The 143,394-nt window shown below is 47.9% G+C and overlaps 2 protein-coding genes, 2 long non-coding RNA genes, 1 other non-coding gene and 1 pseudogene across 15 annotated transcripts in view; 3 read left to right on the forward strand and 3 right to left on the reverse strand.

The window, feature by feature from the left end:
• The first annotated feature begins 1,483 nt into the window (after positions 1–1,483).
• On the forward strand, positions 1,484–1,979 carry LOC113627326 (arginine/serine-rich protein PNISR pseudogene; annotated as a pseudogene).
• A 4,698-nt stretch (positions 1,980–6,677) lies between these two features.
• Positions 6,678–92,659, reverse strand: USP10 (ubiquitin specific peptidase 10). 5 transcript variants are annotated; one of them, XM_027119095.1, is made up of 15 exons: positions 92,503–92,616; positions 63,362–63,430; positions 56,607–56,667; positions 50,805–51,866; positions 41,866–41,957; positions 41,258–41,367; positions 40,785–40,840; positions 40,450–40,553; positions 38,043–38,142; positions 37,082–37,259; positions 33,751–33,916; positions 30,767–30,911; positions 29,408–29,473; positions 7,485–7,584; positions 6,678–7,151 (listed from the first exon to the last, which is right to left on the reverse strand). In XM_027119095.1, exons 1-15 carry the CDS (start codon positions 92,521–92,523, stop codon positions 7,148–7,150), a joined length of 2,334 nt encoding a protein of 777 aa, XP_026974896.1. In that variant the 5' UTR covers positions 92,524–92,616; the 3' UTR covers positions 6,678–7,147. The 5 variants fall into 5 exon arrangements, with proteins under 5 accessions (XP_026974896.1, XP_026974894.1, XP_026974898.1 ...); XM_027119093.1 differs by lacking the exons at positions 6,678–7,151; positions 7,485–7,584 and adding an exon at positions 25,202–26,229 and having other exon boundaries at positions 92,503–92,659; XM_027119094.1 differs by lacking the exons at positions 6,678–7,151; positions 7,485–7,584 and adding an exon at positions 26,326–28,938.
• An 8,638-nt stretch (positions 92,660–101,297) lies between these two features.
• LOC113627001 (uncharacterized) lies at positions 101,298–111,810 on the reverse strand. The gene is made up of 6 exons (XR_003435387.1): positions 111,134–111,810; positions 108,287–108,434; positions 107,454–107,898; positions 106,304–106,412; positions 103,839–104,062; positions 101,298–102,228 (listed from the first exon to the last, which is right to left on the reverse strand). It is a non-coding gene; the product is annotated as an uncharacterized LOC113627001 (long non-coding RNA).
• A 5,646-nt stretch (positions 111,811–117,456) lies between these two features.
• KLHL36 (kelch like family member 36) lies at positions 117,457–130,137 on the reverse strand. 6 transcript variants are annotated; one of them, XM_027119101.1, is made up of 5 exons: positions 130,010–130,137; positions 127,454–127,532; positions 121,902–122,975; positions 120,211–120,368; positions 117,457–118,169 (listed from the first exon to the last, which is right to left on the reverse strand). In XM_027119101.1, exons 2-5 carry the CDS (start codon positions 127,514–127,516, stop codon positions 117,614–117,616), a joined length of 1,851 nt encoding a protein of 616 aa, XP_026974902.1. In that variant the 5' UTR covers positions 127,517–127,532; positions 130,010–130,137; the 3' UTR covers positions 117,457–117,613. The 6 variants fall into 6 exon arrangements, with proteins under 6 accessions (XP_026974902.1, XP_026974900.1, XP_026974899.1 ...); XM_027119099.1 differs by having other exon boundaries at positions 127,454–127,597; positions 130,010–130,101; XM_027119098.1 differs by lacking the exon at positions 130,010–130,137 and having other exon boundaries at positions 127,454–129,969.
• A 135-nt stretch (positions 130,138–130,272) lies between these two features.
• The window catches only part of LOC113627002 (uncharacterized), a 33,540-nt gene continuing 20,418 nt past the window's right edge, over positions 130,273–143,394 (forward strand). For both annotated transcript variants that reach the window (XR_003435388.1, XR_003435389.1), the window contains exons 1-3: positions 130,273–130,520; positions 135,175–135,226; positions 135,590–135,722. This is a non-coding gene — a long non-coding RNA (uncharacterized LOC113627002). The remainder of the gene's footprint in view (positions 130,521–135,174; positions 135,227–135,589; positions 135,723–143,394) is intronic.
• LOC113627411 (U6 spliceosomal RNA) lies at positions 131,260–131,365 on the forward strand. The gene has a single exon (XR_003435533.1). It is a non-coding gene; the product is annotated as a U6 spliceosomal RNA (small nuclear RNA).

Genomic DNA, 143,394 nt, shown 5'->3' on the forward strand with positions numbered 1-143,394 from the left:
GAGTACGGGGGGCTGGGGACCGCAGTACCTGAGCTGAGAGTCAGCCCCATGGCACATGAGCGAGCGGCCTTGGACCCTCAGCCCTGGCCAAGCTGTCAGTCCCCTGCAGGACCACCCCACAGAACCTGGGGATAATACACTGCATTGTGTGAAGCCCCTATGATTCGGGATGCTTTGTTACATGGCAAAGGCTGACCAAAACAGACCACGCCATGTAACCTGGTCAAGGATAGAATGTTCTGAAAGCCATACATTCCCCCTCCAAACAGCCAACTTTCCCAAGGAAGAATCCCAGGGAATATTTTGTATTTCTCTTATAGGCTGAACTGTATACCCCGCCCCCCAAATCTGCATGTTCAAGTCTGTTAAAAAGAAAACCACAGGGCTTCCCTGGTGGCGCAGTGGTTGAGAGTCCGCCTGCCGATGCAGGGGACGCGGGTTCATGCCCCGGTCCGGGAGGATCCCACATGCCGCGCAGCGGCTGGGCCCGTGAGCCATGGCTGCTGAGCCTGCGCGCCCGGAGCCTGTGCTCCGCAACGGGAGAGGCCGCAACAGTGAGAGGCCCGCGTACCGCAGGAGAAAAAAAAAGAAAAGAAAACCGCAGGCCCGAAATGGCGTCACTTGCGCTAAAGCCCATGGTAGCAAACCTAGACTTCATACCTGGGTTAACTGCAGTCTCCAGCAACTCAGCTCCTCCCCAGCATGGAAGTTTCTCCGCTCCTCCAAGGCTCTGTGACAGGCTGAATAACGGCCCCCCAAGATGTGCACATCCTGATTCCTGAAGCCCGTCAATGTGATTTATATGACGCGTTAGCCTCCTAGGGCTACTACAAAGGACCAAAAATGGGAAGGCTTAAAACAACAGAAACTTATGCTCTCACGGTTCTGGAGGCCAGAAGTCCAAAATCCAGGTGTCAGCAGGGCCTTGCTCCCTCCAAGGCTCTGGGAGAGGATGGGTTCCACGCCTCTGGCAGCTTCCGCTGGTCGCAAGTTGGGGTTCCTAGGCTCTGTATCCCTCCAATCTCTGACTCCATGGTCACACGGCCATCTTCCCTGTGCGTCTGTGTCCAAATTTCCCTCTTTTTACGAAGACACCAGTGACTGGATGAGGACCCACCCTATTCCAGTGGGAGCCCAACTTGATTACATGTGCAAAGACCCTATTTCCAAATAAGATCACATTCTGCGGGCTGGGTGAAGATGAAATTTGGGGGAATGCTCGTCAACCCACTACACATTGTAAAAGGGACTTTGTTAATGTGATTAAGGATCTGGAAACGAGGACGTTATCCTGAATTATCCTGTGGGTCCAGTGTGAGCACAAGTGTCCTTACAAGAGGGAGGCAGGGTATTATAGGAACAGTGGCGACACGGTGTTCCGGAACCAGAGTGGGGCGTAAGTAATCTTGCTGCTATGCTTCCAAGCTGTAGTTGTGAATCCACCTAAATTTTAAACAGAAGGTGAACCTCTGAGAAAGTCAGGATGTGGATTCGAGGAGGACAGCCTTGGCAGCAGTGGCCCTGGCATCAGCAACAACGGATGCAGTCACTCCAGCACCAGGAGGATCCCAGCCAGACTGACTGGGCTGCACTGGCTCAAGCTTGGATTTGCCCAAAGAGTAGCTTCAGGACAGCAAAGCATGGTGGAGCCACCATCAGGAATGATGCCAAATGTTCAACGTACGTCTACCATGGAGTCTGGTCCAAACAATCATGGGAATTTCCAAGGGGATTCAAACTTTTAACAGAACGTGGCAACCAGGCTGACAGGGGCTGGGAACACCGGAAACCTCACCGGGCATCTAGGGAAGACAGCATTCGAGGTCTCTCTGTTGCAACCTATGGCCTTTTTAGCAGCAGCCCTGGCAGAGCAAAACATGTCTGGTCTCCAATTAAAGAAAATTTGTGCCACTATGTGACAAATCAGTCTGTCAGAGATACTCTGCCCCTACCATCACCCATCTTTCTCTTCCCTTTTTTTTTTCAGATAGTGAAGATCTTCCATAAGCTTTTATCTGTTTTTGTTTGTTTGCTTTTTTTACTTCACAGTATGATTAGGTTCCTTGATGCTAATTCAGTTTTCTAGGACTTGTGTTATTATTTTTAACAGTCACTTCAAATTATTTATAGGTGGGCTTCCCTGGTGGCGCAGTGGTTGGGAGTCCACCTGCCGATGCAGGGGACACGGGTTCGTGCCCCGGTCCGGGAAGGCCCCGCATGCCGCGGAGCGGCTGGGCCCGTGAGCCATGGCCACTGAGCCTGCGCGTCCGGAGCCTGTGCTCCGCAACGGGAGAGGCCACAACAGTGAGAGGCCAGCATACCGCAAAAAAAAAAAAAAAAAAAAAATTATAGGTTAATCTTATTTTGATTATGCTAATGGTGAAGTCATAGCTCCTTTTCCTTATTAGTACTTATTATTGTTTCTCAGTGTAAGAATGGAAAACTCAGGAAGTAATCCTCTAATATCACTTTTAAAAGAATAACGAATATTCTAATCTTTAACACTAGGAAGTAGTTCGTTTCTAGTTTTCTGGAATCTATGCCAAATGTTCCCACATCTGAAAATGTTTTGGTTCCTAAGTTCAGCAGTGATTCACCCTGGCATTCCCACTTCCCCGACTTCACTCTGCTGGTGTTCTTTGTGTCCCAGGCAAGTGATTTAACCTCTGTGTACTCAGTTTCCCTTCCTGAAATTGGCAAAAAGAGTACCTGATTTCTCCCTACCTCACAGGGATGTTGTGACGATAAATGTGTTCACGGAAGAAAGAAATCATATAAAAATCTCAAGGTATTATTTTTATGGTATTGTCACTGAACAGAAATAGAAAAATTCAACAGGAAAAAAAAAGAAAAGGGAGGTGGGGGTCAGAGTCGGAGAAGGAGGAGGTGTGATGCAGAAGCAGAGGCTGGAGGGGTGCACTCTGAGGCTGGAGGAGGGGCCAAGAGCCAAGGGATGCAGGCGCCTCTAGAAGCAGGAAGAGGCCAGGAAACAGATTCTCTCCTGGAACCTCCAGAGGGAACCAGCCCTGCGACACCCTGACTGTAGTCCAGTGAGACCCATTTTGGTCTTCTGACCTGCGGGCCTGCAAGCCATAGATTTATGTTGATTTATATGCTGTTTTAAGTCTCTAAGGTGTGGTTCACTCATTACAGCAGCCAGAGGACACTAACACTGATCCACGATTCGCTGTGACTGCAAAGGGGCATCGGGGCGGTCATGAAGCTGGGCCACAGGCTCCCGTGCTGCCCCTCAAAGGGGAAGCAACCGTGAGTCAGCTGCAGCGCAGGGAACGGCTTCCACGCAGCGCGGCTCGCACACCCCACGGCACTCGGCTCAGCCCTGAGTCGTCTGGCTCCAGAGGTGCCGCTTTAGAGCCTCTTCACCGGAAACGACCCGGGTTCGCCTGCTTATTTTTCTAGCGATCAAGTAACACTTTCCAGATGCAAAAATCGGACGGGGGCCAGGCTCAGCCTTCATCCCCGTGGGCAGCAGCCACCCTCCACCATTGGGGGAGCCCCAGGACGCCCGCAGAAGCTCGGACCAGACTGGACGTGACCGTGGCCGAGACCGCGGGCAGAGACTCCGGGCATCCTCGGCGTCTCCCCTCGTTGTCCTGCTCCTCCGTGCACTTCTCATCCCCGTGGGACTGACAGCTACGCTCACACATGTGCTCAGAGGTGTGTCTCTATTTTCTATAACGGGGCGGTTGGAGGTGATGTGGGAAGTGGTACTCGGACTTGACAATAAGCTGTATCCCAGTTTCTCTCACTTGAGAGCATCTCTGCTCATTCAAAAAGTCTCAGGTCACTGATCTGAGATGCGCCACCCAGAGCCTCTCATGGCTGCTTCTTCCTTGACTCTCTCCTTCCTGTGATGCCTCCTGCGGTGGGAGGAAAGTTTAGGGTCTTTGTGGTTTTCCCGGGGGAGGGGAACCCACCCAACCCCCAGATCCTTTTACAAGACACAGGAGCCAATATTAGCATCCTGGGGCTGCCAGAACAAATGACCACAGACAGGGGGGCTTAAGACAACAGGAATTCATTTTCTTGCAGTTCTGGAGACCAGAAGTCTGAAATCAAAGTGTGGGCAAATCCTTCCTGCCCTTTCCAGCTTCTGGGGGCTCAGGCGTTCGTTCCTGTGGCTGCATCACCCCAATCTCTGCCTCCGTCCTCACACAGCCTCTCCTCTTCTCAGAGGGACACTGGTCATTGCAGTGAGGGCCCACCTGGGTGATCCAGGATGATCTCATCTTGAGATCTGCTACATGACCACTTGATCACATCTGCAGACTTTCTCCAAACGAGGTCACACTCGCCATTCTGGGGGTTGGCGTGTGGACACAGCTTTTTAGCAGGCCCCTTCAATGCACTCCAGCAAGCTTGGGCTCAGCTACGGCCACTCCCTCCTAGCCAGACCGCTGCAGCAGCCTGGGCCCACGGCGCTGCCCCATGTTGGAGCTCGCCCGGTGCACGGTGCTCTCCCCTCCATGTCGCACTGGGGGTGGCTCTGAGTCCTTCTGCTTTCAGCCTCCCCCTTAATCTCCCTCCTTCCCTCAGCTCTGGCGGGGGGGGGCACCCAGGGGGACAGCCCAGGGCACTTCGCCACCCCCCATTTCTTTCTCATTCCCCCTCCCTCACCCGGCTGGAGCTGGGAAGGAAGGATTTCCCACCTTCTTGTGTTGCAAGGATGCCCCTTTCACGAAGCCCTGAATTTCACTCCCCTATGGCTGATAATCAGCGTGGAGGCCAAACTCAATGCGCTTTTTTTTTTTTAAATTGCAGTACAGTTGATTTGCAATGTTGTGTTAGTTTCAGGTGTACAGCAAAGTGATTCAGTTATATATATATTGTTTTTCAGACTCTTTCTGATTACAGGTTATTAAAAAATATTGAGTATACTTCCCTGTGTTATATAGTAAGTCCTTCTTGTTTATTTTATATATAGTAGCGTGTCTTTGCTAACCCTAAGCTCCTAATTTATCCCTCCCCCCTACGCTTTCCCCTTTGGTAACCATAGGTTTGTTTTCTATGCCTGTGAGTCTGTTTCTGTTTTGTAAATAAGTTAATCTGTATCACTTTTATTAGATGCCACATATAAGTGATATCATATGCTATTTGTCTTTGTCTGGCTTACTTCACTTTGTATGATAATCTCTAGATCCATCCATGTTACTGGAAATGGCATTATTTCATTCTTTTTTATGGCTGAGTAGTATTCCATTGTATGTACGTACCACATCTCCTTTATCTATTCATCTGTCGACGGACACTGAAGTTGCTTCCATGTCTTGGCTACCGTAAATAGTGCTGCTATGAACACTGGGGTGCATGTATCTTTTTTTTTTTTAATTTATTTTTGGTTGTGTTGGGTCTTTGCTGCTGCACACAAGCCTTCTCTAGTCGTGGCGAGCGGGGGCTACTCTTTGTTGCAGTGCGCAGGCTTCTCATTGTGGTGGCTTCTCTTGTTGCACAGCAGGGGCTCTAGGCGCACGGGCTTCAGTAGTTGTGGCATGCAGGCTCAGTAGTTGTGGCGCACGGGCTTAGTTGCTCTGCGGCATATGGGATCTTCCCAGACCAGGGCTCGAACCCACGTCCCCTGCATTGGCAGGCGGATTCTTAACCACTGAGCCGCCAGGGAAGCCCGCGTGTATCTTTTTGAATTAGAGTTTTCACCTTTTCTGGATATATGCCCAGGAGTGGGATTGCTGGATCATATGGTAGTTCTATTTTCAGTTTTTTAAGGAACCTCCATACTGTTCTCCACAGTGGTTGCACCAACTTAAATTCCCACAAACAGTGTAGGAGGGTTCCTTTTTCTCCACACCCTCACCAGCATTTGTTATTTGTAGAATTTTTGGTGATAACAGGCCTGGCTCTTGACGCATAAGTGGGAGCTAAAAGGATTTAGAAAACCTTTCTCTTTACCGGTGTCCACTTTCAGGCCTCTGATCTCAGTAAGAACTCTAAAAGCTAGACTCCGACTCCTCTCTCATGCTGAGCTCCTGAAGCATCCCTGGTCCCCCAGAGGCAGACAGAAGCCTCAGCTGAGAAGGGGAGAGGCCAGGTACCCCGAAACACAAAAGAGGAAGGGGCATCTGCGTGTTCTCATACGATCCCCTTCCACTGACTAGCGGCGCCCACATTGACCCAAACCCACCAGCAGGGGGCCGCAGAGGCGTTTTAAAATCAAACCTATAGGAGGTCGACTTCAAATAGAGCTCAACCAGTTCCAACAAACGTCTATACCGCACAACCACAATCACAGGTAGAATGTTTCCACCACCTCATGCCCCTCCCCAGTCAGCCCTGGGCCCTCCCTCACCTCCCACCCCCCTCCCACCTCCCCCAGCTTTGCCTGTTCCAGCAGGTCCCGTAAATGGGATCATACAGTGCATTAAGAGATGACCCTTCCCTTCCCCTATAGGTGAGCACATTCAAGCCTCCAGCTCGTCAAGCCTGGCCAGTGAGGAAAGACTTTACAGTAAGTTAAAACTCACTGATTTGTATGCTAAAAAAAATAATACAGGGGACTTCCCTGGCAGTCCAGTGGTTAAGACTCTGCGCTTCCAACGCAGGGGGCGCAAGTTTCATCCCTGGTCGGGGAAGTAAGATCCCACACGCCGAGCAGAGCGGCCAAAAAATAAAAAATTAAAAACCACCCCCCCCCCAATAATAATAATACAGATGTCATGAGGTGGTTGTGAGGTTTAAACGCAAAGTGCCCAGCACTTCTTTAAAAACCTGTAAGCGATAGTCATTATTGCTGTGCCTCCTCTCTTCTCCACTTTGCGGCCAGAAGTCATCTGAAAGTTCAAGCCTGACCAAGACACTCCAGCTTCGTCCCTGGCTGCCTTCCGGGGTCCTCTCCCGCTACTGCACCCACTTCCCTGCGCCTCCCCTCACGCACACAGCCGCCCACGCTTCCGCCTCCTGCTGCTGAGCCCACAGGGCCCTTCCGTGCCCCTGGGCCTTGGCACGTGCTCTACCCCCTCCGCCTGGGGAGCTCCCGCCTCACATGACCCAGCACAAACGCTACCTCCTCGGTGAAGACAGATGGTTGGCAGGTCACAGGTGCTTAGGTCACTGTCTTCCTCAGCGGCACCTTGTGCTTCCTCTTTCCTTGCATTTATCATGCAATTTACTTTACTCACCTGTCAAAACGGATGAAGTAAATGGAATCAACTGAATTACTGATTCGTCACTAGGCTGGAAGACTGTTCTGCGGCCCCATGGCCTGGGGCCTTGCGTGGCTGGTGGGGAGAGATTGATTACGCCCCATCTCTTGGCTTTGAACTTGGCCATGTTTTATCACTTTCTTTGTTCAAAGGGCTTCTATGATGGCCACAAGGAGAACAGGCCACACTTGGGGGACTGGGCACAGAACAAAGATGTGGGAGCTGGAATGGGATCCAACCTGCCGCCTGGAGGCAAGCCCAGCGGAACCTGGCACAGATCAGGTGATCCCCACCCCCCTCCCCAGCTACCTGCAGACGTGGAAGCCAGGTGACGCCAGCAACAGCATCTCTACGACAAAGACCATGTCTCGTTCCCTCTGTCTGCTCAGCACCAGCACAGGGCTGATTCCTAAGGGGAAGACGTTTCAGAAGGCCCTGTTAAACATTTTACTGTTCATCTCAGCCGTGGGGGAGAACAGACAAAGATGGGAGATCCGAGCACAACGGGCCCTCTCGGGGACAGCTCCGGGGTTCAGAGCATGGGTTCTGATGGGTGGACAGCCCAGACGTGAATTCCAGCCTCTGCTGGAAGGGCTGGAGCCTCAGTTTCATCACCCACAAAGTGGGGCTAACGACAGCGGGGACCTCCCAGTACTGCTGGAAGGAGCAGATGAACTGACGTAGACAAAGCTCTGAGCGTGGTGCCTGCTGCGCTGTCACTCACGCCCGTCACCACAATATGCCCTAAAACCGATGCGCTGGAGAGACACGCCAGCCAACCCAAGAGTAATTGCTGGACTTCGCAATTACTGGAAAACACTAGTCAGAAGTATGCTGCGGCCAGGGACATTCTGGAGCATGGAACACGCAGCTCCGCAGAGAGACGCTTAGCACAAGGGAAGGGAGGGAAACCACAGGGAAAAGGGGAGCCGAGGTGAGCTCGTCATTGCTGCGGGCTGGGCTTTTAGCCATCACCTCACTTCTCCCAAATTTCCAGAACTCTCCATCTTGCTCCTTTGACAATTCAAACCATAGACACCACACCTGTGAGCTTGGGGAATAAGAGGCACTTGGCTTCTGGGGTAGGTTTACTCTGTTTCCTACTGGTAACCAGAGGCAAACCCAAATATGCATTTTTATTATTATTGACCTTTTCCTTAACCAATTAATTGTCTCATGACTGGTCTCATTATTTTAGGGAAAATGGCTACTTCCTGTACATCCCTAATGAAACTTCAACTTTCTAAATATCTACAAGTAAATAAAAGAGATAAATTAGAATCAGACAAGCTATGCAATTAATCTAAGAGAAGAAAAAATGATAAAAAAGTAACAAAAGATAAGACAAATGGAAAGCAAAGAGCAAGATGGCAGGTTTTAACCCAACGATGTTATTTATTTTAAACATAACTGATCTCAACACTCCAATTAAAAGGCAGAGGTTGTCAGATTGTATAAAAAAGCAAGGTGCTGGGGACTTTCCTGGTGGCGCAGTGGTTAAGAATCCGCCTGCCAATGCAGGGGACACGGGTTCAAACCCTGGTCCGGGAAGATCCCACACGCCGCAGAGCAACTAAGCCCATGCACCACAACTACTGAGCCTGCACTCTAGAGCCCACGAGCCACAACTACTGAGACCGCATGCCACAACTACTGAGCCCATGCACCACAACTACTGAAGCCTGCACACCTAGAGCCCATGCTCCGCAACAAGAGAAGCCACTGCAATGAGACACGCACCGCAACAAAGAGTAGCCCCCACTCACCGCAACTAGAGAAAGCCCGCATGCAGCAACGAAGACCCAACACAGCCAAAAATAAATCAAAAAAATTTTTTAACAAAAGAAAAGATTAAAAAAAAGACACCTGTACCCTTATGTTCATTGCAGCATTATTTACAATAGCCTAAGGTATGGAAACAACCTAAGTGTCCACTGATGGATGAATGGATAAAGAAGATGCTGTGAATATATACAATGGAATATTACTCAGCCATAAAAAAGAATGAAATCCTGACATTTGCAACAACATGGATGGATTTAGAGGGTATTATGCTAAGTGAAATAAGTCAGAGAAAAACGAATACCATATGATTTCACTCGTATGTGGAATCTAAAAAACAAAGCAAAACCAACAAACAAAAACTCATAGACTGTACACTTAAAATTAACACATTATAAATCAACTATACTTCAATTAAAAAAAAACCTCATAGATACAGAGAACAGATTAGTGGTTACCAGAGAGGAAAGGGGCTGGAGGGTGGGTGGAAAGGGTGAAGAGGGTCCACTGTATGGTGATGGGTGGTAACTAGACTCATGGTGGTGACGACTCTGTAGTATATACAGATGTTGAACTATAAAGCCGTATACCTAATACTTATATAATAACAACAAATAATAATCACAGCAAGTTATTTTGGGTAGACATTAACAAGCAGATCCTAAAATACACATGGAAACACAAAGAATATAAAAGTCAAAACAAATTTGAAAAAAGAAAAAAAGTTAGGTTTACATTCCTATTCAAGATTGTTAACATAAAACAGGAAGCAAGACCCACACACATATGGTCAATTTTTTGTCTGTGAAAGTGCAAAGGCAAATTTGATGAGGAAAGGATTTCGAGTACCTTCAACAAAAGGTGCTGGAAGAATTAAATATCTAAATGCAGAAAATTAACTTTGATCTATACCTTGTACCATATACAGAAATGAACTCAATCAAATCAGAGACCTACATGTAAAACCTAAAATCATAAAACTTCTAGAAGAAAACACAGGAGAAACTCTCTGAGACCTTGGGCTAGGAGGTGATTTCTTAGATACAATATCAAAAGCACAATCCATAAAAGAACAAGTTGATAAATGGGATGACGATGAGTTGTTGGTTTACAATGTGTATAGAGATGATACATGTGATTACAGTGGCATTTAGTATGGGGGAGGGGTACATGAAAATATACTGTCGCAAGGGTCCTGTATTCTCCTGGAGTAATTCAATATGAACACTATGTAGGTTGTGATCAGTTAAAGATGCCTATTGAAATCCCTAGAACGACCATTAAAAATAATGGTGTTGGGCTTCCCTGGTGGCACAGTGGTTGAGAGTCCGCCTGCCGATGCAGGGGACACGGGTTCGTGCCCCGGTCCAGGAAGATCCCACATGCCGCGGAGCGGCTGGGCCCGTGAGCCATGGCCGCTAAGCCTGCGCGTCGGGAGCCTGTGCTCCGCAATGGGAGAGGCCACAACAGTGAGAGGCCCACATACCGCCAAAAAAAATAATAATAATGGTGTTTTCCATGACAAGAGGGAATACTTCTAAAACATACTAAGCAAAAACAGAGAAAAAGAGCATCATATAAGGGTACAAGCCTAAAAACATACATATACATACGTGTGTGTGTGTGTGTGTGTGTGTGTGTGTGTGTGAGAGTGTGTGAATGTAAAAAGGCCAAAAAGAAATATTCACACATATGAAATGTTGAGATTACAGAGGTTTGGGATTTTTTTCCTTACTGTTCAATGACTAACAAACACGTTTCCAGTGAGCACGTATTACCTTAGGGGGAAATGTGCAAAACAGGAAAATGAAGGAAATATGAGGGAGGGAAGAGAAAGAAAAAAACAAGGAGAGAAGGGAGAGGGGGAGGAACAGAGGGCGCAAAGGAACACCTGTTGCCAGGGATCTTGGACAGCAGATGGGGGAGGGCTTCCCCACCCTCTAAGGCATCATCAAGTGTACGACGACCTGCCAGGTACCTGCAAGAGCTGGGCATCCGGTGAACCTGGAGGAGACACGTGCCTGTCAAACAGTTCGCACCTGGAGCCGCCTGGTCTGTCCTCAGTATGGACTGAGGGCAGCTGGAGGCATGGTGCTGCTTCCCTATCAATTGAGAACAGCAAGCAAATCCACTTCCGGCCTCTGTGCGGCACACGCACAAATGATGGGGACCAAGTGCTTTTGGTGCGTGGGTGGGGTCCTAGGGTAGCCCCACTTGCGGCCTGTTTCTGAGACTGATCAAAATAATGAGGAGGGGGCTTCCCTGGTGGCGCAGTGGTTGGGAGTCCGCCTGCCAATGCAGGGGACGCGCGTTCGCGTCCCGGTCTGGGAGGATCCCACATGCCGCGGAGCGGCTGTGCCCGTGAGCCCTGGACGCTGGGCCTGCGCGTCCGGAGCCTGTGCTCCGCGATGGGAGAGGCCACGGCAGTGAGACGCCCGCGTACCGCAAAAAAAAAAAAAATGAGGAGTAAGGGAAATTCCTACTTCCACCTCTTGGCAAGCCCTAGGGGACGACGGGTCAGGGTTCGGGCCGCTGAGTCAGTCTTGCTGACCAGGACAGGCATGGGTCAGCGGAAGAGAAGGTTCTAAAGGTCCCGTGAGTGACGGGATCTTGCTGCATCTGCAGAAGGAGCCAACTCTGGCAGGGAAACGGCAGCTCTCTACACAGAAAGGCATCTCTGGCCTCCCAGAATTCTTAATCAAAACAAAACATCATCAACGTACAAACTCTTCAAGGATAACTCTTCTTTTGCCAGTATTTCCTGCCAGTAAACAAAACCCATCTGAGAGGTTAACGACTTAGCTGTTTACGAGGTCTCTGTGACACAGGGGCTGATCCGCCGGTTATGAATCAGAAAGGTTGTGACCAGCAGAACGCTGAAATTGCGAAAGTATGTCCCTGAAGGATGAGCCAGCCAGCCCGCTGTGTTTACCGGGAAGACGTGTCTTCAGAATTTGATTTTTTAGTTTATCCTGGCTAAGAGGCACCATAAAAATGGGCCTGGGTTTGAATCCCTGCCACAGTGCTTCCTTGCTGTGTGCCCTTGAGAAAATGACTTGCCTTCTCTGGCCCTCACTCCCCTCTGTAACCGAGGATGGTAAGCATGATCTACCTCCAAGAGCCGCCGTGGAGATAAACGAGAGGACTATGAAGTGCATATTGGTCAGGACGCATTAAGTGCTTACTAAGTGGTAGCTCTTATAATTAGTATTTAAAATACAGACTCTGTGCCACGTGCGTTTGACCCAGGTGTTCCACTGCCTAGATGCATCGTGCTCTGTTAGCCGAGACCCCAAGCACCCTCCAGTGGTGTCACAGCCTGGGACCGGGACACGGAGACCAGGTAGGACCCTCACTCTGCCACACCTGTCCTCTCTGTGGCTTAGTTTCTCCGTCTGTAACATGACAGGCCTCAGCCAGCTCCCTAAGAACCCAATCCACTCTGACCTTCTCCACTTTTCCAACGAAAAGCACAACGAAAATCAGCTCAACACATACAATCGGGATGGAGATGGACGCACACGCGCCCAGGAGAGTTGAATTCAGGGTGAACCTTAAACTACTGTAGAGGAAAAAGGCTTCTAAGCTTAAACCTGATTGACTTCTGGGTCCCTGCGATGCCAGGACGTGCTGAGTTCCTTGACACCCTCAGCTGCCATGGGCTCCCACAGTGATTATCATTATTAAAAGTAAAACCATGGAGGTTTGGTGCCGTCAAGATGCACCAGCACTGTCCTTCCTGCCTCTCCCACTGAAATCAACTCAGAAGTAAACACAGGCAGACAGACTGGGGGAAGAGCTAGAATTCAAGGCATGCTGGGGCGGCGGTGAATTTCCACGCTTCTCCTGGTATCTCCTGGCCTGAGCTCACAGGCGCTGGGAGGGAACCGTGCACCAGGCGGGGCAGAGAGAGCTCCGAGAGAACCCTTCTGTTTCTGCACTGGGCAACAGCAAAGGGAAGAGTTAGAGAGAGTGGGGAGTGCCCTGAGTTATTCTCCCTTTGTTCTATTTTTCCCCGTTGTCTCCTGTCCCGGCCTCCAGGGAGTCTGCGGCAGGGAGGCGGTTGGGCAGGCACCTGGAACTTCAAAATCCGAAAAGCTTCTCTCTAATCAGAAAAACTGTGGTCCCAAGAATGCGGGGGCACCCCCGTAGCTTTTCCCTCACTCTGACCTCTTGCCACTTGGTCCTGGAGGCAGACAGGGGCAGGAAGAGCATGGCAGAGCTAGGAACTAAGGCCCAGGCTCTGTGGCCATGGGAGGGGGAAGGAGAACCGGAGTCTGGGGAGGTGGGAGGAGGAGGGAACTCAAGAAAGCGACCCATGAAGTGGCAGAGGAACTCCTAGGCTCATCTCTGTGCTGCACATGCATGGAACTCTCAAGGCATATTAGAAAATGTTTTGAACTGAAAATGAAAATACAAAGTATCAAAATCGGTGGGATGCAACTAAAGCCATCTTTAGAGGGAAATTTATAGCATTAGAAAATACTAGGAAAAAAATAATAAAGATCTCAAATCCACCATTTAAGCTCCCAACCTAAGAAACTGGGAAAACAAGAGCAAAATAAACCCAAAGCAAGCAGAAGAAACAAAATAATAAAGACGAAAAGCAAAAATTAATGACACTGAAACCAGTGACAGAAAACCAATGAGAAAATCAATGAAATCAAAAGCTAAAACTTTTAAAAGGCCAGTAAAATTTGACAAATCTCTAACAAGGCTGACAAAAGAGAGAGACAGACAGACACACACAAATGGCCAATATGCGGAATAAAAAGGAGTTAACACCATAGATAGACCACAGAGACACTAACAGGATAATGAGAGAACACCCTGAGCATCTCTTTGCACTTAAACTCAACAACTTAGATGAATTAGAACTATTTCTGAAAAGCCACAGATGACCAAAACTCACCCAAGATGAAAGAGATTATCCAGGAGTCCTATATGTATTAAAGTAATTGAACTTGTAGTTTAAAACTTTCCGAAAAAGAAATCTTTAGGCCCAGATAGTTTTACTAGTGAAAACTACCAAACGTTTCAAGTAGAAATAACACCAGTCCTACACAAGGAGGGAACACTTACCAATTCATTTTAAGAGGCCAGTACTATTCTGACACCCAAACCATACAAAGACAATACAAGAAATGTGCATGGACCAGTGTGCATCACAAACACAGACACAAAAATCTTCAACAAATATTAGCAAATAGAGTCCAGCAATGTATAAAAAATACACTACACCATGACCAAATGGTGTTTATCTCAGGAATGCAGGCTGGTGGGGTATTAAAAAACCAATCAACACACTCCATCATATTAATAAACTAAAGAAGAAAAAACACAGAATCATATGAATTGGTGTAGAAAAAAACATTTGACAAAATTCAACACCCATGCATGATTAAAAACGCTCAAAAACTCAGAGTAGAAAGGAACTTCCTTAATCTGGTAAAAGACATCTACAATAAGACTAGGGTTGAACTCACACTGCCCAGACAGCCCCTCCTCTGAGCTCTCCCAGCCCCCAACTCCTGTTCTGTGACCAGCACTCACTGCTTTCTCCACCCCACTGCCTAGGTCCTGCTTTCTCCCACTAACTGTGAACCCTTCAAGATGGGAGCTGTCAAACTTCTCGCCTCATTTCATTTATGAGCTGCCTGCAACAAGAAGAAAAACCTAGCACTGAGTCGGTACCAAATAATGGTCTGATGAATGAATTAAATTCAGTTAAAATTAACCCAAGATCTGATTCTCATAATAGTTACGAGCATTTCTGGGGGAGGGGGAGGCTGTTACGTGATGGTGGAGACAGACTGGCCAGAGCTGCCTGATCCCCAGACCCCACTGGCACCAGCATAAATTCTCAGCGCAAAGGTCTCCTTGGCATTTACGGTACTAAGAATGGACAGAGAAAGGCCGTGTAGACACAGTTATTATCAATTAGGACCGGGCTGGAACTACCCGGGGTTTGGAAAAATGTTTTCAGATTATTTTCCAAGTGTTCGATGAAACCCCAAAGACATTTTCCCAGGCATTATTTCCCCCAGAAGTTGTAAACCCATAAGCATTTACATAAGAGTTTAACCCTCAGATTGAGGATTTGTTTGTGCTGAACTCATCCCAACAGAACGGCCCGCGGTGCCCAGACAACTTGTGCTCTCTGTATTCATTCAAACGTGGACTTCGATGCTTGCATTCGAATGCACTCAACTGAATTTCGTATTAATTCTCAAACCAGTGCTTGAATTCCAAGAGGTTTGGTTTGACAGATGTGTTTCTCTAATTACTGGAATCAAGATAAGCCTCTGGCATTGCAACATGGCCAAACTTCAGAACTTAGAGAACCCCGGACCCTTGGTCTTCGAGAAGTGGGGGATGGGAGGGGGGGCTACAGCAGCTACCTGGTCTGGCAACACAGGCTTGGAGACACAGAGGAGAAAATATTTCTAAACTTAGAAAGTAAAAAATGCCCGGTGTAGAAAAACTGGAATACACAAATAGACTGGGGGCAGGTACCTACAGAGACAAGCGCTGGTGATGTTTGGATGAAGGTATTTGCTTTCAGGTTTTCTGGGGAAGGGGGTTGTTCTGTTTTTGTTTTGCACTGGGCTTTCGGAATTGGCTTTCAAGGTGGCAAATGCATGGGTGAGATGAAGGAGCAGGGCTGTGTGATTAACCAGCCGTTGGCCCCTCCACTAAAGCTTGGAGCCACCAAGATGCACTGGTCGCCCTCCTGTGGGCAGCAGGGTGAGCTGGCCCGGGGACCAGAAAGCAGGATCCCGGCACTGTCACTCAGCAAACTTCCTCCAGAGAACAGGGACACTGTTTTCTGACCGTCTCTCCAAGGCAGACTGACAGGAGGCGCTCCACGGTGGACGGAACGCAGCGACTGCAAACCAGGTAAGCTTGTTTCCTCGTTTAACGAGACTAGCCGGCCCCCTTCCTAAGATTTTGGCGAGGATTAAGAAGATGCTGTGCGAAAACTCAATGTCACCTGGTTACCCTGGCATTTGCTTATCAGGTGACCATTCAATCACCAGTAACCAGGAATAAAAGGGTTTTCTATCCGGACTATGAGAGTTTATCATTTTGAGAATCACTTACCAGTGGATACACTGATACTCTAGTTACTGCCACGCTCTGCATATATTTCTGTGAGCTTAAATCTGCCTCCCATCCTGACCCTGGCCCTGGCCGCAGCCGGCCCCGGCCCCCTGCGGATTTCAACACAGAGGGATTGTGTTAACGCTGCTATGGGGACGATTATAACTGCAGATTATCTTGGGTGAAAGAAGGTGCGGAGTACATGTTTTTTTTGTTTGTTTTTTTTGGAGTACATGTTTTATGATGCTGTTTCTACGAAGTCCTAAGCGGTCTAATTCGCTATGGCAGTGGTTCTCACCTAGAGGTGATTTGGGTCCCCAGGGGACATTCGGCCATGTCTGGTGATGTTTTTGGTTGTCACAACTGGAGGGGGAGTGCAACTGCTATCCAGTGGGTGAGGCCACGATGCTCACATCCCACAATGCACAGGACAGCTGGCCACACGCAGGTGTCCACGGTGCCGAGGGTGAGAAGTGATGTATGACGGACATCAGGTACTGGTGACCCTTAGGGAGCTTGGGGGCCCTGGGGCCCTGGAAATACGCTACACGTTTACACGGGTAAATAAACATGCAAACGGCTCCTCAGTTGTCCATTTCGACATGAGTGCCTGGCCGCGTGCAAGTCACAGCTCGAGGCCCGGCCCCGCCGGGCCCAGCCTGGGTCCCCTCCAGTGTGATATCACCACCCTCGCCACAGCCCCCGCTTAAGTAGGACAAGGCGTTTTCGTCAACGCATCACTTTTTATTCAAGTGAAATTAAAGGGTTTGGTTGTGGGCGCTTCAAGTCAAACACAAACCTTGTGAACGTGCAGACTCATGGTAGCCACTTGGTTCTTTTCCACAATATTTTCCAAACCACCCAGACGCAGACAGCAGTTCTGTGAAAAGCGGGCAGGGAGGGCCTGGCCCACCCCTTCCTGCTCCACCGGCTGCAAACCTGCTTGGGGTGTCAGCGCTGGGGGCGTGTAAAGACCCGGGGGTCACCTGCTCAGTGGGCCAGGAGGTCAGATCTGAGAGCTCAGCCGCTGGCTGTGCTCACACCATGAGCTGCGACGTCACCCATCCAGCCCAGGGCAAGGACAGGCTGAAGGATGCGCTGGCCGGACCCTGTGAGGATGTCTTGCTGTGGCCGCCGCTGCCCATTTGTTCTATTCTTTTTGCAGTGCCTTTTATTTTCCCTTTGAATCGTATTACGTACTGTCACCATTAGGACTAACAGGACAAAAACACTGAAACAGACTTGGTTTCAAAAGGGAAGCACTCAAAGGTCAGAATAAATGTGGGCTTCAGAGGACAGCCTCAGGCACAGCGACCTAACGGGGTGCCTGAGAAGGCGACACACCCGCCAATGAGCAGTGAACAGGCCGAGTAGGTGGACAGCTCCCTACACCCAAAAGGAAGGTCTAAACGAAGACACTGAGACCTTCAGAGCTCGGAGTAAACTGTTTCCAGAAGAGAAATGATGACCGGCCGTTCCCTGTAGAGACCGGGGGCTAGTGTTAAAGTTGAGTTCACTGTCAGCACCGTCTGCACAGGAGGCCCAGGCTGGACCCACGCGCTCCCCTGGGTCTGCGCCCCACTCCCCGGCACCCTTCCTTCCCCTCTTAACCTCCATCTCCTTTGCCTCTCCCACGGTATCATCCCTTCTGTGCCCTGAACTGGTCACCAGACAGAATAAAAGCAGATTTCAAGTTTGCTGTGTTTATTGAATGAAGTGTATGTTTTCTTCTTAGTTGTAAACGTGGGTCAGTTGAACTTTTTTTTTTTTTTGCTGCACGCGGGCCTCTCACTGTTGTGGCCTCTCCCATTGCGGAGCACAGGCTCCGGATGCGCAGGCCCAGCGGCCACGGCTCACGGGCCCAGCGGCTCCGCGGCATGTGGCATCCTCCCGGACCGGGGCGCGAACCCGTGTTCCCTGCATCGGCAGGCGGACTCTCAACCACTGCACCACCAGGGAAGCCCGAGTTGAACTTTTAAACTTTATTTCTTTGAAAACAAACATTAGGTTGGATGCAAATCTTAGGTTGGACCAGTCTTTGGTTCATTTTTTCTGTGCACTGATGAATTTTACTTCTTTCTTTAAAAAGTCCCATGATAGGGCTTCCCTGGTGGCACAGTGGTTGGGAGTCCACCTGCCGATGCAGGGGACGCGGGTTCGTGCCCCGGTCCGGGAAGATCCCACATGCCGCGGAGCAGCTGGGCCCGTGAGCCGTGGCCGCTGAGCCTGCACGTCCGGAGCCTGTGCTCCGCAACGGGAGAGGCCACAACAGTGAGAGGCCCACGTACCGCAAAAAAAAAAAAAAAGTCCCATGACAGCTGTAAAGAAGAACAGTAACAGAAAACTCCAGGGTGTGTGTGTGCAGCTAGCCCTGGGTGGGCATCTGCATAAAAGGAAGACAGGGAGGAATGAACATTTCTACTGAGCGATCCAGGGGGCACCGGGGTCTGTGGTGACAGGCCGCCCACTACCCAGACACTCACACTATTTTCTAGTGGAAACTCAGCCAGCAGCAAACATGTCCCTATCCTGGGGGGCCCTGACCAGGCAGGAGACAGTGCCCAGCTGCCTGGCTTCAACAGAAGCATCCAGAACTGACAGGACAGCAGAACTCAAACGAGGGGACAGGCAAGCAGGGCCAAGGGTCGAGGCAGGAAAAGATGGGAAATTCAAAAGGTGAATTACCAGAGATGAGGCCCGGCCCCAAGCCCTGTGATGACGCCAGAAGGGACATAGGTGAGCAGGGCTCACTGAGCCCCCAGGCTCTGCTTAGAGATCGCACCTGTTACCTGGCCTAACCCTGTCCCTGACCCCGTGGGGCAGTGCCACCCCCAGCCAGTTCAGACACTGGGCCACTGCCCCAAGATCACAGGCTGATGAGCACAGGGAGAGTTTGGAGCACCGGCTGGGTGCTTCCGCACCCCTGTTTTTAATCATTTCACTACTTTGTTTTGTTTTAATGCCACAGCATTGAGAGTTCATCCAGATTTCCCTTCAGTTTCTCTGCTGTATCACCAGCCTCTCTTGGCCACTCTAGTTTACTCTCGAGTGCCAGGACTGACCTGGGCAGGCCGCGGGGATGAGGGGTGGGCGCCTGCACACAGCACAGTGCAGGGGCTCCGAGCAGACTCTGAGCCGATGCCAACTCCCCAGCTGCGTGGTGTAGGCAGAAAGTCCTCCCGGGACTGTCAGAGGGCCAAGTGCCTGGAAAGAGCTCAGAAGTGGGCCCGGAGCTTCCCTGGTGGCGCAGTGGTTGAGAATCCGCCTGCCAATGCAGGGGACACAGGTCCGAGCCCTGGTCAGGGAAGATCCCCCATGCCGCGGAGCAACTAAGCCCGTGCGCCACAACTACTGAGCCTGCGCTCTAGAGCCTGTGCTCTGCAACAAAAGAAGCCACCGCAATGAGAAGCACCGCAACAAAGAGTAGCCCCTGCTCACCGCAACTATAGAAACCCCTTGCACAGCAACAAAGACCCAATGCAGCCAAAAGTAAATAAATTAAATAAATTAATTTAAAAAGTAATTTAAAAGCAGAAGTGGGCCTGGTCTGTAGGAAGCCCCACGTCTTCTTAGCTATTATGAGCACGTTAAGAAAATATGCTGTCCGGAGAGGGGAAGGGAGAGGGGCAAGCAGGAGCGCCCCAAGGGTGACCACAGAGGACGCTGCTGTGAGTCGCTGGTCCCGACACCCCTGGATCTGCTCCAGGTCACGAGCCGCACGTCGGCAGCACCCCCGGTGGAGGGCTCCACTGGAGTCAGTGGTCTTGCAGTGGGAGGTGTGGTCCCAGTGCAGCAGGGAGGGTTTGCAGCCATAAGAAACAGGAGAAATCTTCCTAGAAAGGGAATGTTACTCACTGCAAAGTTAATTCACACCTTTACGAACACAGAACAAATTCCACATCAGTGCATCACCCCCTTGCTGGCCTCGGATGTGAAGGGTGAGTGTCCTCAAGAAGGTCAGGAGGCACCGACTGATTCTCCACGGAGCACAGGAGTGCTCGGCTTTCAGCTGCGGGTGATAAGATAAGCACAAAGCAAATCCGACCCCACAGGTATGAGAGTCCAGAGCTGGGCCCACTGCTGGCAACAGGGAATAAACAAGGATGAGTCCATTTTCAGACCTGGCAGGAAATCCACGCTTAAGTAAGAGTCCTTCAATCTTTTTTTTTTTTTTTTTTTAAGCAGAGGGATTATTTTTTTTCTTAAATTATGTAGGGAATCCCCAAATGCTCATAAAATGCGTGAAGAGATCTGCTTTCTTTGGAGGACAGATGAGCTCAAGGTCAGGTTCACCAGACCCAACCCCAGCATCCCAGTGCCACCCCGAACACGGCGCAAGCCTCTCAGAGGGCCCGACAGCTGAAACCAAAAACACTCCTCATGGGTGAAGATGTTTGAAAAACAAAAACCAACTGCAATTTCAAAAAAGGACAAAAAAACCCCACGGGGCTGAGGTTTACCCGATTCCTGAACTTGCCGACGGGGACATGGGGTTTCTCAGGAAGGGATCGGGAACCCTTCAAACGCACACACGCATCTGACTGGATTGCTACCACAGAATGAACAAAGCTACCCTAATATTTACTCGTTAGAAAACCAACAATAAATACTTCCAACACATGATAGATAACATGATAGATAAGACAAAGGGCAGCACTTAAATGGGATCTGGGAGGAAATGGAGTTTATGAAGATGAAAACATCTTGGACGGCATCACTCAATCAATGTGAAGTCCTAGAGTCAAAACACTTCCTAAATCGCACGGCAGCTAGGATCCCCTTAACTGAAAGAAGAAAAAACACTAATTTTTTTAAATTTACTTTTTATTTTATATTGGGATATAGTTGATTTACAATGTCGTGTCTGTTTCAGGTGTACAGCAAAGTGATTCAGGTATACATATACACATACATACATCCATTCTTTTTCAGATTCTGTTCCCATATAGGTTATTACAGAATATTGAGTAGAGTTCCCTGTGCTATACGGTAGGTCCTTCTCGATTATCTATTTTATATATAGTAGTGTATGTTAATCTCGAAGTCCTAATTTATCCCGCCCCCCCACCTTCTCCTTTGGTAACCATAAGTTTTCAAAGTCTGTGAGTCTGTTTCTCTTTTGTAAGTACGTTAACTTGTATCATCTTTTTAGAGTCCACATATAAGTGATATCATATGTTTTTGTCTTTCTCTGCGTGGCTTACTTCACTTAGTACGATCATCTCTGGGTCCATCCATGTTGCTGCAAATGCCATTATTTCATCCTTTTTATGGCTGAGTAATACTCCATTGTGTGTTTGTGTGTGTGTGTGTGTGTGTATACATATAACATCTTCTTTATCCATTCCTCTGTCGATGGACATTTAGAAAACCCCATTAAAGCTTATTAAGCTTACTTGCCAGCTGTTTCCAACAGAAGACACCTGACAAAATGCTACTGTGCTCAGCAAATCAGAGCTTAGCAAGTCACCCCTAATTATGACCGGACTGTCTGAGAAACAAAAGGGAAGCCCAAATGGCAAACAAATTTACAGTGTAAATCTGCTAAAAGAAGCCCACACTCACTAACTAGGGTGATATACCCTTTCTTGTAGGGGTGGGGGGCAGGGGGAGGTAAGAAAAGAGAGTGAAAGATCAGAAAAGGGACCAAGCATTCGTTCACTGGTTCGTTTATTTACTTCTGAAGAGAAAGAACATCACCACAGGGTGAAGCCAAGCTACAAAGTGAATCTCATTTTTCAAACAAATACATTTGTCTCCAAAAGGTATAAGTAAGATGGGAATAGTCAGTCCAAAAGATGAATAATAACAGATTAAAAAAAAAAAATCCTAGGAAGCAAGAGCAAACGACTGATGAGGAAAAAGCACACCTGCTTGGCAATCTGCTGCGATTGATTTTAAAAAGACAAAATAGCATTATGTGTAGAGCAGGCTGTTAACACACGGCCTTGTTAGACTTTTTTTAAACTCTAAGATTTTTTTCCTAATGTTTTCGAAGCCCACTGACGCTCAGGAAATTGGTGTAATGGGTACTACCCTCACCGGGCCAGTCAACAAGGCATCTTTCCTTCTTGAGCCAGAGAAGTAATAGAGAAGTCTTTGGTCTCTCTTGATGGACTAAGCACTTCCAAAGAGAAGCTTAACGAACCATGAGTGAAGCGGCCACACTGGCAGGACGCCGACTCCTGCAAAGTGAGCTGAGAGCTGTGCAGCATTGAACTCATAGGTTTACTTGGTTAATCCAAAGCAACTGACTTTGACTGCAATCTTAGCTTTCTAACTAGTTGGCCCGGTCAAGTACAAGCACCCTATGAGCACAATCACCAGAAATTTCCACTAAGGAAAAGACATAAAATGATGCATTTGCTGATTACAAAGTTACTACTAGCGGGACCCACACATTAGACCATGACTACATGACTGACCACCTGAAAAATTAAAGAAACAGCTTCTCTGAGCCACCGGGCAGCTGAACATGGCTCTACAGACAGGACAATGGAAGGGCCGCCATTTTTCATTCTGAATGGAACCCATTTTTCATTCTTTCCTTCTCAAAGGGGCACGTGCACTTTCTTGCCTTGGGGCAAACAATACACCAACCAGATACACCTGATGACGTTCTTCGTGTAAGACAACTTCCAAGTCTTGTTAGCAATATTTCACACGGTAAAGGAAAATCTCCCTGTGATGTACTTCTGACGGTACCCTAGCATTCACAGTGGTTTAAAAGCCACTGAGAAAGACATGTCAAATGCGAATGAAGGAAAATCACTGAATTTGTATCCCCAGCACCAAGGTTACGGGGCCAAGTTCTTAGTGTAAATGACCCTAAAGCCAACGAAATAGTCTTGGAATTATAAAAATACTAAAAATTGCAGCAGGAAACACTAAACATTTAGCTCGAAGTGTCAAGAACAACATGGATAGGCCCACAATTCACCTGGGACCCTAGAAAGCACTGGATTTGCTAGAATGATCGGGTTTTCTATCCAAGGGCCAATCAATCACTGCAGGGACCAAATGCAGGTAATCGTGAACTCCAGGCTAGCGTCTCCTTGCTATATATTCGGCCCCTTTAGGAGCTTTGATCTTCGTCTGCAGCTGGGCATCCCGATCCCACTTAAGCACAGGAAAATTGAAGCTATTATCTGTCATACATACAATTGGAGCTGTCAGGGGGTGTGGGATTATGCATGCTCTTTCAGACAACACACTCATGTACAGGGTAACAGAGGAGCCATCTGAGGGCTACCAGACAGCTGAATCTAAAAGTCCGATGTGCCAGAGGGGACAGCAGCCTGAAGAGTGAATGCAGGACTTGCCTGGTGGCGTAGTGGTTAAGAATGCACCTGCCAATGCAGGGGACACGGGTTCGATCCCTGGCCTGGGAAGATCCCACATGCCTCGGAGCAACTAAGTTCGTGCGCCACAACTACTGAGCCGGTGCTCTAGAGCCCGCGAGCCACAACGACTGAGCCCTGTGCCACAACTACTGAAGCCTGCGCGCCTAGAGCCCGTGCTCTGCAACAAGAGAAGCCACCGCAATGAGAGGCCCGTGCACCAAAACGAAGAGTAACCCCCGCTCGCCACAACTAGAGAAAGCCCACATTCAGCAATGAAGACCCAACACAGCCAAAAATAAAATAAATTTTAAAACGTTGAATGCAGTACCTCTCCGCACAGGGAGGGGTTACAGGGTCACCCGAGACACTGGATGCCCCACTGCACTTAATTCATCTCTAACCACTTTTGAGAGAGACAAGACCTTCCAAAGGAAGGCCTTAGTATCTCAGTTTCCAACATATTTTGGGCTTGACAGAATATGTAACTTAGCAATTTAATGATTATGTAGAGACCCTCGAACGACATTTGAGGGACAATTTCCTCATCTAAATGCACAAGATGTGTTCTAACACTTGGAAGCAGGCTGGTGTACCAACGACGGCACTGTATGTCCGGGCTCCTGTTACAGATCCCTGAGAGAGGCCTTGTTCTGGACAGGGCGTTCACTGACTCACGGGGACACTTTAGCCAACATCGCTTATGGAGGCTGCATACTCAGGACAGATAAGCCACTTGTACAGATCGGACCTGACCTGGCTCACGGATCACAATGCAGAACTCAACGCCGGGCTTCAGAACAGGCTCCTTATTCCACGTGTGGCTGGTTTACTGCTGGTGTGGGTTGCATCCCCCAAAGTTAATTTAGCTTTTGAAGTCCACATGTTCCATAAGAATTGTACATTATTTTAATGAGAGGCTAATGATGACTTCTAAGTAGCTAAGCAAATCAGAGTAGGGTTACAGGAGGGCAGGCGGGCCAAGGGGGCAACGTTAGAACTGCACGTTTTTATCATTTTTATACAAACATATATTTATTGAAGTACGCTGATTTACCACGTTGTGTCTCAGGTGCACAGCACAGTGATCCCGTTCTCTATGTGTGTATATTCCTTTTCGGATAATTTTCCCTTTAGGTCATTACACAATACTGAGTATAGTTCCCTATGCTATACAGTACTGTAATTTTAAAATTAAGCTCCGAACCTGCAGCGGCACATGGCTACAATTAGCGGACGGTAAGAGGAACAGCTTCGGGGAGAGGCTTGGAGCACATAAGCCCACTGCTCTGGGGACCCCAGCACACTACTGCGAGCGGCCTGCACAGGGCCTTCTGGAACCAGGGTGCCACGGGCACAGGAGCTGCCGGGAGCGGCCTGACGTGTATGACGGCTCTCCTCTTCATCTCTTCCATCTCGAAAGGCTTCCTTTCCGCATCTGGAGGTGGCATCTGAGGCACAGGTAGGATGCTCGGTAGCAGGCAATGACAAGGATGCTCAGCCCTGACCCACGTCCGTCCCCTCCTTGAACTCAGCAATGCAGGGGACAAAACAACGGAGAGAGAGCTTACCTCCTCTTTTCTGCACTTTGAAGATTTAAAAAAATTCCTTTATCCGAATCACTAGAGTTAATAACTTTGGAAATAGTAAACAAGAATCATCTGAGGGCTTGGGTCAGCTTTCAGGAACACGTCAGGCTTCCCCAAGGGCTTATTTTAATTCCAGCAGCCCAGTCCTGCCCACTTGAACTCCGGTTACTGGAAAAGGCATTTGCCGTCAAAGAAACACCACACACGCAGCTTTAAACCAACTGTGTGATTTTTATTGATGGGCGACAACTTTATACTCCTAGCTATCACTAACTGTGTACAATTAGAGACGCGGCATCGTAGAAGAGCAGACAGCAGAATTAGACAGCAGACGCAGGGAATTATCAATCTTCATCATTTTGCCCATTTTTCATTATGTGTACACAGAAGCATGAATGCAATTTGAAATCTTTTAATGGCAATAAAGTTACAATCACCCATCTATGTGACTGACATCTTAACTCCAAATATTTGATCTGCAATGTGTACGTAAGCAGCTTCTCATCGCACGATTATTAAAATGTATTTTTCCTATTAGGAACCAGCAACTCATTTTATGTGTTTGTTTATCTTTTGAAGTAAGAACTATTTCTTCTCTGATAACTGGCTCATTTTTATCATTTATCAAAAACTAAAGGGTGAGGGAAGAAAGTGTGATGGATTAAAAAATTTATTTTTTTAAGGAAAGATAAAATTCATTTTCACAAATTTACAAGTGTTGTTGCTGGTGCAGGATTTATTCTACTATGCAGTTAGACTGGGAATCAAATGCAAGTTCCCCTTCTTACTCAGGAATTGGCATTGTTTCGGAAATGTGGATTTTGTGTTTTTGCTTAAATCAGGCGACAGTCTGTCTCGACCAGATGACTTTGATTTGGAAGCTAGAAGTCAACATGAACTATGTTGTGCACAAACCCCAGGCGTCTCCTTTCATTCTAGCCCATTTCTGCAACAGGAAGAAAGAGTTTCTCTCTAAAGAGCCACTAAAGAGAGGAGGGGAGTCGGTGAGAGCCGGTGCTCTACAAGCAGCGTCGGGCACACACAGCGGCGGCTACAGCAGGTCCACGCGGCGGTAATACAGGAGGTAGGCTGTGCGCTCGGCAGCGGGCTTCACCACCTGGTACTGGTTAATCACCTTGACCGTCTGGTCGTCGATGCGCAGCCAGCCATTGAGACCGATCTGGAAGACGTCCGTGGTGTAGTGGCCGCCCGTGGCGCTGCTGCCGTGGTGGTAGACCACTGCAAGAGAGGGCCCGGGCGCCCGTGAGAGCGGCTCCGCACACCAGCGCCTAAGGTGCCCGCCTGCCCCCGCCACAGACCTGCCTGTCCCACGAAAGGCCTGGCACCAAGGCAGGTGGGACAGAGAAGTGGGGTTATACAAAGCAATGCTGTTTCAACTCAAAACCGTTCAACAATTTACAATACAAAGTCATACATCTACATCTTAATAACATATTTAAAATGCTCAATACCTCACAAACTATGAAAGAAATGTCAACTAATGGGGTCGTCCCATCTGTCAGCCCTGTAGGCAGGCTCGTCAGCCGCCTTAAGACTTGATACAGGAGACAGTCCCCTAGGAAGGAGGACACAGAGACGCTCCCTGCAGAGCCATCAGCCAATGTCCCTCTGGGAACGCACACCGAGGCCCAAACATCAGGCCCTGATCCAGCCAATTCCACTTCTAGACTGTTCCAACAGAGTATCTGAATCTTGGACAAAGTGAAAACATGGAAAAGCCTATATTCACACTCGAAGGAATGCTGAGTGTATTACATTACAAGAAGGTGAATTTTTTCGTTGACCTGATTAAAAGTTTTTGGCGGTGTAAGAATATGCTTACATTACATGAAAAAAACAAGAATCTGAGGTTTTCTGTGGACTGTCACCCGTGACAAGGACAGCACTGCCCCAGGAGGGTCGCCAGCGCAGTTAGCTGGGCTGACTGGGCAGTTGAGTCACCCTGCAGACACCGGTCATTGCTCTTTTTTTCTTTTAAAAAAAATTTCCAATTTTTCTACTACCATGTTTTAACAGAAAAAATTACCTGCCATGTACTTGTTCATTAAAATTGTGTAATTCAAACAGGAAGCCTTAGTCAGAGGTGTAAAACAAATACAACTGTCGGAAGATGCTGAAAAGGTATTAAAGACAGTGGAAGGGCACATCCTCCCCCTTCTATGCAGAGAAGGGGCTGGGAGGTGGCTGGGCCAGCAGCAGACCTGACCCTGTGTGAGGGAAACAGCCTCCAGTGACATTCCGGGGAGGGGGGCTGCAGTGTGGCCAGGGTGAGCTGTGCGTTGCCGTGAGTGGCATGAAGGACAGTCACTTGGAGAGAGGGGCACAATCTGGTACGAAATTTCAGCAATAAATAGGCTGAACGTCAGCGCGCTCCCCCACTTGTAGGGACATCCAAATCCACCCAGAGCCGGGCTCTGCGCAGAGGCCATTCTGCTGGGGCTCAGAGAACACTGAGGCCCTGGCCCGCCGGGGACGAACGCGACTGGTCGCTGAGGGACAGCAAGACTGTTGGGCCATCAAGTGGGAAACCAGCAACGGAACCAGCAGCAGCTCACGGCTGCATCGAGTCCTGCAGGTCACAGAGATGGACAGGCTGCCGCAGGGCAAGGGGAGCCCCGACACCAGCATGTCCCTCTGACCCCAAATCCAGCTGTGGGGCGTCTGTCCTGGATTTTCACCTCTAAGACCTACCAGACTTGGTTTTGGTTTTTTAAAGTGACCAGGTCAGTAGGATTTAAAGGACCTGTGGGTTTAACTGATTTGCGTTTCCTCTACGACACTTCATTTTAAATATTCAGAAGAGAAGCGCTCTACCCGTATGCAGGTTTCTCAAGCAGCAGACCTGTACCTAACATGGTGATGTGTCACAGACGCCCGGCAAGCCCACGTCACAGAAGCAGAGCTGAGAATGAGTTTTCCAAAAGCTCACGCGCTATATTAACTGATTTTCTTTGTCCCGCAATCAAAACCATTTTTAAAAGCACCTCTTTACTCACAGTTTACAGAAAACTGCAACCAATCCGGTGACCGTATTTCTGAGATTAGAAGGCTCAGATTCAGGGGTGCAGGCGAGAGTGACTCCAGAAGAAGCCCCGGGCCGGGGCGGGCGGGAGTGGTAGGGGTGCACTCACACCAGGGCCCCCTGACCAGGAGACAAGACTTGCTAACCCTGCCCTTGATCATCACCTTGCCCTGACAGGGACCCCAGGGAGGCTGCAGGGAGACTCGGAGAAACACGTCATCACCCTGGGACCTCAGTGCCAAACCCCAGGGAGCCAGGCTGGACCCTGGGGGCCCTCTGGTCTCAGAGGAAGACCACAGAGAGGCCTCCGAGCTGCCAGCCCAAGGCAGGTCAGGGGGAGGGTGGCTACACGCCGGGAGTGTGTTGCCCACCAGGTCCCAGCAGGCTGGGGTAAGGCCGTGATCAGCCACCTCCGGGGAGAAGAGCGAGTCGGAGGGAGCAGGTCCTGGTGGGAAGAAAGGGCCAACCGGGCCCAACACCTTCTAACCTGGCACCCGACCCACCCAACGACCAGGGCCCAATCCAACATCCCAAGAGCTCAGGGGTGGACCGAGGGCAGGAGTGTGAAGCTCTGCTCTGCCACTTAAGGGCACAGAGCGGCCAATGTTCCTCCACGAGTCTCAGTTTGTCCTTTTACAGAATGGGGATAGCGCCACATACCTCCCAGGACGCTGTAAGGACTAAATGAGATAGTACATAAAAAGTATCCAGTGAAAAGGCTCAATGAACGTGTGAGGGCTAACAAACAGCAGTCACTACAGACAGGCTCCGCAAAGGCAACACAAGGGGAGCGGTGGGAGCGCAGCTGGAAAACTCTAAGACAAACGGCCAGGGGCGCAAACACAACTGCTGCGACCAGCAACTCTTCAAAGACACAGAAGGCCTCAAAGGCGCAAAAGACTCGGCTGTGAAAGAGAAAGGAGGAGGGAAGGACAGGAGGCGGAGAACGTGGATGGGCTCCGCGGGGAGCCCGGGGAGGGGGGGGCAGGAGGTCGTGGGCGGCTAAGGAGCCCGCGCTCCCCTAGCCTGGCTGCGGCCACGCCTCAGCACCCACTCCTACAGGCACCACGACCGCGGCAGGGAGGGTTCCCAGCCTGGCAACCCCACACCTCTGGCTCCAAGACAGAGACAGTCGAGTTAGACGACGTCTCACGTTGGGCTGAGCTTTTAGAGCCAAGAGAATAGTCTGTCAAATTCCAAACACACCAAATTTTAGGTAAAACGCACATTTTCAAATGATTTCCGGACTTATAAAGTCCACAGGGATACCAATAATCTATTCTCTACGTTAAGTGGCATTACAACAAAATTGTGCCAGGGTATAAACCTTTTCATCGTTGCTTTCACAGGAAAATGTCGTACAAATTGACTTACCTGCAAATAGCCTATAGGTTCTGTGGCATTTAAAATTCTTATTTTTAACCCCTGGAGAGAGCAGTTCTGAAAAACAAAATATCAAGAGCTTTAATCTATAAAAGCGCTGACACACAGAGCTCCCAGAAAGGGGCAGACAGCAGCCTCCAATCAACTAACCCACCCAGTGGACCAGGGAGACCAAACACAACTCCATCCCCTCATTTGCGTAACAACTGAGCAGCGAGGAAGACCAGCTGCAGGGTAGTAACGGAGGTCACCAGAGCCCACCCATCAGAGGACAGGGGCATATACTGAGCCTCTAGCCCATGCTAGAAACCCCTTACAAGCAGATGTTCTAAAAAATGGGGAAGAAAAAAACAAAAGCAAAGCTGCCCTGGAAAGCCTAAGGTTTAAAATGTTTTACACGTGAGTCAGACCACAAAACTCCAATCAACAGTAAGATGATTTTCGGCTGGCGTTTCTTCCCCTTTGCGGTCCTCAAACGGACCATGAACTGGCACAGGAGGCAAACCTATCAGCCGAAGGTGGCAACTCGTGAGAACAGGGCTGAGAGCCAGAGTCCGAATCTTAGGGGGAAGGAAATGCAACGTGCCTGGGTGCAGGTGAAGCGATGGTGATCCCAGGCCCACTGCCCGGCAGGTCCCAGTGCTGGGCAGCGTGGGGAGGGAGGAGGGAGGAGGACGGCAGTTTGCTCCTCCGGGAGACCAGGGAAGACGGCCCATGTGCTCTTTTCTGCTCTCCAGGCCCCCAGACACTTTGAGCATCGCCTCTAGCTCTTTACGCTCCTGATCGAACTTCACTGTTGCACAGAACATTTCTCACAAATTCTGAAGCTTTCCTGGAAAGTTTTCCTTCAAGCTCACTTTTAGCAAGACAACCAGGTGCTTTCACCACGATGTGCCCAAGCTGCCGAGCCCCGGAGACCCGGCGGAGACCCGGGGCTGGGGCTGCAGCTCTAAGGCCGGGGTCCCTGCCGCCGGAGGGCAGGGGAAGCCCCGGGGCCCGCAGGAAACACGCCCCACCCGCTAAAAAGCCCCGTTAGGCAGGCTGCTCCACGCAGCTGTTAACGCCTAGTATGAGGAAGGGTATTTCCTACCACTGACCCATAAACTTTTTATATTTAGTATTTTTCTCACCTAGTAATACTTTCACATGGTTTATTTTTGCCTTTATTTTTAAAAGGCCATTTTAGTGAGAAATTTTAACCTAAAGGTCTATTAACAGTCAAGAAATTTAAAACAAAAAAGTCATGAAAGAGCTTCTGAATGCTGACATGACACAGAAAGTGCTGAGGCATCAAGAAGCTGGCTGCTTCCAGGACTGTCATCACAGACGCTCCTGCCTTACAGTCGTTACCTTTACTAATTTCCAAGTCCACAGGATATTCAATGTTCTTGATAAGCTTCTGACATCCACCTGTCTTCTCGTAAACAAACCGTTTCAGGTGCAGCACGAGGACAGGAGGGAGCTTTTCCAGAGTCACCCTTCGACTGATCTCCACCTGAGACACACAAGCACACAGGTAACGCCATCTTACTCCGAGCGGCAGACGCCACCCCACCTCTCGCTCCAAGACTCAAATGCTCCGGGGCAATGCTTCTCAAAGCTTCCTGAGTCACAGGGTCTCTGGAGAATCGAATGGGATCTTTTGAGAGGTACTGACCTTCCTCTTAGAAAAGTGCATATATCCCTACAGACACAACTGCAGGGGGTCCCAAAGGTCCCCGAGGCAAGTTAAGAACCTTTGTCCGAGGGCATTAAATTGGCATAAACATTTAGAAGCTAACTTAGTAATACCTTGAATTACGTATGTATTAACTTATTTTTTAGTGACTCTCACAGTACGGACAGAGCTGAAGCCAATGTGTTTCTTGAATCAGATGCTCTAGATAACTCCAAGGCTATTTAGTGTAACCATTGGTTTTATAACAGCTCCGCTTTTATCAATTCAAAATGCCCCTTATGAACTTCCACGGTCTACTGAACGCTGCTTTTTATTAAAATGCATCTTCACAAGCAAACTTAACCCCTTTATGCACTGTTTGTTCTCTGTATCTGCAAATGTGTTGATGCTTCCGGTATTTAGACGGAGAATACTTTCGGTAGAAGTACTTGTCCACGTAACAATCCGAAAGACAGCGGCATATAATAAACACCCAGAAAGCTTTCGGAGGACTACACGCCTATCTGGCTGAAGGTACCTGAAGCGAGCCTAGCGGTCACCGCCACCTGGTTTATTAGTATTAGGGCTGAAGACCCTTTCAGGCCTGTCTTCCCACCCAGACTGAGGTCCCAGGCATGGAAATGGCCCGATCACCTCGACATTCCCATTGAGTCTCTGCAGTCCAGTGTCTCACATCCAACAAGAATTGTGAATGAAAAAAAGCATGACTCCAGTTCCACAGTCAAAACCAGCGATGACGATGTAAGACTCCAGCTTCCTCACTTATAAAATGATAGTCAGACTAAAGTACCTCTGGGATGGTTTCTCAGTGCTAGTGACGCGCGATTCTGTTCGTTAAGGGGCTAATCTCAAATCCTTAACTGAGTGTTCCGCGTTTCCAGAGAAACTGAGCCACACTTTCTAACACCCAACAAACCCAGACCTTTTTATTTAGCTAGTATTTTGTATAATCATATTTTCCCACAATCTTCCTGTGTTCCCACAGAAAAACAACTTTTGACCTAAAAACCTAATAAAATTCAAGTGGGTACTTTGAAAAGTAAATTAAAAAAATCACATTCCAGAAAATGTGTTACTTGCTCTTCACAGACACGCTGTACAAGCTCGTTCCTCAGACACCTGCTTCCACAGCCACGGAGCGAAAACGGCCAGCAGCCTTCTCTGCCGTCTTCAAGGCTCCACCGAGATGCCACTTCTTCCGTGACTCCTTCCTGCAAACCTGCCACCTAGAATCCATCACCTTTTCCTCACCCTCCTCTGACCCCGGGCCAACAACCACAGCCACCGCTACCTCAGTCATCGCGCCCCACCCACCTCTGCCCAAACAGCAGTTTAACTGCAGCAGGGGCAAACGAGGAGAACAAACATATCCTCAGAGGGCTGTCCTGGGAGCGCGGGACAGGGTGCCCCCCTCCCCAGCAGGATCAGTGGCTCCAGTGGGGAGGGGCCAGGATGGCGAGTCCACCTCTGGAGTCATGGCTGCCCCAGACGAGCAGGTGGACAGTCCCACAGCCAGTACGTGACCCGGCCTCCCGAGAACAAGTACCCACTCTCTCTCTCCCGTTAAGTTCCACCATTTCTCTAAGGAAAAGCTGCCGGGATTCTCTTCCGGCTCCTACCACTTTTACTTTTTGAACAAAATTGTCCACGAGAAGCAATCAGAAAACACGGGGTAGAGCTAGGCCTAACTTCTGCAGATGCCCCGAGAGGTTGGCTTGACCAACCCACAGCAGACGGACAGAAGCTCTCCACACCCCGCCTCTGCTCCTCTTCACGTGGATGGAGCCCGAGCTGCAAGGCAAGGGCAGGGCCCTTGGCCCCACGAGGTGCTGGCAGGTTTCCTACGCTGGGCCGTGCTGGTTCACCCTGTAGCCATCACACACGGCTACTGAAATCGGGCCTCACAGGAACACTCTGAAGTGTTCAAAAAGGCACTGCCCTAGCCAGTCTACATTCATCTCCCCAACACACCTCTATGAATGCACAGCCACGACCTAGGATACAAAACAGAGAAGGCACGCTCTACAGCGGATGAGAAGTCGGGCCTAACTGGCGCCATCTGGACGGCCAGCAGCTAACGAGCCCTCAGAGAGCAGAGAATTATCGCCTCTCTCGACGGAGCCGACATGCTTCCTCTTGACTCCTGAACGCTGAAAGACTCAAGACTTTATCTTTTTCACAGATCAAATCAAAGAGTAACAGGCACCAGAACAATTACTTTCTATTTCTCAACGTCCTTGAAGATCTGCAGTCAAATGCAAACCAGATTAGAACATCTTTTAGAACATCTTTTATCTCCTAACCATCTCATGAAATTGTGCTCTATGGTATCAGGAATGTGAACGAGCTATCGGCCTTTGTCAGAGGTGGTATTCACTCTATGGTGCCATGACTGGACGGCCAGCAAATGAAACGCAGCTCAGAATAAATAACCCCAAAGATCGTGACCTGTGTTTCATGACTTAGAACCAAGGGAAGTTGGGAGGATCAACCATTTCATTCTCAGAATGTGGAAACTTTCAGTCCAAAAAAAAAAGGTAAGCAACCGATTTGAGAGGCAGAGCTGAAACCCACTTCTCCTCATTCCAGAGTCTGTGCTCTTTCGCCCACCCCAGAGGGCCTCTGGATAAAGGTCCAAGACCAACTGTGAACGTACCTCTTGTTTGGTTTTGGTGGTATAACCCTGGACAGACTCTCTTGCCACCAGGCTTTCCAACGCGTCCTGGACGGTGCGTACCTTGTCCGACTGGATGTCCAGCTGCAGCGTGAAGAACGGCTGCAGGGTGGCAGATTCTTTTGAACTCTGCTGGTAAACCACAGACCTGAAAGTGGAAAACACACCGCATCTAAGAGCTCGCCTTCCCACTCTCCCTGAGGTTATATGCAGCAGGACAAGAGGAACAAACACTGCAAGCGAGATTATTCAGTATCACTGCCAGAAGACCAGAGAACAGAAATGCTAAAAACACACCGAAGAATTTTAAAATAATTCCACTCAATACCACCTCGAAAGAATTTCTAGCAACTCAATCCACCAGCTGAAAATTTTCCCAGCTTAATAGCTCTGGAAGAAGGCCTATTTCACCTTCCAAATGCCCCCCCTCCACTTTATTTAATGCACAGATTAGCAAAGGAGACAATCTTCCCAGAGTCAAAATGCTGACACTTTTTATCCTCTCAGGCGTCACAGCCTGTTGTAATAAAAAAGAGGAAACCCTGAGGTAAAAGGAATGATTTGGATAGCAATTCCCCTATGAAAACGACTTTACAAAGGAAGGGGAGCAGGGTGTGTGCGACAGGAAAGTGGCCACCACCCTCAAGGAGGCGGCTGCCAGCTAAGCCTTGCTTCCTTAGCTGGGTGTTCATCTCACTTTTCTTTGTCCAAGTCTTTCTGAGTAAAAATTTGTGTTGGGCCCACGTCTCACGTAGCCTCAGCAAGGAGATGTTCCAGGAGTTCAACGTGGGATTGTCTCTCTGCAGCCTGAGTGCCCCAGTTTATACACGAATAAAAGGGGTGGACAGGTAGTCAGACTGCGAAGGGCAGGTGAGCGGCTCTCTTGCCAGCTTTCCGTCTCACACACTGCTTTCCCGACACACAGCACAGGAAGCACCTCCAGGCTCCCTGTGAGGGGGAAGCCTTGAGGGGGCGGCCGTTCCCTTGGTTCCAGAGAGGAATAGTGGGAAAATAGTGGGAACAGCAGTAATGGGCCTGGACTTTACCAAAAGGGTGGACAAGGTGGAGAAAGGTGCTGGTCTTTCTGGGTAACTGGAAAAGCACCAAAAGAGCATGAATTTGGGCTTCCCTGGTGGCGCAGTGGTTGAGAGTCCACCTGCCGATGCAGGGAACGCGGGTTCGCGCCCTGGTCCAGGAAGATCCCACATGCCGCGGAGTGGCTGGGCCCGTGAGCCATGGCCGCTGAGCCTGCGCGTCCGGAGCCTGTGCTCCGCAATGGGAGAGGCCACAGCAGTGAGAGGCCCGCGTACCGCAAAAAAAAACAAAAACAGAAACAAAAGAGCGTGAATTTTAGGAGAAAACATTTCCGTTGGTCTGAATAAAGAATTCATTCTTTATTGAATGAATAAAGAGTTGGGAGCTTGGGAGTTCCCTGGTGGTCCAGTGATTGGGATTCCGTGCTTCCACTGCTAGGGGCCTGGGATCGATCCCTGGTCGGGGAAATAAGATCCCGCAGGCCACACACCATTAAGAATCATGCTTAATGGTGCCTACTACACACACAAAAGCAGCTCCTAAGTTACAAGGAGTAGTTCTGTATCTTTGCTTTATAGTTAAAAAAAAAAATCCACACCCAATTTCAATGCAAAGAGCCTACAGAGGCTGAGGCTGCAGGGCCATGAAGAGTCATCTGGGGCAAGCTAGAAATTTCTCCAAAGTGGATTCTGGTTTTTCCCACTGCTTATTCTCAGACACATCTGGGATCTTTGTGGCCTTGCAATCCGGCTGCTGTGCCGTCCCACAAACACGGAGCCCTCGACACAGCCACTGGGCTGTGCCCTCGTTTCTCCCCCACCCTCAGTGAGCACCCCGAGGGGGACAACATCAGGCTGCTCGGCTAACAAAGAGTTAAGGGCGCAGACAGCCTCCTCTCACTGCTGGTCACCAAACTGGAGCCCCGCTTTCCTCTCCCAGAAGGGCCCTTCCCGAGGCTCTGCATCTGGCGAGAACGAGCTGCAGGCGTAGTGGTGGGGCTGGGTGTCGGGAGGCTGACACGAGCTCCACAACAGAGAGGGGCCTGCCAAGTCTAGCTCACAGCGAGGGCACAGAAATGACGTGTTCAGTGTCGTGTGACCAGCTTGGGAGGGGGTCGGGCACATGTCTGAGGATCTCATTAGCCTGTTGCAAGGTGCTCAACCTAAACTGTTTTAGAGCAAAGAGACTGAACTGACTTTCGATGCCTTGAAAAGGGTGTTACTTCTTGTTGTGGGATGACGAAAGGCTAAGAGGCTCACTAAAAAAACCAAAAACACACTCCTGTAGGTGAAGCTGCAAGGTCTTCAGAAGGAAATCATGCTATAATGCGGTCCCCTTTCAGACTCTGGATGAGTAAGGAGCTCCTCGGAGTCAGTGCAAGTTCTACTAAACTCCACATAATGGTGGTACTGAACGGCTCTAACGTAAATAAGTAAAAACCTTCTAGGGCTTCCCTGGTGGCGCAGTGGTTGAGAATCTGCCTGCTAATGCAGGGGACACGGGTTCGAGCCCTGGTCTGGGAAGATCCCACATTGCCGCGGAGCAACTAGGCCCGTGAGCCACAACTACTGAGCCTGCACATCTGGAGCCTGTGCTCCTCAACAAGAGAGGCCGCGACAGTGAGAGGCCCGCGCACCACAATGAAGAGTGGCCCCCGCTTGCCACAACTAGAGAAAGCCCTCGCACAGAAATGAAGACCCAACACAGCCAAAATTAAATAAACAAATGTGGGTTAAAAAAAAAACACAAAACTTTCTAGGACTCCATGAATGAGCAAAGGGCAGCTAGTTTGAGGGAACTGGGGCAGGGGAGGTGCCCAGGTGCTCCAGAAGGCCACACGTTCTCCTCTGTGTACAAGCAGCTCCCTCTGCACTCTCTAAGCTTCCGAGCTCACCTGGCTCCCGTGCCTACAATTCCTCCAATCAGATACATGAATTTCTTCTCTTAACAAAACATGTATTTCCATTAACTTGTCTTTCTCTTCCTAGCCGGCTGTGAGCAGCTGGACGGAGGGAATGTCAGTGTCACTGAGGGGTGGGGAGCCCCTGGCAGACAGGCGGGGGCAGCGCCCTCTGCTGGAAGCCGCCGTGGGTTGTGTGAGAGCCGTGGGGCCGGCAGGACGAGCGTCAGCAAGTCCAAGAACAGAGCGGGCACAGGGAGCAAAGGCAAACCACCCAGTCCCAAATTTCTTAGGACAAATGTTACACCTCCCCCCTCCAGCAAAATGGCAAAACCCTGAAAAAGGCAAATGCTAAATTATTCCAGAAAAGCTTAAAACCTGATGTGGCCACCAAAAATGCCAGTGATGGGGGTCTGAACAAAATCCGCCTGGCGAGTGACCGAAGTCTTGTTTCGGGGGCCCACTTGCTCCCATTCGTCCTCACTTCCTTCGCCTGGCTCTTCTTGCTCGTCTTCGTTCACTGAGTGGCTTCTGGGTCCATTGGAAACAGTAAGTTCTGAAAAGCAGACTCTGCTTAGGCTACTATTTACACAAAGAGCAAAAAATAAAAGTTCTACATAAACCACCTCCACAGGTTTGTCCACTGGAGCTTTAAAGTGAGATCAGGGTGTATTCTACACTGAGGACAAAAGCAATGTGTGCGACGCTATAGCATCTCCCTGCTGGTGTGACCGGCGACAGAAGATGCCGTGGGACACCTGGAGAAGAACTCAGGTGGGACGGGGAAGCCGACTCTGCTGTGTAACTGCAGTCGGACTCCATCATTTGCGAAGGAACTCGGGTCACGTGGGAGAGCCACCCCTATCTCAGGAGACCCATGCTTTACCATTTGGGGTGAACTAAACTGCCATGTGCAACTTGGATTTTGAATCCCTTGGGGGAAAATGTCATGGGGGGCTGGGGAAGTAGAAAGAGAGATCGATAAGGACGACACGGTAGCAACTGTGGAATCCAGTGGTTATACAGGTAACCGACCTATTCTTTCAGTTTTTCTCTACGTGTAATCATTTTCCTAATTACAAATTGAAGGGGAAAAAGCAGAAGTTCTGGAAATACATTTATGTATTTGAAATATACAAACACAACATTCTCAATGGTACACAATAAGCAATGTAAAAGTAACTAGTTATCTTAATGAGTAAATAAGTGATTTTTGAAGGGCGAATGACTGTTGGGGGGAAAGGCAGCTTACTATATGAGCATATATATAGCATTTGTTTAAGAATAATTCTTAAGAAAATGTTCTACCCAATTCTGTAGCAAGCACACCATAACCTACTTTCATTATTTGGTGAGAGAAGTTTCTTCAGGTTCAGCATTTCCTCGTGAAGTCCATTTAGAATGAAGCCTAAGTACTCCTCAGCATCTTCTTGTCGACCCTGAGAAGGTCAAACAGGGTCACGTTAATCTTAACCAATTACTCTTCAACGCCTGCACGGAATGTGTTACCTGCATATACAAACTATGCCTTCTCTTAAATTTTCAGTAAGATTTAACATAAAGCGTTTCCCAAAAATCACATGAATTTTTCTTTGGACAGTTTTGTGTGAAGTGGGGAAGATTGGGTGTGCGAGCGGGGGAGGATTAAATATCTCTAAGCAATAGAACAGGGATTTCTTTTTAATTTTGCTTTTCTGTGTTTTCGAAATTTTCTACAATAAGTATACGTTACCTTTATAATAAAAAAGTTATTTTATAAGTTGCTTTTTTGTTTAAATGAAATAGAATGCACAACCCCGGGGGTTACCATTCCCACTGCAAGTTGTAAAATTAGCAGCCCCGTACGTCTCCTTTTATTTTCGATGATGGGCAACCACAGGAGAAAGGACCCAAATTATACGTGAAAAACTCTATTGATTTAAAGACTTAGCTGCCTGCCTTACACATCAGCACGACCATTTGCAGATGAATCACACAGTATGGTCCCACACTAGCTGTATAACCTTACATTGGTTTCATCTGATTATATAATGTATCATGATTGGTTCATATTTCGTTCTTTGGAGCATAACGGCGCGAGTGTTCCAAGGATCTGCAAATTCTTCTGCTTGCGGTCTCTGAGTAGATCTGTTTGCTCCAATGGAACCATAGCTGTGGACGGGGCTGTGTGGTGTGAGTGTGTCTGTGGGAAGGGCAGAGGCTGGCACAGCCCAAGACGCAGAAAAGAGTTAACAGTGCTGGGAAAGGCCTGCTTGCTGGGTTGGTCCTTGGCCGGCATCCGGGGACTTGGATTTCAGGAGGGCTCCCGCCATTCCAGGAACTGAAAAGGGAGCGTGCCCAATTGTGCCAACAGTGTGGTTTGTGCTGAGCACTGGCTCTCCCCCCAGGAGTCTGTGCGAGGCAGAGGGCAGGGTGCCTATGTGACCAGCCCCCAGCAAAACCCTAGGACACTGAGCTGCTGAGGCGCTTCCCTGGTGGACCACAAGCCACACAGCGGCCACAGTCTGCTGTGGGAGGAACTGAGTGCGTCCTGTGTGACTACACCGGAGAGGAGTCTCGAGGTTTCCTGCAGACGCTGCCCGAGTCTTCACTCTGTGCTGATTTTGCTTTGTGTCCTTGGGCTGTACTGAATCCGAACTGAGGGTAACAGCTCCTGAGTCCCGTGAGACCTTCTAGCGAATCCTCAACCCTGAGGGTGGTCCTGCAGACCCCAACAAGCCACAAGTAATGTAACTTCGAAAGCTGCAGGATCTCAGCGCTGCTCAGCCACCAGAAGCATCCTGAGCTTTACCTCTGCTCCCCCTGAGCCGGGGCCCCGCCCCTGGCTTGTACAGCATCTGTACACTCATCTGTCTTAGTACTTCAAGTACTAACTCCCCTACTGGACGAGGCGCTCTTTGGAGCAGAGGGCACCGTTTACTCCATGCCCGCCTTCCTAACACTACCAACACCCCCAAATCCTGAGCTTAACAGCAAAGGCTACACCATGGGCACATGAAGAGCCCCTGGTGGTATGCTGCTGCAGTGCCCTGAGTATTCCCTCTTCTTCGAAACAAAGGGGCTGCAAACAATACTACTTTAGTCAGTTTTAACACAATTTTCTTGAATATTTCCTAAAGAATTCCCCTTTTCTAGCATCATTTCAATTGCTTGTACTGACTCATCACGAACTCTGCCGGGGAGGAAAGAAACGCTCCGGTTAACTGTGCAAAGGCTGCCCCTGATTTACCCTGAACGCCGTCAGGGCCCTTTTCAAGACCTCCGTGGCCCTTGGCCCCATGCCTTCAGCAGCAAAGTGTATGATTAAAAATGACAGCCCCGAGGGAGCGTGGAGAAGATGCAGCACTCCTGAATGCCCCCGTCCCTGCTGCAGGGCAGTCCGTGTGGAAGTGAAGGAGCTAACTCCGCTGCCAGGCTCTGCCACTTCTTAGCTGTGACCTTGGACAGTGACTTCCCTTTTCTCAAATGGAACAAGCAGACATTAATCACACTTTCTTCACAGGGTTAAGTAAGTTAACGGATGGAACGAACTTACAGCAGTGGTTGGTCACAGTAAATGACACGAGTTGTCTCTGATTACCATCATTATCATCCCATACTCTAATTCATCCTAGCAACTGACTCCAGAGCAAGCCTAGATCCACTGAACACCCACTTAATCGCCGCAGTACAAGCAGAGGGCAAGCACTGAATACGCAACAGGTAAGGCACAAGCGTCACGCTGCGTACGCAGCGGCAGCCCCAACCTTTTCGGACAGGCTCGACTTGATAACTGTCAGCAGTCTATAAATGTACGTGGGCTCAAAGGCAGCTCCCGGGCGGACGTCCCTCACGGCTTTATCCCCAGGAGCTGCAACGGAAACAGGACACAGACCTTTACAGCTGAAGAAGTCTTAACATGACAAAAGGCATACTCATCACAACTCCCCCCAACACCCGCCCAATGCTGAGAATAGTACAGGTGCAGCAACCTGCACGTAAAGAGACATTTTCTTTCCAGCAAGCCTGAATCCCTCAAACTCAGTCACCTGACTTCACACCTCCCAACACGTACTGGCATCGGACCCTCGCTTTTACTCACCTTGTCTGGGCTTTGGAGGTACTGGCATATTAGTAAACTCATTCATTAGCCGAACACTAGACACGGGGGGGGGGGGGAAAAACGTTTAGTACTTGTTTTTTAAAAGACATACTATTACTAAAAAGCCTTGATGGCTAAGTAGAATGTTATCTAGTATGAAGACAGCAAACTTTAGATAACCAATACTGTAACAGCTAGTGAGCTCGTAAATCTTTTCTACATAAGTTTTTGGTATATTTCAAGTGATATAATTTGGTAAACACTAAAATTTATTCAACTGAATCTAAAGAACACAGCTAAACCATGTTCCAATTCCATTTCTGGTTAACTTCCATAGAAAATCATGAACAGCACATTTAAAAAAAAATAGAATTACAGGATTCATTTGCAGGAGATCAAGAACTTTGCCATTTGAATCTAATTATCAGAGGGGGAAAGCCCACCCCTCAACACATTTTCAGCAGCTTACTTACAAGCTATCTATCATGGGTGTGGACGTACAAGGCCTTTGCACTTTTGAATACAGAGGAATGAACTTCATCAGGTGATACATCGGAGGGCAAGCAACCAGTGCCTGCAGTGTCTACATGATGGCAGTAAGGAAGCGTAAAGGAAATAAAACCAATGCTCCAAACTGGGGAAAGGCATGTAAAACACAAGAGCATATACAACTACGCAAGCCAAGGACACGGAACGACTTAGATATGTAAACACAAAGGGGATAAACCAAATAATCCCGGGGGTAACTGCCCTGTGGTATCCAAGTCGTTTATAAATAAGAATGGGATTCAACCAAGACAGTCAAATCGATTAACACAGGATTTCCAGTTTAAGCGGTCACTCTGCCCTGTTATTCAGGACCATTTTAATGAGAAACTTGCCTGATTCTGTCCGTCACAGGTCAACAAATCATCTCTCTCTTTTTGGTCACGAATAGCCCAGTTAATAAGCAGTAAGAAACCGAGGTTTTGGATTCAAAATGTGGGGTAGACACCCCACAGAAGCGGAACTAAGTCGAATGTGCCCAAGGAAGAGGAAGCTGCAGAAAGCCAGCCTGGGGGACAGCCTCTGAGAAGGATACAGCATTAATGTAGCACCAGTTTCCTTTATTGATCAGCCCGCGGGGTTGCAATGACACTGGTTTATGAATCAGGGTTACGTTCTCCAGTAACTCTGAAAGAGGGAAGCACAGTGAAGACGTTAATGGCATCTCGTGAACAACTCTCACGCTCTGCCCTGGGAGGGGGACCCTGTTCAACAGAGCGCACGTCACATCCAAAGCGAAGGCAGGCTGTTACAGCTTCGTTCCGTTCAACATCACATAATTATTTAACGATTAAAATTTTCAAAACTATTTCCCCCCAAACACTGATGACATTTATTTATCTTCCTGTGATAATATCACTAGGGAGCACAAGGACTGTTTTAATAAGAAACAGAAAGGGCTTAAAAAACGACGTAACAGTATTCGGGAACAGACTTAAAAGATACAGGCTCTTTTAACACTGACAGCCGGGCAGGCCTCCTCAATCAGACACCATCCAGAAAGGTGTTTCCGTGCAGGACCCGTCTCGTTCACGTCTGGACGCCCAGCACATCACAGTGGGTGTTCGGTGACTGTTCAGCAAGTGATGATCCGTCTTTTGGGGACAATGATCTCCTACTAACTGAACTGTATTTTCATCAGAAGTCCCACTCGGAATACTAAAATCCCTTACTCCATTTAGAAATAAGCTTCGTTATCCTCAGATTCACCTTTTGACATCACTCTTCCCCATAGTCTTAAAACAGCTGTAAATGCCATCTTTACAAAAGAATGCTTTAAATATTGGTAAGTAACTGGCCCTTTTTCTTTTTAGAAATGTTGTAACAAGGTCTCCCCACGTCCCTTACGAATCCTCTAACAGTGACAGCCACAATGTTTGGCTACCTTCTACTCTTGGCAAGTGCGTTACAACTTACAACGTTAACTCGCTGCGTTTAATCCTCAGGGATCCCAGAGTACCACCAACCATCCCGCTTTCACCAAAAGGAAACAGAGGCTCAGGGTTAACTCGCCTGCCTGTGACCTCACAGGAGCCAGGCAGCACAGTCGGTACCCAAATCCATGACTTGCGGCCACACGACACAGCCCCACCCGTCACTTTTAGGCTGTGCACGCATTTGATATCAGCACCCACCACCCAAAGCATCACTCAAACAAAAGAAGCCTTTTTTCCCTAAAAACACAGTTGCATTGGCAGATGCCAGACTTAAGAATTAAATGAAGAAATTAATTTGCAAGATTCTAATGTCAACACACACACTCCCTCCCTCTCTCCTGTGAGGGTAAATGCCCTCTCGCCTCTAACTGAGGAAGCACAGAGAATAATTTCCCCATTTATTAAAAAGGGAAACATAAGCGACCCAAGAGAACCCATGGAATCTGCTCAGTTAGACTAAGCTTGCCTCTTGTCTCTCTCACTACGGGGCACAGCGCTGGGCCTTCACGGAGGAACAGATGAGATACAGAACTGAACCACATGCCCACGTGACTGACACCCCGCACAGACACCGCTAGGAGCTCTGTCTGTATTATTCATAATTGACCTAACAACCCTGTCAAAGAGACACCGTTATCATCCTCATTTCACAGGTGACAAAACTTAGGTCCAGAGGGGTTAGGGAACTGGTGCAGGGCGCGTGGCTGCGCTGACCTACGAGCCTGGGTCCCAGAAGCCGGGCTCTTTGCTCTCAGGAGACAATGGACTCTGCTTTAAGGTCCTTTACTCTAAGGTTTCTGATACTAACTTTTCCCCACAAGCTGAAGATCTTCTTCTCACCGGGGATTTTTACATCCGTCTTTGAGCCATTTCATCACAACAGCCCATAATTTCCAACGTGTGTCACAGAATGGCAATTACTTCGCACAGTTACTCTGCAAAACATCTGTGCATTTTCAAACAAGCATCAGTCCGCAATGACGCCCCACCAAGACACCTGTGAATCTTTGCCATAGTACTTTTCTATCTGAAAACAATATTAAGCTTTCACATAACCATACAACTCAAAACCAGCTGCCTTCCTAACACAAGGACCTCTGATAAATGACATGCTGCAGCTGGCTAAGCTTTGCCTGGGCACCAGGACCTGCAGGTGCAGAGATGACTGAGCAGTGGCCCTGCTGTAGCAGGGCCTGCAGACCAGTGAAGAAGGGACCACACAGTGCAGGCTAAGCTGGGTGGGGCAGTGGTGGGGATGCCCTGCCCTATCCAAGAACTGGAGAAACCTGAGGTGGCCAGGGGCCTGTGACAGCAAATGGTACCAGGAGAACGTCTCCAGCTTGGGGTGATGGTGCCTTCCACCCAGAGGAGAAATGCAACAGGACAAGCGGGTTCTTTCCTGCTTTGGGCAGGGATGAAGTAAGGAGTTCAGTTTTAAGAGTTTCAGAGGCTCAGATAAAAAGGTACGCGGAAGACACCAGTAAACAGTACACTGACACTCACAGACCAGACCGTAACATATCTACACACACACACACACACACACACACACACACACACACACACACACACGACCCTGCAGCTCGGGGCCTGAACTGTACACTCTGACAGCAGTGGGTCAGAAGCGGAACCCTGAGCACCACCCACGTCCAAGCGACAGGCTAAGGAGAATCCGTAACGGTGATCTAGGAGGACAGGGCGGCTGGAATCAGTGGTGGAAGCAGAAGCACGTTCGAGGGCCTCAAGGAGGAAAGCAAGAGTGGAGACCACTCGTGCAGGCTCCCCTGGCTAGGAGCCTGGCTGAGGAGTAAGACAAAAGAAGGGGGTCACTAAGGGCCTCCCAGGATCGCAGGACGGAAGAAGCTAGGGAAGGGCAGACTCACCACAGTTTACGGTGGGGAAAGAAATGAAATAGCAACCTCAATTTTCTTGATGATACTGGAAGCAAAGTCTCCCGGGGTTGGGGGCAGGGGTGAAGATGGGAGGGGAATTGGCTTGACAATATTAATTCCTGTTCAATACAGACACTGAAGGAAAACAGAAAGAAAATGATCAGGGGCAGGCATGCAAGATCTATCTGAAACTTCCCTTCCATGCATCTGTTTTCACAGACTCAAAAATAACTTTATACGTAGCTAAAAGTGCTTTGGATGCATATCCTGTTAAACTAAAAACAATCATTTATGACAGGCCAACTCCACTCTCGAAGGGGAAGCAAGGGGCTTCCCTGGTGGCGCAGTGGTTAAGAATGCGCCTGCCAGCGCAGCGGACATGGGTTCGAGCCCTGGTCCAGGAAGATCCCACATGCCGCGGAGCAACTAGGCCCGTGCGCCACAACTACTGAGCCTGCGCTCTAGAGCCCACGAGCCACAACTACTGAAGCCCACACGCCTAGAGCCCGTGCTCCGCAACAAAAGAATCCACCGCAATGAGAAGCCTGCGCACCGCAACGAAGAGTAGCCCCTGCTCGCCGCAACTAGAGAGAGCCCGCGCACAGCAACAAAGACCCAACGCAGCCAAAAGTAAATACATAAATAAATAAGTTTATATTTAAAAAAAGAGTTTGAGAGAACCAACACTTTTCAGTTCTCCAAAAAGAAATGTTTGCTTCAATTCCTTAAAATTAAGTTTTGAATATTTTGTGAGTATACAGTATATTAATAAAGTCACATTTCAAAAGGAATGAAAGGTTGTAAAAAATTAAGATTAAGTATCTTATTGCCTAAGGTTTTCTCTTAAAAACCAGACATCCACACAACTCAAGCGTTCAGTTTTATAACACACTGTACATTGAGCGTTCCTCCCCCTGCAGAGTTTCAAGGACCACAAACTGAGCCAGACGCTAACGTGTGACGGAGTCCGCCGTGCTCCGCAGCGCCGAAGCTCCTCTTCTCCCACCCAGTCAAGCAGCACCGGTGCAAAGACAAGGCTAATTCCTGCAAACAATCTCCATTCCTGTTACTGAATGCTCCTAAAATAAATGAGTCTTACTGCTGTATTTCAGAAGTCAATATTCATGAATGCAGACAAGCGAGTAGGAATACTGCTTTTAATTTTTTGGTATAACAGTTGGCTCTGTTTAATTAAGTTCCTTTTATAATAACATCATCACCGTTTCCATTTAGATTTTGCTAAAGTCCAATGAGCACTGAAGGGCAGCCAAAGAAGAGAGAGAGTGGGGTATTTCCTGAGGTTGAACCGTTAAATCTGACCTATGGTCCCAAGTCATCACTGTTGGTTTTCTATTTTACTTTCTTTTAGGGCAAATTATCAGAAGTTGACTGTAGTAACAAACCTTCCCCCCAGAGGCCTTCTTTTCAATCCATTGTTCTTGGTATAATTTACTACTCAGATCTGTTTAGACGGTAACTTTACGAAGGTGGCCTCCTCAAACCATCTTTTCCACAGTAGTTGGCAGGGTTGCCCCGGAATGACGTTATAGGCATGGCACAAAATGCCAGAATGACTGCGTATCACATAAAAGATATGAAACTGAAACCATTATCTTCATCTTCGTAACAGCTCAAACACTGACGTATATAGTAGCCCGCATACATAACCACAAATCACTCAGATGAAATGATCCATAAACGCAATGGCAATACTGGCACTGTAAACTTTTAAGTCCATATAAACTAGGGTTATTCTTATATTTTTATGCATCAAATTTTGTTTTCCTAAAATTAGCATTTAGGTCATATTACCATTTAAAATCCATGAAAACGCAAGCTGCAGAACTTTCACTGATTCTTAAGGCTCAATAACCGGCTCGTAATTGACATTCTGATGCTGCTGACCTGCTCTTCTGTCATCTTCCTAACTGTCCAGAACATTCTCCAAGTGTTTTTCTTTTCCTCATTACGTCACTTTGGAAGAACACACGCTATCTTGGTTACCTCATCAGGTGGAGGACAGCAAAGTGACCAAAATGTACCACTACCCATTGGCTATAGATCAACTTATGTTCTGTAAGTGGAGGAGTGTCCATTTAGTTCTTTAAAAGAGACATGACAGAAATATTAGCAAGGACATACACCTATCAAGTTAGACATGGACTGAACTCTCACCCCACAAGTGTGACTTCTGCAAACAGGTGCTGGACCTCCTCAGCTCAGGGCCTGCTGCATGGTCACTGCCTGTGCTGCTTCGGAGAATTTGAAGAGAAAATGCAAAATGTTGGAGAATTATTTCCCAAGAACAGGGAAAGTGTTGAATATAAATGTGATTTATAAACCACTAAAACAAAGATCAATCAGGGTATATGTTTGTTTACAATAAATACAGACCCAGGAACTCATTTTTCTGAGCAGATCCAACTTGTAGTGATTTTGTTGCTCTCTCCAGCAACAATTTTTAGGTATAAAACTGTGCAAAATCATCTATTAAGTGTGTTTTACCAAAATTCATAATAAATGACATTACTAGATACCTCAATTCCCCCACAGAATAGAATTTTTTCTAAGCTTTCTACGACCTCAGTTTACCTAGTTCTCTTACACTGGAATTTTAACTCCTCCTGTTTGGGCATTTGGCCTAGTCTCTCTCCTCGCCCACCATTATTTACACTCCTTTAAAACAAAATACACTGATGCAAAACATAAAATACAAAACAGCTCTATTTGTGATTCGAAAGCATTTGATACAATTTAGGTTTGGGATAGGACACGTGATCCTCAGTAAAAAACCAGGAAGAGTGTAATGTTCATCACAAGGATATGTTTCATTTCAAACTCTGACCCTGAGCTAATGGAGGGAGCACAGGCAGAGATCACTCCTACTTTTCTGGTATTTGTCATACTTACTCTCCAACAGGGGTGTGCCTCAAGTTTTGCAACTGCTTTCAATACAAGCTATAAGAATTAAGATTTTCAAGTTTCTTCTGCTCACCTCCTAGCTCAGTTATTCCTACTGAAAAATGGCACATATCCCCTCGCAGACACAAACCACTCACTGAAACACGGACCCCGCGGGCCTCTTGTGCAGGTTCATACTCCCCGCAAGGTTAGGGAAGGCATTTGGTGCTTCAGTGTAAGTGCTCTTCCCTTCCATCTCCTTCTTAAGTAAGAGTTTACACTTAGGAAAAACAGCAAATGAAAAAAAAAATGTTGACAAATGACACCAAGAAGACGGCCTTGCCACCAAAAAGGGAAAAGCAGAAGCCATTACAGCAATGGGTAAACAGACCGTGGGTAACGGTAACCCAGTTACCGTGGGTCACTGAAAGCTGGCTGTTTCATTTCAAAAGGCTTTATGTGATTCTAATTCTTTGTTTACAGTTGATTTGTGTTTCACTTGCAGTTATACAGAAACTATTTGGCATTTGTTAAGCACAGACTTAAGGACAGGGCAGACGATCCAGAAATGCAGACATCCAGAATAAACGGCCCTGGGGTCAGAAACTGGCTGTGGAGACTGATATTACTCTAAGAACTCAAAAAAGAGTGATCTTATCTGAACGGCTGTTCCCTCCTCTTTCTTTCCCAAAAGTCAATAAATACAATGATAAACACAAAAATTATTCTCTCAGTAGAACCACTTAGACGCTAATGCAAGTCAAATTCTATGATAACCAACATCAACAGATCTTTTAATGGAGCTAGAATTTCACACAGTTAAATACCGCTTAAAGTAAGTGGGCCTACGCTTAAAAGCGTGCCCATTTAGGGGGAGTCTGTGGTAGTGATCTGTACAGTAAACTGAACCTACCTTACCGTTTTTATAAAGTAAAACCTCTCAGGAGGAGAATGTGACAGAAGAAAAAATTCCAAGCAATCCTCTTTACCTAAGCTCGGTATGATTCCAAGAGTGACGACTATCACTGCATTATTTCACAACATGAAATACTGAAAACTGTCAGCTACTACACTGTATATTTCTAAGGTTCGATAACCAGGCTCAAAAGAATGAAGTATTTTAAAAGGAACCACACTTCTGCTCAGATAATTAAAACATCTTTACAACTGACCTAATCAAAAATAGAATTAAGAAAATAAATGGGGGTCCCCCCCACAGCAATGGAGGAACACACTGCATCAACTCAAAAATGATTAAATTGTAGCAACACTCTCCATTAATACAAATAACTAAGAGCCTCTACTTTTACATCATTTTAATTTACTTTACTTTTTTTGTTGTTGTTGGCCGTGCCGTGGGGCTTGCAGGGTCTTAGTTCCCCGACCAGGGAACCCAGGCCCCAGCAGTGAAAGCGCCTAACCACTGGACCACCAGGGAATTCCCTTCACAGTGTTTTAGAAAGCAGGTTAACGTTAGATTTTAGCAGGTCAACTAGATTTTAACATACACGGCAAACTACGCATCAAACCACATTTAAAGTCATATGACTAGAATGCTTTAAAACGTTTAAAGTGAATCTTTTCTTTCTTATTTTAAATAAAGAATGAGAAAATTTCACAGGAATGGGAGGTTTTTCCTTTGTGAAGCAATTTTTAGGAACAGAAATACAATTACAATGCCTTCTGACTAAACTCAGAACACACGTTTTTAAAAGCGTCACACCACGTATCTCTCATTACAGACTAAAAATAAACTTTTAACTTAATGATCTATTCAAAGGCTTTTACTCCCCTTTCCTGACCTTGACAGCTTTCCCTTGCAATGCACACATTTTAATAATAATAAAACATTAATAGCATTTTAATATTTATAATAAAAAATTCACCCAAATAACCTAAAAGTTATCACTTTAAAGCCCAAAATGGTGATTCATCTATCAATTAACTTCTCATTTTAAGAGAACTCCAGATACCTAGATTATTCAAAATAATGTATTCTGTATAAGGAATAAAATGCTCATTAAAAAAGATTTTTAGGGCTTCCCTGGTGGCGCAGTGGTTGAGAGTCCGCCTGCTGATGCAGGGGACGTGGGTTCGTGCCCCGGTCCGGGAAGATCCCACATGCTGTGGAGCGGCTGGGCCCGTGAACCATGGCCGCTGGGCCTGCGCATCCGGAGCCTGTGCTCCGCAGCGGGAGAGGCCACAGCAGTGAGAGGCCCGCGTACCGCAAAAAAAAAAAAACGGAAAAAAAAAAAAAAAAAGATGTTTAAGTATTGCTTGCTGTCATCTTACTGCCATCAAAAGGATGTGTTTTATATCTGATGGAATTCTGGCCATTCATAAAAGGGTATGCATTTTGCATCTTGCTACTGCTTTCCCCCTCATCCTGGTAATGAATGCTGTCAGGCATACCAAAATGTGATATCAGCAAACATCACGTAAAGCCTAAGTGAGACAGCTAACTTTAACTCGGCTCAAGGGCAAAAACCTGAAAAGGTGGTTACTAGTAAACTCCTCGGTACAATGAAACCTGAAGAGCAGCCCCTGCTTCTTAGACGTATATAAACAGACACGGCTCCTCTGTTTCTGACTTTCTACTTTAACTTTAAAAATCACAAGTCATGCAGCTTTATAGTTTTACTGTGAACTGGTCCTACTTCTGAGCCTCAGCACGTCGAATAAAACATCAACTTTACGGCAAACTGTTACCGTTTTTCTCATCTTGTCAAGAGTTGGCCTTGGTGTGCTAAAACTGAGTGAAATCCATTTACTCCATCCAAAATAGGCATTAAAAGGCAAAAAACCCAAATACTTTCTTATGTCCTGAGAAATAAAGAAACAATGCAAAGTGAGTCCAAATCAGGGATTATGACACCAAAGGTACACAACAGCTGGAACACAGATGGGGCTGCCTATTACACAGTCACACAATGGAGCACAGTCACTCGATCAAAAGGCAAGAAAGGGAAATGTAATTTGTCAATAGGAAAGGACTGGTAAAAAAAGTGGTAATGGACATGGCTTTTCCACTTAACATAAAGGTACGACACCCCCTCCTCACCCCATTTTGCTCATATACCATTATACTTTTAGTAAAATTTAAGGTACAGGCATTATTCAGAAATTCCTCTTAACACACGGGTAATCAATCTACTACCGCTGTGGGCAACAACATACCAGCAAAGTTTTTAGCCCAGCCTGTCTGCTCCCATCTTGGCTTCACACTTGTATCTTTTGAACTATACCTGCAATCTTTATGGCTACAGGATCTTCTGAAACTGGAACCAGCCCTTCCTTGACTTCGGCCTGCTTTTCAGAGACCAGGGAAGATGTGGCAGGAGGGGAATACTTAGCTTCCATGGAAACCACAGGCGAGGGGGCGGCGCAGGAGGAAGGGGGCTTAGAACCATGAAAAAGACTGGCCCACGACTTGGCGGGCTGACTGTGACCGGCAGGGGCGGTGGCCGCTGCAGAGGCCGCGGCGTCCGCAGGAGGGGCGCCGCTCTCGGCCCTGGCGGGCTCCGAGTCCGAGCTCTCCACAGTGTGCAACTCCACCCCGTTGGCAGCCGTGCCCTCACCCAAGGATTCAAGTATTTGTCCGTTAGTGACTCCGAGGTTCTCAGTAGTATCGGTCCCAACGGCAGGCTGAGCCACAGCTGTCCTCAACAGGGTGTCCCTGCTGGCCTCTGCAGGGAGGCGAGAGGGCTCCAAGTTGGCCCCGGGGCAGCCCTCAGGCTGCCCTGCAGTCCTGGCCCCGCTGTCAAGGGCTCCGGGGAAAGAACCAGCAGGCACGGCGTCGCTGACGAAGTCCGTGGTGTCCTGGGGGCTGCCCCAAGTCCTGGGTGTCCCCACGGGGGGCACATCACCCATCGAGTCCACATCCTCCGTGCCTACACTGCTGGGGACTGCTAGGCCGGCGTGGCCATTGACCAGGGCTTCTGTGGAAGGACCACCCTCGCCGCCGTCTTTCAAGTAACTGTAATATCCAGGGGGGCGTTTTTTCTTCTTTTTACGCTCCCTTTGTCCAAGACCACCCGAGACGCCATCGTTCTCTAAAACTTCCGCCTCCACGTTAGAGCTGCCATCCAGGGCGAGGGCAGAGCCTGGGTACTGGCAGTCAGCTGAGCTGTAGTTCACTTCTTTATCGATGTCATTGGGGATCTTTTTGGAAGCTGTGCAACTAAGGATAAATTCAGGGGCCTGAGGATTCAATGTGCTTGAAATACTGTAGTTGGGAGTTCTCAGCAAAGTGTCATTGGGTTCAATTACTTCATTAACACCAAATTCAATTCTCTGACAGTCCTGCCCTGTTTAGAAAGAAAATGATCAGTAAACATCCCATTAGTTAAGAACACAGCTATACAAACTATAAAAGTCTCAGTAATTATGCCTTTTTGAAAATGAAACCTAAAGTCTTATAGTAATTAACGAAGCTATGACATTTAATTTCTGTGCTGAATAAATAATTTGCTGAAATAAATAACTACAAAATTATATTTAACCTGGGGATATGAAATACAGAAGCCTGTATTTATTTTCCACTCTCAGGGTAGCTAAGGGAGACTTTCAGAAGGTAGAAATTAAAACAAAATTATAATAGAAAGCAAATAATATTCTGCCTATCTAAACACATCCCTCAATAATGATATCTGACTTTATTAGCTAACTCTATAAGCGTGAGACTAGGGCATATGTATCTTGGAAAACTTAATTTTAAAAAACCAAGATGACTAACATGGGGACTTAAAAATCAATGCAATATATATATATGTGGCTTCTCTAATTCATGTAATTTAGTAATTCCAAAAATATGATTCACACAAAAGCACTCTTTCAAATTATCCATCTCCCGGATCTTCTCTACTGACAACCTTAACTGAAGTCCAAAAATGGCCTTACATGAGTGCATGTGAATTCTACTAAATTAATTCATACTAGATTAACTCCATGGGTAATGAAGGTACTTCCAAAAATCCCAAAAAGATAAAGTTAGGACTGCAAACCTTTAAAAATCTCCTTGCAATCCTTCAGTTACTTTCTCCCCATCTATTCTATCCATTCTATTCTATTCTATCCATTCTAACATGGACAACCATCTATTCTATCCATTCTAACATGGACATTTTTCCATAGGCCACATCTCAGAAATTAGGTTGAGTTTTAGAATCAACTGAGTCTTTCAATAGACACCAAGCACCAATGTCATCTTACATCTGATGAAGTAGTTATACATTTAGAAGTTAAGGAAAGGACACGTGCTTTTTAACTCATTTTTCGTGCATAACTGAAGATTTCTCCAAGTCTAGAACAAGAGACACACTTTTTTTCCAAGGTATGTATTTCAAGGAAAAAAAAATCACCATACCAAAATAATCATATTCTGTTAACAAAACTGAATATATTTTACTTTGGAAGTCTTTTTAGAGAAGAAAAAACAGCCCCACAGAGGGGCCAGGGCCCTAAATAGTTTCCTAATTCTCCATCTGTTTTGATATCACATGCCCTGGGGGTAGGGGGAATACAACAGCCTGACAAACAAAAAGTTCCTGAAAAAAGAATACTAATGATGGTTATGCCTAACAGCAGGCTTTACTATAAAGCCGCCGATAGGACAATTTGAATCCTTTGGCCCCTGAGAGCTGATCTGCTGTTTCCTTATTTTGAAAACAATCACCACAGAGAAATTAATTTCTCTATTATTATACCCAAAAGTGAACTGTCCAGTCTCCTTCCAGGTATCCCCTATCCTGTGAGGTTTCAAGGGTACAATGCTGCTAAGTGGACTGAGATGGGTGTACGTGAAGAAGTGAAGGACACTCGGCATGAGGAGGCTGCCCTCTGAAGACTGTGATGTACTTTGTGAATCACGCTAAAAATTAGTATGTGCTGAACCATGCAGTGCGTGCCAGATTTTGATTATTTCCGATAGACACAGTGCCTTCCACATCTCAATTCTTAATCTTATCGTATCATACAACATTCTAGAATGTGATGTGACATTAACGGAACCATTTCAATATGCTACAGTTGTCATCAGAACATTTACCCAACAAAGTATCTGATCACATCCCTGGAAGTCCGATTCCTACCCAGAACAGTTCCTTCTCCTATTCAGGAACACTGGTCGTGGACACACACATGCACTGCCCTCCAGGGCAGAGAGGTCAGGACAAGGCCCAAGCTGTCAGGCCAGAAGAGTGGTGGAAGGCCTGGAAGCTCCTGAGCACTCAGGTCACGCAGCCAGTGGAGTTGTTGAGGGAAGGAAAACCAGCTCAAATAAAACAATTACATCCTAACACATCACTTCTCAAAGTCTGTGCACCGTAGCACACACGGTACCGTGGCCTGGGGTGCCCGGATGGGGTCCCGGAGTCTGCGATGTTCAGAGGCCCCCAAGGAGATTCTCATGCCCAGGACGGTCTGAGAGCTACTGCTTAAGTGGCTTCCTCGGCTGATTTCTCCGATCAACTCTTAGTGAGTCAATTCAACAATCACGGAGCACCTAGCTATGTGCAAAGCGCTTATTATCGGGGAGGGGGGTGGGGTACAGAGGTAAGGCAAGGTCTCTGCCTCAAGGAGTTACATCTACTAGGGAGACAAACATTTAAGACGGGAGATGACAATGCAGAGGGTGGGTAAGATGAGGCCTCAACAGCTTCACAAAAAGAATGCTTCCTGACACAGGGAAAAGAGATCTACTTCGATCAGGAGCTAGAGAGAGGTCAGTGGAGTCGACAGGATAACTGGATGGGGCGGGTGGTGAGAAGTAGGGGCTATTTCCCTCTCTGGGAACTGATTTAAAAAGGTAGGAGTATAAAAGGCACACTGTGCAGGGGCCCCCGCCAAGAGCGTGAGTCGCTGGCTATGGTGGGCAATAGAACAAATCCCTCTAAAGTGTTCATCCAAAACCATCCTGAGGGCTTCCCTGGTGGCGCAGTGGTTGAGGGTCCACCTGCTGATGCAGGGGACGCGGGTTCGTGCCCCGGTCCGGGAGGATCCCACATGCCGCAGAGCAGCTGGGCCCGTGAGCCATGGCCGCTGAGCCTGCACGTCCGGAGCCTGTGCTCCGCAACGGGAGAGGCCGCAACAGTGAGAGGCCCACGTACCACAAAACAAACAAAAATACATCCTGAGAGTCTACAGCACGGCAGATACTATACTGTGCAGCTGCTAAACGCAGAAACGGATAAACTGTGGTCTCTGCCACCCACAGCTGAACTCAGCCTCAAGAGGGAGGCAGAGCGAGCTAGCACTGCAGGAGAGACAAAAGCAACGGAAACAGAGCAGAAAAGGCCTTGGAGAAAAGGGGCCTTTAAGCTGGCCTGTCACTAACAGTGTGAGCAGCCGTGATTTTGGAGGGTTAAAAGATGGACTTGAGAAGAGAGAGGACAGAATGGAGAAAAAGAAACAAGAAGGGGCTTCCCTGGTGGCGCAGTGGTTAAGAATCCACCTGCCAATGCAGGGGACACGGGTTCAAGCCCTGGTCCGGGAAGATCCTACATGCCATGGAGCAACTAAGCCCGTGTGCCACAACTACTGAGCCTGCGCTCTAGAGCTCGTGAGCCACAACTACTGAGCCCACACGCCACAACTACTGGAGCCCGTGCACCTAGAGCCCATGCCCCACAACAAGAGAAGCCACCGTAACGAGAAGCCCGCCCACGGCAATGAAGAGTAGCCCCGCTCGCTGCAACTAGAGAAAGCCCACGCACAGCAACAAAGACCCAACGCAGCCAAAAATAATTAAAAAAAAAAAAGTCAAGAAGCGTAACTGAGCAAGGATGCCAGCCTAGAAGGAGGGATGTGGCGAGAGAGAGAGAGGGGGGGGGGGGGGGGGGGGGGGGGGGAGAGGGGGGAAGGGGATAGGAGGAATGACATTGGAACACGGGGGGGTCAGACGAGGGGAGGAGGGGGAGGTGCAGCCTCCATCTCCAGCCTAAGCGACTGGGAGGATGGTGAGGCCACTACCTGGACCAGGACGGAAGGACTATTATGACAGGGAAAATAATGAGACATCTGTTAAGCACTGAGTAAACACCTGTGGCACACCTCCTATGCGCCAAGTACACGAAGATAGGGAGAACCTCAACCCACAGATAACAAAGCCAGTCTGGAGGCTGGGTGGCCCTGCAAGGGCATGTGGGTCCCTGGAGCATCGCTTAGTTTACTGTCGTCCTAAGCAATCATTGGAACTGTCCTCTCCCTATGCTCCTTACAAAGTTGCTAATAATTTTAGATATAATCACTTTCTCGTTTTACTATAGACAGAAAGTTTACATAGTCTTTTCAGGGTTTATATTTAAATCTAAACTATAATAAAACCCTTTCATAGGTCAGACAAGGCTAAAGAAACAGGGAACCAAATCCCTGCTCTCAAAGAAAAGGTTAGGCTTTTAGCTTCTCCAAGGCCAGCGAGAACCTTTAACACAATGCAAACTGAAAAATGGTCTAACGGGTTTGACGTGTGCAAGGCCCCTGCTGTTACTAACACTGGGCATTTAAATAATACGAAAGGGCTGCATCTCAACAACGGCCATCTCCACTGATCAGCTCAGTGTCTGGGACAGAGGCAATCAATCAATCAATAACAACAGGCCAAGAGGTGAAGAGCTCACCTGAATTCCCAAGAGCCTTGGTGACATAAACACAGACTGCAGGACAACAGACCTGAGCTGCCACTGAACCAGGCAGAAAGCACGGGCTCAGAGAATCGCCAGCTCTGGACCCAGCAGCCAGCGCATCCAGAGAGAAAGCTCACTTCAGAACCTTTGCAAAGAGCTTTGGCTATGAAGGAATATATATCTGTGTCACTGAGGACTGTTAGGAGAAAACAGAAATGAGCAACTGTTTCCTTAACTCACCTTTGCACGTCCGGCACTCTGAAGCACAGAAAGTGGTTCGGTGATTAAATCTGCTACAGCTCACAGCAAAAACAGCAAGCGATAAGGGAACGCTTATCCAAAAGGTATGGACCAACAGAACACCACTTCCAGGGAGCCTGCCCACCCCGCACGCACGTCAGGGAATGAAGGAGAGCTCAAGCTTACCATCGGGTAGCTCACCAGCGGCCTGTGCGCCACACAGAACTGCTCCACCGTACGGAGGAAGCTGCACAGGGAACCGGAAAACAAACTTTAATTCAACCAATCGTTAAAACAATAGCAAAACATGCTATTTCATTAAAGCAACCTTCATTAAAACACTTTATCCATGCAACTTCTCGTGACATTTTAACAAAATAACACAGACTGAGAGACAGTAAGATTAAACATCTTCATTTTAAAATACCATTGGAATGCTTTCAAACATTTATTGTTAATAAACAGATTCTAAAATGAGGCAAAAAATAAAAATGGGCTCCAATGGACATGTCAATCCACTACAATAAAAGGCTCAGGACACACCCTTCATTTCACAGGAGTTGCAGACTGCCCACCAATGCAACAGTGCTTGTCTTTCTCCATCCACTAGTAAAGAGTCTTCGTGACCATCTGCGCTTGACGTTCACCATCACTACATGTCCACTCAGCCAGAGGCAGGAACCAGGCCCAGGGGCAGAGTGGACAAAGCCCCTGAGAAGGAAAAGCCTGGGAATCGTGGCTCCCTTTTTAACAGGAGGCCTTACATAACGGAATTAACGGCTAGTGATCACATTCCTTGTTTGGAAGAGAGAAAGCAAAACAGCAGGTGTCTGAGCTCTTTGTAAATGCAGGAAGGTATCATGAGTATACCAAAATGTTCCTTCCTAGCTATTCCATAATACTTAGAGGAGTTACAAATGTTTCAAATGGATATGTTTGAGATGAGAAAGTTTAGGATGGGAAGAGGTAAGGTAAGTGGACAGATAATTGCTACCTGAAAGCAGAACAAAAGAACAAAACAATTATCGATACATCCTAACACAGAACTTCTCGAAGTCTGCACACTGCAGCACACACAGTACAGTGGCCTCGGGTGCCTGGATGGGGTGCCGGAGTCTGCGATGTTCAGAGCACCCGTGAGATTCTCATGCCCACGACTGTCTGGGAACTACTGAAGTGGCTTCCTCAGCTGCTTTCTGCAGTCAAACTTACTAAGTCAATTCAACAATCACAGGATAAAAGTTCTCGCCTGAGAGAATGAATGACAAATAAGAAGCTAACAAAGGCAGATTTGAAAGGAACTGACCGCTTTCTGGACTAGAGAGCAGCACAAGTTTCCACCACACGGGGGCACCCCAGCATTCATCACGGCAAAGCCCAGGTGGGCTGCACTTCGCCTGGCACCTGCAGTGCAAGACCATTCCACATAACATCCAAACGCTCACACCCGGTGCCCCAGCATTTACCGCTGGCATGGACACACGGAGCAGAAAGGTGCGTCTGAGGAAGCCACAAATCAGGGTAGTGTCACTCGGCAGTCATGCAGGACGTTTAGCAAACGCCCATACACAGAACTGCCTTTTTGCTTCCATCAGTGATACTAGGGTGCCCCCTGGTGATGAAAATTACACAGTTGCAAGGTGCTCAAAGTATTTTACTTTGTTTTTTAAAATCACACTCACTTCCACAAACTCTAGGGAGTGGTAGAGACAGGATCTGAAAACAGAGCACCTGGCACACTCCAGGGCAATACTACCATTTTCTGTTAGTGTATTTAAAACATTTATTTTGATTTACTAATCTGGTAAGTGCATAATTGTGGGAATTACTGAATGCTGGAGTGAGTTCAGGCACAGAAAAAATGTGTTTTATTTTTATTCTATAGCCTCATACATGGCGCCTTTAATTCAATGAACCTCTGTCACTTGTAAGATGCCCCTTAGTCTGTGGTAAGTGGTATAATAAATACACAGCAGAATAAAAGTGTAAGACGTGTTCAATGTTCTTACAAGAATAGAGAATTTTAAAAGCACAGCAGAAATATAAAATCTCACACACAAATGCAAACTGAGCAGTGTAAAAAACAGAAATCTAGTTGTATTAGATACAAAATCAAATCGACTCAGTATGAAAATAGTGCTATCACACTGTGAGGTCAATACTTGGGCCCTTCAATAAGAAGGTACTATTTTAACATCGTTTTGGTGCTGCCACTGTTTATTGTGCTCTCTCTAAAAGACCCTCATGAACCCTGAATCTCCCCTCTGAAATCCCAGTAAGACACCAAACCACTGAGGGTAACTGTCTTAGCTCTGCATCACTACACACACCCACACATGCAGGCACACACCTCTGCAGCTTGGACTATGCTATCCTGGGCTTGTTTATTCCACGGCTGGCTGAGGTGCAAGAGTTGCCCGAAGTTGAGTTTCTGGAAAGTTTCAAGAACAATAAGCATTCTCTCCCTATTTTCGAACACCAATATACTAGGATCATGACTGGAGCTCAAAATACGCTTATTCAGTCAGTACACTGTACATTTTTTCCAGCTGGAGAAATTCATTTTAAACTGCCCTGGCTTATCAACTGGAAGACAGCTTTAGAAAAGGTATCAAAACTCTCAGTTGAGGTATGATGCTTTTGTAGAAAGTTGGACTATTTTTACATTTTAACACCCTGTATTTCTCAAATTTGGTTTCTCAGCCCTTGATCCCAAGCAGAGAAAAAAATACTTTAAAGTTCCTAATAGCCAAAAAACTATACGACAGGGTTCTAATTTATGCCATGGCCACATGGAAGGAACTGTGAAGGTATGAGGTGCAATTATTTTATCTTTGAGATAAAAGGTCAAACAAATGATTATGCAGTGGAATGAGATAACCATTCCTCACCCACCAATGCAACCACACACCACCCCCATTAAGCAGTCCATGTCCCATGTGATGATACTTCTATTATAACCCAGCCCCCTGTGTTATAATAATTATACAGTGAGAAAGATAACTCAGCCTAATCATGTTAATTAGCCTGTGTTTCTCTTTTGCAGGTCACTGGACCATATGTGATTCTGATAGTCAACACCTGTCATACCTCCCCCCAAACACTGATGACACACAACTATATAGCTTCCGCAAATAAAAAGTCTGGGGACTTCCCTGGTGGCACAGTGAATAGGACTCCGTGCTCCCAATGCAGGGGGCCTGGGTTCGATCCCTGGTCAGGGAACTAGATCCCACACACCACGACTAAGAGTTCGCATGACACCACTAAAGATCCCGCGTGCCACAACTGAACACCCCACGTGTTGCAACCCAGACTCAGCACAACCAAATAAATAAATAAATATTTTTTAAAAGTTTGATGTAACTTTACTATCAAAATCCTTCGTATCTACTAGCATTTGGTATACACGAAATACTACACAATACATTAACGGCTTCCCAACATTTCTGTGAGGTAAATAAGCATCCTCCGCTTTCCAAATTTACAGTTTTGAAAAAAGGCACAATGAGATGGAGGAAACTTGCCCAAGACCATCAAGCCTGTTTAAGTAGCAAAGGGAGAAAGGAACCCAGCTCTTTAGACTTGATACATGGTACATTCTCCATTTTCATACCACAGGAAAGCCCAAGTTTTTACTCTGACACTTACTTGCAAACAGGCACTCACAAACTCTCTCCCACACACACACACTCACTTGAGACAAGCTACCAAGTACAGAATTGGGCTTTTATGGTTTTTTTAAACTCTTAATCACAAAGAGCACAGTTACAGTTAGCCTGTGGTGTTCCCAGCAAGTACCACCATACTTTAGCGTGAGTCAAGACAGAAATTGTTTAAAACTTGAATCATTAATATAGTACACAGAGTATAACCTCAGTTAACACTAGCACTTGGGGAATATAGGATTTGATTATGTTTGTCCTAATTAACTGTTTTTTAAATCATTAAAGACTAAACTTCAATCCTTACTCCACAGAATTCTAAAATGCATAGATACATTTTATTGCCTGAGGAAATACAATATATCATCTAGCTTTCACTATTTCCCAGCTCATATCCTTAGATTTCTTAAAATCATAACTGCTAACATCAACAAACACAAAAGACAGAGATGGCATTGAGCTGAATTTGTTCATTTTCTAAAATAAAACCTGATATAAGCTTTATCTTCTCTGATATCTTTCTTTTTCCTAAAGTGAAGAAAACAAGTAATAAATCTTTCTTATATCTGCATAGCCTACATAATGCTTTCAATATGTTCTCATTTAATCCTACTTCCACAATCCTAAAAAATTTTAGAATTCAAGAAGCCAGGGTCAAGAGCCAAGGATTTGCCAAGGTCACATGTAAGTGGCCCACCCAGACACTAACCCTGTTTCAAGCACTTAACTTCTCCTGCCCCATTTTAACAAACAAAAGAACTCCATACATGAATATCTAATATGCATGCAAATATCCAAAATTAAGGAGTCTAAAAGGCTAGTTAGATTTCATTAAAAGTTAACTAAGATTTTACTTAATATATACACTTACTTCTCCCTTTTCTCCTTTTCAATGCAATTTCAACAGTCTTCATATTTAAAACATCAATCTGAAAAAATGTTCCAGATAAGTTTTTATTAAACTAAAATAGTAACCGTCAATCACGTGAAGAGTGGACATAAAAGAGGACCTGGATGGAGATACAGCACAATCCTGTTCAGGAAACTATCACAGAGACGTTAACTCTCCTACACATTAATGCATAATTTTAACACAATTCCAATTGAAATTTCAATAGGATTTTCCATGGAACCTCAAGGGCTGATCATAAAAGAGTTATGGATGAACAAGAGACAAAATACCTGTAAGTATAAAAGGGTGCCTGTCCTATCGTAAGACTGATTATAAAGCTGCTGCAATTAAAACAGGGGAACCAGAACCCACTGAGTCCATGTGGAGATGTGCGGCCTGACTGTGGCACCCCAGCAAAGGGTGAATGGTGTTGGGACAACTTGCTATGGCCATTGGGTGGGGGGAGGTTAACACACACACACACACACACACACGATCAACACCACAATCTCAGTTTCATTATATACTAAACTGAAAACAAAAACTTTAAAACTTTTAAAATGTCTTTATTACCTCAAGGAAAGGAAGAATTTCTTAAAGATATTTTTTTAAAAAACAAAAAATCCACAAACCATGAGGAAAAAAAATCAATACATTTAACATTAAAACTTAAAAATGTACTCCCAGAGATTATTAATCCTATAAATCAATTTAAAAAAAAGACAAGCCGGGGCTTCCCTGGTGGCGCAGTAGTTGAGAGTCCGCCTGCCGATGCAGGGGACACGGGTTCGTGCCCCGGTCTGGGAAGATCCCACATGCCGCGGAGCGGCTGGGCCCGTGAACCATGGCCGCTGAGCCTGCGCGTCTGGAGCCTGTGCTCCGCAACGGGAGAGGCCACAGCAGTGAGAGGCCCGCGTACCGCAAAAAGAAAAAAAAAAAAGACAAGCCATTTGATAAAAATATGGACAAGGGATATAGACCAGGTAATCAACAGAAGAGTAGAAATCTACACTGCCAACAGACATATGAGTAATGTAATGGTGCTCAATTGTTTGTAATCTCGAAATGCAAATTAAAATAATGAAAATCCATTTATTACCCATCAGATTAACAAAAATTTTGACTATGTCTATGCTGACAATTAGGAAGAATTTTTTTAGGGACCTCCCTGGTGGCACAGTGGTTAAGAATCCACCTTACAATGCAGGGGACACGGGTTCAATCCCGGGTCCGGGAAGATCCCAGACGCCGTGGAGCAACTAAGCCCATGCACCACAACTACTGAGCCTGCGCTCTAGAGCCCACAAGCCACAACTACTGAGCCCGCATGCCACAACTACTGAAGCATGCGCACCTAGAGCCCGCCAGCCACAACTACTGAAGCCCGCGTGCCTGGAGCCCACGCTCCGCAACAACAGAAGCCACTTCAATGAGAAGTTCGTGCACGGCAACGAAGAGCCAAAGCAGCTCCAAAGAAAAAAGAAGAATTGTTTTAAAAAATGAGATCTAAAAACCCTCATGCACTGCTGATGGGAAGGGAGACTGTTAAAACCACTTAGAAGGCAGACGCACAGTCTGTAATAAAACTAAAGATTCTTATTCCTTGCAGAGCCTCACAACTCCATTCCTAGGAATATTTCCTGGAGAAACCCACAGAGGAGCATGAGAAGACATGACAAAATATGTTTACTGCCACATTTTTGTAACATTGGAAGAAGTGAACACTTAAATACTCCTCAACGGGGGAAAAGGTATGTTCAATATTTAACAATTAACGGTGAATTCCCTAGCGGTCCAGTGGTTAGGACTCGGTGCTTTCACTGCCGTGGGCCCAGGGTAATTCTCTGATTGGGGAAGTAAGATCCCACAAACCACTCAGGGCGCGGCCAAAAAAAAAACAAACAAAAAAAAACAATTTAACAATTAAAATCAAAGACCGAGAACTAAATGTATAGATAAAGCTAAAGAATATTTAACTTAAACAAACTACAAAATGATGGGTACAGTAGGAAACCACTTATGTGACATTTTTAACCACAAAAACAATACGCTGTACTATCTATCAATACATATGTATGTAGTACGAAGTGAAAACCATGGTCAGGAAACAATGTTGAGCAATTTCAGCAGAGTCAGCATTTCTGGAGAAGGAGGATGAGAGGATACAATGGGGGCTTCCACTGTAATGCTTTGCTATTTATAAATATAGCAAAATGTTAACAGTAGTCAATCTGATTGGTGGGTTCAGTCATTTCTCATGTTAGTCTCTACGCTCTTCTGTACACTGGAACTCCTAATCAAAAGGCATATATTAAAAAACAAGAACTAAAACAACCATCAATTAAACCTATGCACGTACTCAATAAAAGAAAGTTGTGTCTTACCTCAACTGAAGAGCGAGGAGTCACAAAGAACTGATTGAATTCATCAGGGCTAAAATCTCCAAAAATATACTGAAAAAAAGAGAATTACTGATCACATAAAATACACAACTCATACAGTTTCAGAAAAAATGTGTCATATCTCAATCCTATGAATAATTGGGCCAGAACCCCCAACACCCTTTCTCCATTAAATAAATCAAGGATCTTGATCAAGCAAACAGATTTCTAGATGGAGTGTTTTCCAATTACAAATAATAAAACACTTAGGTTTTCCATAAATTGTCAAAGAACAGCCTAAGGTTAATAGAGCTTACTTTTGTTACCAAGGCTGTTGCCCCAGAATCATACCCCTGCCCCTCCCTCAAATAGAAACCTTATTCTTATCTAAGTTTCTGAAGCTGCAAAGAGGAAAAAACAACTGGTTAGAACCAACAAGGCCCAAGATGGCGGAAGATGTGACTTCCAGCAGAAGTTGAGTCTCATTACATTCTCATTGTAATACATTAGCATACGCTAAATGACCCACCCACCGGCACCAGTTGAGGACTGCCATGACAACTGAGAAAGCCCATACAAGGGCTGAAAAGGAGAACTGCAACAGTCCCAGGTCCAAACCACACCCCTGTTCTCCAATAAGTCATGAATATTCCTCCCACTCTTTCCAAATCCCTCTCTTTTACCTTGACCCTCCTATATATTTGGTATCTCTGCCCAAATTGGGTTGAGAAGTTGATTTGGAACTAGGTTCCCGCTTCTCCATTCTTTGGCCACTGAATAAAGCTTGTGCTGTTCCAGTCTCAGCATCGGTTTTGTTATTGGCTGCACAAATCCGATCAGAAAAAGAACCTCCCTGGCGGAGACAGGTGGCCTCAGCTGGGGCTTAGAACCACAGCTCGGCAACACTTTGAAACAGGTCAGCTCTGTACACCAAACTTGTAAGTAGACTCCTGCTTGCAGGAGAACTTTTCTGGTTCACAAACATTTCTACTTGTTCCATTTACCTTTCGGCTGACTCATGTCACTACCGCCATTTCAGCTTTCCCTACCCATACATACTAAAGAAAAGCAAAAAACATGGTTCCAACGGGAAGACAGGGAAATCCAAAAAAGGGAAATGTTAGTGATTCTGATGGATGAACTTTAAAAATATATGTGTAATTTTTTTACCTTGAAAGTACACTGGAACGTGATACACAGATAAACATATTGTTCGACAGACACAAACCTCGCTGTGAACTCTCACTTCATAGAATTCTGAACGTTACTTTCTGAAAAACCGGTTAACCCACACGGAAGTTTGACGAGCGCCAAGCAGTTCATATTCTCCCTGAAGCTTCAAGAAACAAGTCATTGATAAGAATCAGTATGACCTGATTTCTACAACAGAGAATCACTCACTTAATCAATACTTATTTAGAGCCTATTAAGTGTCATGCACAACAATCGGTATTAGATATAAAAATGGCAAAAGCAGAGTTGTGGTTACTCTACTCTAACAGAACTGCAGTCTAATAACTTGTGGGGAAATTTACAGTATCTAAACATATATAAAGAGATAATAACCTATTATTGTAACTGAGTAAATGGAAACTAAGTCTCAAAATCTGTTGGTAAGAATGCACCAGTAGGGACTTCCCTGGTGGTGCAGTGGTTAAAAATCTGCCTGCCAATGCAGGGGACAGGGGTTCAATCCCTGGTCCGGGAAGATGCCACATGCCTCAGACTAACTAAGCCCGTGCGCCACAACTACTGAAGCCTGTGCACCTAGAGCCTGTGCTCCGCAAGATGAGAAGCCTGTGCACTGCAACGAAGAGTAGCCCCTGCTTGCCGCAACTGGAGAAAGCCCATGCACAGCAATGAAGACCCAACGCAGCCAAATAAATAAATTAAATATATAAATAAATTTATTTATTTAAAAGAAAAGGAATGAATGCACCAGTATTTCTGGGGAAAACATTTTTTTGGAGGGCTCTTTCACAGTAGCTACCAAAACCGTGAATATATATTAAAAACAAAAACATCTTGACATAATATTTACATATACTTGCAAAAGTCCACAAAGAAATTGTGCACTGACAGTAATGGTGAAAATGCAGAGTCCCAAAAACAACTTAGAAACAGTCTTCTGAAATAATGTCATTGTGGCCTTAATTAGACATCACCAAAACTGGGGAAAAGCTTATTTTAATTTCACTCCAGCATAACACAAAGCAATGGAAGGGAAAGTTATCTATAAATAAGAAGAAAGAAAGGTGGGGTGGGGGAAGAAATGACACTGCTGCCTGGCATTCCTTTATAGTCCCACTGCAGAGAGATCTTTAAGTCTAGATATAAATCTTTAAATTTACTCAGAAGAAAATAAAAAGATGAGCGATACAATGGGAAAAAATATTCCAGACAATACCAACTGCTGGCAAGGATGTGAAGCAACTAAGGATGCGGAATGATACAGCCACTCAGGAAAAGAGTCTGACACTTTCTTATAAAGTTACTTACCATACAACCCAGGAAGCCCACTCTTAAGTACTTACCAAAGAAAAATGAACACCTATGTCCACAAAAAACAAAACCAAAAAAACCCTGTATGCTGAAGTTTACAGCAGCTCTATTCATAACTACCAAAACCTGAAAAGAACCCAAATGTCTATCAAGAGGTGGATGTGATACAGCTACATGATGAACTACTCCTCAATGACTCTCAAAAGCATCACACTAAGTGAAGAATTAGACTTCAAAGGCCACAAGCTACATGACTGAATTTATATAACATTCTAGGGCTAAACTCTGAGGACAGAAAACAGACCTGTGGTTGCCAAGGTCTGGAGAAGAAATGATTACAAAAAGGCACACGGGAACTTTCACGGGGAATGGAAATATTCACAGGGCAAGCCTGTTAGAGAAACAGTAAACTTCCTACCTGCCAAGGAAACACCCCCACGAAAATACTAATGATTTCAGCCCTTGAATGTGAATGGACAACAAAAAAAATCACAAGACACGTGAGGGAGCAATCAACAGCAATAAAGAGAGTTACTATTAAAATCAGGGTGAAATGCATCTGCGTAAACAAAACATAGGAAACAGAAAAGAACTTAAAGTTCTAATCTGTATCCTGAAAGAAATTCTAGCAGGTAAAATAAGCAGATTGCCATGAAAAAAGGACATATTAGGGACTTCCCCTGGTGGTCCAGTAGTTAAGACTCCATGCTCCCAATGAAGGGGGCCCACGGTCGATCACTGGTCAGGGAACTAGATCCCACATGCCGCAACGAAGATCCTGCATGCTGAAACTAAGACCGGGTACAGAAAAATATATTTTTTTTTTTTTGCGGTACGCGGGGCCTCCCACTGCTGTGGCCTCTCCCATTGCGGAGCACAGGCTCCGGACGCGCAGGCTCAGCGGCCATGGCTGACGGGCCCAGCCGCTCCGCGGCACGTGGGATCTTCCCGGACCGGGGCACGAAACCACGTCCCCCGCACCGGCAGGCGGACTCTCAACCACTGCACCACCAGGGAAGCCCTAAAAAAGTTTTTTTTATTTAAAAACAGGGACCGGGGACTTCTTCAGTGGCGCAGTGGTTAAGAATCCACCTGCCAATACAGGGGACACAGGTTCCAGTCCTGGTCCGGGAAGATCCCACATTCTGCGGAACAACTAAGCCTGCACGGCACAACTACTGAGCCTGCACTCTAGAGCCCACAAGCCACAACTACAGAGCCTGCACGCCACAACTACTGAAGCCCGTGCGCCTAGAGCCCATGCTCTGCAACAAGAGAAGCCACCGGAGTGAGAAGCCCGCGCACCACAACGAAGAGTAGCCCCCGCTCGCCGCAACCAGAGAAAGCCCGCGCGCAGCAACCAAGACCCAACGCGGCCAAAAATATAAATAAATAAATTTATTTTTAAAAAGAAGGGGGGCGCTTTCCTGGTGGCGCAGTGGTTGAGAGTCCGCCTGCCGATGCAGGGGACACGGGTTCGTGCCCCGGTCCACGAGGATCCCACGTGCCGCGGAGCGGCTGGGCCCGTGAGCCATGGCCGCTGAGCCTGCGCGTCCGGAGCCTGTGCTCCGCAACGGGAGAGGCCACAACAGTGAGGGGTCCGCGTACCGCAAAAAATAAAAAATAAAAAAATAAAAAGAAGGGGGGGTTTCCCTGGTGGCGCAGTGGTTGAGAGTCCGCCTGCCGATGCAGGGAACACGGGTTCGGGCCCCGGTCCGGGACGATCCCGCACGCCGCGGAGCCTGCGCGTCTGGAGCCTGTGCTCCGCAACGGGAGAGGCCACGACAATGCGAGGCCCGCGTAACGCTAAAAAAAAAAAAAAGGGGGGGGGGGGACCAATTACGGAACCAGAAAGTATTCACAGAAATCAGAAGATTATTAAATTTAAATTACTAAATTTACAAGCTCAACAGAAGATCTTAAAGTAGAATCAACAAAATAAATACAAAGCAAGAGAGCAATGCCTTGAAAGTTCCAAGAAAAAAATATTTCCTTTTTGTTTTCATAGAATTCTATTCTATAGTTTATTACTCAAGTGCAAAAGGCAAAATAATTCTCTGACACTCATACACCCTTGGGATGGGTGGGGTGGGCTGCTTAAGAATTCCAGAAAATGAATTCAAGAGATACATGAGCAGTAACAAAGAGGATCCAAAAGATGACTGGCACTGTAGCTGTGAAGCCCAATGCAAACATGAAGACTCATGTTCTTTTTCTTTTCTTTTTTTTTTTTTTTTTTGCGGTACACGGGCCTCTCACTGTCGTGGCCTCTCCCGTTGTGGAGCACAGGCTCCAGACGCGCAGGCTCAGCGGCCATGGCTCACGGGCCCAGCCGCTCAGCGGCACGTGGCATCTTCCCGGACCGGGGCACGAACCCGTGTCCCCTGCATCGGCAGGCGGACTCTCAACCACTGCACCACCAGGGAAGCCCCTATTCTTTTTTTTTTTAATTTATTTATTTTTTATACAGCAGGTTCTTATTAGTTATCAATTTTATACATATTAGTGTATATGTTAATCCCAATCTCCCAATTCACCCCACCCCGCTTTCCCCCCTTGGTGTCCATACGTTTGTTGTCTACACCTGTGTCTCTATTTCTGCCTTGCAAACCGGTTCATCTGTACCGTTTTTCTAGATTCCACATATATGCGTTAATATACAATATTTGTTTTTCTCTTTCTGACTTATTTCACTCTGTATGACAGTCTCTAGGTCCATCCACTTCTCTACAAATGACCCAATTTCATTCCTTTCAATGGCTGAATAATATTCCATTGTATATATGAACCACATCTTCTCTATCCATTCGTCTGTCGATGGGCATTTAGGTTGCCTGCATGACCTGGCTACTGTAAATAGTGCTGCAATGAACATTGGGGTGCATGTGTCTTTTTGAATTATGGTTTTCTCAGGGTATGTGCCCAGTAGTGGGATTGCTGGGTCTAAGTTATTCTCTTTAGGCTGTTGTTTTTTTTTTTTAATTTTAATATATTTATTTAGTTTTATTTTTGGCTGCCTTGGGTCTTTGTTGCTGTGCACAGGCTATTCTTCGTTGAGGTTCCCAGGCTTCTCATTGTGGTGGCTTCTCTTGTTGCAGAGAACGGGCTCTAGGCGCACGGCCTTCAGTAGTTGTGGCATATGGGCTCAGTAGTTGTGGCTCACGGGCTCTAGAGCGCAGGCTCAGTAGTTGTGGCACACGGGCTTAGTTGCTCCACGGCATGTGGGATCTTCCCGGGACCAGGGCTTGAACCCGTGTCCCCTGCACTGGCAGGCGGATTCTTAACCACTGCGCCACCAGTGAAGTCCCTACGCTGGTTTTCTCTTGGAAAAATAAAAATAAATGAAATGCTCATTTAAATCACATTTCTAAGTAAATTTCTTTATTTGAGTTCCTATATAAAGTCTTTTAAAGAAGAGAAATTGGCTAATCCAATAAGAGAATTAAAATTCCAAAAGATTTAGTAAAATCTTGTCAGTGGAGGGGGAGGGGCGACAGAACCGTGACAACCCCCACACACACACCTTGCAAGCCTTCTTGTCAAGTCCCTGTGCCAGTCTGCTGGGAGCAACCTCATGGTCAACAGTCAGAATGCTTAGAAAGGCTCCAGGGAAAGCCTTTTTCTATTATTTTCAATTTTACTATTTTTACTTAATTCTTTATTTGTTAAGTATTATTTGAAAAACTTTGCTATAGATTTTAAATGTGCTTTCTCATTACAACTTCATGTTAACAACTTCACGGATATGCACCTTTAACCTGATTACAAAATCCACATGGGGGGCGGGGCAGGGCACGGATTCCCCAGCAGTCCAGTGGTGAGGACTCCACTGCAGGGGGCACGGGTGCAACCCCTGGTCACAGGGAACTAAGATCCCGCATGCCCTGTGGTGAGGCCAAAACAAAACGAACAGCACACACACCAAACTCACTGGGTGGGTGGGGTGGGGGTGGGGCTGAGGAAGGAGCAAGTACAGAGAGCAGAAATCTCCAGACACAGGGAGGGGGGGAGGGAGGGAGACGCAGAGGGAGGAGATATGGGGACATATGTGGACCTATGTATATGTATAGCTGATTCACTTTGTTATAAAGCAGAAACTAACACACCGCACTGTAAAGCAATTATACTCCAATAAAGATGTTAAAAAAAAAAGAAAGAAATTTTCATGGCAAAAAAGAAATCTCCAAGACACTGTTTAACAGAAAACATTCTTCAGGTAAAAAAAAAAAAAAAAAAAAGGAGGAACACATAAATATTGATTTGTGTTTGCATAAAGAGATAGATATTGGAGAGGGAACCAAGAAGGGAGTAAAACCCTGGACTATTCAGAGTCGGGGGGCGGGGCGGATCCCTGCGGAGGTAGTGGAGCAGGGAGTGAGATTTCTTAGCGTATATCTTTTCAGAGTTCTTAGTTCTGAACCATATAAATATCTATTCAAAATATTAATTGTAAAAAGTCAATGTAAACAAATCATTGTACAACTATTCAAATATACGCATTTTGAAAAGTTGTGTTTGCACCTATGTTAGTTTCAAGATCTCCCTGAGGACAGAGACTAGGACTTGATGAAAACATTTAATCCAAAAAAGATACCATAAGCAACTGCCAACTATCAAACATGCAACGCTGAAGTATCATTTAACACCTGGCAAACTGCTAGCCAGAGCTGCTCTGAGCTCCAATGTAACTCCTGTAACACCAGCCCACATATATCAATAAACAACTCCAACAAAACACACATGAATCACATCCTCTTGCCCTAATCGGACCTATTTTCTACCTTTAAAATGCATGAGTTTTTTAAAATAAGTAGTTACATTTCAACAATATAAAAAACAGTCCTTTCAGTTTTGCCACTGAGATAACAGAGGGAGTTGCTAAGAAGCTGGTATTATCAGCGTCTCTGCAAGGTACTGACTGCCCAGAGTTTTGGTTAGGATTTCTATTTCCTGTACAATGAGTATTTCCCATATGCTCATGGCAGATAAACTACATGTATCTTTTTCCTATGTATCTGTACACATATTTCTTAGACTCAAACAGGAATTCAAATGAAACATAGTAACTGCAGATAAAGAAAGGCCTGAATAGTTGGGGAGTTCATTCTCAAAGGTCAGCAAAGGTCAAGTCACTGAGGTCTCAAGTAAGGGGAGATTAAGGATAAAAGACAATTTCCTGCCATCACAGTGCTGTGAAAAGAAGGTAAATATTTCTTTCACAGGCAAAGAAAGTCATGTTTCTTTGGCAACCACTCAAACATTTGTGGGAAGTGATATAATAAAATACCCCACATAAACCTGGAGGCTATGACTTCATTTCAGTGCTTATCAAAATCATCTGCATCATTAAAAAACCATTACAGGAAGCATTACTATGAAGAAGCATTTTTTAACCACACTGTTCCAAAAGGGCAAACAGAAATATTGCTTGTACAGTAAAATTTACCTTAAACAAATAAGAAAAAAAAAGTTAAATTACAAAGTTAAAGCTACAAAAGCAAAGAAAGGCCAAGTATTTATTCAACTGCAAACCCCAGTGAGTGGACATAAATCACACTGCCCTGCATTTTAGTGACAATTATTTAACTAAAACTATATCTGAGTAAAGGTTAAAGCATTACAAGTCTCGTGACACCAGAGAGTTTATCACAGAAATTCAGGGCAGCCAATTGCCATTAAAATGTTCAAGTCTCACCATCCCCCCAAATTTTCCTAATCTTCAATCACAAATTATTTTAGATGTTTGGCAAAATGAAGAATGTTACCGAAAAGCAGGGGGAAGACTGTGCTCTTCCAAAAACTCAATGTCACAAAAGGTTGTGGAAAAGTTCCAGATTACAGGAAGCTAAAGAGACAGGACAGGTACTTCCCTGGTGGCGCAGTGGTGCCTGCCAACGCAGGGGACACGGGTTCGAGCCCTGGTCCAGGACAATCCCACATGCCGCAGAGCAACTAAGCCCGCATGCCACAACTACTAAGCCTGCACTCTAGAGCCCGTGCTCCGCAACAAGAGAAGCCACCGCAATCAGAAGCCCGCGCACCGCAACAGAGTAGCCCCCGCTGGCGCAACTACAGAAGAACCCACGTGCAGCAACGAAGACCCAACACAGCCAAAAGTAAAATAAATAATTTATTAAGTAAAAAAAGACGAAGAAAGAAAAGAAACACATCAGGAAAAGGGGCACGCCCACAGCACATGTAGGGTGGAAACAAGCCACTTCACTGCAGCCCAGCCCCGGGGGCATGGCTGCTCTGGGTTGCGTCTTTGGAGCCTGGCCCCAGAGGGCCTAGGGCTGTACAGCCTGGGGAAGGGGCAGACCGAACTGGAAATAACCGTGTTCCTGCTAAAGGAAAGCAAAGACACAGTCTCAGCCCAAGGGAGGTAAGAAGAAGGAAAGACATTTGCCAGTCGCCCGCATGACCTACAGTTGGTTCTCCACGGCTCTAATGAAGCCACAGGAAACAGCACTTCCTGCTTTTTCTACAGAAAGCAGGGGACACGGAGGACAACCACCACAACGCGGCACTAGGAGGCGCTGGAGCACAGCTTCCAAAGCTCCATCTCCAGAAACACGAGTAATTATATAGGCTGCCACCAAATCCATGTCCTCTGCCTTCAAAAGGACTCAGGAAAATAAGACGTCAGCCTCTGAGGTAAAAAAATTAGGATACAAAGGCATGACCAATAAACACACTGCTGCGTGTGCACTGTACACACTGTACAGGTTCCAAGGCAATCACTGGAACCACTGTGAACCCAGCCCCTGGGACAATGTCCCAAGAACAGACGCAAAGCCAAGCCTCGCAGGGTTCAATGACAGAACCAAGCACAAAAAGTACAAAGTCTTCTCTCTCTTTTCCCAACCCAAGGAAACTGAATTTGGGAGACAGGAGGAAACATTAAGGGCTAATAAACTGTTCCAAGTGATAAAAACTTTAATTTCAGCTCTAAAATAAGGGTATGCCAGACTAAACAACCTCCGAAGTTCTTCCCAGCTCCAAAAGGATCTCCTGGATATAACCAGGAGAACACAGGTTTGGAAATGCTCTCAGACTAACATGGCTACCAGGTGGTTGGCCCCTGAACACATCATGCTGACTGAAAGAGGCCAGACTCAAAGGGCCGCACGTTGTATGATTCCCTTCATGTGAAATGTCCAGAAGAGGCAAATCCCTAGAGACAGAAAGTAGATGGTGGTTGCCAGAGGCTGGGTGGGGAGGGGATTAGGGAGTCACCACTGATGGACATGAAGTTTCTTTTTTTTTTTTTTTTTAATACATCTTTACTGAAGTATAATTGCTTCACAATGCTGTGCTAGTTTCTGTTGTACAATCTTTCTGGAATGATGAAATGTTCTAAAATTGACTGTGGTGATAGTTGCACAACTCTGTGAATATACTAAAAACCACCAAAATGTACAGCTATTTAAATGGGAGAATCCTATGGCATGAAATTATTTCAACTAAATAAATGAAGTAAAAAAAAAATCAGGTAAGTACTTGCATAAAAAAAATTTAGATTTCTTTACTAAACTTTTTTTTTTTATCAGAACCCAGTACTTGAGGATGCTAGCTGACATCTACTGAACAGTCGCTGTGTGCTCTTAACTTTGGAAAGTGGTGTGGGTGGCCTGGGGAACACCTGGAGATGACACTGTTCAGTCAACGCACAGCAGAAATTCCACTGATTTAACAGTATGGACTGAGCACCAACTATCCACACTGAACTGTGCTAGATTATGAGAATAAATTTTGAATAAGACAGACATAAGGTCTGGGACATCACGACAATTATAGTTTTGTCACAGTGCAAGTGGACTGCAAGTTGCAAAGAGCATTACAAATGGCAGAAGCAGACAAAGGAAGAGGGACGCAGAGAAAGGCTGATTCCTCCACTGACTGGGTAGCAGCAGGATTCTGCTTACCTTCTTGGGGCCAAGGAGTCCTGAGAAGGGAACAAATGGAAAAACGGTGACAAAGCCACTCCCACAGAGAGCATCCCTCCTTAGGATTCAAATGTCAACCTACTGCAGTTTAGTGTTAGCTTCATGTGGTTTGTGTATTTCATTCTGACTACTAAAGTCCTATCAAAAGTTATTCTCTCACTTTTCCAAGTACGATTTTTGATAGGTTGGATGTATTTCTTTAAGTGCTCTCGTGGAGAGTCTAAGCTAAAACTTGTTTGCACAGACTACATTCTCCAAATTAGAAAACATGATTCACTTAACAGAAATCCACTTTTACCAACTTTCAAGGCCTATTGTACATTACACAATGCCAGTTAAATTTTAACTTGTTTTGCTCTAAACTATTACTAAACAGCCCTCATTATACAATAACTTGGTATACAGACTTTTTATCACATGGAACAGAGCTGATAAGTTAGGGAGTCAGTGCTTGTTATCTGGGATGGCCCTAGTAGAAAGGAGTTCAAAATTCCACCTATCTTCATATCCATTACAATCACCTTGGTGCTAATCTAGGAAGGAAATGGAAGGGATGGGAAGGGGAAAAGCAGAACACCAATAAAAAAGAAACATTTGTCAAAACTCATCAAACTATATATATTAAATGAATGAAATTCACTGCACATATATAATGCCTCCATAAAGCTGGTTTTAAAAAAGGAACAGACACCAAGTTCAATTCATCTTTCCATCGCCTGCAGTTAATGCAGTACTTGGCTTATAGCAGGCGCTCAAGAGTTCTGTTGAAAAAATTCAGGTAGAGGAGGAAGAAAAGCAAAGCCCACAACAAATACAAGTTCCAGGGCTGAGGAACGATGATCTCTAGTTCTACTGCTCTACAGCAACAGTTCCACTCCCAGATGTCAGCAGGCAACAAAACTCCAACTGAACTACTCATTGTTTCTTATTCTCCTGTTTTTACTATCGCCAGAGATGCGCCAGCAGGGGCACAATTTTCATTTTTAAATATAAACTTTTAATATAGTCACGATATAACATTTAATTTTTAAATGTAACACTTAAACATAATCAAGAAAACAGAATTAAAGCTTTACAGAAAACATTAATAAGAGGATACCTATTCTGACCTAGAGAAAAATAATTCACAATTATCACGTGGTCTCCCAAACTAAAGAAAAATCAACTTCCAAAATGTTAAATCTTGAAGGGGAAAAAAAAAGGGCAAAACAAACCATGGATGTGCATCAGGGCAGGTCAACCTTTTGAAAGTCCATTTTTACTCCCCATCCCTACATGCCTGACCACCAAATAAGTCTCCTGTGTCCAGCATGAAGGAGGCATTCTCTAGTCTTTCTTGCCTCCTCTCTTTCCTACTTAAACTTCTTTTTAAAAACATATTTCAGGGGACTTTCCTGGCGGCACAGTGGTTAAGAATCCGCCTGCCAATGCAGGGGACACGGGTTCGAGCCCTGGTCCGGGAAGACCCCACATGCCACAGAGCAAATAAGCCCGTGCGCCACAACTACTGAGTCTGTGTGCCACAATTACTGAAGCCTGTGCACCTAGAGCCCGTGCCCCGCAACAAGAGAAGCCACCCCAATGAGAAGCCCGCGCACTGCAACGAAGAGCATCCCCCGCTCACCACAACTAGAGAAAGCCCGAGAGCAGCAACGAAAACCCAACACGGCCAAAAATAAAATAAATAAATGCATTAAAAAAATAAATAAAACCGTACTTCACTAAGAACTCCCTATTTGCAGACAGATTCACTTTTCTGTCATAGATGTGACTCATGTTCCTGTGGACAAAAAGTCTTTCCTTTAAAACTGAGGCACAGTAAAATTAAGAAGACTGACAGTACCAAGTGTCGATGAGGCTGCAGAAGGGGAATTAGGCACTGCTGCTGCAGACGTGAAAGGATGTCACCACTTTAGAACAGCTTGGCAGCTTCTTACAAAATAAAACATATACCTGCCCTATGACATACAACCATTCCACTTCTAGGTACTTTAACCATGAGAAATGAAAACATATGTCCACACAAAGACTTGCACATGAACGTAGTCAACAACTTCATTCATAATAGTCAACACTGGAACAACAAATGTCTGTCAAGAGGTGAAGAGAGAAACTGTGGTCCATCCATACAATGGACTATTACTCAGCACTGAAAAGGAAGGAACTCCCACAACATGGGCAAATATCAAAAACGTTATGCTGAGTGAAAGAAGGCAGATAGAAGAGTACTCTCTATATAATTCCACATAAAGAAAATTCCAGAAAACAGAAACTTAGCCTACAGTGACAGAAAGCAGTAATGGACAGTGACAGTAATTGCCTGGCTAAGGGATGGGGATTCATGGTGAAGGGGCATGAGGGAAATTTCTGGGCAATGAAAATGTTCTATATCTTTACCATGGTGACAGTTACCCTGGTATATACATTTGTCAAAACTCAAACTGCAAGCTTAAAATTGGTACATTTATTGTATTAAATTATACCTATACCTATACCTATATGGCTGACTTAAATTAGACGCACATCTATAAATAAGGTGGATGAGGCAGCTGTATTATAAAAACAACTCTTGAAGACCAAAGACCATAACATTGATTTTTCATTTACATAAGTAGAATTCTTAAGTACTCTATAAATATTCACACATCAGGACTTTTTTTTTTTAAGATTTCATGTTCCTTGGTTCAAAGACTCTAACTAGTGCTACACAACACCACCTAAACTAGTAGGCATGCATTTGTACTGCGCTGCCTGTTATCATTGTAACAGGCTCCTTTAAGCCTCCAACCTCAGATGGTTCATGACTGGCTTGGCCTTTATAACTGTCTAGATCCCCTGACCACCTACTCAAACTCCACACTACAGGCAGACAATAACTGCCCACAACGCTGAATGGAAACTAGTGTTGCACTAAACAGACTGCTCCATGAGCAGAAACCTGCTAAATCCATCTGTTCTACAGGACTTTTCACTTAATGAAATATGCTGGAACCAAACCAACAAAAGCTTGGCTACTGAAGGCCACCTGCCAGAAAGGAGAGTGCACCACTAAACCAGAGGTACACATTAAAAGACATCCAGGAAAAACGAAGTGTGACTACCTACATTATTTTCTTCTAATCTAACGGTCACTGCCAATGGTCTCTTCAAACACCTTGGAAAATCTAGAGATGACTACGAAAAAGGACTCATGTTAGCTGTTACACACACCCCTCTCCTTCCAATTTTAAGGAGGAAGTATAGAGAATATTCCCTTTCATGAATTACTTTGGTTGTTAATGAAAACCAAAGTTAGAAGAGTTGGTTGAAGCAGTAAAAGCTGCAAAATTACTATCTGCTGAAAATAAAAGAATGCAAAAGCAGGTGCTGAGGGCATGAGGACCACCATGCCTACTGAGGAAGCAGTCCACTGCTTACTTTCTCAATTTAACCTCCACCTGATGGCCTGTTGAAAAACAGCCTCCGAAGACTGTAATTACGGAGGTACATTTACTTTACCAGCCAAAACAACAGACTGCACTCCATTCTTGAATTATGTAAGTTCACTGTTAACGATTAAAAATCTTTTACTAGAAAAATGAAACTTGGGACTTCCCTGGTGGCAAAGTGGTTAAGACTCTCCGCTCCCAAGGCAGGGGGCCCAGGTTCAATCCCTGCTCAAGGAACTAGATCCCACATGCATGCCGCAACTAAGAGTTCACACGTCACAACCACGAAGCCCGAGAGCCACAACTAAGGAGCCAGCCTGCCACAACTAAGACCCAGCACAACCAAATAAATAAGTAAATAAATTTAATTAAAAAAAAAAAGAAAAATGAAACTCAAGACTTTCCAGAAAGTCTCCCTTATGTTAAGTATGTGAAGCTCAGGACTTCGGTATCCTAGAAAAGAAATTTTTTTCCCCCAATCAACTCACAATACTCTGTTTTTCATATAAAGGCAGAAAACCAACCCCAGGAAGAGCTCACCAAGCAGGGGAACAGGGTCAGCTGTGCAGGACAAAGGCCTCAAGCAGTGCTTCTCAGCCTTGACTATACCTTAGAATCACCTGAGGATCCTCAGGCCACAATTCTGGGTTCAATGGTGGGAGGCAGGCTTCCTGTGTGACTCTGATGGGCAGTCAGGGTTCAGAATCACTGAACACAGGGGCATTCCCACACCCAGCGATTCAGGGATGGGAGAAACTAAGCAGACAACTGGAGGGAGGGCCAGCAGAGCTATTTCGACACTCAAGTATGCCCCCAAACCAGACAGAAGAGACTATAAAACAATTTGAGATGACTATTCACTCTACAGGAGGGCCCACTGCTTGATGAAGGACCACCAGAGCAAACGTTTGTAAAATGGGAACGATTTTAGTGCTTTTAAGGATTTATCATTAACAAGTTAAAGGCAAACAATCAGAAGAAAAACTATAATGCAACTAAGCTAGAAATAATTTGATAGAAAAATTCCTCTCCAATGCAACTTTTCAGAAATGTCTTTTCCACAGACACTTCTTTGTAACTGAACTCATTTCCCATTTGCTGTTTTCACTCAGTGAAATCTTTCACCTCCAACATTCTGCTTTTTCAAAAATGACCTCCCAATCTAAACCAAGATCATTCTACCTCCTTAAGCTAGTCAATCCATCAAGCACTTGATCAGTAATAAGATCTCTCTCACACGCACTTTTCATAATAATTTTACCTTCAGGGGATTCCGTAACTCTACAAGACTTGGTCCTGTTTCTTTAACCATTCTCTCTCCTCTGGGATGGCACCTGGATATTCCCCCACTAAGCAGCTCACCTATTCTCAGCTTCAAGTATGCTGATGAATTCCAAACCCACATCTTCAACTTGGATTGCCCAACTATACTCCAGTTCCATATTTCAAGCTGCCAGCCCCTAGGCTCTTCCACTGTTATGTTCTAGTTTAACCTTAAAATCAAAAGGTCCATTATTTTCTCAAAACCAGGTTTTACACTTATGCCAATAGCAAACGTCACTGTTCTTCCAATCTTCTAGATGAGAAACCTTGAAGATTATCTTGAATCATATACCCCAACTCCTGGCACAATCTCATCAAAATGTTCAAAACTTTTTATCTGGTAAAAACAGTAGCAACTGCATGAATTGAAATAAGCATTCTAATTAAGTGATGCATCCTGACATCCCATACACCCACACCTGAGATCCAGAGAACAGGATCTCAGTGAGTCAAAGGCAAGAGCAGAACCTTTCTGAACACAGAATATACCTCAATAATAAGATTACTAAAAAAAAAGGGGGGGGGCTTCCCTGGTGGCGCAGCGGTTGAGAGTCCGCCTGCCGATGCAGGGGACGCGGGTTTGTGCCCCGGTCCGGGAGGATCCCACATGCCGCAGAGCGGCTGGGACCGCGAGCCACGGCCACTAAGGCTGCGCGTCCGGAGCCTGTGCTCCGCAATGGAAGAGGCCACAACAGTGAGAGGCCCGCGTACCGAAGGAAAAAAAAAAAAAAAAAAAGTAAGGAAGACTATAAGATACAATAAGAAACCATCAGACAGTCCAGGATGACCTGCCAAGGAGAAAGGACAGAGTCTGAAAGTCTGAGGAGCCCAGGAGGAAATGAGAAACCTGGAACAAGTGTGGGGAGGGATGAAGCGTCAGGTAAAGGACTTTGCGGCCATCCTCCCAATGTTCATTCTCTTCCTCCCCTGTTGGATAATGGTCACCCAGTTCAGAAGGCTGAAACCCCCCACTCCAGAGGGGAGCCAGCACGGCACGCCACCCCTGTAGCCCAGAGCACTTGGTTCAGGGTGACCCAGAGGGCACAAAGCTCAGGGCACTGCCAAGAATTCCGGGACACACACACACACTCTCGTGCGCCGCTTTGTGTGCTGGGCACAAATGTGAAGCCCGCAACTACTGTAGCCATTTCGCCATTGGGGAGAAAACTAGGCTTAGGATAATAGCGATACAACACAAGTGAAGAGAAACCAGGTCTTCAAAGATGTCACTGAACTGATGAATCAAACCAACCTTGAAGCCTGACCTACCTACAGAATTTCTAGTGCCGTGAGCCAGTAAATCTCTAGTTTATGGTGTAAGCCAGTTAGAGCTGAGCTTTCTTTTACTTGTTATCAAAAGTATCCTGAGACAGAAGTGGAGTGCGTGATCCAGGAGATTCATACCAAGTAAGATCACTCAAAAGGCAAAAAAAAAAAAAAAAAAGTTAATCTGAAACCTAAATCCTACTCACCCTCCCACATGGAATGCCCTCCTCCTTTCTCTCCAATTGCCCAAATCCTATTCATTTTCAAGGTCACTCATTGCCCACTTCCTTCACTCCCTGAATTCCCCCTGCAGAACCTGACATGTGCAGCACCTAGTTCAACACATCACACATCTCAGAACCTAACCCAGTGGTTCCCTCTGCCTCAGTCACCTGCTGAGTCACCCACTATGTACACAGGGTCAGAACCCTCTGGCTGCCTTCCTGAGCAGCTACGAGCAGTAGCTAAACCAGCCTTCAGCAAACATGAGCCAGCTGACTGACAAATATTACATAAAAAGATCTTCCTCAATCTTCTGCAAATATTTCATAGTGTAACTTGCTTTTGATCAAATCAGTATGTAGTTTAAAAATAAAAACATAAAAAAACTTCATGTTTTAATTTACCACTAATCATTTCCTTAATATTACTAAGCAAAATGTATCTCCCATTCTGCCTCCAAGTAACCAATGAATTAAAGATGTTCATCTTTCACTTTACAATACTGTGCTTTAACTATCTCTGGGAAATAAGATCATCCACTCACAATGAGAAGCAGCTAATAAATGGAGCCCAAAAATGCCAAACATCACCGTTTTTAGCATGCATAAAATATAACTTGTGGATACTCCACAGCACTTAAAAATAACATTGAAGAAAAATGTTTAATAATCAAGAGTGTTTACAATACAAGAAATGGGGAAAAAATACTAAACAACATACAGCATAGTCCTAGGTTATTAAAAAAGAAAATGCATTATCACAAATACATTACAAAGAAGCTGCCTTGTTCCCTATGCATCCCGTGCCAACTGCTCATCCCAAGGCCTTCGCTTCCTCCACCCCCTGCCCCAGGCTGAGTTGAGGCCTTCAGCACTTCTCAACTGGATCACTGAGTGTCTAACTGGTCTTCCTGCCCCCGACTCATCCTTCACTCTCCAAACCACATGCAGCCACCACACTGCTTTCTCTAAAATGTGAACCTGATTACTCTGGTCCCTAGGAACAGGCCTGCAAGGCCACCGAGAACTTTCAAGACAAAAGGCTCCAGCAGAGCTCGCAAGAGGCCCCAGGGCTGCGCCCCCCACCCCCCGCCCAGAACTGCAGGCTCAGGGCCATCCACACAGGGTCTCTTGCCCAGAGCGCCTTCTCTCCCACCAGGAGGGGCGCCACGGGCTTCTCCTCACATTACAGAACTCAGTTCCAAAGTCTCCTCTTCGGAAACTACTTTCCTAACAAACTGATGAGTTACTCACTCTGGATTTCAACAGTTGATGAGACACTTTCCCACATTCAACCATGGACTTCCTGAATATACCGACGGTGTTATATCTTTCATTAATTTATTTATCAATAGTATTTTTGAGCACTTACTACATTCTAGGCCCGAGGAATGTATAAGTGGACAAAAGAAATCCTTGCCCTCGTTAATCTTACATTCTAGTAGGGAGAGAGAAAATGAACAAAATAACTATGTTAGGATATTAGATACAGGGTATCAGAAGGTGGTAGGTGCTGTGAAGAGAAAGCAAGGCAAGAAGGTGGTGAGGGTTCAGGAGGCTGTATTTTAAAGAGGCCAGGGAGGCAGGCCATCCTGAGAAGACATCACCCACACGGAAAGCCGCCCAGGGCCAGGCAGCAAGCTCGTGGACTGAGGCGGGGCATGCTGCAGCAGAGGGTCTCGGGTAGAGAGGACTTATTTGTACTCATTTTTGTGGCACTTAGCTGAGCTCAAAAAATAACCAGTGGATGGAGCTTCCCTGGTGGCACAGTGGTTGAGAATGCACCTGCCAATGCAGGGGACACGGGTTCGAGCCCTGGTCTGGGAAGATCCCACATGCCACGGAGAAAATATGCCCATACGCCACAACTACTGAGCCTGTGCTCTAGAGCCCACGTGCCACAACTACCGAAGCCCGGCCGCGCGCCTAGAGCCCGTGCTCCGCAACAAGAGAAGCCACCGCAATGAGAAGCCCACACACCTCAATGAAGAGTAGCCCCCGCTTGCTGAAACTAGAGAAAGCCCATGGCAGCAACGAAGACCCAACGCAGCCAAAAATAAGTAAATAAAACAAAATAATAAAATAAATATTTAGGGCTTCCCTGGTGGCGCAGTGGTTTGAGAGTCCACCTGCCGATGCAAGGAATGCGGGTTCGTGCCCCGGTCCGGGAGGATCCCACATGCCGCGGAGCGGCTGGGCCCGTGAGCCATGGCCGCTGAGCCTGCGCGTCCAGAGCCTGTGCTCCGCAGCGGGAGAGGCCACAGCACTGAGAGGCCCGCGTACCGCAAAAAATAAATAAATAATTATTTATTTATTAAAAGTAAATAAATAACCAGTGGACAAATGATGACATTGGCTGAGATATCTAAGGTGACAAAGGTGGCGAACACAAAAAATAACTGAGGCAAGCCAATGGAAAAGTCCTCTTTCCACACTCACCGCTGACACACATTTGGTCTCTCCACCTTGGAAGGTAGACAGCTCTGTGGTTCTTGAATTTGGGGATAACAGCATTTGTTCAGAGCAGGCCAACAAAGGATCAATGCTATGGACCACTAACTGGGACTGGGAAAGCTATGGTGAAGGCATTTTATTTACATCAGTAACGGTCCTCTGATCTCAGCTACACCTGTTGAGAAACAGCCCAAAGAATGAAACAAAACAGCTTATTAGCTGATACACAGATCAGTCACCTGGATTCAAGAAACTACACAACAGAGATAAAGAGAGTCGTGAAACCCTTAAAGGAAACTTAGAGGTCACCTGCATTCTTAATCCAAGAATTACAACCAATCTGAATACCTCAGGAGCAGCCCACCTCTTCTGCATCAGCTCTCATTACTATAAAGGTATTTCTAGGGAGGGCAAAGCTGTCCCGTGTGGTTCTGCACACCGTCATCCTGATCTTCATTCCTAGAACTGGAAACACCAAAACAAACCCTCGTGCAGTCCTGAACCTGACAGCCAGCCAGCTGCTCCCACAGGCAGGACAGGATGCTGTGCCCGACAGGGGGGCCACTGAAGGGGAAGCAGACCCCTCAGCGCTCAAGAAAGCCTTCCTGAGCCCCAGGCCCCTCCCGGGCCCCTGTGCTCCTACCCTGAACACCTGCCAGACGACTGTCTGTGTACTGTGCCCTCCGCCAGGCAGGGCCATGCTGTCCTTCCGCCACTCAGGCACTTGGCCCATTCGGGGCCAGCAGGCTGCAGGCCTCCAGGAAGGGCTGACTGACCACGGAGGAAAGACACGGCACCCCCGGAATCAAAGTCCACAGGACCCTCCAGGCTCGCTGTGCACGACATACGTGGGCGGGAGGAAGCTAACTCAGATCTGTTTTCAACCAAAAAGAAATCAATGGCAAAGAAACAAATTGGCAACGTATTTTACTTTCTGTCCACCTTAAAAAGAAAAGAAACTCATTTTTCAACATGTGTCAGTGGGTGAGAGGCAAACTCTTTCCAAACTGAGCTGCAGCAACTCTGTGTCCAGGACTAGTCATGGCTAGGATATTGCTACAGTGTCACTGCGTGTGAAGTTCAATTTACAGCCAGTAAACTTCCAGCCAAAACTGAAGAGAACGCTTTTTAAGATTTTTTTTTTTTAAGCTATCTCTTAGCCCGTTCTCACTGAATAGAACTCTAGTCACAGATGAAAAAGGAAGTTTGTGCTCCTGGCACTTAACTCACACTGTGTAGTGTGGCATGGAAAAGCCAAGAATTCAGTAAGAACCAAGACGGAACCAAGAGTGATTATTTTAACACCAATTTGTGACAAACTGGAGACAAGAACTTCTAAGCTGACAAATCCATGAGCAGCAACCAAAAGAAGGCAGCAAGAGCTTCCGGCAGCAAATTGGCTTAATGCTCAAATCCCCAAAGAGATCTTGACCACAAATGGGCTTCCGGATGAATCAGGAACTCTGTTCCATCTCGCTGGGACATCAGACAGGCACAGTTAAATCGCGCTGTGGCCGAGTCTGTGCTGCCCTCACACCGTCCACAAGGGCCCCATCTCACCGCACGGAGCACAGCAGTCTCTCGTGGCTACGGGGAACATAATGTTCATGTATGTGTGTGTGTGTGTGTGTGTGTGTGTGTGTATATATATATATATATATTTGTAATTGTGTTTTGCAGCTTATGAACCCCAACACAGGCCTCAACACAGAGCAAGAGCTGGATACATGTTTGTTGAGAAGGAATTAGTCAATGAGTTAGTTACCGAACTTCAAACAACACTGAACTCTCATTCTGAAGACCCAGTACGGCAGGTCTTCAAACGGCAACATTTTCAGGCTCCTCGATTCACTCTACTCAGTGCTAAAATTAATATTCTCTCTCAGAGAGCCACAAACCTGTATCTTTTGTTGTTGTTCATACCTAACCTAGACTGGAAAAGTTTTTAAATGTGCAAAATAAGATTTAGTTAATCCTATTCATGGAAAAGTGCTCAGCAGGTTAAGGGAAAAGGCTGTAAACAAAACTATGTGGAGGGAGACTTCCCTGGTGACGCAGTGGTTAAGAACCCGCCTGCCAGCGCAGGGGACACGGATGTGAGCCCTGGTCCGGGAAGATCCCACATGCCGCGGAGCAACTAGGCCCGTGCACCACAACTACTGAGCCTGTGCTCTAGAGCCCGTGAGACACAACTACTGAGCCCGCGAGCCACAACTACTGAAGCCCGCACACCACAATGAAGAGTAGCCCCACTCGCCGCAACTAGAGAAAGCCCGCATGCACCAACGAAGACCCAACACAGCCCCCAAAATTCATTAATTAATTAATTAATTTTAAAAGAAACTATGCGGAGGCTCTGACACCTGCATATGGCTGAGGCCCTGGGGGGCTGAGGGAAACACAGACTTGGGGGCCTAATTAGGAGTCCCTACTTAGTGTGTCTGGATGGCCACCAGGATGCCAGGTGACCTGATGAGAGAAGACCATGACCAAGGATCACAACTTAAAACACACTATTACATAAAAGGATCCCAAACGTCTAAAATGTACTACAAAGAGTACCAAAGGGAAGCATTTCAGAATATTAACAAACTTCATCCCAGAGTCGTGAGTTACCAGGGGTGATGCTTTTCCTAATATTTTCTTTATTTTCTAGGAGCATAATCAAGTACCTAATGCTTGTTTTAAAGGTGCCCCCCCAAAACAGAAAGGGAATAATGTCCCCAAATGACCTTCACCTAACGGCTCTATCCAACTATCAGAGGATATTCAAGGGCTATTTGCCTTGCATTAATCTGCCTCAGATGACCCCAAAAGAATGTCCTAATTTTTCCCCCCTCAAAGTTTTGAGATTTAAGATGCTTGAGGTGCTGAGGTGAGCAGAGTGAACACTCTGAGATCTGGAGGAGAGCCGGAAGAGGGACACACCCTTGCCACCCCATGCAGGACCCCAAGCGGGCCTCTGCACAGCCATCTCCCTTAGCAACGCTAACAGAGAGCGGGACGACCCACTTCCTCGAACCCATGCTTTCCCACAGATGCCCACCTGCTGACAAGGGCAGACGCCGTCTAGGCTGGACTCGCAAGGTCCCTTGCCCCTCCTGACTTCGGTCCCGGCCCCTCACCCTACACGCCAGTCACCCATCAAGCCCACGTGCTCCGGCGTACCGCAGGCTTTGAGACTTTGTTCCTCTGCATGCTTTCCTGCCACACCCTGTCCTTGTGCTTCTCTGCTCAAATGTCACCTTTCTAGGAGAGTCGTCTTCCCAGCTTCCCCTGATGCTCCCCCTTGTCCAATCCACGTGACGCTGCCACTCCTCCCCACCTCCACGGCACCCTCCCCACGGTGGCTCGTGGGAGGCCCCCGTGAGCCCACTTGGACGGTTCTGCAGGGTAGGCAGAGTGTGAGCGCATGCCGCCCTCCTCCACACTCTCCCCGGGGTAAGGCTGGCCGCCCGCACCTCAGCACCCAGCGTTCTGAGTTCTCAGGGGCTCCCCACACCCTCCAGCTGCAGAGCCATCTCTGGCTGGGTATCAGCCAAGGCGCGGCTTCCGGGAGCCCATCCTTGACTTCCCAGGGCCACGCCGACAGACCCTATGCCCTCCATCCAGACTCAGTCCTCAGCTTGGAATGACACAGGCATTACTGTGATTATCTGATTAGCGTCTGTCTCCCTCACTAGACAGTAAGCTCCCTGGTAAGAGGAACAATGCCCGTCTCTGCTCATCACTCCATCCTCAGTGCCTGGTACACAGTAGCCACTCAATAACTACCTGCTGAATGAATGAATGAATGAATGAAAGTTTTTGACTGTATTGTTCACACCTCTGTTACAGGAATTAACACCCTAAAACAGTATTTTCCAATTAGCCTGTTTCCCTCTCCCACTACCCTGTGAACTTCTAAAGCACAGAAACACTCTTTTCAGCTCTATGCTGCTAATGCCTGGCCACCAAAATTTTCTGTTTGAACAATTACAAAAGATATAAAGTCCTTCATATGTAGTTCTGAATAAAGGTGTCTGGTATCCTACAAATTAATTCCAAAGGACACAGAATGCAACCCCTAAAAGACCTGACTTTGCACTTTATTAGAAGTAGTTGAATATGGTTTCTGGGGAGAGGACCTGACATGAGAAATCGGAGAGTATTTTTGGATTTTTTTCTGTCTTTTGCCATTGCAGTACTTTGATAAAAACAAAGTGGGAGGGACTTCCCTGGCAGTCCAGTGGTTAAGACTCCACACTTCCACTGCAGGGGGCACAGATTCGATCCCTGGTAAGGGAACTAAGATCATGGCGTGGCAAAAAAAAAAAAAAGATAAATAATGATAAATAAATAAACAAAAACACAAAGAGAGAGGTGAACAAAGCCTGATTTTGGAGAAGATGGGGAAAACCCAGGTTCATTACCCAATTCCCCACTATGCACTAGGGTTGATGACCTATCAACCTCTCCAACTAACGAAAGGCTTGTCCTCTCAGTAATCTTTAGTGCAGAGTTGACCAAGAGACAAGAATTTAATTTTGAATCAGACATTTTTTTTACAATACAGAAACTGAACAGCATGGCTGCTATAATTAAGGGGTTGAACATCTTCAAAATATCATTTCTTTTTAAAATAATGGTCTGGGCATTTTAATAGTCATAAATTTCTACAGCACTTCTACAGTTCTCAGTACACGGGTCCCAGGGAACCACTTTAACCTCCAGAACATCTGCTCCATCCCCTGGCAAAATTTGGTAAAAATAAGAACACTTCCTATACTTGAATAGATGCGTTCAATAGTTTTAGAAACAAGACTAGCTCCAAAAACTCCAGCTCAGTGACTACCTGGTTAGAAGAGACCGCATTATGAGACAAGGGAACAAAAACAACAATGCCCAAACACAAAAAGGCACAGAAGACAGACATCAAGGTGAGGACCAAGGATCAGGGAGGAAGAGAAGGACATACTTTTTACTTTAAATATTTCTGTTTCAGAAATTGCAAGTCTTTATTCTGTATTTAAAAATAAAATCAGTGGGACTTCCCTCGTGGCGCAGTGGTTAAGAATCCACCTGCCAATGCAGGGGACACGGGTTCGAGCCCTGGTCTGGGAAATTCCCACATGCCTTGGAGCAACTAAGCCCATGCGCCACAGCTACTGAGCCTGTGCTCTAGAGCCCGCAAGCCACACGACTGAAGCCCTCGTGCCTAGAGCCCATGCTCCACAATGAGAAGCCACAGCAATGAGAAGCCCGCGCACCGCAACGAAGAGTAGCCCCCGCTCGCCGCAACTAGCGAAAGCCTGCACGCAGAAACAAAGACCCAATGCAGCCAAAAATAAATTAATTAAAAATAAAATCAGTAAGAACTTTCACCAAAATGCACTCTACACAAAATCTTGTAATTAATAATTAGTAGCAGATTAGCAACCCTTAGTAATTACTAACACATTAATATCTTTAAACATGTAAACCTTTATTTCATTCATTTGCCCATTCCATGAACCTTCACTGAGGAACTACCATGGGGAAGTCACACTGTGAAACATCCCAGGAGGGAGGGGCCTGAGGGACAAGAGCAGGCGTCCTCGGTGCGCAGACCCTTGGTGCAGACCTGGGCTAACACTCTGCAGGCACATGGTCATCTCTCAATTCTCAAGTGAGCCAGAAAGGGAAAGTCCAGGAAGACACGCTGTATCCTCTCACTCCCTGCCCCAAACCACACTTCCACTCTACACCTCACCGACCCTGTTCCCAGGAGAGGGCAACCTGAGGACAGCGCCTTTCAAAACAGGGAGCAGCATGGAGCTATTGGTTTCTTGGGTCTCCTGCTGAAAACGGGGTCATATCTGCGGAGCTTTTAAACAGTCAGAAAGTAGCCCACTCATGAAAAGTCTACACTCTGAAGACTCCACATCTAGGTTTACGATAGATTCTACAATTCCTGATTCTTGAAACAAATAGTACTATAAACCTACCCCACGGGCTACCTTTATCTTGCCTATTGTTCTTAGTACAGACTGCACTGACGGAAACGGTCACAGAAAGACCTATTGGGAGATCACTTCAATAAACAGGAAAACTGCAGTCCAAGCACATGTACGTCTTTGGAAATGAACATCTACACTGCTGAAGTAGCACTAAAGTGACAAATGACAGTAATCCAGTGGCCCAAGGCCAGTAAATTCCATTGCAAACAGATTTATCTGTCTTGTGCCACAGTGATTCTTGCATGTGTGGCAGTAAAGACAACTGTAACAGCGCAGTTACAGATTCAAAGGCAAGCGCTTCCCACTGTTTTGGTATTTAGTGTATCATCAGTAAGAAGTGTCCTCGGCAGCCACCCTTAACGGGCCACTTGAAAAACCAGATCCATTCACAGCAAGTATCTGCCTGTCTGAAATTTGTAAAAACACAAGAACAAACAAAAAATAACCCTGATGAACTATAACTCAAGCAGAGACGATACAACTTTTCTCAATTACTTCAGTATTATATTCTGAACACAGCACAAAGTAAATGTGCCACTAGGCCTGGCATTAAATAATCATTAAGCTTTGGAATTCTTTTATCCTTTAAGTTTTCCTATGCAAACCACTATTCAAATCACTTCAGTTCCACATAAAAAAGCTCTCGAATATATGTCCTAACTGTTGCTCTAGAGAGGAATTTAGAATGAGGCGGTCCACTTACTATCTGCTCATTTCAGGACACTGGTCCCCACAAGACAGGCTCCAGAGGGTGAGGGTGAGGCCCTGGATAAGGCTCATCTCCACTGCTCCTGTGTAAAAACCACTGAGGCGACCATCAACGCACAAGCTTCAAATGGCTTATCTAGTCTGAGGACATGTTTCAAGATTTTGCTGTCACGATGCAAAGGAAAACTGGTATCTCCAAATATCCCGTATTTCAAATAATTTTATTTACTTCAGTTGCTCACTATGAAACTCCAATAAAAATGTATCTCTTTGGAGAACTACTAACTTTCAGTTACAAAGATATTCAACGATACAGCAACACTCTACCATATGCTGTCAACTGGATCCAAGAAATTCCACAGTGTAAAATGTGGGCGCCACAATGCTATACGTGAGGCAGTGAAAAGATGAGGGGGAGCCCGCTGCGCAGGACCGGGACGGGAGCAGCCACACGATGTCCAAATAGGATGTACGAAGCATTATTGTAGAGTTTTCACTATAAATGACTGCAATGATCACAAAAATCTCTTCTGGTTTACGGCAGAATTGGTCAGTTCAAATTAATTACCCCAAATCATTTAAATCAGTTCCCTCATGCCAACAAATGTCAGAGATGTACTTTCACTTCAACTGTCAAAGTTTGTTGTATTTATTAAAATGTGTTGAAAACTACTGGCATTACAAAAGTTTCTAAGTTTTGCACTGTTTCATGTCAATCCAGGGAAAAGGGTTCAATCATTGGTATGGAAATAGGCTATAAACTATATAAATGTTTTAAATTGTAACCTTAAAAATCCAATTTTAAAATAGGACCCTTATAAAAACTTAATATAAGAAAAAAGAAAATAGGACCCTTACTGTTAATCTGTGATTGATATCCCCAATAATAAACAAGTAACACGCATAATAACAAATAACAGTGCTTAGCAGAGAGCGAGAGCCCAACCAATATTTGTTGAATTAATGAATGGCCATGACTATGGCAGGACCTTCAGGACAGCAGGTAACTGAATAAAACAAAATTATTAAAATGCTTAGCCTGACTCAAGCAGGATCCAATCATTAAATCCTATCACATATGTTTCATTACTTGTTTTCATTAGTATTCTTCTGAAAAGAAAATTAGGAAAAGAAAGAAAATATGAGAACTCATACTATTTCCTTTCCTACCTTCTGCATGCTACAACTTAAAAGCATTTTAATCACACTTTAATTTTTTTTACAAATTTATTTATTTTATTTTTGGCTGCATTGGGTCTTTGTTGCTGTGTTTTCTCTAGTTGCGCCGCGCAGGCTTCTCACTGCAGTGGCTTCTCTTGTTGCGGAGCACGGGCTCTAGGCACGCGGGCTTCAGCAGTTGTGGCACGCGGGCTCAGTAGCTGTGGCGCGCACGGGCTTAGTTGCTCCATGGCATGTGGGATCTTCCCAGACCAGGGCTCGAACCCGTGTCCCCTGCATTATGTTCAGCTAACTGTTGCCACTCCAATTTTCTAAAGATGTGTATAGGCAATATTGCTGTATAAAACATAAATACTAGGACATTTAGGAAAGTAAATGAAATTACAATCACTTTTACCTATTATCACCACTCATTAACATTTCACTTTGCATTGCGATTGGTGCTTCTGATAATGGAAGTGGGGACTTCCCTAGTGACTCAGTGGTTAAGAATCCGCCTGCCAGTGCAGAGGACAGGGTTCGAGCCCTGGTCCAGGAAGATCCCACGTGCGGCAGAGCAACTAAGCCCGTGCGCCACAGCTACTGAGTCCGAGAGCCACAACTACTGAAGCCCGTGCACTTAGAGCCCATGCTCCACAACAAGAGGAGCCACCGCCATGAGAAGCCTGCGCACCGCAACGAAGAGTAGCCCCCGCTCGCCGCAACTAGAGAAAGCCCGTGCGCAGCAACAAAGACCCAACGCAGCCAAAAATAATAATAAAATTTAAATTTTTTTTAAATAAGAGCAAAGCTTAATTTAAAAATAAAATTTAAGGTGAGAAAAAGGCAAACACCAAATCTCTTAAGGAAAGAAATCTTTGAATTGCACCCTTGTAAAACTTATTCAACCACTACTAAGCCCTTCTTTTTGTGCAAAGAACTATACTGAGTTACTTTAAAACGCAGATGTACAAGTGAACAAAAGTTTAAAGCGGAAAGTTGTAGAGCAAACTAAAGTGCCAAAAGTTTAACAAAATTGCTGCTTCCTGTAAGATTTCATTTTTTTTAAAGTTATCAAGTCTCAAATTCCGCGACACGCGTTAATTCCAATAGTTACTAAAACCTGACTCTATTTCCAAAAGGGCAAGAAAAACCAATTGCTTTGAAAGGGTTACGATTTACCGGCCACCAGTTTTCCAACAGCTACTTTGTTTCATTTTCCCTTATTTAATACAACAGCACACTGAGATGATATAAAAACGCGCAATAACTTCTAGGGCTTAGAAGTCAACACATCAGCGGTCCACAGCAAGCCTGACAAATAATACCACATGCCGATTTTTATCCAGACCGATTGTATTTGGGGGAGTGGGAATAAGAGTTCAACTCTACACTCATCTCTCTCTAAAAGCGTGAGTTTTACTCTTTCTTTCCACTACGGGATTATCACAAACGACCCCTAAGATACCGCTCTGACAGGGTGCGCTAGTAGTGTCAGCCAGGCTGAGGCGGATTCGTGCAAAAGATGTCACTCAAAGGCAGGTACAAGTATGGTCCTGGCGAGTTATTTCGAGTTTTCTTTGCACCAGTAACCTTAGGCTGCTTCTTAGTGACTTGAGTCTAAAAGTCAGAACACCAGCAAGCCGCCCCCCCGCCCCGGGTCAATCAAACTGCGAAAGCAACCTTTGGGGCCATGGGGAAAACGAGGCACCCCAAATCTTGGTGGCTCGTTCCGGGCAGAGAGGCGACCACAGGGCGTGGAAGGCTGTGCCGCCCCGGGGCCTCCCGAAGATTCCCGGCTGCCTGCCGGGGCAGCCAGGGCCCCATCTGCACCGCCGGCTCGCCCCGCGGTCCAGCCCCGAGATTAACCCTTTCGCGCCCCCCACGCCCTCTCCAGGCCGGCCCGGGCGCCCCCTCTCCGCCGCCCCTCTGAAGCGGGGCCTGGTGGGCTCTGGCGCGGGGCGGGCCGGGCTGCAGGCGACGGAGGCGCGGAGGCGGCGGGAGGCTCGGGGCCTAGTCCCGGGCAGCGTGTCCCGGCGCCCTCCCCCACTCCCACACGCTCGCTCGGGGCCGGGGTGCGCCCGCCCGCCCGTCCGCCCCGGCGCCCACCCGCCCGCGGCCCGGGGCCCCTTCCCGCCGAGGGCGCCGGCCGGGTGCTACCTGCGGGTTGCGGAGGGCCATGGCGGCCCGTTTCAATGAGCCTCGGCGCTCGTCCGACTCCTCACGCTGCTTCCCCCGCCGCCGCCATCTTCTCGCCCGCACATACACACTCGCATCGGCCGCCGCGCCTGCGCACTGGCCGCGTGCCGCGGGGCGCGGGGAGGCCGGGCGCGCCGAGCGCGCGCTGCGCAGGCGCGGCCGACAGGTGGGCGTGCGCGGCGGGAGTCGGCCCGGGGCGGACCGCTAGCCCGCGGCCCTTAGCGGATGCGGGCCCGCCCACCGCGGACCTGGAGCTCCCGGGGCCGGCTGCGGCGCCGGAGGGGAAAGGACAGTGGACGGAGGTGATAACGCCAAAGCGCCCGGTCGGCCCGGCTTTCTCACCAGCCGGGAGGCCACCTGGATGGTGGGCGGGACTCGGGATGTCCGGAGCCCGGGAGCCGCGGCCTGAAGTCCGCCCGCGCCCCCGAACCCCAAGGGCGTCCTGGGCCGGGGTCGTCCTGGGCTGGGGTCTTCGAAGTGCGCGCTGAATATCTCAGAGTAGTCCCGGTTTATGGAGGTCACATCCGTCCATTCATTAATTTATTCACTTCTCATTCATTCCACAAACACTATCTGAGCGTCTACTCTGTGCCACGCCTTTAGCTAGGCATTGGAGAATATTTTGAAGAAATAAAAATGAAAACGCACCGGTAAAGCGTTTAGGATTGGGGCCTGGCAAATAGTAAGCACTCAGCGTTGACTATCACACGCATACATGCACGCATACAGACAGACGAGCTTTCGGGTCATTGGTTCAAGAAACAGTGAACCCCCTACCTGACCATGCAGTTTATCACCTACTTTGTCCCTTCTAGCTGAGTGATTCGGGCAAGTTAATTCCGTTTCCTAAGTCTTTGCTTTCCTCACCTGTGAATGAGGCTAATAAAACTTCTTAACTCCCAAGATTTCTGTGAGGATCAAATTAGGTGAGTGTGAACGCACCAGCCCTCAATAAACATTAGCTTCTGTGATTCTTATTCATAACCATGATCGCTGTTTTCAAGTGCTCAGCAAACAGACAGAGAGGCTACTATTACCAGACCCCGTGCTGAGCAGAGGGAATCAACAGTAAGATCCATTGCCACATTCCATAAGGCAGAGGGCCTGGTCTTTGCAACAATGGGATGCCATGAAAAATATAAGAAGGGGAAGGGATTGTCGAAAATAAAAGAGCTAAACTGATACAAACTACTATATATAAAATAGATAAAAAACAATGTCCTACTGTATAGCACAGGGAACTATAACTATATTCAATAGCCTGCGATAAACCACAATGGAAAAGAATATGAAAAAGAACATATATACGTATAACTGAATCACTTCTCTGTACAGCAGAAGTTAACACATTTTAAATCAACTATACTTCAACACAAAATTCTAAAAATAAAATAAGAGATAAAAAAAAATACTTAACCGAATACAGTGCGTGAATCTTGATTGGATACTGGTGTTTTTTAACCTGGTAAATATTTTTTGACAGTTGGAGAAAGTTGCGTATGGCTTGGATGTAGATGATGTTAGTGAATTATTGGTAACTTCCATAGTATAATAATGATATTACTCTCATGTGAGAGAATGTTCTTTTGTTAGGATATGCATCTGAAGAATTTAGGGATGAATGTCATAATACCTGAGCTATTTTTTAATGGTGCAACAAAAAATAAAATTATATAAGCACACACAAATAGACATAGAGGGAGAGAAAGTAAATAATGCAAAATGTTAACAGTTGTTGGATCTAAGTGGTACCATCAACTTTTCTGTATGCTTGAAAAAAAATTTTAACAAAAAGCTTGGGAAGGGAATTCCCTGGCAGTCCAGTGGTTAGGACTCCGTGCTCTCACTGCGGTGGCCCGGGTTCAATCCCCAGTCAGGGCAATATGATCCCACAAGCCCCGCGGCTCGGCCAAAAAAAAAAAAAAAGCTAGGGAAACAACACAATACTGTATCCATGCTGTGGTTAAAACCACAGAAAAATTCTGCCTACATATAGAGAAAGACAGGGAGGGATATGAAAACACATTGGTGACATAATGGTTGACATATGATTTTCATCATAACGGTTCTTGAACAAAAAATCAAAATTATGGGACTTCCCGGGTGGCACAGTGGTTAAGAATCTGCCTGCCAAAAAAGGGGACATGGGTTTGAGCCCTGGTCCAGGAAGATCCCACAGAGCAACTAAGCCCACGTGCCACAGCTACTGAGCCCACGCACCTAGAGCCTGTGCTCCGCAAGAGAGAAGCCACCACAATGAGAAGCCCGCGCACCAAAACAAAGAGTAGCCCCCGCGCGCAGCAACAAACACCCAACTCAGCCAAAAAAAAAAAAAAAAATCAAAATTATGATCAATGATACTCAGTTCTAATTTTCAAATCACTTACAGAGATATTACCACAAGTTTTTTTTTAATGTTGACACTATTGGGGTGTTTTGGGGGGTGGGGTTTTTTTTGGGTTGTTTGTTTTTTTGGGTTTTTTTGGCCGCACTGGGTAGCTTGCAGGATGTTAGTTCCCCAACCAGGGATCAGACTCGTGGCGTGCCCCCTACAATGGAGTCCTGGAGTCCTCTCACCACCGGACTGCCAGGGATTACCAACAGTATGTTTTATGTTTGTTTGTTTTTAATGGTGGTACCACATAATTTCAATACCAGGAGGTAAATGTGAAAAGGAAAATATGAACAAACACTGTGGGCCCTGCAGTCCTTAGCAAACCTCATACTTGCAATAAGAGACAAGGGAGGAGCCCAGAGTCAAGACAGGCCAGAAATAAAATCCTGAGTCCCCCACTCACTGGGTTGCGTGAATTTCAGCAGGTTACTTAAACTTTCTATGACTCTTTTGTAAAAGGAGGTGTGGTAGGCAGAAAAATCTCATCCCAAAAATGTTCACTTCCTAATCTCCAGAACCCGTGCAGATGCTGGGAAAGGGAGAGAGGAGTATTTTCCTGAAAAGTATAGTCCTCATAAGGAATGGCCTTTTTTAAGAAAAAAAGAAAAAAAAGGGAATGACCTTTTTTGGTAATTATGGACATTTTTCTCTGTTGCTCTGTGAAAAGCAGACAAATTTCTTAAAGGAAAACTGGAAAGTGGAATGTGAAATCACCTCTGAATTTTTCGTGGTAAAAGGAATTTTGCAGATGGGATTAAATTGAGGACTTTGAGATGAAGAGATCATTCTGGATTATGTGGGTGGGACCCATATAAACACAAAGATCCTTTAAAAACAGGAGCGAGGAAGCCAGAAGGTCAGACAATCAGAGAAGTAACAAGCGGGTGGGGGGGGGATTTCAAGATGCTAAGCAGCTAGCTTTGAACATGAAGGTAGGGTTATGAGCCAGGGAATGCAGGAGGTTCTAGAAGTTAGAAAAGAGACAGACTCACTCCTAAAGCCTCCAGGAGGAACAAAGCCTTGCCTACACCTTGATTTTAGCCCAGTGAGTCTTCTGACCTACAGAACTATAAAATAATAATTTGTAAACCAGTCAATTTGTGGTCATTTGTTACAACAGGAAATTTACATAGGGGATAATACCACCTCCTTTGCAAGCCTGTTGCCAGGAGGAAACAAAGTAACGGATCTAGCACATGGAGTACGGTGCTGAGCACTTTTTAACTACCAATCAATAAGTGATAAGGGACTTTTTTTTGCGGTACGCGGGCCTCTCACTGTTGTGGCATCTCCCGTTGCAGAGCACAGGCTCCGGACGCGCAGGCTCAGCGGCCATGGCTCACGGGCCCAGCCGCTCCGCGGTATGTGGGATCCTCCCGGACCGGGGCACGAACCCGTGTCCCCTGCATCGGCAGGCAGATTCTCAACCGCTGCGCCACCAGGGAAGCCCTAAGAGACTTTTTATTGTATCCCAGGGAGGCTGTAAGTTTTCTCCAAGGAGGTAACATTTGAGCTAAGCCTTGATGGCTATATCTTGAGGGGGCACCCATATTTCCCCATCTGAACCAATGGATACATGTTCTGACAAGCAGGAGTTAACTCTTGGGCCCAAGGGGTCAGAGTATTTCAGTTAGACCTGTCCTACCTGGAAAATTCTTTTCTGAAACTCTGAGAGTATAGAAGAGTACCACTAGCTGTGTGACCTTGGGCAAGTACCTACCTCTCTGGACCTCAGTTTCCTCATCTGTAAAATAGGAGGAATAATACCTTTCAGGAATGTAGTAGAAATGAACATAATGACAAGAACAGGTACGTAAATTGCTTAATAAGTCGTTCAGCATAGAACAAGGGCTCGATAAATGATGGAAATTATCATTAGGATTCCCAGACTTTTTGGAAAGGAGGGTGATGTTTGCAAAGGCTCAGTGCATTTGACACGATTTATCGCCAATGATAAAATTCAAGCTTTCAAGCAAAAATTAGAATTTGAGGAAATGTATCCACCATTGTGAGCTGGGCAGCTTCCCAACACTGAAGGACTTTTCTGATGAGATTGGCGGTGATAGTAACAAATGAGATTTTTTAAAAAAAATATTGACTAATGGGACATTTCAACATCTGGAAGATGTGTATAACTCACTGAATCAATATTTTCCAAATGACCCATGTAGGATGTTATAAAATCATGCATGAATAGAAGATCCATTCAAAGTACAAGATAGACCAATGGACTTTAATCTAACAGTGTACGAAAAATTCAGAGATGATTTCACATTCCACTTTCCAATTTTCCTTTAAGAAATTTGTCTGCTTTTCACAGAGCAACAGAGAAAAATGTCCATAATTACCAAAAAAGGTCATTCCCTTTTTTTTCTTTTTTTCTTAAAAAAGGCCATTCCTTATGAGGACTATACTTTTCAGGAAAATACTCCTCTCTCCCTTTCCCAACTGCATGCCCTGTGTGAGGCTGGATTTTCTTCACACCTCAATCAAAGCAATATATCACAACCAACTGAAGTCACAAGCAGGTATGAGAATGCAGCTGACATGAAAAAGCTTTAAAAGAATACAAAATAGGGCTTCCCTGGTGGCGCAGTGGTTGAGAGTCCCCCTGCCGATGCATGGGACACGGGTTCAAGCCCTGGTCTGGGAAGATCCCACATGCCGCAGAGCAACGAAGCCTGTGTGCCACGACTACTGAGCTTGCGAGCCACGACTACTGAAGACCGCACTCTGCAACAAGAGAAGCCACCGCAATGAGAAGCCCGCGCACCGCAATGAATAGTAGCCCCTGCTTGCTGCAACTAGAGAAAGCCCATGAGCAGCAACAAAGACCCAAGGCAGCCACACACACACACAAAAAGATTATTTTACTGAAGTATAGTTGATTTTAAAATTGTGTTAATTTCTGCTGTACAGCAAAGTGATCACTTATACATATATATACATGGTTTTTTACATTTCTTTCCTTTATGGTTTGTCACAGGATATTGAATATATTGATATTCCCTATGCTATACAGTAGGATGTTGTTTATCCATCCTATATATAATATAATAGTTTGCATCTGCTAACCCCAAATCCCAACCCATCCTTCCCCTAGCCCCCTCCCTCTTGGCAACCACAGTCTGTTCTCTATGTCTGTGGGTTTGTTTCTATTCTGTAGATAAGCTCATTTGTGTCATATTTCAGATTCCACATATCAGCGATATAATATGATATTTGTTTCTCTTTCTAACTTACTTCACTCAGTATGAGAACCTCTAGGTCCATCCATGTTGCTGCAAATGGCATTATTTCATTCAAAAGGACATTTCTGAGACAACCTAGTAGTGTACATAAGGCCTAGAGGAGACTAGAGAATTATTCACCAACAAATGTGTTGGGTGTGCTAGTGGCTTTGAGATTACGCTAGAAAACACTACTTCCTGTTTTAAGGGATATATGCTGAAATATGTACAGGTGAAATGACAGGATGGATGGGATTTGCTTCAAAAGACTTGAGAAAAAAACAGAAAGGAAAAAGGAATAGATGAAGCAAAAAAGGTGAAAGCTTGAGAACCATTGAGATATGAGGGTGTCCGGTCAGGTGCTCTGAGAAGCAAGAGGGGAAAATGGGAGGGAGCTGGGGGCGGCGGGGAGAGACCTGCACTGGTGCCTGGCTGTCCCCTGGGCAGGAGTGGGGATGGGGAAGGGCTGGGTAAAAGTCCTTGAGCCAAATTTGCCCATCAGAGCAATCCCATTCCCTCGGGAAAGGACCTGCCTAGTAGGTCATACTGCTCTTGCTGCCTGTATGAGTTTCCTAGGGCTGCTGTAACAAATAGATGCTCTGAGGAAGCATCTATTTCAGGCCTCTCTCCACCTTCTGGTGCTGCTGGGGATCCTCGGCTTAGAGCGTCAGCACTCCAATCTCTGCTTCCATTGTCACACGGTCTTCTTCCCTCTGTGTCACTTAATAAAACCAACTCTGGGACTTCCCTGGTGGCGCAGCGGTTGAGAGTCCGCCTGCCGTTGCAGGGGACGCGGGTTCGTGCCCCGGTCCGGGAAGATCCCACGTGCCGCGGCGCGGCTGGGCCCGTGAGCCATGGCCGCTAAGCCTGCGCGTCCGGAGCCCGTGCTCCCCAACGGGAGAGGCCGCGCAACAGTGAGAACCCCGCGTACTGCAAAAACAAAAACAAAAACAAAAACAAAACCCAACTCTGAGGGTTTTTCATCCAGAGTAGAAAGGAAAGGATCCTCAGGTTGTCCCCCTGAGCCCCTAATCACGGCTTGTTCTTCAGGGCATGTTATCTCAAATATGTTAAATCTTTAAACATCAACATCAAATTCAGCCCAGCAACCTGCCCGAGGAGGGAAGGAAGCAGATGGAGGAGGGAACACAGGTTGCTGCCTCTCCTCTCAGCTCCCTGACTGGTGTGTTCACCCATTTATTTCTTCACCTTCCTTTGCTCTTTTATTCTTGGTGGCAGAACTCGTATAGTTGATGCCTCTTCTTGAGTAAAATACCTACACACTGCCAGTGCAGTTCCTCCTTTCTCTGCTGTACTTATGTCCTTGTCTCTGCCCTCCCCAGGGTGGGGCACTGTCCCCAGATAACAGAACAGGTGCCACTATCACAAAGGACCTTGGCCAGGGGGAAAAGTGCTCAAGAAAAGGAATAAGACAAGGTAAGATGCACCATTGATCTGGGTTGCATTAATTCCGGCCTCAAGTCACTTTGAGCACTCAAAGGAATCATTGATTTTCTGTAACTTAGTTCCTACCTAAGCAGGAAAGGCCAGTGTGTCCTGCCTGCCTCTTGGGTTAGATACTGAGATCAACTGGGACGACGGAAGGCAGCTTGTACCATGTAGATTAATCCATTAACTGTAACACATTCATATTACTAATTAGTTAAAGTGGCGACGTCACTATTTAATACCCTTTCATGTTTCTTTTTTTTTTTTTTTTTTTTTGCGGTACGCGGGCCTCTCACTGCTGTGGCCCCTCGCGTTGCGGAGCACAGGCTCCGGACGCGCAGGCTCAGCGGCCATGGCTCACGGGCCCAGCCGCTCCGCGGCATGTGGGATCCTCCCGGACCAGGGCACGAACCCGTGTCCCCTGCATCGGCAGGCGGACTCTCAACCACTGCGCCACCAGGGAAGCCCCCTTTCATGTTTCTTGATTCAGTCACTCCTACAAACCCTTCCCTTTCCCATTCATCAAAGAATTCCTTATTTTTCATTGATTTTCACCTAACATTTTTTATTTTCTTGCCAGACAGACAGCTGGGGGTGGGAAGAAATAGTGTAGCATTCTTTCAAGCTCCTTTAGCCTATGAAAATAAGTATCTTTTCTACTCTCAAGTGAAGACTGATTACTGAAACAAAATCAAGAGATATGAAAGAAAAAAAAATAATCCATGACTCCAGCACTCTGGCACAAGCCCTATGATTGTTTGATTTTTTTTCCCCCCATGAGCTTGTTATTAGCATGGATGTGATTGGAATCTACAACACGGGCTTTGGTGTCCCAGAGGTCCAAGTTCAGTTTCCAGCTCTTGCCAGTCAGCAGGGGGTGAGCTGTGGGCACGTCCACTGCAGGAAGCCTCGGTTTCCTCCTTTGATGCCTTTTTTGAAGTGTGGTCGTCAGGATTAAATGAGATCGTATAGGGCTTCCCTGGTGGCGCAGTGGTTGGGAGTCCGCCTGCTCGATGCAGGGGACGCGGGTTCGTGCCCCGGTCCGGGAAGATCCCACATGCCGCGGAGCGGCTGGGCCCGTGAGCCGTGGCCGCTGAGCCTGCGCGTCCGGAGCCTGCGCGTCCGGAGCCTGTGCTCCGCAACGGGAGAGGCCACAACAGTGAGAGGCCCGCCTACCGCACAAAAAAAAAAAAAAAAAAAAAAAAAAGAGTCATCTGCCTCCAAAATCTGGACTTTGCTACCATGTTTGTGCTGTTATGTTAGAACTTCTTGAGGAGTTTTTGCTTTTGCTTCTATTTATAGTTTTAAACTACTGACACTGGGACCCAATCCTAGACCAATTCAATCAAAATCTCTGGGTGTGTTTAATGAACACCCCATCCCCCCAGGTGTTTTTTTTTCTTTTTTTGGCCTTATCGTGTCGTCGTTGCTGCGCGTGGGCTTTCTCTAGTTGCGGCGAGCAGGGGCTACTCTTCATTGCAGTGCACAGGCGTCTCATGCGGTGGCTTCTCTTGTTGCGGAGCACGGGCTCTAGGTGCCTGGGCTTCAGTGGTTGTGGCGCACGGGCTCCGTAGTTGTGGCTCACGGGCTATAGAGCACAGGCTCAGTAGTTGCGGCGCACGGGCTTAGTTGCTCCATGGCATGTGGGATCTTCCCGGACCAGGGCTCAAACCTGTGTCCCCTGCACTGGCAAGCGGATTCTTAACCACTGGGCCACCAGGGAAGTCCCCCTCCCCCCAGGTGTCTTAACACACAGCCTGGACAGAGAACTACCGTGAGGCTCTCTGGCCTGGCTATGGCCTTACGGGGTTGCCTTCCCAGTCGCAACGTGGTCTCCCACTGCTCCATAGCTTAGCAGTGCCCTTCCCTCTGTCTAAAACACCCTTCCCTAATCCCTCCAGTCTAACCTGGCAGACTCCTAGTTTATTCATCTTGCAAGCCCCACACAAGCTTCGGATTTGGATGGACTTGGGTCACCATCTCCGTCACTTATTAGCTGTGTAAACTTGGGTGACGTACTCAGCTTTTCCAAGCCTCAGCGTCTTCTTCTGGGAAATGGAGCTAATGCCGGTAGGAAGAATGTGGAGCTGCTTGTGATGGGGAGCAGATTAGGAAGGTCAAGCATTTGGCACAGTGCTGGCTCCTTAGCATGGACTCAATAATAAATAAAATTATTGTTATTATTTGTTGTTGTCATTGTTGTTGTAGGCACAGTAGAAAAAGCAGTAGTAGCAGCAGACTACAGCAGTCGTCTGTGGTAACAGAAGAATTATGCTGGTCTGCCCAGCACCCCACGCCTACTCCAGAATCATCTTGTTCCTTCTGGGGGGCGGGTGGCTCCCACGCTCCCCTACCCCAGGGTCAGGCCCTGATCTGGACCCAGCTAATCAGAGGATGATTCTCATCAACTGAGCTCAGTGTTTGGCTCCTAGAGGGCACCTGACCCAAGCTGGGTCCATCGAACTGCTCCCAGGATATATCAGAGCCCATGAGACAAAGACAAGCACTGTAATGGGGCCACACGCTGAATGCCAGGCTTCTAGTGGGTGGGCAACTTGTGGTCACGTGAGAATCCCCTCTTTAGAAGCGAAGCAGGAATTGTATGCAATAAACCTGTAATAAACCATAATGGAAAAGAATATGTATATATGTATAACTGAATCACTTTGCTGTACACCTGAAACTAACACAATATTGTAAACCAACTATACTTCAATTAAAAAAAAGAAAAAAGAAGCCAAGCAGATTTCAGCAGAGGCGAGATGGAGAGAAGGAGAGAAAGACAGAGACAGAGACACAGGTGAGAGAGAGCTGACACTATTTCTTGAGCCCTTGGGTACAGCAGCTGGAAAGTGGAGACAACTCAGATTCCCACATGAACTGAGACCCCCACCCCCCTCAAACTTTTGCTACTTTGGACTGGAACTTAGTCACGTACCACCAAATGAGTGCCATAAATACATTATTGTTGTCGGTGTGCAAGTGTCATTTTCCAAAAGTTAAAACATGACATGCAAATATAATAGTGAGCCCACGTCAGAGGTTCGCTTAGCTCAGGAAAAGCAGCAGGGTCGGGGGTGGGTTCAAGGGAGAACACAAGACACTGAGTCTGTATAGTTAATGAGAGAAAGATTGCTGGAATAAAATGATAAAGTCCAACGCAGAAAGGTTAATGCCCTGCAAGGCGATAAAATGGTAGCATTTGGGGCTATCTTTTCTTGCAGAGGTAAATCATTTTCATGTCTGTGGGACAAAAGTCATTTGTAACTTACTAATACTCCTACAAGTTAACATCTAAATTGACAGAGTGTAGGTCCTAATGATAAATAATAAGTCAAACAAAATGACCATTCCTTGGAGAGGCAAACACCGGGTCAGATAAGGCCCACTGCTTGTTTATGTAAACAAAGTTTTATCAGAACAAGCCCGTGCATTTACATATCCCCTCTGGCTGCTTTCCTGCCGCAAGAGCAGAGTTGAATAGTTGCAACACAGATCATCTGGCCCAGAAAATCTTTACTACCTGGCTCTTTCCAGGAAAAATTTGCCCTAGAGCTGAGGTTCTTAAAGTGTGGTCCCTGGACCAGTAGCATCAGCCCTAGGGAATTGTTAGAAATGTAATGCTCGGGTTCCACCCAAATTCAGGCCCACCAAATCAGAAATTCCAGGAGCAGGCAGGCCAGCAAACTGGGTTGTGACTCCCTCAGGGGGCTCCTGATGCCTTGAGAGTCAGATGACCCTTGGGCAGACTTGAGAACAAAGCTGTGGTAGTCTGCTATAACATCCTGAGGGCGTCCAGGGTTCCAAACTGGGGATAATGTTTCTTTATATGGCACGTGGGGAAAAAGAGTGGGAGGTGAGATTGGGGAGCTCGACATATGACAGGTTGTGCCAAGGGAGGAGTTAAGATATCCTGCCAGTGAAAGCTTCTGGTGATCACATTTTCATTTCAGAAAGACATCTCAGGAACTGGCAGATAAATGGATGGGGTTGGGCTGGGAAGGTGGTGAAGTTGGAGGAGCACAGATAGGAGGACTCGGTGCTAGTTAGGAGTCTACAGCTGAATCCCAGGCTGGAGACACTTTGTGAACTCCTGGATACAGCCATACCTGAAGCTAGAGAAAATGCATAGACTTCCCAATTAAGCCATCCTGAACAGAATGCTGCAGAGGAGCTGGTTCACAGGGGAAAGAATTGAAAGATATTGATGTAATGGAACTCACCAACTGTTGTGGAAGGTGAGAGAGAGGCAATGTTATCCGAACGGCATACAGATTTCTGTTTTGCTGGGCTGGGTAGATGGGACAGTCTAGGAAATGGAGCAGGATCCTGTGGGCCGTCCCAGGTATAAGCCCTTTCTGTGTCCTTGTTTCTTGTTTGTAGGAAATAGGCTTCATTCAGCCTCCTTGACCTTCCCTGAGTTCCAGAGGGCAAATCCAAATGGTTGCTAATCAGGGAAGGGAGGGGATGCAGAAACAAAGGAGGAGTGTTCAAGAAACAACAGTGCAGCCATGGGGCAGGGTCCTGGTTCCTCCTCAAGGGATATACATAAACAATTTCTTTTTTTTTTTTTTTGGCCTTGCCATGACAGTGAAAGTGCCAAGACCTAACCACTGGATCGCCAGGGAATTCCCCATAACGACGTCTTTGAGTTCTTCTTTGGAACTAAGGCCCTCACCCAGGTGGAGGATGGTAACTTCAGGCCGAGCACAGGATTCCTGAAGCACCGCCCTGTTACCTCACCGCCAACCAATCAAATGAAAGTCACAAGCCCTGCAGCCCTTCCCCCAAAATTTGCCTATGTGAACATCTTCCCGAAAACCATTGGTGAGTTTGGGTTTTTCTGAGCACGAGCTAGCCATTCTCCTTGCTTAGCCCTGCAATAAACCTTTCTCTGCTCCAAGCTCGGGCATTTCAGTTTGTTTGGCGTCACTGGGTGTCGGGCACACAAACTTGCATTCGGTAACAGAACCTCTCTGGTTGCTCTCAGTCTGATGGGAGACAGAAACACAAGCCAGGGGAACGACAGTTCTCCTCTAGAGGCATAGTGCCTTATTTTTTTCTTCGTTTGCATCAACACACCTTTGTGAACAGAGGTTAAGAGCACACCTGTACTGACAATGCAGCATGCTGGCTAACTCTGCCCCACTTCTGAGTTACGCGCTCCAAGGCTTAAATTCCAGCTCTGCCCCCTCAACAAGAGATTTAATTTTTCTGTCTCTGCTTCTTCATCTTTAATCTCATGATTTACAGGATGCATCTGCATCATGGAAGTGAAGAGACATGAAATCCCAAGGGTTCTGCATGATGCCTGGTCCATGATAAGCATTTCATAAAAGGTAGATGTTACCATGATCATTCTGGGCCCTCCAAACAGACAAACATTTTTTGACTAACTGGCTTGTGACATGGATTGTTTCTTGCCAATTTAAGATGCTTTCTTTTCATGGAAGTTAAAAAAATAATAAAACCATAATTACCATTTGATAGGTAATTACTATGCTGCGCTTGCTCTATGATTAAATAAAAGTGTTTTGCATATAAGATAGTGTTGCTGTTGTTAGCAGTATGGATACATTAGTTATACAATGATTTTGAATTGAACTTCATGAGCAGATTCTGGGGAGGGTAGCCTCCTGGGAGAGGGGGAGGGGCACCCAAGCACCTGTCATCATTACCCCCACCAGGACCATGACCTCAAACAAATGGGATGAAGGGTCAGAGGCAGGGGATTGAGGCTCCATCCTACTTGTGAGATGCCAGTTTGTTTTAATTCTTTCCAATTATGAAGGCAATACAAGCTCAAAGGGTTAAAGAGAGTAAAGCAAAGTAGAAAGAAGAAAAACTCATTTCTCTTCAAAGACAAACACTGTTGGCTTCTTGAGGTATCACTTTCTTTTTTTTTTATAAATTTATTTATTTATTTATTTTTGGCTGTGTTGGGTCTTCCTTGCTGTGCACGGGCTTTCTCTAGTTGCGGCGAGTGGGGGCTACTCTTCATTGCGGTGCACGGGCTTCTCGTTGCGGTGGCTTCTCTTGTGGGGGAGCACGGGCTCTAGAGTGCAGGCTCAGTAGTTGCGGCACACAGGCTTAGTTGCTCCGCGGCATGTGGGATCTTCCTGGACCAAGGCTCGAACCCGTGTCCCCTGCACTGGCAGGAGGATTCTTAATCTCTGCGCCACAAGGGAAGCCCTACTCATTTATTTTATAACGGCTTTATTGAGATATACTTGACATACCATAAAAGCCACACATTTAAAGTTTTCCACCAGGTAGAAGTCAGAGCTTAAAGTCTAATGGGGACCGTTCCGTGTCCCTAGGTGGAAACATTAACTCCTCTGAGAACTTGGACCTCTAGACCCACAGAGCCAAAAGTTGGAGGGATGAGAAGCACACCTCTTACAGGGTCGCTGGGAGTGGTACTGACCAGGACCAAATCTGCTTTTCTGTCCCTTGCTTCCAGGACCAATGTATTCTCCCTGCTGGGGACACATCATACTCTATTGGTAGTTAAGTTGGGGAGTAGATTGCATTTGGGGAGATAGTATGCCAAACTCTCAGGGAATCATCTCTAAGCTGGCGCCTTGACTGTGCGTTCAAAAGATCTTTCTGTCGTGTTATCATGCTGGAAGCTTCTGGTATAGGTGATAGAACCAGGCATCCCATGGCTCTATGCTCACCTCCTTACCTCCTTTCCTGTAAAATGCGTCTTCTGGTTCAGGGGGATGTTATGTTGGATTCCATGTCAGCAGATCAAGCATTCTGTATGCCATCAGAGAGTGATGCTAGCAGAGATCCTTTGGACAGAAAAAAATACCTGGATTATCATTAATTCCGGTCTAGATGAATTGCTGAGCCTTCCAGGGTAGAAGGGGTCCGATGTAACCAACTGGTCGCCAAGCGGTAGGCGGGTCTCCTTGAGGGATGGTACCATATGTGGGGCTTGACACTGGTCTACGTTAGTGGCAGTGGTAACAGCTAGATGAGCCTTGGTAAATGGAGCCCATGCACAGCCTTCAACCCTGTTGCCATGGCTACTCTGGTCATATGCCTGTTGTGTCAGCACCGGGGTGGCCTCTTCCATGGTGAATGTTCTCTAGTGAACATTGCATGTGATACAAAAACCTACACGCTTGGTTTTAGTCCTCTTTTTCTTCCAGGTCTCTGACCAACCAGTGAAGCTATTTATCACTGGCCGTGAATCTATATACATTCTTATCTCAGGTTACTTCTCTTTCCCCGTAAAGTGGGTGACCAGCTGCGTGGGCAAAAGTCTGCTCTTGGAAGGAGTTCCCCTTGCTGAATTCTTTCAGAGTCTGGCTCATGTAGTGAGTTCCTTGAGTCTGTTCTTTTACGGGTGCCGTGTTAGTCAGGGTTCTCCAGAGAAACAGAAAGAATGGGATGTCTATGAATATATAGAGAGAGACATTTATTTTAAGGAGTTGGCTCACACAATTACGGAGGCTGGCAAGTCCAAAATCTGCAGGGTTAGCCAGCAGGCTGGAGACCCTGGGAAGAGCCAGGGCTGTAGTTCAAGTCTGAAGGCCGTCTGCTGGCAGAATTCCCGCTTTTGCTCTGGGGAGGTTGGTCTCTGTGCTATTAAGGCCTTCACCTGGTTGGATGAGGCCCACCCACGTAACGGAGGGCATTCTGCTCTACTCAAAGTCCACTGATTTAAACGTTAATCTCACCCAAAAAACACCTTCACAGGAACACTGAGAGTCACGTTTGACTAAATATCTGGGCATTGGGGCCCAGCCAAGTTGACACATACTATTAACCATCACAGATGCATTAACCAGATCAAGATTCTAGATACGCAAAATTAGAAGCCAGACCTTAAAACACAGTAACCACATCAAGCCAATATCTTCCATGGGGAATCCTGAAAAATCAGCTGACCATCTTCTCTGACATCTTTGTGGTATCTTTCCAAGCGGGTGATGGGACAATCGCTGAATCTTTGACTGTCACAATTGATGGGACACAGAAATCTTTTAGCTTCCTATTCCCCAAGAGGTGTTATGATGACATAAAGTCTCTAAAGCTATTAACAGAGGAAAAAGCAGGGAAGGGGCCAGGGGCAAACAAGCTCGGGAAATCCTGGGTTAACTATAGTCAGGTAAGTACCTTTTTTTTTTTTTTCCGGCTGCGCGGCTTGTGGGATCTTAGTACCCCAACCATGGATCGAACCCACGCCCTCAGCAGTGAAAGTGTGGAGTCCAAACCACTGGATCGCCAGGGAATTCCCAAGGTAGATGTCTTTAATGGGATTGTCAGAGGCTGTAATATACAAATGTGCAGCCTGATGTGAACCTCCAAGAGCGGGACCTCACCTCCACAGTCCCCCACGTATTTCCTGACCAGAGCTCCTTCAGGCAGCTGTTTAGGGGACAAGGGTGATGCAGGTCACACCCTGAGGGACATCTCATCCCACAGTGTAAGGAGCTGAGATTTAAGAGACAAAACGTCTTGTCCAGGTGGCATGTGACAGAGTCAAAGCTAAAACCCACATTCCTGGCACTTCCCCGCTGGTCCAGTGGTTAAGGCTCTGCCTTCCAATGCAGGCGGCATGGGTTCGATCCCTGGTCAGGGAACTAAGATCCCACATGCTGTGGGTGTGGGCAAAATCTTAAAAAAAAAAAAAAAAAAAACCCACAAAATACCCCACCTTCGTGATGCACAGCCCCGTGCTCCATCCATGTCACAGAGGTGGGATCTAGTCCCCATTCTGAAAGGAGGAGACACCAAGCACAGCCTTCTTCGAGGCTAATTAGTTACAAAGATCAGACTGGAATCCTGGTCTCTTGAATTTCAGCCTGGAACAAAAAAAGAAAACCCACAGCATTGGGGCACTTAGAAGTTCAGAACTGCGTACAGGAGTGATATATTTTTAGCGCCTTTAGGTGACCCCTGAGAAGATGAATCATCACTGCTGTGGCATGCCCGGTGAAATGATTCCATTGGGCCAAGCATGAAGTCCCAGAGCCAGCGGATGCTGGAGACCATTCAAAGGGTTGGGCCACACCCCAGGGCTTCCTGCCTCCTCCCCTCCCCCCCATCAACAGGAAGTCCATAGATGAGGTTCACTTTCCCTGGGATGCAGCAGGTGTGTGGCCCCTGCAGAGGTTTGCTCCAAGACCGAGCCAGCCTTCTCAAGCTCAAGGCTTCAGCTACCCCTGGGCTGGGTTGTATTTAACCAGAGGGAAGCCCCATGGTTCAGGTTTGGCCAGTGCAAACCGGGCACAGCTGTCGGAGATCTGTCCGACTCACAGCTCGGGAAAGCCTTTGGGTGCAGAAAGGAGACAACCCTCTAGAGAGCAGCGATTCTCAACCGAGCATGCGTGAGACTCTCCAGGCGGGCTTGTGAAAAACACACGTCGCTGGGGCCCCCCTGGAGTGGCTGAGTCAGCTGATCTGGGGCGGGGCCTGAGAATATGCATTCCCAAACTCCCTGGGATGCAGGTGCTGCTGTTCCAGGGACCGCTGTTGGAGGACCCCTGCTCTAGGGCGCCTTCTGAAGGATGCCATGAGGTCTGCACACGCAGAATTGCTCCCTGGTGGGCCTGAAATCAACACTACCTCTATGCTTACCATTTTATCCCCAATTTTAGAACCCAATTAGGGAGGTTTCTATCCGGGCGCTCAACCTGTAGCTATCTGGGAGACTAACACAGGAAACTCAGAGAACGGGGTGAATTACCGCTCTTGTATTTTAAACACATTTAATAAGATGTAATTCACATATCATACAATGCAAAGACTTTTCATATAGTCACAGATGTGTGCAACTACAACCATTGTCAATCTTAGGGCATTTTCATCACCACCGAAAGAAACCCATACCCTTTAGCTCCTGCACCCCTAACCTGTCTCATCCCCGCCCCAGTCCTAAGCAAATACTAATCTACTTTCTGTTTCTAAATTTGCCTGTCTGGCCACTGCATATGAACAGAATTCTACAATACGCTGTCCTTTGTGCCTGGCTTCTTCAGCTTAGCATAATGTTTTCAAGGTTCATCCACATCATCACGTCAGCGCTTCGTTCCTGTTCAGGGCCAAGTAATATTCCATCATCTTGCTAGACCACATTTTGTTTATCCATTCACCCACTGTCGGGCTTTAATTTTTGCAGTGAATAGTTGAATGGTTATTTGTTTAAATTCATAGAACTCTACACACACACAGAGTACATTTTACTGCAGGTTATTTTTAGAAAAGGACATAGGCGGCTTCTACCTCTTATCTCTTAGAACAGGGCTGCCTTGAGCCAGCAGGCGGGAACTCCTCAGCCTTCTCTGAGACCACTCTGTGGGAAAGGCCAGGGGTGCAGTTATAGGTCCCAGGTGAAGCCAGCCTTCCCCTTCAAAGCAACCACACGAGTGAGGTTGTAATACCGAGGGACCCCGGCTGGAGCCACGTGGAACAGTAGTATCTCCTAGTTGAGCCCCACACCAATTCCCGGCCGACAATATAGTAAAATATAATTAAGTTGTTTTGAGCACCAGCAACAGGGAGCTGGGACAGCTGGGGTGTGTTCCCACGGGGGTTTATCGGGGAGTCTCTGCTCTCGGCCCCCATCACTGGAGTGGATGGCGGTGATGGCAGAGGCCTCCTGATGGGTTTCCGCTGCTCAGATGCTCTGCGATTTGCCCCCAGCTCTCTCTCGTTCAGCGCCTTTTTTTTTTTTTTGCGGTACGCGGGCCTCTCACTGCTGTGGCCTCTCCCGTTGCAGAGCACAGGCTCCGGATGCGCAGGCTCAGTGGCCATGGCTCACGGGCCCAGGCGCTCCGCGGCATGTGGGATCTTCCAGGACCGGGGCACGAACCTGCGTCCCCTGCATCGGCAGGCGGACTCTCAACCACTGCGCCACCAGGGAAGCCCTTGTTCAGCGCCTTTTGTTCCCCTGACCTGCCATGTGAACTCCCCGTGCAGAGTTTGAAAAAAAAAAGCTTTGCTGAGATATAACTCACACACATAACATCTGCCCATCTAAGGGTACTGTTCGATGGGTTTCAGTGCATTCTGCCGCTATCCCTACCTGACCTGGCTTTGTTGGTCTGTTTCTCCCACTGGGATGTAAGTCCTTGGGGAGGACGTCTTGCTGTCTGTTCACCACCGTATCGCCCCCTCACCCCCCTCGGTGCCTGCCTGGCACAAAGCGGACACCTAGTGACTATGTGGCAGCTTTGTGAGAACACTCAGAGCTGTCAAGCTCCACGGAGGACGTAGGTGGGTCCTTGGGACAATGGCCTTGGCCTCAGCCGACCTGTGGTGTGGACCTCTTCTGTAGGTGGATCTGAAGAGATGCGCTTGGGTCCTCAGTCTCCCCTCCCCCAGCCCCCTGCAGACTTGCCTGTCCTGCACCCACTGCCTCTCTGCTAATTCTGCGTTAGGGACAGCATCTGTGCCCGTGGTTGAGTGAAAGCTAACGGCTTCCCTCGTTAGCCCCTCAGCTCACATATTTGCATCCCAGCACGGCCTTCTGGGGACATAATATCCCACGCAGGGAACTTACATGGTGATCATTTTCAGGTAGTTGAAAGAGCTGGGTCTGAGCTGGCAGACTCGGGCTAAAATCCAGCTCCAGACGTAGCAGGCGCCTCTGGGATCCGACACAGACCCTCTGCTGTCCTCTGATTCCACTACAGGGTGGGCCCCGCTGGCCTCAAGCTGACAGCATCCCCCTCCGTCACACACGGTGCTTCTTTCTGCCCCAAGTCCTTCCAGACACTGAAGAGTGAGCTCGGTGAGCAGAGCAGCCCCAGAGTGGAGGTGGTTAGGGCCTCTGGGAGCTTCCGCCCCCCTTCCCTGGGCAGAGGATGTGTGGGAACACACGGGGTCCTGTGGGATTTTCCAATTCATTGATACCCACCCGCCCCCCCCTTCCTGCTGAGAGATGCCATCTCTGTCGCCCCCGCCACCTCCAACCTGTGTGGCCTTTGTGATGCCCTCAAGCAGCAGGATGGCAGCCACTTGGCCGCTGCCAGTCGCACTTGGCACACGCTCTCTGGGAGACTCTGGCTGCCAGGTAAGAAATGTGGTAGGGCCAGCACCTGGAGTGACCAGAGAGAGAGACCCGTGGGATGGGGCAGGGGCAGGGGGAGCAGAGCAGAGGGACAGGAAGGAGGGGGAGGGGCAGTGAGCCTCCAGGAGCCGCCACCTGGCCGGGACTGTGTGAGACCCAGGTGAGCGCTGCTTACCTGAGCCCAGGCAGCCCTCAGATTTGTCAGCAAAAATAACTGATGCTATGGCTTTAAGCCACGGCGTGGCGGCGTGGCAGCGTGGCGGCGTGGCGGCGGGTGGGGGGGGGCTCCTACTCAGCCGTAGATAAAGCACCCAATGAGCAGCCTTTCCTCCTTCCTGGTCTCGCTGGGCTTCCTGGGAACATGAGGACCAAGCCCTCACCTAAGGCTCTCTGTCCAAGAAGACCCAAACCAAGACGAGTGCGGACCTGCTGGGGAGGTGAGGTAATTGCACTTGGGTAAGATAATTAGCTCGAGCTCTGGGTGCTTCATCCGGAAAAGGGGAGGAGCAGCGTTTCTAACCTAAGATTCTTCTGGAAATGAGAGAATCCAGGCGAATTTAGCATCTGGTAGCCGGTGTCCCATTTGGGGCAGCTCACAGGCGAATTCGAATCCAGTTTCCAGGTGCGATATGCATGGCAGGTACTTCCCACCATCCTCCCAAAGCTGAATTGCCAAACGCTGCGGGAAGAAACGCCCGAGGCCGTGACTGGGCTCGTCTGCTTGCCGGTGGCCGTGCAGGGGAGCCGTCTTCCCCTTCCTGGGCCCCAAGGGCAGTCAAGGGACTCTGTTCTTATAGAAATGTTATTGTATCTTTCTGATAAACATAACCCATTCCTTGTCTGTTTTTCTTTTCCTATCAAATTACCCCAACTGACACAAATCGGAGCAAATAGTTTCAGTTCCGGTCACAGGACTTGGGGCTGCAGTCAAGGATCTGAATGAAATTCCTGGTAAAATAGAGTCATTAGAAGCATAGTGAGAGCAGAATCAAAACGTCCCAGCCTGCCGCGACACTGAAAGGCAGTCTGGTTAATTTCCAAATTATATTTGGGCTCAACATGCAAGGGATTCTTTTTCATTTAGGCGGAGAAAACAGGACTGAAGATTATTACAATAACCACACAAGACCAAGGGATATAATTATAAAATAAGCCAGACCCTAGCAGGCAAATCATGTTTAATGTGTTCTGAGAATCGAATATTCTTTATGGAATTAAAAACGGGGGGGGGGGGAAATCAACGTGCAGAAAATTAATTAAAGAAGAGGTAAGACACAGAAAAGCTTTGGGTGTCATACAACTACAAATACAAAAGCAACAAATTTAAAAAAAGAGCACACACGTAATTACAGATTTCGGTAACTTGAGTAGCCAGAACATACCCAGTGAATTATCAATACTTAATCATCAAAGATCTTACTCATTTTGCAAGGGGGCTGGTACTGATGATGGATTTCAGTTGGTCCAAAGGACTCTTCCTTCCGTCGCAAGCAAACCTGTAAGGACGGCTCAAGTAACTCTGAAAAGTGGAGTTCCTTTTCTCAAAGAAAACTGACACGGGAGGGTTCTTCTCCTCCGCCCCCCTCTACCACCAAAATTTGTACATTCATTCAACTCTTTTAACTAAGGCAACCAAAAGACAATTTCTTGAGACCCCCAAACACCCTGCGAAGCCACAAATTCTACCCATGTAAAAAGGGGGAAAAAAAAAAAGAAATGAACGACCTCCAAAACTAAGGGCAGTCACTCTGCAAAGTGCAGGATGGTTCACTGTTAACAGCTTTTGTGGATTTCGTGTTAAAATGTCTCTTTAAAAGGAGGCGTGGACAGGAGTGAATCAAGACCCAGCCATGCCCTGGGTTGAGGAACGACCTGTACTGGACAGGTGATACATGGATCAGCCCTCAGGTATCTTTTCAACTCTGCGCACTGCTGAGGTAGGACCTTTGGAAGAAATGCACAACATCTCAGGGCGTGAAGAGTGTCCTCATCATAGAGCACTGCCCTTCTGCTCAGTTGGGGGGCCCAAGACAGTCACACTCCCGGGCCACGTGTGCCCTTACACAATTCAAGAGTTTGTACCAGATCGCAGCCACGGAGGAGAGTCACAGCCACAGGAGGTGGGCGAGACCCTGGCGCTGACCTGGGGACGCCTGCTGTCTAGCGCAAGCTCGAGGGGTGGGGGGAGGTGGAGAACCCCGGCAGGCAACTACAAAAGGTTATTAGCAAATGGTATCAAAAAGTATCAAAACATTTCAAAAAACTTTAAAAACTGCCAGGCTTGGCGGACACACAGGGCAGGCTCTCTAAGCACCCGGAGGGCTGCCCTACATTTCAGAGGTTTATCCTGGAGACGGGGACTCCGCCCCCTTTCCCGCTGAAGATGCTCAGAATCTCCAGAGAGACAGCAAGGATGTCCACGCCACACGGAACTGCCCCTCCAGGTCTGGGACCAGTGGTCTGAGATTCTGGCCAAAAGTTCCGAGAGCCAAAAGCTAAGTGGCTGGCAGAGCCACGTGCCACGGGGGACCAGGGTAAGAGGCGGAGGCTGCTACGTCTACAAGGGGGTTGGGGTGGCAGGGTGCCGTCCTTTCCCTTCCCCCACGGCTGCAAATCACCCAAAGGTCACTCCTGGCTTAGGGGCCAGGCACTTTGAGCCACAGGTGAACTCACCTGAACTCAGAGTGGGACCTGGGAGGGACTCCACCTCCCTTTGGCATTTGGGTTCCCATCCCAAATCGAACACCCTTTACGGTTGGCTTCTGGGGTTCCTATCATTCAGGTCGACTTATATCATTCAGGGTCAAGGGGAGGGGCGTTCAGAATACAAATACACACATGAGGTTTTCTGCTCAGATCAAGATCTAGAAGGAGTCCTACCTGGTACTCTAGATTTCTAAAGCAGCAGGATGTTGAAAATACGAATTGAGCCACACACGCAAGCAGGTGCTGAGCTAATCTCCGTGTATTTTAAACAGCAGAGAGACCACTGTAAGGTACGAGGATTCTTCAGCTTTTCTACTCTGCTTAAGCAAACAGGGTTCCAATTTGGGTGAGGATCAAACTCAAAAGCTACCACTAATATGAAGTTAAAACTCTAGTTCTTTAAAAGAAAAAAATCAGAACCTCAATAAAAGCCCACCAGGCTCATTCTGAAAGATCAAAGTAAGATTATCCAAGCATCGTCAGAGTTCTAGCAGAACAGCTCGGAGCGCTGAGTCTGACAAAATCATGGCAAAAGTTGCGGTTTCTGTCTCAACGTGGCAGCCAGGAGAACCCAAGCCTGCATCACCATGGTTTGAAATCACACTATCGTGATTTTGCCGTTCTAACGCCCACCTGCATAAGTACGTCCCCAAGCTCTGCCCACCTGGGTTATAAACCATTTTCTTCCGATCTTAGCTGCACCGCACGGCACGGTGATGTCCATCTTAAAACCACAGACAGCAGAGACCTGCCACAGTCCCACCACTGTGCTCTCCCTCATCCAGGCAGGCGCAGCTCACGGGTCAGGACCCTCCGCTCCACGGACGCCAGTGAGCTCGAAAGCCTTTGTTAGCGCAGTGGAGCCACTGCCAATGATCTGAAGTTGGTCTCCAAAAGGAAACTTCCTCGTCAACCCTACCTTTCAAGGAACACTCACCGCCTCAATCGTATTAGATTCCAAGGCATGTAAATCACAAACATCCTTCACAGTGGCAAGGGAGACATCACAGAATAGTCGGTGCAGGACATGGTATGTTAACCTGCAAGGCACAAGAAAGTCAGAGTAGAGGCCAGCACTGCACCCTTATCCTGGGACACGTCCTGGAAGTCAAAAACACAACGGCTGGCTTAGGCTAAAAATTCGTGCCTGTCCGCTTCCTAAGGTCAAGGCCTTCCCCGCTCCCCAGAGCACGCACGGCCTTCCCATGTGCTCGGCCCGACCTGCCCCTGGATTCTGACTGAACGACCACCTCTCTGCTCATGACCTGGGCTGAAGTGGGGAGAACAGACCACAGGTTCTGTGCCTTCTAAAGGGTCTTCAAATAATGAAACCTTTCCTGGAACAGGAAGGGGGTAAGCTTATCCCAAAATTGGCAGTAGTTCTGCAAAACATGTTTCGAGGAGGGCTGGACTAGGTTTGAGGTAAAAGAAGGGTTTCGGGCTCAATGAAGTTTGGAAATGCTGGGTTGATGGAGGGTTAGCAGTTAATGCAGGACTCCTCAGAGCCTTTAATACACCTAAATGTTGTTTTAAAGAGCTCCAGGAAGATGGACAGTTTTTTGGTTTGACTGTTTGTATGCCTTGCAGAACCTCTCAAGAGTCTGGAAGCCTTTAGCGACTTCCACAGGCAGGGAACCAGCTAAATATGTAGACAGGTCGCCCGTCTCACGAGAGGGGGCAGTCGTTCGGGTACCGAAGCTTTCACCTCCCAAGTGGCTCTCAGCTCTCCCGGTTACTAGAGAGAGAGGCCGATCAAAATCACAGTAAACCTTTGAGAGAAAGGAAAGGAAGTGTAGTGGAGACAAAAAAGGGAAAAAGCAGTTAACTGAGATTCTCATTCTAACAGCAGTGTTAACGATACATCTGGAAGTGTTCTCGTCTCTGCAGTCAGATCTGCGCCTCAGTATAGATCACTAAGGCCTCCCTTGTCTCGTGATTAAAACCCACCCCATGCCCGTCGTCCTGGTGTGGCACAGCGGCTTGGGCACGAGTCTCAAACTCTCCTTAAACGGCACACGCTACTGTTGTGAGTTCCGGTAACTGCAGGAACCGGGCCGGGCCGGTCACGCATCTCACGAGGAGGTGCGGAATCCACTTTCACAGCTTATATAGACTGAGAGAGCTGAACCCCTGGGAGGAGACCTGCCCATTGTCTCATCTGTCACTTAATGAAGGGGGAAACAGCTCATGACTTGTTAAAGAAGTTGGCGCCCAGCACACAACTACTCGGCAGCGGACGGCCGCGACCAGGATCCGGCGCCGGCGTCGAGGGAGATGCTCGGACAACCTTCCCTTGTTGGGGATCCACGGGCCCTCACTCACTCGCGTGGAGCTTCCCGTGGCTTCTCAGAGCTGGAGTCACAGAAAACAATGGCACATTCTGCGGGCTCCCTTTTTCTTTCCTGAGTGATAAATGGAGATCTGTGCGGCTCAGTACATCGTAATCTGAGAAACGGCGGGTTCCAGAAAAAAGAAACGGTAAAGAGACGAGAGCACAAATCACAGAATAAGGCGCCCTTTTTACCGTTCTTCCTTGATTACCGACCCCCTTTTAGAATTCGGGAAGACCACCAACCAGGAGAAACAGGATTATTTAGAAGCAGCAGTCATCTGAGCAAGGAATCCCAGTGGGGAGGCCTCCCTGGTGAGAAGTCCCACGGCTCGCCTGACCGCCGGCGAGCTGGTGGCTCTCGGTCACGCAGGCACCCTCTATGGGTCTCTGTGCTCCACCTGGCATGTTGCCCTTGCCAATGATTTCCGAACGTGGCCGACGCTCAGTAGTCCCAGGGACCGGCTAAAGGAGTTTCTAGGCTCCCCTACACCACTCCTGGTAGTTTCAGACTCGATAATTCTGAGGCGGGGCTCAGGAACCTGTTTTCTTCAAAGCTCAGCCAGGTTTGGGGAGGCGTGGACTAGGGAATCTGTAATGTCCCACCGCAGCCCTTCGTTTCGATAGGAAAATTTCTGCATCACCCCTGCCCTGGCTGCTCTCTGGGGGACCGTCGGGGGGGTCACCCATGGGGGTTCGCAACGTGGGAAGCAGCCCTGCACAGACACAGGGGTCGCTCCTGCCTGGGCCCCGCTTTAATTATTCAAGCAAGATAATATGTCAAGTCATACAGAATATTTAATCGGTTACTGTGATATCATAGAAATACCAAGAATCATAAAAGTAAAAAAAGCTGCTAAGTCGTTGATAATGGTTCCGGGATTCTACCAAGTGGCTGCTGGTCTCCAGACGCGCCGTAGGCGGCGGCGGCGGCGTCACTGGCCGCGGTCCTGCGGCCTCTTGCCCTTGCCCTTCTTCTTCTTGTCCTCCAGCCGTGGCTTCAGGGCGCACACGCAGGCGGACACGCCGGCGATGGCCTTGGGCAGGTCGGTGCCCTTGCTCCACTTGTCCTTCTCGCGGTCGTAGACCTGCACCGTCTTGGAGAAGGCCGTGTTCTCCCAGCTGTAGCCGCCCAGGATGTAGATGCGGCCCTCCCACACGGCCACCCCCGACTCGCTATTGGCGTGCAGCAGTGGTGCCACGCGGGTCCACTGGTTGCACTGCGGGCTGTAGGCCTCCACGCCCAGCACGTCGAAGCGCTCCATGGACTCGAGGCTGTCGTCGCTGCCTCCGATGGAGTAGATGCTGTCCCCCAGGCTGCACATGCTGTGCCAGCCACGCGCCGTGGTCATGGGCCGCCGTTCTTCCCACACGTCTGTCCGGTGGTCATAGCACAGCAGGTTCTTGCGGTAGGGGCCGATCTGGTAGTCGTGGCCCCCTGAGATGTACACGAAGTCTTTGTAGATGGTGCCCGCGTGGCCGTACGTGAACCTGTGGAGAGACAGATGGATGGACGGACCGACAGAGACAGAGCGGGAGCTCAGTGCTGCACAGGCTGGGCCTCTGTGAGCCGGGGACCTGGTCTTCTCCTCGGCAAAGTGGGGACAAGCTGCCCTCTGAGGGGGTGGTAAGGATGGGAGGGGGTGACAGATGGAGCAGGGCAGGTGACACACGGGCAGCTCTGTCCTCTCTCTGCCCATCTGAGAAGTGGGCATCATCACAAGACCGCATCTGTCTCATCAGGGCTAGAAACGCTACGCCACTGAGGCACACGTGTGGCCCTGGTCCCATCACACATCAAGCAGGGCCTGCGACAAAGTGCAGCTCCAATTACACGACCGTCTGGAAAAGTCAGCCCTACAGGGACAGTAAGTATCAGTGGCTGCCAGCGGCTCAGGGGAAGCAGGGAGGGATGAAAAGATGGAGCTCGAGGGATTCTCCGGGCACTGGGACTATGCCGTACGACACTGTAATCATGGATACACATCATCGTACACGTGTCAAAACCCGCGGAATGCACAACCCAGAGAGGGAGCCTGATGTAAACTAGAGAGCTTAGCTAACGTATCGACTTCGCTGCATTAGCTGGAAACAATGTACCAGTTACTGCAACGGGGGAAGCTGGGTGCGCCTGGCAACCTCTGTACTTTCTGCTCAATTTTCTCTACACCTAAAATCGCTCTAAAAAATGAGATCTATATACAGACAAAGAAGAGATTACCAACAGCAAAAAAAAGTGCACACAAAAGTGGAACAAAAAGGGAATGGCGTCACGACATTCAGGATGGTGATTCCTTAGCTGGAGGCGGGAAGCAAGCGGATGGGAGAAGAGCACACGGGGCAAATGGGTCCCAGGCAGGTGGGCTACCGTTCAACGTCTTCGACTCCTGGGTTGGGCTGTGGGTTTGTGGAGGTCTCATTATACAAGTAAGTCAATGAATGAAAAAAGTATGAGTAAACAAACGGAACAAACGTGGGGCATGCATGCCCTAATGACGGCAGCATCATGGGTTACGTTTATTCCAACTCTGGACATCGATGGTCCACTTAGAAAAAATAACGATAGGGTTGTTGTCGCACTTAAGGTACAGAAACCACCCCGGCTGGCCTGGAGAAAGTGACAGAGGCAGATACTCTTATGTAATTAAGTCTCCCTTCTCCATCTGTAAAGTGGGGTGGTACACAAGACCTGAACCTGGGAGAACACAGGTCTTGCTTTGCCTAGGACAGGGTCAGGAGTTATACGGTTGAGCTCTCCGTTCACGGGCATTCGGGTTTGGGTAATCCATGACATGGGTTATTACCCACCCCACTGGATCACTGTGGATATCAAGGGACTCATCACATCAAGCACATGGCCCAGGCTGGCACGTGGTGATCAACAGCTACTATCATGATTGTCCAATCACCTTATCCACAGGTGTCCAGGTGTTACTTCATCGGCTTCTTGGAACCTTTACCTGAAGGTGGTCGTTACTGTGGGGTGGGGGGGGGGGGCGGGGACTGGAGGAGCCGTGCAGCTTCTACTATAGGGAGCTGCTCAAATAAATGGCAGCACCTCTGCTAAGCCCGTGACAGTAACAAATGCAGTGAGTGGACACCCTGACAGGGTCGTACTGACATCACATCCCCTTTACAGATGAGGAAAAAGAGAGAGTGTGGGGTGAGGACACTTGCTGGAGTCAGATGGAGGGTAGAGAACCCTCACCCTCTGTACTCCTCCTGCCCAAAGTCAGAGGGATTTGCAGTAAATCTCTCACTCTCTGAACTCAGCACTCATTTCCCCGAAACTCAGGAAGTGAAGAGATTCAGAAACAGAGGGATGTTTGTCTCAGTGGCAGAGCTGACACTTGCACTCCGACGGCCCAGAACAGGCACCCTGACAACCATGCCCTCTGCTCCCCACGCTGTTTTTACAAGCCAGGAGATTCTTCCTGGAATTGGAAGGCCAAAGTATCCAGAAAGGGAGGTGGGCTCAACTGTAACCCCAAAGCCTCCACGTCTGTAGGGTCTGCCACAAAACCCCAATCACCTTGGCAAGCCGGCCACATAGGACCAGGAGTCGGTCTTGGGACTGTAGGTTTCTACCGACGAGAGAGCTCCATTCTCATTCCGGCCGCCGACGGCCACCAGCATGTCTTCGATGGAGGCCAAGTAGAAATCCACGCGGCGCTGGTTCATGGAGGCCACCTGCGGAGGCGAGACACCTGTACCTTCCCTTCCCCAAACTCGGGTCAGCGTCAACATCCAGCACCGCACCCCCAAACATGCTCCACGAAAGGCACAGCCCCGGAAGGCGAGGTGGTGGCCACGTGAGCCTGGGGAAGGGAGCCAAACCTGAAGAAAGGGGGGCTCTGTAGGCGGGATTTCTCAGGGCCCCCAGGACCCTCGAGACCTCGTGAATCCCCGAGAGGGACGGAGAATTCACTTCCCCACACCTGTCTGGCCACGTGGCCGACCTTGTGGACTGCAGCACACGCAGGTCAGAACTGCTGATGTAGTGGTTTCCTGAAATAAAAGTTCATCTTTCCCCTCACCCCCCCACAATCAGATATTTTAAAACTTAATGCTGATTCTCATCCGTGTTGATGGGCATAAGGTGGTGCTCCACAGAAAATTAGCAATGGAAGACCCAAGTCTTTCTCTTTCTTTTCTTAATCATCCAAGCAGAACACACGAATGAACATGGTCCTGCAGGAGCCCATGTCAGGCTGCGACCGTGATGAAGGTTTGGAGGACGGGCTTCAAAGCTGCAAGCCTCCCTCAACTGCAAGTGCAAGACTTACACCTTGGTTTTAGAGTTTTGAGAATAAAATCAAAAGGTCACCCAAGTCCCTTCGGAGCCTTGAGCTCAGAAAAGCACCGAGTTAAGTAAGAAGACTGAGGTGTGAGTATAAAGATTGAGACAGACTTTCATGGGTGGCCATCTGGTTCTTGGGAGGAAAGGAGCACATGTGCCAATCAACGTGAGCTACAACCACCGACCCTGGAAGGTCAGCATCCCCCCTCCCGTTTCCAGAGGGAGAAGCTGAAATTTGGAGTGGGCAAGGAACCGGTCTGAAACCCCCAGCTACGATTTAGCCAAGTTGGGGCGTGAAGCTGGGTCTGACATCAAGACCCAGGCCTGTCCCGGAATCAGCTGGCACACCTGCCGAAGGGCCACGACTCCCAGCAGGTGTGAGCCTTCGTGGCCCCCTTGACCAGCTCCAAACCTGCCCCAAAGAGGAACTCAGCGGAGACTCTGAGACACGGGGAGGTTGTCAGAACTCTGGGTCAATCTTCCAGACCCGTGTCATCCAATATGGTAGCCACTGGCCTCCTGTGGCCATTTACACTCAGATGTAAATTAGTGATAATGAAATACAATGGAAAACTCAGTTCTTCAGTCCCACGGGCCACGTTTCAAGCGCTCAACTGCCACACGTGGCTGGTGGCTACCGTATCGGATGGCGCAGATGAAGAACGGTTCTGTCGGTGAAGAAAGTTCTACTGCACGGCGATGCTCTGGACACCGACCGTCCCTGCAGAAGGTGGCCGGTCAGCCCTCACCGCCCCCAACCGGGGGGTGGGGGGAATGATGTGGCTTGTCACTTTATCGTCACACCTCGTTCAGAAGCAGGGTGGTGGTCAAGGCCCGAGAGAAGGGGGTGGGGGCAGTCAAGGCTAAGGTTAAGGAGATCAAAAGTCCTCAAGAGTAAAGAAATAATCTGGCTTTAATCTCACCTTGATCCACTGTTTACAGCGGGGGTCATACCTATAAAGAAGATTGGATGCCGCATCCCCTCCGTTGTCCCGCGAGAAGCTGCCGCCAGCGATGAAGATGAACCCCCCCAGCACGGCGACGCAGTGGTGGCTCCGCCGGGCCGGCAGGGGCGTCTCCTTGACCCACTGCTCGCTCTGGGCGTCTAGGTAGCAGGTGTCGTCGCTGAGCTCCAGACACCGCTCGGAGACCTCGCCGCCCACAAACAGCAGGCACTCCTGGGTGGTGCGGAGGGCCGTGCGCTTGGTCTGCATGACCGGCTGGGCCGCCAGGCTGTTGTGGTAGCGCACGGCCTCCTCGATGAAGCCCTCGCAGTTGGCCTCGCGGGGCAGCAGTGAGCACACGGCCGGCTTGACGCGGTGCAGCAGGTCGTTCTTGGGGATGAGTGGGAAGTGGATGTTCTCCAGCACCTGGTAGGCGTGGGCCTCGCGCTCGGGCCGCTGCGTCAGCCACTGCAGGGCCGCCTGCAGCAGGTCGTGCTCGCACTCCCGCTGCACCTGGCTGCTGCCCAGGTAGGCGCACAGCTTCTGCACGGAGACGTTCTGCAGGAAGTCGGGCGTGAAGGACAGCGTGCCGAAGCGGCTGAGGATGAAGCCGTCAAGGAAGGCGTCCAGCCGCCTGAGGCTGTAGATGGAGGCCAGCTTCTGCAGGTACAGGTAATTGTCCTCGCTCACCTCCTGCTCCAGGTACTCGCAGCAGAAGTCCACCACCGTCCAGATCTGCAGCAGGTGGGCTGTCTCCAGGACGTAGTCGATGTTGCCACCGTCCAGCACCAGCTCCCCGCCGTACAGGAAGTCCACCACGGCCTTGAGCCCGACGTAGGAGGCGCCGATCAGCTCCACCTCCTTCTGGAAGGTCTCGCGCATGCCGAGGGTGAACATGGAGTTGAAGTAGTCGCTGCACACTGCCAGCAGGTTGCGGTGGGCTGGCACGCGCTGCTCGTCGGCCACCAGGACCACGTCGCAGAAGAGGCCGCGCAGGCGCTGCTCGTTCAGCCGCTGCAGCACCGTGCTTGAGTGGTCGGCCCAGCGGTACGCCTGCGGTGGCGGTGGAGAGCGCGCGTCAGTAGGGGAGGGGGCTGTCAACCCGCCCCCACACCGCAGCGGCCCAGCTAGCGCTACGCGACCAGCACCGACATACAGTGGAATGAGAGAACAGGCAACAAGGTGTCAGAGCACCTCGCAGAAAGTCAGGGTGTTTCCCTGTACGTGTGCATATGTGTTTGTATATTTCCTCCCTTCTTTACAAATAAAAATTTTAACTCAATCTTTCTTTTTCCCTTTGTTTCGTTTTCCCTCTCTCCTCCTTCTTTGTAAACAGGATTCCCCAAAGTTTCCTTCCTTCCCTGTCTCTCTTTCCTCCTTAGTGTGTGTGGGTCACGGCACATAGGTTCGAAAACGCTGTCCTATCGGGAGGTGAAGTTGCCTGGGGCGTGGCCTCTCCAGTCGGACAGGAGCCGGTGGAACCCCAGCGCCACTGCTCTGCAGCTGTGTGACCCGGGTGAGTCACGAGCAGCCTGAGCCTCGGCTCCTGGTCTCCCCAAGGTTTGGTGCGGGGGAGGGGTCATGAGCCAGAACATAGCGCAGAGCTGGCCCGGGGACAGCGGGAGCAAAGTCAGCAGCTGTGACCGTCAGTTCCCACGGAGTCGCGGTGCCGACAGCTATGCTACAGAGACCAGTCCAGGGAGCTAGAGGGTCCCAGAGACTGCAATATATCCAGACTAACGTGCTCTGGGGAATCTTACTTTCAGAGACACGGCTTCAACAGTCATTGCCAGAAAATGTATGTAAATTGCAGGAACGCTGTCTTTTCCCGGGAGCTGTATGTGCCGCAGACCGCACTGTGCACTCGCCTGCACACTCTCATTTGAGCATCCCAGGAACCCTCCAACGGAACGTCAGTTGTAACCCCCTTATTCCAGAGGAGGAAAAGTGAGCTTCAGAGAGACTAAGGAACTTGCCCAAAGCCCCACAGGGACTGAGGGGCGGGGCTGGGATTTGAACCTAGGTCTGATCCCAGAGCCCAAAACTTTAATCACCACGCTACACTGGAATTAACGAATCTATTAATACGAATAGTTAATAGGAATTAATTCAATAAATTCAGGTTGGTGGACATTGCTTGACTGTTATCTGCCTGCCCTGGGCTTTGGAAGATGCAAAGAAAAATCAGACCCAGACAACGGTTTCTATGCCCTGGAAGAACTAATTAGGATATTTCACACTGCTTTATTTATTCCCTATAAAAACAACAAAAAAATTCAACATATGGAAAAACAGACCATTCAGAAATACCAACTAGGTAGCAGGGCGATTCAGGGAGGACTGGGGAAAGGGGCGGGGCAGGCGTTAAGCCCGAGGGGAAGTGGTGGTGGAAAGGAACACAGATGGGTGAGGGCTCAGCAGGTGTGAGCAGCTGGGTGACTGGTGCACAGGTCCTTCTGGGTTACTTCTCAACATGTGTCCTACGGCAGGGGGGTGGTTTTTTCTTCCCTTCCAAATCTGCTCCTTACCGCCTCCGATGCATTAGTAATTGGGGCACTTTATTTCCCGTGGTTCTTCCCCGTCCGGCCAATTCCCACATCAATCGCTCTGTCTGTGCAACAGTCTCGGGCAATGTCCTCACATTCTGAGGGTACCAAACAGACGTTCCCTAAAGCTTCCTTCCCTTCCCAGTTTACAGAGCCAAGCTCTCCTACCTTACATTACAGGATGGTTTCCTGAAGGTCCATATACACAGGTATCTCCCTCTATCCTGGTTATTCAGAGAGAGCCAGGCTGGCCTGGTCTGGGCTTCAACACATATTGGCTTGGGGCCCCTCTTGGGTGCGGACTGAAGGAAGGCAATGAAAAAGGCACTACAGCGGCAAGCTACCGAGTAACAGTGAAGGCTAGTGTCCTAGAGAAGCAAGTGAGGGGCATCAGACTTCTCTAGTGTCCTAGAGAAGCAAGTGAGGGGCATCAGACAGGTGGGCTGTCAGCCCACCATGGGCTCCTGGTTGTTTGCAAGCTGGTGAGGGTGCTGGAATTACCCCGCTTAAAAAGGGGCACACACGCCCCCAGGCTACCGCGTGAAAAGGGAAACAGCCCTGGGGAGGGGCGGGGACTGGGGAGAGCCCCAGATGACAGCTACCAGGGGAGCCACCTGCTGCAGCGAGCCAGGGCAGGGGGGACGGCAGCCACTGTTTCTACAGCTGGGTCTCCAGGCTAAACGGGCAAGTTTAATTCTTTACCTGGGTCTTGACTACAGCCCATTTCTGGTTATTTAGTACAGCAGCAGAGACCAGAACTAAAAACAGACAAACGTGACTTCCCAACGTTAAACTGGCATCAGTAACTGAGTTGCAACATTTCATATAATTTAGGAACTCCAACCTGCAACACTCCCCAGTGGTATTAACCCTGTTCATTCCTTTGTTTCCTACTTTAGCACCTTAATCAGGTGAAGAAACTCAGGGTCTAACGCTGGGCGGAAAGCAGGCATGGGGTATCTTATATTAGAGAAGAACTCAGGGACTTCCCTGGCGGTCCAGTGGTTAGGACTCCGTGATTCCACTACAGGGGGCACGGGTTCGATCCCCGGTCGGGGAACTAAGATCCTGCAAGCTGCGCGGCATGGCCAAATAAATAAATAAATAAATAAATAAAATAATTAAAAATAAAAAAGAATTCAGCATCAAAGTGGATCAACACATTTTAGAGCAGATAAATGAACAGCGGCCGCCACACAATGGAAGACTCCACCGCTCCGAGAAGGGCACGATCTACCCGCACGTGCAGCAACCAGGCTGAACCTCAGAGGCAGGGTGACAAGAGTAACGAGCCAGGCACCCAGGCGACCCACCCCGACTCCACGTATATAAGTTCAAGGGCAGGCAAAACTGCAGGGCTGGAAGCTGGGCGAGTGGCTGTCTTGATTGTAGGGGCTGGAAGGGTTTGATAATGTTCTTTAACTGGGTGTGTTCAATGTCTAGAAAATCAAGGGTACATTATGATTTGGGCACTTTTTAAATATAAAGAGTTAGGAACATAAATACAATGAACCAAGGGACAGAGAAGCCTATTCCTAAAAGCTTCAATTCAGAGAGAGACAAGCACAGAATCTGGCTTGGAGGCACAAAGATTTCTAGTGCTGCCGAGCTTAGAAAGCTACGCTGTCTCTGCAGCCAAGCTCCCAGACAAAGCCCCTTTGAGTCAGCAGCAAGACCCTTCTGGGGTTTCGCAGTAGATAAAGCCGGGCTTTGGCAAGAGTCTTCTCAGTCAACTCAAATGGAAACACGAGAGCATTTCTCAGGAGGACCAACCTCCCCTGAAAATTACACCCCGTTTTTCTTTTTTACATACCTGTCGAACCTCGTTCCCCCTTCTTCTCCTCTTATCTATAGGCTGCTCCCAACTCCCTTTATCTAAAATGGTATTTCTTCATCTTTTTTTCAGTCTGCTTTTAAGATATTTTTTTCCTATATAGCTTGCCATGTCATTTAAACACATAATATATAGTCTATATATCTGTGTGTGTATTATATGTATAGCTTTATACTTTAAAAGAGCAAAATTCTTTCCAGACCCCCAAGAACCCATGTCGTCTCCTTGTAAGCAATGTCAGCCCCATGGAGAATGCATGATCTACGGTAAACATGACATTTAATCTTCAAAAAAGGACACTTTAAAAAAATTCCCTGGCGGTCCCGCGGTTAGGACTCTGCACTTTCACTGCCGAGGGCCAGGGTTCAATGCGTGGTCGGGGAACTAAGATCCCACAAGCTGCGGTGCGGCCGAAAAAATAAATAAAGAAAAGGGTGTTATTAATATTCATAAAGAGACAGGTGTAAATTGGGACTGTCTCACCAACTGGTCCCCCAAACCTTATCTACAGCAGCTGTGGGGAAAGGGACCGCTCCAAGTCACCTGAAGAGTTTGCTGAAGGTACAGATTTGCAGGTCCTGCTCTGAGATTTTAATTTAGCACGTCTGGGGCGGGGCCGGGCATATGCGCTTCTCATGAGACACCTGCCCCCTCCCCGTCTCCCAGGGTGAGTCTGATGTAGTCCGTGTGCCACAGGTAGGTAGCCTCGCCGTGGAGAACCCACCCTCACTGGCTCCTAGGGTCTCAGAAGGTCACGACCGGGGAAGACTCTGGGCCCTTAACATCCAGGTACACAAAGTGTTGCTCCCACTATAAGGTTGTGGACTGGCTTCTCCACGGACACAGTCTTGGATTTTTTGAGCCCCAAGTGGAAACACAAATCCCACGGCGTCCACCCTGTCCTGTAGATGCCAGGTGTTGGATAAACGAGTCAAGTTGTGTTTCTAACATCCCTCGCAACCCCCAACCCCTGCTCTCTCTGATTTTATGATTTTTCCACTCCTTCCCTGTGCCACCTCTAGTCATTGTTAAGGAGATTAACATCAACACCAAGAACAGAAAATCAGTCTGCGCAATAAGAATGAGCTCATCAGAAAAATCTCATGCTTCCTTGGCAATGTGCACAGGCGGTGAGCGACCCATTCACAGACCTTTGAGGATTCGCTGATCTTGGACGGCCGAGACACTCGCGTCTGCCGGCTTCCCTCCATCATAAACAAGATCGCAGCCCTGCGACAAGAACAGGACTTCTGAGCGTGTAGTAATAACTCGAGGTCATTCATGAATCGCAGGCTCTGCTGGCAGGTATCAGTGACAGCAAGAGCGAAACAGTCACATGGAGGAAAGAGGGAGAAAAAACTGTACTACAAAGAACTCCCTTACTCCGAGAGCTGGAAAAATCAGAGGGTTAGAATCAGATAGAACATTTAATAAGTGTTCCTTTTTCACCTCATCACGTCTTTTAGCCCACCTCCTACAAGTACCTACCTTTGGATGCTTGAGCTGAATTAGGCCTTTTCGAGAGATCAAGATTATAATGACAACAGTTATCATTTCAGAACCCAGACTATGACCCTGGAACCAAGCTGACATGTGCTATCTCATTAAACTCCCACAACCATCTGGCTGGGCTGATGTCACTGAACCCATTTGATCGATGAGGATATTGAGCTCAAGGTCACAAAGCTAGTGAATGGCTGGGAATCAAACCTGAGTCTGTCCGGCTTCAAAACTGGACAGACATGGGCCCTTCACTGGGATGCCTGGTTGAGTGTGGCCTAATCTTTAAGAATCTCATACTTTTAAAATTTCATGAAGTTAAGGCTATGATGCAGTGATGACTACCAAGTATAAAATACATTCTAGACACAGGCACTGTCTTAAGTGTTTTCTGTGTCTCACTGATTTAATCCCCACAACAAGCCCACCAGGACAGCACTATTATTATCCTCAGTTTATAAAGGAAGAAGCTGATGGCAGTGAGGGGAAGTAACTTGCCCAGCGTCACACACAGGAAGAAGCAGACCTAAGGAGGCTTTCCTGCTCTCAATCCCTGGGCTATTTCACTTGACCATTAAAAAAATGCCCACGGGCAGGAAACCTCTGCAGGGGGAGCCCATGCCCCGGCTGGAACATGCAGGATAAACTTGACCAAGCAACTTAACCTCTGTAGACTTCATGGTTGAATCTACAGACTGGGCTGGTGCATCAGGGGATGTTAAGGTTTCTTCCAGTTTTGAAAAGTCAGGCAACCCACTAACAGCACAGAGCCGGGCTTTGGGGGACCTTGGAGGATGGGGGGCACACAGAGGAAGGATTAAGCTAGCAATATGGGCACAAGTCGCATACTGGGACTGAGGGTTTAAGGAGGAATTCTTCCCGCTGCTAGGGGAGTTGAAAAGAGTCAATCTGTTACCTACTGAACACACAGCCTTTGCTAAAAAGGAACAACGTGACAAGGAGTCAGCTCTGTGTCAAGATAATCAGGGACACATAGAGGGGGCTCCAGCGCTCCCACGGAGGATGGGGGGACAAATCCAGGCACAGTCCACCCTGCCAGCTCCCTGGGGGGAAGGAAGGGACAACGAGATTTCTCTCGACAAACTAGCAACTTTGTGACAAAGACCAGCTGTCCCCACCCCTGTCCTTTCTGTCTGCTCCTAGGATGCTGGGCGGCTCAGAGAGGGAAGAGAAGAACACCAGCACCCAACCTACTGCTCACCCCTGACTTCCTTGTTTCACCTTCACCCTCTGAGACAGGTGCCAGCCACCATCGTTTCTGACACCCAGGCTCAGGTGGCCGTGCCGCCCCGCCCAAGGTCACACAGCAGACAGTCTGCACCACCGCAGGCAGCCAGCCAGGGCTCAGGTCTGCCTTTAGTGCTAAGAGCTTTCTTTTCTAGGCCAAGATTTCTAAAGAGAGTATCCCCTTGTGGAGGCTCCCTTTCGTCTGCGGGAAAGTGGTCTGGGGCTCACTGCTACAGGAGTGTGGATATTAGCTGCCTCCTGCGCTTTCTGCAAGCAGGTGAGGGGTCAAGGCCACACGCAGGGACGGTGGCGATCCCCAGTGAGGCGTAAAAGGTCTTTTAGTAAACACGGGAACCGAGGCCGCGTCCGGACGGGAGGGTCCCCACGGAGCCTCCTCTCCCGGCTCCTTCCCCGGGTTTCGACCCTGAACGTGCCCGACCGCAGCGCTCCGGGAAACAGCGTCGTGGAGGTGGACGCGGACGCCCGCCGGCACCCACCCATCCCGGGTCTCGCCCGCAGGGTCTCCGGGGACGCCTCTGTCGCTCGCTCGGACCCAGCACCCCCTGGCGGAACCGCCGGCACAACGGCCGCCCGGGCGGGCTCGAGCCGGCTGCGAGGAGGCGGAGCTGGGTTGCGCCCGGGGCTGGCGCCCGCGGCGGGACGCGAGGACAGTCACTCACCTGGGCCGCGCGGGCCGGCCGCACAGGCCGCACCTGTCTCACCTGAGGGGGCGGCGGCCCCCTGTCCAACCCCCCCCCGGCCCCGCGGCGGCCCCTCCGCTCGCCCCCGGCCCCGCGATCCACCCCCCGAGCACAAAGAGATCCCGGGGGCGGAACCGGGTCGCAGCTCGCGGGGCCGGGGACCCTCCCGAGGCAGGCCCGCCCCCCGCCCCGGCCCCAGCCCCCGGACGGCGCGCGGCTCTCGGCCCGGGCAGGAGCGGGGTGCGCGCGGAGGCCCACCTGGGAGGGCGCGCTACGGGCGCGGCGCGGGGATTCCGAGCGGCGGGGCCGGGCGGGCGGGGCGGCGGGGCGCGGGCGTCGGAGCCCGTGGGCCGGCCGGGTGCGCGGCCATGGCTCCGCCAGGAAGTGCGAGGCCGAGGGCGGAGGCGCGCGCGGCCAATGGCGGCGGCCGGGAGGGGGTGGGCTCTGGCGGCGCGGGGGCGGGGCCTGCCCCAGGCGGGCGGGGCCTGCGCGGGGGGCGCGGGGGGCGCGGCGTCCTCGCCCAGCCTCGCCCAGCTGTCCACCCGGCCGCAGGACTCGCTTGTGACCCAGGCGGGCCACTCACAGTCACGCACCGTGAAATGCCTACTGGGTGTCGCCCGCCGTCTTAGGCGCGGGGACACGGCGTGGAGGGACAGGCATGGTCCCGGGCCTGGGGGACCGGAGTGCTGGGAGGGGCCATCGCGGTGGCACCTTCGCACCCTCACCTCCTTCCAGCCTTAGCTCGGTCGGCGTCTGCGTTCACCCTACGGTGAGTCCTTCGCTGACCCCGTGGTTAAAGTCACCATGCCTCTCTCCTAACCCCGTTTCCAGCTTTCCGCTTCACTTAGCTTTTACCACCGTCTAATCTTCAGAATCATTTCCTTGTTCATTTGACTTATTGTGTCTCTCCCCCACTAGAAACCCTCCAGGGCAGGGTTTGCTGTCGGTTTTATTCCTGGCTGTGCCCCCAGGGCTGGCACCTAGTGGCCGCTCAATAGATTTTCGAGGAATGAATGAGTTTAACCATCACGGATCTATCCTTGTCAAACTGATGCTACAGCTTGGATAAACCTTGAAAACATTATGCTAAGTGAAATAAGTCAGACCCAGAAGGACACATATTGTATGAGTCCATTTATATGAAGTGTCCAGAACTGGCAAGTCCATAGAGACAGAAAGCTTAGTGGTTACCCAGGGCTAACCAGTTGGGGGTAAGTGGAGTGGGTGGCTGTTAAGAGATTTGTGGGGGGGAGGGTGATAAAAATGTTCTGAAATTAGGTGGTATTGATGATTGTGCAACTCTGAATATACAGAAAATACCACTTAAATGTACAATTCAAAAGGGTGAATTTGGGATTTCCCTGGCAGTCCAGTGGTTAGGACGTGGCGTTTTCACTGCTGTGGCCTGGGTTCAATCCCTGGTCAAGGAACTAAGATCCTACAAGCCGCGCGGCGCCGCCAGAACCAGAAAAAATATATGGTATGAGCTGCATCTCAGTAAAGCTGTAGTGCTCGCCTTGGCAGCACGTATACTAAAATTGGAACGATACAGAAAATATTACATGGCCCCTGCACGAGGATGACACACAAATTCGTGAAGCGTTCCATATTTTTGTATGGTTGATTCACTTTGTTATAAAGCAGAAACTAACACACCGTTGTAGAGCAATTATACTCCAATAAAGATGTTAAAAAAATAAACAAAGCTGTTACAAAAGCAAAACCAAACAGAAAAACTTCTCTCTGTCCTCGCTTTTCTATTCCCTGCCTTCTCTGGGAAGGATTGAGAGCGTCTTTTTTTTTTTTTTTTTTTTTTTTTTTAATAAAGAATGCTCTCTTCGTGGTACAGGGAGGTACCTTTTTCTTTAAAAAAAAAAATTTATTTATTTTTGGCTGCATTGGATCTTTGTTGCTGCGCGTGGGCTTTCTCCAGTTGCGGCAAGCGGGGACTACTCTTCGTTGCGGGGCGCGGGCTTCTCACTCTGGTGGCTTCTCTTGTTGCTGAGCACGGGCTCTAGGCGCACAGGCTTCAGTAGCTGGGGCACACGGGTTCAGTAGTTGTGGCTCGCGGGCTCCAGAGCGCAGGCTCAGTAATTGCGGCGCACGGGCTTAGTTGCTCCGCGGCATGTGGGATCTGCCCAGACCAGGGTTCGAACCCGTGTCCCCTGCATTGGAAGGCGGATTCTTAACCACTGTGCCACCACGGAAGCCCTCAGGTAACTCTTTAAAGCCTTACTTGCCCATCTTTGACCCCTCCTTGAGCAACAAAGCTAATCTCACACCCCAACAAAGCTAATCTCACATCTTGTTCTATGTCTGTATCCTGACGTGCAAATCTCCACCATTACATGAATTCATGTACTTCTTCATTCATTAATTCATTCAGCAGACTTTTAGGGAATTCCTACTATGTGCCAGGCACTGTGGTAGTTGCCAGGGTTAGAAAGAAGATAGTTTCAAGGATTTTAGGGAGGGAGACAAACAAATAAATGAGCAATTACTGTATCCGGGTCAGTCCTGTGTTAGGGATATATTCAGAGTGCTATGGGTGGGATGTATTCTTTTTTATAGCTATACTTAAAGATTCTACATAGAAAGATATGGATAAGGACAGGTAGATATAAAGGTATATATGGATCTCTCTACGCATACGTGGATCTATCTATCTATCTAGAGAGATTTAGCTTAGATTTTTTATTGTATGTATTTATTTATTTTGGCCGTGCCACATGGCATGCGGGATCTTAGTTCCCTGACCAGGGATCTCAGAACCCATGCTCCCTGCAGTGGAAGCACGGAGTCCTAACCACTAGACCTTGAGGGAAGTCCCTAGATATTTTAGCAGCCTATAACTTGGCATGGATGTCTGTCTTCCCGGTGATGGGTTCTGTATGAATGAGAAGATGTACAAACTGAAGGGACTGCCTGTAGAAAGCGCCTGGGACAGGCTCAGGAATCCCCACGTGACACTGACCTGAAACACGTGCAGGCTTGGCTAAGCTGACTTTGTGCTGTTTTCCTTATCACCACCTGGTGAACCATCCTTTCACTTTTTTTTCCTTTACGTCTCATTTTCTCTCAAATTAGAAAAGTCACGCATGTTTATTTGGAAAAGTCTGAAAGGAAAAATAAACCACTCACTCCTGCACTGTCCAAAAATAATTATTAATACTGTTGTCTATCCATATTTTCTCCTTATGTAGTTTTTCACAATAATATCACCACTACCACCACAACCCCTGTACAGCTCACATGTGCTACACGTTGCTCTGAGCTCCCTGTACATATTCACTCATCTCATCTCCTGGACTCTTTGAGGGAGGTACTGTTTACTTTCTCTGTTTACAGAAGGGGAAACTGAGGCCTGCAAAAGTTAACTCTGTGCCCAAGATCACAGAACTCGTAAGGAGCAGAGCTGGGCTTGGAACCTCGGCAGTCCTGTGTGTATTTGTTCCCATGCCAGAGACAACCTGGCTTAGAAAAGACGAGTTTTTCCCAATATTCAAATTTCAACGATCAGACTTGTTTGGGTTCTGAATTTGGTCAGAACTGAGCACCGCAGTCTGCAGGCCTAACCTTGTCTTCTGCACCATCCTGCCTTTGTGTCATGATAAAAATGAGGCATGCTCCATGCAGAGAACTTGGAATACACAGACAAGCACAAATGGGAAAACATTACCCACCCGAGGAGAACAGCTGTCAGTACTTAAGTGTAGATCGGCCCAGTGTTCCCCACGCATCCATGCATGTGACTCCATGTGGCACACGCAGGCCCTTTGGAAACTGCCCCCCCCACACTTTTGCAAATATCACGAGCTTTTCACATGTCAATAAGTTCTCTTCTATTGGATTGTGGACTTGACCCTCCCTCATTTTGGGGCACCCAGCTGGCTTCAATATTATAACAACACAGGTGAACATTCTTGCACCCACGCCTGATGGTAAAATGAAGTTGCTGGGTCAGAGGAGCACCTGTTTGTAAGGCTGTGACCTCCCCGCAAAGGCTGTCTTGGGAAGTACCCCTAGTCAGTGGCTCAGCACCCCATCATTTCTGAGATTCAGCCCCATCAAGTGGAACTGGGGCCAGGTGGTTCCCTGGTTGTTCATAAAGCAATAAAACAGCTTTTTCCTTTCTTCTGCAGTCTCTCCCGCGACCCGTTGTGGAGCTTTTTATTTGCTGTTTCACCCCTTTCTCCTTTGGACACAGGGGCACTTGTGGGACTTGTGCAGACAGACCCTCACAGGCACCTAGGGCCATGTGAGCTGGTGGGCAGGGCAGAGGCTGCCCCAAGCCTTCTTGCGGTACCCAGGCCCCTGATGGGTGACAGTGATTGCCGGGCAGGGGCAAAGATGCCTGGTCAGGAACTGTCCTGGACTATGTATGAAACAGATAACCAACAAGGACCTACTGTGTAGCACAAGGAACTATACTCCATATTTTCTAATAACCTAAAAGGGAAAAGAATCTGAACAAGAATAAATACATTATATATGTATAACTGAATCATTATGTAGTACACCTGAAATTAACACGACACTGTAAATCAACTATACTGCAATTTAAAAAAAGAAACAGGGGCTTCCCTGGTGGTGCAGTGGTTAAGAATCCATCTACCAATGCAGGGGACACGGATTCGAGCCCTGGTCCAGGAAGATCCCACATGCTGCAGAGCAACTAAGCCAATGCGCCACAACTACTGAGCCTGCGCTCTAGAGTTTGCGAGCCACAACTACTGAGCCCGCGTGCCACAACTACTGAAGCCTGCATGTCTAGAGCCCGTGCTCTGCAACAAGAGAAGCCACCGCAATGAGAAGCCCGCGCACTGCAATGAAGAGTAGCCCCCGCTCCCCGCAACTAGAGAAAGCCCGTGTGCAGCAACAAAGACCCAACACAGCCAAAAATAAGTAAACAAAATTATATTAAAAAAATAAAAAAGAAAAGAAAAGAAAAAAAGAAACAAATGGTCCTGGGGGGCAGGGTGAGGGGAGATGGAGCCTGTGAACGAGGTTCCAAGTCCCCCAGAACATGCTCCGTTGTCCCATTTGGCTTTGCTTACAAAATACAACATCAAAAGATAAAATTATTAAGAATTTCAAGACAACAATCGTAGAGCATTAAACCTCCAGTGCGGGGCCTTTCTGAGTGTGGGGCCCTGTGTGTCTGCTGGCCCTAGGTGGAACAGTTGGGACTGTCCCCAAAGAACCCTTGAGGCTAATGTTATGTTCATTCTCCAAGCCTCAGGGGAACACCCTAGTACAGACGTGCATCCCATGGACACACAGAATAACAAAAGGAGGGAGGGGGAGGGGGCCGAGGCTGATTGTGGGTAACGCACAGGCCCCATGCTAAGCACTCTCTCCACCACCCGTGGAATCCTCTTGGTACCTTGCGGGTCCATGCTACTGTTATTCCCACTTTACAGATGAGGAAACCGAGGCTCTGAACGATCGGCTGGCGCTAGTATCACACAGCTGGTAAGTGCGGGAACCGGGATGAGGAACCCAGGCCATCGTATGCCAGCGCCCAGTTACCCTGTTACCCAGCCTGGAAGGGCTGCAAGCTGCTTTTCTTTCAAATTACCTTCTTGGCTCTGACCTTCCTGTTGCTCAGGAGGTTGTAGCTGGTCCTAAGGGGAGGCAGGGAGAAGTGTCAGCGAGCTGTCAGCTGGGTCCCCGGAACAGCTGGGCCTGGTTGGGGGGGGCTGGAGGGGGGAGGCTGGGGGGGAGGCCCCGTGAGCACTGCTGCTTGCAGCTGCAGCCCTCACCCTCCAGGGAGGGGAGGGGGAGGGGAGAAGGAGGAGGCGGGGCCAGCTCTCTAAAAACTCTTGTTCTCACCAGAGGTTTGTCCGTGGCCCAGCTTTCCTCCCAAAGCCTGAGTAATGTAGAAAAATCGCAGCCCAGCATAAACGAGTCAGCCTAGGGGCCACCCGGGATCACGCTGGCAAGCGGAATTCTTGGCTCAATCACTCCGGTAAGTTTGTAACTGTTTAGACTGGAGGCTAAGAAGCAACAGACCAGCAAATGGGTAGAGCCACAGTGGGAATGTGGGCCCAGGCCTCGCTCGTCCCTAAAATCTCAGATTAAAAGAGAAAAGACCTCCCCTGAGTTGGTACTTGCCGTTTCCTCCTTCTGTCTCCCCAAGGCTTTTCTCCCCAGCTCTCCCTGGATTTGAGCCCCGGCCTGGCTACTCGCCGGCTGTGTGAACTGGACCGGCTACACCATGCCTCAGTTTCTCATCTCCAAATGGGGAAGGCTTTGTCCCTGTCATGGTGTTGACGAATGAATACATGATGGATGAGTGAGTGAATGAATGAATGAATAATAATAAACGAATTACTACATGCTGACCACTTCCAACAGTACCCCATGCGTAAAGCTGCATAAATTTGAGCTTTTGCTGACGATGCCTGACTGTCTACCGATTAGAGGACTCTTCTCTGGCTGAAGCCTTTGTTTCCTGTTAACATAGAAATCATTTGAAAATTGACTCGTTTTTTTCTTTTTTAATGGCCACTCTGCACAGCATGTGGGATCTTAGTTCCCCGACCAGGGGTCACCCCCTGGATTGGAAGGGTAGAGTCTTAACCACTGGACCGCCAGGGAAGTCCCCAGAATGGGCTCTTTTCTATTAGCCATTGACACCTTAGCATTCATTCATCAGCTTCGTTCTCAAGATCACGTTATTGTGTTGTGACCAGAGGGAAAGGAAGATACCAGCCCTCAAGAAAGGAAGAGAGGGCTTCCCTGGTGGCGCAGTGGTTGAGAGTCCGCCTGCCGATGCAGGGGACACGGGTTCGTGCCCCGGTCTGGGAGGATCCCGCATGCCGTGGAGCGGCTGGGCCCGTGAGCTTCTGCTCTGCAGCGGGAGAGGCCACAACGGTGAGACGCCCGCGTACCACAAAAAAAAAAAAAAAAGAAAGGAAGAGAGAAGGCAGGACGGGAGGCAGGTACCAGGCACAGAATGTACAGGAAGCTCCCTGTATGTCACGGCTTCTCTGGGAGCTGGCTCCGTCTTGGGGCCCGTCTGGTCAGAACTGCTTGTCACTTATCACTGAGGTCCCTAACTAAGCTGACATTGCCCACAGCCTGACTCTGCCATGGTTCACCAGACCAGGCCCATGCTTCCCTGTTTGCCAAGTGTGAAAATGAAGTGCTTGGCATTTCAGGGTTGCAAACCTGGCTGAGGTCCAAGGTCAGCAGGTAACCCTGACCGAGCCATGTCTCCTCTGGAATCTTCAAACCTCTCATGTGTAAAACTAGGCACAGGGATAAAAGCCTTCCCAGAATTGTGTGGCCAGAGGAGCACAAATGCAATTCCTTGGAGATTCCTTCACTGATTACACCCCTCGCCCTCCCCAATGGAATTACAATTGGAAAAGTCTCGGTGTTATCCTGTTTGACTTGGAGAACCTGGGCCGGGTGTCTAGGGTGGTCAAGCCTTCAAGCTCTAGAGCTGTGCTAGGCAAAATGGTCACCATCAGCTGCATGTGGCCATTTCCATTTCAGTTAGTTAAAATTGCATAGAATTTAAAATTCGCTTTCTCAGTTGCCTGAGCCCCAAGTCACATCCTCACCAGCCACCTGCAGCTAGTGGCGCCCATATGAGACAGCACAGATTCTAGAACAATTCCATTGCCTCACAATATTCCAGAGACACTGCCCTAGAGCCGTTCTTGCTAACTGCATGACTTTGAGCAAGTTATCTCTCTGGGCCTCGGTTTCTTTATCTGCAACATGGGAATTCATCTACTCAACAGCAAATACTTATTGAGTGCTGGCCATGGGTCAGGTACTCTTTTAGGTGCTGGGGATATAGTGCTAAACACAGATAAATAAAATCATGACTCTCATGGAGCTGACATAGAGGAGGGACCAGAGTACTCTTCTCCAAGAGTTGGTTTGAAGATTAAATGAAATAGAGCAGGAAAAGCATTTAACATGGTGCCTGGCACATTCTAAGTGCTTAAGAAATGTTAGTCACGATTATTACTAGTCATCTGCCCAGCTCCCTTCTCCCACAGCCCTGCTACTACCTGGGTGGTAAACACATAACAAGTACGCCTCCACTTCCCATCCAGTACCCATGGCAGACATCGCTAATCCATTACAGCACTTTCCCCCTGAGCCCAGAGGTACCAATGGGATTCTAGGAACAGCATGGAGCAACACTCTCAGGCACATCCTCTCCAACATCACCTCCAAGTTCTCCTATGAGCTGCATGGCCCCCGCAATCCTTAGGTTCTGTCTGTAGAGTTCAAGCTCAGACTCCAGGCACAGGCCCGACCCTTCGTAGGGGAAAGAGCAAGTGCCTGGTCGGTACCTTGTCAGCCAAGCAGCTGGTCCTCCTTTGACCACTTGGCAGTAACTGGCTTCTTGCTTTGCTGTCTCTTGGAGTGGGGTCTGGCCGTGTTCTCACTAGGGCTCCTGGAGTCTTGAGTACCGTTCCTCTCCTTTATTCAAGAAAAATGGATTGTCTCCAGGCCGGACAAATGGTCCTGGCCAAAAAGGGCTGCGTGAAACCTGGCCCCATATCCAAAGTGGGAGACAGACATGTGAACTTGCAATTGTAATATAGTGAGATAAGGGGGAGGGTGGAGGTTGGCCCTCGGCCGTGGGGACCCAGGGCAGGAAGAACACTGGGTCCCTGGGAGTCTGCTCCACAGGAAGGGTTGCATCCTTCTCCATCCTTTGAACTGCCTGTCCTAGCTCCCGCTCTCCCCCACTGCAAGGAGTGACCTGAACAGCCCGACCTGACTCAGCAGCGCTGTCTTCTCTCTGGATCACCCATCATTTTGGTTCTGCTGGTTGCCTTCACTCAATCATTCAGTATGACATGTGGTGTGAAGCTGTCTCAGTTCAACTCTTGCTTCTACCACTTACCAGCTGTGTGACCTTGGGCAAATTACCCAGCCTCTCTGTGCCCTGCTTTCCTCCTCTGTGAAATGAAGTTTACAGTATAACCTTTCCACCTCCCCCTCCATGGCTTAGCATGATGCCTGCAGTGCGATACTGGCTCACTGCTGCTGTCATTCACATGCACATCTCCAGGTCCCCAGAGATTTTTCTCTTTTACTCTGTTGGCCTGGTCCATTCCAGGAATGAAAATTGTTTTCAAATGCTAAACTTTCCTGGCACCCCTGGGATAAAGCTTTTCTGCTCATGACGTATAACTGTGGGGAATGACATTTGAGCTATGTTTGGAAGGGTAAGTTGGACCTCCCAAGCAGATGAGAAAGGAGAGGGCATCCCAGGCAGAGGGAATGGCATGTGCAAAGGCCCAGAGGCGTGAAGCAGTGGACAGTCGAGGAAGAACCCGGGCTGGCTGGAACATGGGGTGCTTGCAGGGAAACAGCAGGAAATGGGGTCGACAGGAGGAGACTGGACACCACGAGGACAGATACCCTTCGGCAATGAGCTGGGTGCCTGGCAAGGGTGGATGAAGTAGCTTTATTTTAATTTATTTTTGAAGTGTAGTTGATTTACAATGTTGTGTTAATTTCTGCTGTACAGCAAAGTGATTCAGTTATATGTATGTATACATTCTTTTTTATATTCTTTTCCATTGTGGTTTATCACAGGATATTGAATATAGTTCCCTGTGCTATACAGTAGGACCTTGTTTATCCATTCTATATATAATAGTTTGCATCTGGAAGTAGTGTTATTTTAAATTCCACCAGCACACCATGAACTTCGGGAAGGCGAAGCTCTTGTATCCTAATTCTTTGTTACGCTCAGCATATATGGTCTGTGTCAAAAGTTTCAGCAGCCTTGAGGCTCCTTTTCCCTATAACCCGTAATAATCCACAAGCAGAGGATGCTGCTGAAGCCTTGCGCAGATCTCACCTGCCCTGGACAGCCTGGAAGTTTGCAGCGCCCCCCCCCCCGCCCCGCCCCCGCCCAAGGGCAGCCTGCAGCCAGTGGCTGATCAATAATAGCAAGGTGTCAAGGTCTGGCTCTTGCCTCAAGGTAGAGAGGACAGTCTTGTGGTTCTGTTCATGCTCCAGAGCTCCTCTGGGATCGCTAAGGCTAGTTTCCCCCCCCAGCCCCCCCCCCTTCGTCGGCCTTTCTCGCTGCGCTGTGCGGCTTCCTTAGCTGCTTCTCCGGCAAACTCTCACTCAATAAACCACTGCATGAGAATCCAGGTCACAGGTTCTGCATCTTAGAAACCTGACCTAAGGTGCCACAGATGAACAAGTGCAAGAAGGGGCAGGGCTATTGGTGACAGCTGCCCTTTTTTTCTTCTCCTCCTCCTGAAACAATAGCCCTTGTCCCCTCCCAATCCTTTTCTCCTTTGTCTGGGTTCCCCCAAAAGCAGACCCTGAGGCTAGAATGCAGGTTCAAGTAGCTAATCTGGAAAGTGCAAGAAACAGTCATGGGGGCGGGGGTAGGGAGACAGGGAAGGGAAGAGGTCCTAACAGTGCAGGTCAAGCTGGAACTTTAGAGGTAACTCTTGGAAATAACAGAAAACACACACCTTAGAGCTTTTCTACACAAGAGGTGGGGCAGATGGGGTATTTGCACATCATTCCTGCTGCATATTGGCTGACAGCTCTTTGTGGGCGTTAATCAGCCTGCGTTCCCAACCTGCTGGGCCAGTGGGCAGAACATTTTCTATGAATCGGGGGCAAAGCCCTCAGACCCAGAGCTGCAAATACTGGTATACCAATGGGGAAGTAAGGCCTGAGGAATATGGATGGAACGCCAGCAGCATCTGCCGTACCTTCCTTTACGGAACTATTCCTCCCCAAAGTTCTTTCCAAAAGCTTCTGTTGAAGATGCCGATCTGAGAACCCCACACAGCCCCACCCACTAGTGTGGGCACGTGATCCATGTCTAGCCAATCATGGTAGCCGATTCCTCGGCTACAGTGATTGGCTCAAGGAGTGGACAGGTCATCCAAGCAGGGCCAATCAGAATCTTTCTCTGGGATTTTTATACAGTTGCTGGGTGAGAGAAGTTCTACTTTCTGTCACTAACTGGGGGGGGGTGGGGGTTGTAAACTCAAAGTCCGCATGGAAGTAGCTCATTTGCAATAGAAGCGAATGTGGCCGACACGCAGGGGAACAGAACTGAGAGATGGGAGAGAGAGAGTGAGAGAGAGGATGAAGATGATGACGTTGAATTCCTGGTCCCATTGTACTTCTAGATGGTTACTTGTTCCAGTAAATTCCCCATCTTTTTTCCCCCAAAACTATTGGCTTAAGCTGGTGTGGTTTCTGTTTTTCTCACTCACAACATCTGAGTCCTTACTAATGCAGAGTCTTCATGCTTTAATCCCTCAGTCTCAAAAGTGGCAGCATTTCAGGGATGAAGACATATCTGTTGACTGAGAATCTTGGATTATGTGTCTCTGTCCTCGAGGCCAGGCCATTCCCGTGCTGTTAGTTCCGGGAAGGCTGAGCTCAACTGGAAAGTTTCATATTTTTCTTCTCCAAGTTATGTAATACATGTGAATCCAGGAAGCAGGAATTCAGGATGGGGGTTTGGAACAGGGGATCAGAGGTTGTTGGTCCAAGGATGTACCCTCAATTTGTCCAATGCTGGGGTGACTGTGTAGTCAATCCCATGGGACTTCTTGGGGAAATGCATTTCAGAATCGTCCACCCAGGTGATGGAAGGGCACCCATTTGTTTATTGGTTCCTGCACCGCCACTGTCAAGGGTAGCCCATGGGAGTTAACCCCACCGCCAACTTCTGGGTCGTGCAGTGTGAGTCCCTAGAGGGCTTTGTGGTATTTCATGCCATGGTGTCTGTGAAGTCTGGGGATTGAAGATGTAACTTGGTCCTGTGTGTGTCGGTGGGGGGGGTCCCCGTCATTTTGCTTTTGCACAAAATCGGCAAGGCTTGGGCAGAACTGCTGGCTGTAGTGAGATGAGTTAGAGGTGGGGAGAGAGGATCTGAAGAGTGAGCGCTTCACCAGTGACAATTTCTCATCTAGCAGATTGCAGACCACAGTCCACACTTACCCCTTACTCTCTTAAATCAGGATGGGGACTGCATAGTTGTCTCTGCCACAACCTTGTCTGCCTGTTGACCTTCAATCTCTTGCAAAGTCCCCTTTCTGGTCTAAGTGTCACCGTCTGAGCATCCAGAGATTTGGCGGGCCTGGGTCTGGGTCTGCATATTGGTTCCCTGCCCCTACCCACTCCCTCTGACCACCTTGGTGGGCTGGCACCAATACTGCTCTGGCTGGCATGTCCTCCCCTGCCCCTTCCTCTTGGGTCAGTCTCGGAGAGTTCTTAACATTGTAATGGGAGAAAGAATTCTGACAATGTCAGTTATGCCACCCATTGGCAAACGAGGTGGGCTGATTATTCTCTATTTGCTTGCTCCCCAGACTCATTCATTCTTTCTTTCATTCATACTTTCTCTCTATCCTGGAAGTCTGACCTTAATGAAGGGCATCACCTAGCCTCCCACCCCTGTGACTTCCTGTTGGGGTCAGCCAGTGGGAGGCACCAGCTGGAGACTGGAGTGCAGGAGCAGAGAGGTGGGGGCATTTCTTTCCCTGCCCGCCCCCTGCTTTGGGCTGAGGCTCTGTCAGTGGCTTCAGTGACCACAGCTCCTGCCTGGCAATCCTGTTCAAGAGAAACTGTTCTGACACTAGCTAAAGATGCAAGATGAACTTTATTCAGGACTACTGCAACAGGGGAGAGAATCCAAGCTCACCTCTGAATATAACAGAGACAGCTAAGGGTTTATAGCAGAGTCGGGGTCAGTGGATGGAAAATTACTAAGGGGAGCTAGCAAGGGTTGGGAGATTCTTGCTAAACGGACTTAATAGGATTCTTGTTAAAGGCAGGCCAAGGGCTTAGATATCAAAGGTGGGGGATGAGGAATTTGATCAGATATCAAGGGTGAGGGGATTCTCCCTAAACTGACTTATCAGGATACTTTGCTAAAACTGGGCTAGTCAAGCCAAAGACAGGATGGGGCCGTGGTCAGGGCCTTGTTGAGAAGAGGGATCAGAAGAGCATGACTAAAGTTTGACCAAGGAGGCATCTTTTCAATCCCTCTTCCAGGCTCTAGCCTCCCAGGCCCTAGTAATGCTCTTTCCTGCATTTGTGTCTTCAGGCCCAGGGTGGTGACAGCTCCTTTCTTGCTGGCCCTGGGTACTTCAGTAGGTTCTTCTAACTCGATTCTCTAAATGGTCCCTTATTTATTTTTTAATTTAATTTTAATTTTAATTTTTGTTTGTGTCACGTGGCTTGCGGGATCTCAGTTCCCTGACCAGGGATTGAACTCATGCCATGGGAGTGAAAGCACCGAGTCCTAACCATTGGACTGCCAGGGAACTCCCTATGGTCCTGTATTTAAATTCTCTTCAGAATCCCATCTGATGTGCCTTCTGTTTGCTGTCAGCCTCTGACTCCAAACACTGGGACAATTTGGCTTTCAGTCTATTTATCTGTCATTTTCCAAAATGGCTAGTAGAGTTGTCTGCTTTCTCCCTCATGCTGTCATAAGAACCTGAATTTCTGGCCTAAGGGGAAGGGAAATATGAACCCACAGCATTACATGGTAGGGAGCACATGAGGATGTACAACCAGGAGACCCAGCACTTGTGCTTACATGTGTGTGGCAATGGACAGATGGCTGAGCCTCAGTCATCCCATCAATAAAATGGGCAGGGGCTTCC

The sequence above is a fragment of the Aethalodelphis obliquidens genome, unplaced genomic scaffold (assembly GCF_003676395.1).
Source record: "Aethalodelphis obliquidens isolate GAN/ISIS:26980383/991018 unplaced genomic scaffold, ASM367639v1 scaffold20, whole genome shotgun sequence".
Taxonomy (NCBI): Eukaryota; Metazoa; Chordata; class Mammalia; order Artiodactyla; family Delphinidae; genus Aethalodelphis; species Aethalodelphis obliquidens.

Excerpts from the sequence above, each read along its gene's own strand:
- USP10 (XM_027119093.1), bottom strand. The coding sequence starts at position 92,523 with ATGGCCCTCCGCAACCCGCAG. Across the intron at positions 51,867-56,606 it reads CGCTGGTGAGCTACCCGATG|GGCAGGACTGTCAGAGAATT; the intron begins GTAAGCTTGAGC and ends CTTTCTAAACAG. Across the intron at positions 41,368-41,865 it reads ACTGGTGCTACATTAATGCT|ACACTGCAGGCACTGGTTGC; the intron begins GTATCCTTCTCA and ends GCCATCATGTAG.
- KLHL36 (XM_027119099.1), bottom strand. The coding sequence starts at position 127,585 with ATGAATGACCTCGAGTTATTACTACACGCTCAGAAGTCCTGTTCTTGT. Across the intron at positions 122,976-127,453 it reads AGATCAGCGAATCCTCAAAG|GCGTACCGCTGGGCCGACCA; the intron begins GTCTGTGAATGG and ends CCGCCACCGCAG. Across the intron at positions 120,369-121,901 it reads GCTGTAAACAGTGGATCAAG|GTGGCCTCCATGAACCAGCG; the intron begins GTGAGATTAAAG and ends TCGCCTCCGCAG.